The sequence below is a fragment of the Cyclospora cayetanensis genome, unplaced genomic scaffold (genome assembly GCF_002999335.1).
Source record: "Cyclospora cayetanensis isolate NF1_C8 unplaced genomic scaffold, CcayRef3 CcayRef3_contig_74, whole genome shotgun sequence".
Taxonomy (NCBI): Eukaryota; Apicomplexa; class Conoidasida; order Eucoccidiorida; family Eimeriidae; genus Cyclospora; species Cyclospora cayetanensis.
Window position 1 is genome coordinate 42,191 of NW_020312745.1, and position 136,366 is coordinate 178,556.

Consider the following 136,366-nt stretch of genomic DNA (forward strand, 5'->3'; position numbering starts at 1 on the left):
TATACAAAACTGATAACGTGCAAGCAAGTATGGAGACACCCTTAAGCCGGGGCATGCAAACGGCGCTAGAGACACTGGAGACAACCGGAGACGAGTATTACGTAAGGTCATGTCCCACTCGCTGTGCCAATTAATGTAAAAAAAATACATGCCTAAATCGTGTATCCAGTAGAAACTGAAATGATATGGCCAATTGTTGAGTCGGCAGCACAGAAAAGGCTCATAGACGCGTGCATTGTTGTGGTAGCCACGACATGATAAGTGTAAACGGCTTGGTAGACTTCACGGAGTCAAAACAAGAGCCATTCAGTTAATAATTTCATCAGGCTCGAAATCAAAGTCTTAAAAGATGGCCATAAAGAAACTGGGGACGCAAATCTCGCGGCGTCGACTCGTGAGCCCATTTGGGTCCTCGGGGGTCAAAAAGATCTGCAGGCCACTAGCAACGGGGAGCAGGGGTCCTAGAGGACACACAATACCCTTGTACATGCCGTGGGAATATATGTGCAGAAGCCACACAAAGAAAGATTCTGCGCCTCCTGCACTCGTCGCCCCGGCATCATCATAGCTACTAGGTACAAATGACGAGCTGGATATCACGCTTCTACCAATGGGGCAAATATGTTTCTCCGTCAGTGTACAGATATACAAGGCAACATGGAAGCAGAGCACTGCAGGAGGTGAGCTATTCTGTCAATCCCAAGGGTGAGATACTCAATGCAAATGTGCTCGATTGGTATAAGACCATAATGCCTTGCCCCCCTTCAGGGTTTCTGAACCCATATAAGTATAGCTTAGTTCACATTTGGGAGCTATAACTATGTATATCTTCTCGCGGACACTTTTCGAATCAGCCTCGAAGATTGGGGGCAGCCAGCCAAGCGGACACAATCCTGTGTGCCCAGGTTACCCTTGGCAGGCATAGCATAACTCTTCCTGCGCTCAAAGTATTCTCAATCATGCAGCCCCACCGACGTCTAGAATCATTGCGACGCCCCCTAGAATCCATTTGGCTGGTGGTAGCTTTGTTCTCAGTTGGGCGTTGAAAACGAATGTCGGCCCGCGTTGCACTGTTAGATAAACGGGACAGATGTAGACGCTATTGTCATCGCGAGTAGCTTCAACGGATGCCTGAGCAATGACAACGCGAAATATGGATGCGCTAGAGCATTACATACATCAGAAATGGGTACCACTACCGTCCCTTGTTCACGTCTCTGCTTGTCCGCTAGACTCATTTATCTCCTAGTCAAGTTAGCCGCTTGCTTGCCTTGCAGTGAATTACAGGCATGGGAAAGAACAGCTCTTTAGGTCTTGATTCAACAAGGTAGCCTCCCTGGAGGTCCCATCTTGCCCCATCAAGAATGCAGCCGGTCACGAATGCTCCTGTAAAGAAAGCACTCCCATGTGCTACTGCATCCTTGTAGCCAATTAGCATATAGACGGAAAAGCAGGCATAAACTAATCGTAAACTCGCTGCACTGATTTGGTTTATTTATGTCCTTTTATCCCTGCTCCCTGTTTATGCCTCTCCCCCCTTCTCGGGTTTCGCCACCGCTCGTAGTGCATGGACAATGACAACACCACAGTTTAGTGCAAATTAAGTAGTTAAGCAGTGACCTTTTCACCATACAGCTAAGCTGAATGATAAAGCTAAAGTGAGCTAATCTTTTGTTGGCCTTTCGACACCTGATTTACCTTCACGGGCTGGAGCGTCAATTGAAGCAACGTCTTTTTTGCTTACAGTGGTGACTACACTGAGCTTGTTGAGCTCCAGATGGTGCTGCTGAGAACAAACTTCTTTAATAGCTGTAAGAAATGACTGCGGATTGAACAATCTAGAAAGATTTACGACCTTTGGCGTGCTGCTAGGGTCCTTAGTCCACTCAGTCAAATGCTCGTAGCGGAGCTTAACGTCTGCAATCCAGGAACCAAGCGGCCGGCAGGATGCAAACGACACCTGAGACCGAATCGAAGGTATTGCAAAGTGCTGTAATGGTACCATACACTCTGCCAAAGCTGAATGCGCTAGGCTCCTAACCGACTAGCAGAAGCAACACCTGGACACTGCAATTTTGTGTGGTCAGCGCTGGCATCTATGGGGAACACACACAAGTCAGAGGATTTCGCTTTTAAACTTGCTAGCACCATAGTCTGAGCTTGTGGTGATCCACCACACACAGACCATGAGAGTGGTCGTGTTAGGCAGATGTTGGTGCAAAAAGGCTGACCTTCATCCACGATGCCGGTACTCGATTCATGCGAATGTCATTGACAAGCCTTTCCATAGAGGCGGAGAAGGTGAGTTCCCCCTTAAAACCCATTTCTACCTCAACCAGGGACTTGTTCAATTCTTTTAATAAAACATTCATACATTGGCATTCCTGATAAGCAAAGCATAATATTTTTACTGTGGCGCAAAATACGATGCGATGTAAACCTGTGCTACAGGAATACTAGATTCTTCTGTAAGTCAACAGGGTCACAGGGTGTTCAGTTTTAAAGGCCGATAATTAATTTGTGGGCTTTGAAAGATAAACTGCTTCATACATTAGGGTGAGACCTGCTATGCGTGGTGCTCAAGCAGTAATGCTGCGAAAAATTATCTTTTATACCGCCAAAATTGCACCTGTAGGAAAACGTGCTGGTAGGGGCCCTTTTCTTCGTCCGGGATTGCCTGGCTTATGTCCTCTACATCAAAGCGAGCGTCTCCAAATTCTTCGAGGATCTCTTTGCATAGCTGCAGTTTACCGGAGCAGCCGCAAAGTGCTTACAGCAAGGAAGGCTTTGTAATGCAAGATTGTCTCTACAAGATCACTTACAGGTGTAAGACATGGGGCTGAGTCCACACAAACTAGCTTTACGAGTTCTTTAAACCTCACGCCCTTCCTGCTGGCTGCATGCACTTCGGCTAATGCGAGACGGTCTATATTCCAATAAAATAAAGGCCGGCACAACAAAGAGTCAAGGTATCAGTACTGTTCGAAACGTGATGTCCTTCTGTGAGGATCTTATCGTATTCACATTGAAAGTGCCCGCAAACCTTACAGGCTCGCTTTCGCTTTCATTGCCACCGCCTTTACTGGTTGTAGGATTTCCACCGGCCCCCTCTGACTCCATGAGCGTGTTGAAGAGATCTTCGCACTGCTGCGTGCGGTAACCAATCTCTGTATTCGGATGAAGCCCAAAGGCAAGTGGCGTCTCGGGAGGCATCGAGGCCACACATTCCATGTATCTGGCCAAAAACATTCACCCCACTAAGCACGAAAGCGGGAGTCATTATCGAGTTGTTAAGCAGGATTCGCGATATCAGAGGGCACCTTGCATCATCCACCCAGTAGTTTGAGACCGGCGCACCTTTCGTAGCTCTGAGCCGGAGGAGTTTTGTAGGAGGCTCCTTCGTATTGCCCACAAAATGGGAACAACTCCGCCTCGTCCAAAAGCCTATCCTGTTTCCAAGCGTGCACACGATAAGAGCACGCGAAATTACGTTTTCCCTCGCGTTAACAAGTAAAAAGGTTAACAAGCCCGGGCTTAGGAATTTAAGAATACATTGAACACAGCAATAGTTTCAGAGATAAAGATACCAGAGCGTGAGACGAACCACTTGCCTGCATGTAGAATTGGAGGTACGTATTGCATACCAACCGGTCCCTGGGGTCAATAATATGGCCACCATACATTATCTCTCCGAAGATGTACTTCAGGTCGTCCCAAGGCACCTTCGAGCTTCCCTGTTGCTGGTCAATGTAGTTCATTAAAACCATGGCAGAATCTCTCAGGTCACCCATAGAAAATGGATAATTCATGTTCCAACCTCTCGGCCCGAACTTCTTTCTTTCCAGCAGTACAGCGTGGAAGAAACACAGACCAAACAAAATGGCCTTTACCTGAAAATTTCCAATTGCATGATTAAGTTTCCAGGTGCAGCTCAACTTATTTCAATAGATGACTTCATGTAGGAAGACTGTTTTACAAAGAGGTAAATGCCTCGAGGCCAAGCAAATTTTTTACAAACCAAGGGGAATGTTAATTACCCTCAAGAACCACCCTCTTTAGTGTAATCGGCACCTTTTGATCTTTTTCATCGAAGTCGTCTTTAGGAAAGCACGCGAAAGCTCTTTTGAGATTGGCCTGTAGACCCTGAGGAGGCTCGTTAGTTAGTTTAATTGAGCGGTCTAGAATGCCAACAGGAATGTAGTGGCACAGTTCAGAAGAGAGAAAGCATCGGAAATTCGGATGCAGGCCTTCAATGGAAAACGAGTCAAGTTTCTTTTCAAGTTCTGTTGTCCATTTGGGCATTAAATGAATGTTCTGTAGAAGAACCCAATGACCTTCTTTGTGACCAAGATCCAGCTTTTGCATTGCCACAACATCTTGACCCTATAAAACGACAGCCAGGAGTTAGAAAAATGAGCCAATATACATGGTGAGAGAGTCAGAAGAAGCATATGTTTTGTGGTAGCACACTACTCGTTGAAGCGCCCCTATTGAAGAGGATAAATAATTATATAACCCAAAATGGTGTTTTCATTTGTCTTGAACTCAGAACTAGCCATGTGCTATTTTCTAAGAGTTTATGCTTCCTTTATCACATTAGCCATATCCTATACAATAGTGTTGGAGCTACCTGTCCCAAGGCGACGTTGTGAAGGTTAAAGTTTGCTGAATACCCCAGTTTCTTGCCCAGGGCTTCGATCTCTTTGACTGGGTCAGCACCCGGTGACAAAATAAAGAAAATGGGAGTGGTTGGGGCAGAGTCGCCGAATGAAGACTCTAAGATTTCATAGAATGAGAGTGCGGTGTCACCATCCAAATATTGACTCCCGTTAGGAAGCATCATGCGAATATAATCTGCGATCGCAGTAGTCAAGCGGTCTGGTCGTAGGCAGCGCAGCACCTGAGCACATAACAAAGCAGACTAAACTCGACCATTAGAGTACAAAAGGACTTTCCCAATATATTTACTTAGATGAGAAGATTTTCATACTTCGCGAGGTCTCCCTTTTCTCCAACTTCTTACAATCCCCTGCTTACTCCATCCAAAACGCCACAGCCATCCCTTTGATACCAGTCAGTCGTGTTATGTTATTCCGCTTGCACAGCAATCTGTGGAAGCGCATGCGGTTTGCTCACTACAAGCTTTTTGAACGGCATATTATCCAGTGCCTTCCACTCGAGCGGCAGCTTGATTTTTTCGGGCTGAAGCTCCTGGAACCATTCTTTAAATCGTGAGGGCGCATCTTTTTCCATATTCGTGGCAAAAGACTCGAACGCAGGCAGCTCTGTGAGCGTTTGCACGGCGTACCACGCCTTGTTGGGCAGCCAATCGGCAAGAGGATTTTCGGGCACGTGCTTTATTGGCCCCTTAAGCAAGAAATCCATCAGCTGTGGGTCGTATGTATCTTTAAGTTTTCCGTCCTTCAAAAGCTGGAAGGTCAACATGGTCAAGAATGCTAATTTATGTTTTTCGAATAGACCGCGCCTTATCCATGTAATAGTGGTGGCGCGAATTTTAGTTACCACCTCGGTGCACCGTTCTTGGACTGTTTCGCATGGTTGAGCCTTCTCTATCGCCTAGGGTTTCAGGAAGCCGCACAAACAACGAGCTGTGCTTCCTCTGATAGATGCATGCCCATTCGCTGAAGATCTATCCGAGCCACTCTAGAATCGATCAACCAAGTGACACTGAGCCCATTACAGTAAGTGGAACCATATATGGCGCGTTAGCAATTTTTCGAATGGTTTTATTAGATTTATTTCTAAAGCGCGATGCATGATAATTTTAGGATATAAGTTTTACCTAACTTCGAGTGCACACACACTCTCTCTCTACGTTGTGGCTGACCTTCTGCACAAACGTGGTAAACGAGTCCAGGGAGTACTGGTACATGGGATTAATGCTACGAAGTCGGGTGAGCACAAAGTACAGCATTGAGGCCTCCGATGCTGCTCGACGGTAGGCTTCACGATTCCTGTTAATTTGTTCTTCCCGCTCTTTGGCTGCGGCTTGCTGAACAGGCATAATCCAAGAATAGCAAGCCACAATTTAGGGCGAAGAAGTACCAGCGACCAGACCTTCACATGCTAGTGAGCAAGTAAATAACAACTTTCAAAACGATAGATCCGGCTGCTTAGAGGGTGGTCGCCTGCAGAGTCTAACGCACTCTTACGATTAACCGTCTTTGAACTGCCATCAGTTTGATGGGCGAACTGTCGGGGCATCCATTAATTCTAGCCTGTCTCATGTAAGCTTATGATAGTGCGGCCATGTACGTTTAGATGCCCGACAAAGCTCTGCTACAAGTGTCATCCACTTGCAGCTGACCTGTATGTGGATCTCCTTTGCCATCCGTTTCGTTTCCTCGAGGCTCTCGACAAGAGCAGTGTTACTAAGGATCAGTTCAGGGTTTGCATTGGAAAGTTCAAAGAGCAATCTGTCTTCAAGTTGAGCAAGGGTCACCTTGTACTCATTCTGCTTCCTGGTAAGCGCCTGCTTTGAAGTCTCCAGATCTGGCTGCTCAGCGTTGACGATCATTGCCAAGAACTGCTCCTCTAAACCCTCGGGCGTCACGGTGAAATTAACCAAAGTACATTGTGCGGCGATCTCAGGCTTGTAGTGAGGGTTGGGAAGCTTCGTTTGCAGTATGAGTCGAAACGCATCGTTAAATTCAACGTCTTCCCCCGCGATCTTTATGTACGCGGTTCTTCCCTAAGCCACCAATAAAACACCGAAACTGAAAGTCGCCAGAAACTACAACGCATCTGTAATGCTAGAAACCGCGTAGGGGTTAAGCAAATTCTAGGCAAGTTAAGGTAAAACGTGACTAAAAGCTCAGCAGTTTGGAATGTCCCCTTAATTTACGTGTTTTGCAGCACCTTTCTGGAAACACTTCGAGACAGGAGAGGATCCAGAATGGGATCAATAGCCTCTGAAAGGTTTTCGACTAGCAGCATATCCCCATTGCGAATTGCATCAATGGTTTTCGAAAGCCAGCGATCACGGTTGACTGAAACAGTTACCAAAGTTTCGTGAGCTCGCTGTTTTACCCAACGTATTCCTTGTAGTTGCGGATCAATCAGTAAAGGCCATCTGCAAAGCAAGTGCATTCGTGCACCAAAAAGACTTAAATCCAGATATAACAGCTCACAGCTCTACGGCGAAGCTGTGGAGGTCACATATCCCAAAGATATAATGATAATACCTTAGGCAGCATGTGACGATTGCAGCATTTTCGATGGAAGTGCGGTCTGCAGGTAACCCTTCATTCTTCCATAACGCGATATCCGCCTCATCAGCAAGCACGTCCAACGGGCTGACAGTTGGAGTAAATGAAATATTTTGTCTGACTAAGTCTGCTTTCCATTCCTCCTGAGTTCACCAGGCAGCAGACCCGGTATCTCAAGCTTAACCTAACATTGCGCTAAGCAGTGCTACAGTAGTGAGGTGCATACATCAGCCTATGCATAGCTGCATATCAACTTGTCTTATTTGGCAAAGACAAAGGTAAAATAAAGAATAGCTGTAGGACTTTCTTTTGATGCGAGGCTTGGAAGCAACTGCGGACCTCAAGGCCGACTCTGAATGGCGCGGAAAAGGCTCCAGCATATGATACGAAGGCGGCTCCAAGCATATAGTCGCCAACAATAGTAATCTTGGATGCTTCGAGTTCAGCCATAGAATCTGACCACCTAGCATTTTCGTCAGACAAGCCGTTCACAAGCCTTTCGGCAAGATCTAGTTTTAGTTGGCACTCTTCCGCCTGTTGCACCACGCCCCGGCGCTCCTCATCGGCTTCTTGCATCTTTTGTTGAAGCCGGGCAACTTTCTCTGAGTAATGGAAATTGCATAAGAAAGATATGCCCCTGATGTATGCATGGATGGGTAACTTTTGCCTCTCGATTCTGCACTGGGTGAATATTTTGCCAATCAAAGTCAATTATCAATAAGAAGAACAAATGATGAATGTAATACAGATTTTCATCTAGGATTTTGTAGCTACAAGTCAAACGATAGCTATTCCTAATAGGCTGTACTCTGGTACGGCAAATCTAGATTCATGCTCACTGCTGCTTATGTATCCATGTATATGCATGCGATTGTACTACGTTTGAAGCCACGGTACACGCTATGTATACGTGAGTACACTTGCCAACATGTAAGAAGCGCTGAGAACTACCCAATGGACCCACCGTTGATCTCCCGAACGCGTTCCATCACTTGAGCCAGATTCGAGTCTGCCTTTGCCTTAGACTCGGAGGCCTCTGTGAACCTATCCATAAGCGGCTTGACCTTACGGTAGATGGTGTTGTACGTGACAATATTCACGACCCAGTTTGCGAGGAAAGCAGCTGCTAGAGATTTGCCTTTCATACCCTCAAAGTTGAAAAATGGTTGAGATATAATCGGACTAATGGCGTTGACTGTCTCCTCTGTCATATTTTCGGCGTCGAACGCGCGAACCTGCAGCATCATCGAGCAGCGGCAATGAAGTCGTTACAGGTTAAACTTCTGGTTTTAAGAAAGCAAACTAGGACATATTTTGTTAGTCCCGCATTGTCCCGATTTAACATAGATTACGCTGTAATTCTTAGCGGTTGAAGCCTTCAATATTATCTTGAAGGAGAATGTTAAGTACTTTGAGGGTTCCGGAGCGCCCTCTCTTGGGATGCCGCATTTAGCATGAATTTCAGACTCGTATTGATGCCACTGTGGTCCAGATATCTACACTTTTAAGTGCAGGACCCCAATACAAATACATTGAATAATCTGACTACATGGTGTAAGGGCTTTTCTCCCCTTAATACCCGCTGCACACGTTTAGCGTATTGACCAAAGGAAGCTGCATTTCAGTGGAATATCAGATCTTTCAGGAAAAGCTACAACGACGCTGCGAATGTAGTGTGAAGCTTAAAAATGCAGGGTCAAATATGCTAAGCATGGAAAGAATAGCTAGATTATGTGGTGCAGTAATTATTGCCCCTGCCCTACTCAGTCTGACGAAATATCAGGTACCAAAGTAAATATATATTTCGGGGAGAGCAAGAGACTGTACCCACTATTCTAGATCCAATGCAAAGTTTTTTTGGACGGCGAGTGATTATACCTGGTCAAGGAACCTTCCAGGGTCGCTCATCATTTTTTGCGCTGCCTTCCACTCTGTGCTCTTTCCTTCTCCCCGCATGATTAGTACGGCTTTGGTAACTTCCAGGCACTCAGCTGGAGGCTTCTGTAGCGACTTCAGCTCCTGTATACCACGCTATTATAGCCCTATGAAATTTTGTACTGGTGCTCCCTTCCCCACTCCCTGTTTTGATCAGAGTGGCTAAGGTAATCTGACTTGCAGAAAGTGCAATGTCAGCATCAATCCTAGAGCCATCAGTACTTATTTTTAATATTTCACTATATACACGCATGGGTACCTGAATAGCTGGTTTCGTGAGGCATTTCACTGCTTCTCTGGCACGTTCCATAGCCGGCATGGCCTGAGACAACTCCTCGTCTGCCCTTTTCTGGATCTCCGCTGCTTCTTCACTCAGAGCATTAGCCTTATCTTTTTCTGCATTTGCAGTTCTAGCCTCTTCGTCTGCAATGGCTGATGCCTTAAGAACTTGTTCAACCAGTGCATCTGCTGCGGCCTTCTTCTCATCAACAACAAGCATTTTTTGCCTGAGATCTTCCCGCAGGCCCTCCACCTCCGCAGTAGTTTCTCTTAAAGTTGTCAAACCTTTTTGCAATCTCTCAATGGATTGATCGGCTTCTGCTCTCTTGCGGTTTAGGAACTGTTTGTAAAATGCAATGAGCTCCAAGAACGACTTCGGTGTTGTATAGTTATGACGTCGCTCATGTCTAAGGAATTTTTCATTTGCAACGTCTATGCTTAAGTGTACGTTTGCCATGTGTTCCGCCAACAGCATTCGTAACTCTGGTGCTGGCAGCGAAACATCTGCAAAGCCGCATGGGGCATAGGAAGTTTAAGGTAGGGGTATTAGCAGCTGGCAGGAACTATTCCTGCAATGCAAATCACCAAGCCGGATGCATTCGCATACACCTCGTAAGCACCTGAAACGGTGCTTCTTCTAGCGTGTTTACATTTTCAAGCAGCCTAGCTATCTTCAATAATCCTAAGGAAACGTTACAAAGTGCACCGTGTGCCCCTCGTTCCCACTTGTCCCTGACGAATTGGGCTTCAAAAGGAGCTAGATCTCGCTATTGGCACTAACCGCGCAGCTTAGCTCATAATTCCGAAAGGTTTCTATTTCCAGCGCACGTTGACTGCTCGTTGTCATGCAATGTCTCACCATTGAGAAATGCTGTCCCGGTATGAACCAGTGCATCACGCGTCCAAGGGTGGAACTGGTCAATGACAGTCCCAGACAGGAGCCCCGGAAATTTTCGAGCACGGTCGCGCAGGTGTCCACCAACAGGGGAGTGACAAAGTATTACGTGTACATTCATCTGCATCTTATCAATGAAAACCTGCCACATGCCTTCCCGGGTGTCTACTGCAGCCCCTTGTTTCAGCTGCTTCCTGCGCAAGGCAACAACGGAAAGGGTATGCCGGAAGTCAGGCCAATTGAAAACACTGTTGTAAGAATTTATTGCACAGGTGTTCCACGGCGACACGTTTTGTCTCGAAAACCTGCTATCATGTGCCGCATCATATGAATATGAGATGAACAACGCCACTGGTTGCGAAGGATGTGAATTTCATTGTGCGGCTTGCCTGAGAACTGAAAAAATGTGCTCGTATTCGTCCCGCGCGAAAAGGTCAGGGATGCTCCCAGAGGCTAAGAGGTCATTGACGTATACCAGCAACTGGTCGTCAACAATCTGTTGGTCTGTTAGCAACAGAGCATGGGGTGTTCCAGGGCGCACTAGAGCCTTATTCACCAGTTCCTGCAACATGATAGGCATTGTATTCTGAGGGACCCATGAAACAGCGATTGTGTAGCAACCAAGACACACAGCACACCGTGGTGAGTTTTTCGGATAGATATTAGGGCCTTGTGAACTGCGTTTCACACCTGCATATCAGCCTTAAAAGATGCACAATCATAATGCTGGCTGACGACAATTTGAAAGGTATCCACTTTGGAAATAAAGCAGGCCAGTTTGCTGAGGCTCTGCTTTCCACTACCTCCAACACCAACTAGAAGCGCATTGCCACCCGGAAGATCAATTATTCTACAAATGCGTGTCACATGCAGAATTGCATCATCAAAAAACACCAAGTTCATCTCAGTAAAGGATTGAGAATACTCTTCAAGTTTTCCTTTTAGGACATCCCGTAGAGAATCCATATTTTTAGCTGGCATGTACACCTGAAGTCATGCACAGAGACGCAGGTGTTCAGTGCTACCGTTTATTCAGTGCTATATATGGGGTAAAGGACAGATGGTGGATTAGTATCAGCTCGACCAAGCTTTATCTGGGCGGGATATACTCATGGCACTAAGTGCCGTATTATTTAAAAGGTAACACGTGTAATGTAATACCACACAGAGCAGATAGCTCCGAGGTGACGCTTTTAGGGCTACTGAATGTTGCGGCTTACGGGGTCGTGGCCCGAAGCCTCAGAGACAAAGGAGCTCATAACATTTGGAAATGCATGTATTTGCTCCCGATCTTGTTCTGGGAAGTGCTTTTTCACGACATCGGCCAAAATGTTGTCAAATACAGACATGTCCTTCTCACATATTAGGCGGTCCCGCAAAACTCTACTTGCCTCGTGGAGCCACAAACGAATCATCTTGAGACAGCCGTTGGCTATGTGGCGGTACATAGAGGGCGTTGAACGCAAGACGCCGTGAAAGATCGAGGAGAGGTCACGGAGGTTAAAAGTGTAGTGGAACTTCTTTGCCGAATGCAAAAATGCTGGTTCAGCGTGTATTTGAGCAAACAAATCAATTGTGGCCAGTATAATGGGCCGCTCCAGCTCTGACACTGAACTATCGAATTTCTGAAAGTGTTGCTTTAAGATGCTGCCGTAAATCCGTGTCATGGTCTCCGCATCAGGTTCAAAGCAGGTAATAACTGAAAAGTGTCTCTGCAGTCGTGAGCTAATGTTGAAAGAGCCAGCAGTGGGATTCATGCATCCCATGAACTGCACATCCACTACGTTCATTCTGTCTTCTAAATGGCTGCGGTCAAACATGCTTCCGTAATCCAGCAACTGTCGGAGGAGTTCTAATGGAGGCTGCGTGTCATATTTGTCAACAGATGGCATATTCAGGTCGTCAATTAAATACACAATGCGCTTATTTCCCACAGGTCCGTACGTGTGCCCTGTCCTGTGAAATTAAATGACGCGCATGACAAAATAAAAGGAGCGCCTTCAGTTCGCACTGGCAGTTCCTCGCATGGATATCCAAAGCAGGCAGTGAATGATTCAAGGCTCATATTGCGACCCCACCGTTTTTCGATATTTGATTCTAGAAATTTTTGAAGAGTACTTGAATCGGTGTAGGAGTTTAGGTTTATCGTGGAGCTCTCGAAGTCTGGAGGAAGCCGCCGCAGGAAATCCTGGTGCAGCATGGAGCACACACTGCTCGGAAGAAGCGACATGTAAAGCCAAGATAACCATAAGCATGTCGCATGAATATATAAATGTTGCAGTTTCAAGAAACTAACGATATCACGTCATACAACATGACGAAGGTCAGGAATTCGTGTCGTGGAATAGCAACTTTCACGCACCTTGACGATAGTAGTTTTGCCTGATCCACAAGAGCCTACAAGTAAAACTGCTCTCCCTTGTTTGCAAAGGAGCTCGCTTACGTAGTTAATGCTGTGTACAAACAAAAGCAATTACAAATGCTGCTCAGTTCACACACCGTGGAGGCAACGGCCATACGTGGCCTAGATGTTTAGAGCCCATTTTTCTAAAAGGTTGGAAAGATCTGACTTGAGAGCTTACCGAAGGGTGTCTGTGGTCGAGACAATGATTTTGTTGAAGAGCATGTTTGTGACGGGCTCATAAGGCATTAGGCTTGCGCTCCAAGGGACCCATTGGCACGATGTCTCTTCAAAAAAATAATCGAAGCAGAGGCCGCCTTCTGGGAATTTTAGCCTTGCGGCAGCCCTTAGCCAATTACTAAACTGGGCCCTTCACCAACATTCCAGGTACAGAAATAGCACAACATTGGGTCACATTAGGACAATAATACATGGATTGAATACTCCGAAGGTTTGCAATTAGGCTCATTGACGTCAGTGTGCTTCCGTAAGTGAGAGGGACTGGCGATCATCGCCTAAGCCCTTACCTATAGTTCACCACTTTGTCATCGGCTACGCACGCGCCAACGCTCCACATGAGGGCTGACAGAAAGTACCCTTCGTACGTAAGCTTTTGCTCATCCATGCTTTTGGCTTTAAAGGACTCGGCAGTAGCCTTATCGTGGCAGAGAAGGGCATTCACAAACGAACAGATACCGTCGACGAAGGCAATGTCCGTCATCGGGCAGACAAACTTGAACGTCCGATGGAACATCTCGATATTCTGAGGTATGTAATGCACATAAACAGAAGGGAACCAGCTGTGCATTCCAATAGTAGACGACCTCTTGGGGATGACTAGAGATCTAAATGATCTGATATATGCGCATGAAACTGATCAGTGCATAGGGAATACTTGTGGGCTGCAGACATTACCAAAAACAGCGTGCTCGCATTTCACCATACTGGTTCTGGTTTAGAAGTGTGTTCTATTTCAAAAGATGCTGTGTATTTAGATGCCGTTACAAGGGTGCGGAATGCGTGTCACTTACCGACTCAAAATAGTAGGAGAAAAGCAGGTAGAACTGCGATTGTGCAACTTGATCAGAGAGTGTTTCTCTCCAGGAGTCAACAAAAGGTTTCCAGCCTACATCCATCTCGTTGATATAGACAACACCGCCTCTCGACACTGTAGCGGGACTTGCGTGCTTCATGTCAGCGATTTCAAAGATCATTCGCATGGTCGGCGTGAACGGAATACGCTCATTGCTAACCAGAGTTAGCACCTATATACATATCAACATAGACAGCTTATTCTAAGACTTCCACGTATCATTCAGGACACCAGCGGATGTACGTGCATGCATAAGAACAAGCGAGTTTTCAGTGTGTATGGGGAAATATGAGCGTATAGATACAGGTGCAAATTCCTAGAGCATGCATATATTGCGTTGGAGCTTGCCATAATCCTTTGGTACAAGTGTGACATGACCTTCATAGAGGCCTTCAGAAGGATATCACACAGCTCGATATCAGTTATTTCTGCTCGCTGTTTTTAGACCCGCCATGTACCTTGTTGTCGTCCATGACAGTGTTCATCGACTCAATCCATTCAGCATCAATGTCCCCGTCTAGTACAATCCATTTGTGCAAATGAGAGGGCTTGAAGCCTCCGCGTTCCTTTGACATGTTGCGCATAATAACTGCAACTGCACCATCTCTCCATTCCTTTGTCGGAGTCATGTACCTGTGAACGTATTACTACAGCTCAGGTGAGGGTTGTGTACCAGTATGATGGGGAATATCTATCTTTTCTACCGTGTAAATTTTGATAAGTTCACTGGATCAGGGTCTTCATCGCAAAACACAGGAATAATCGCCGGAATTGGCTGCTGCCACCGCGCGTGCAACAATCAGAGCTTATGTGTCAGCATGTGCATATCTTCCGTAGCTGGAAAGCTTTTCCACGTGCTGACTTAGAGGTAGGCCTAATTCGATTCACATTATCTCTAACTAGAAACATCTATAGACAGCCCACCCGTAGAGTTCATTTGTGGATATGGCCTTCGGGTTCAACACCTCAACGGTACTGTCCTCTCCAATTGCCTTCAGCGCCTTGGAGAGTGTCTGCCAGACCCGCGACTTGCTAGCGCCGGGGGGTCCCAAGATGAATAGGCAGTGCCTCACCTGTGGTTACGCATCTCTATTAAACAAGCATTTCATTGGATCCACTTGCCATAAAATGTGCCATACATGGAATATAAACAGATGCTAAAGATTACCGTAATTGTGGCAAAAAGGCTTAGAGATAAAACTATTGGTGGCTTAAAGATATGCAACGGTAAAAGCTCGACACTACAGCAGACCCAGTGGTTGAGTCAGAGACTCATCACTTTAATCCCCAAGGATCCAGTGCCGCCATGGTCCAACATCTCAGATGCTTTCACGCTGCAATAACGTTCTGCCTCATCCAATGTAATGCTGAAGGGCATCGCACCTGAAGGACTTCACGGACTTGGACACATTTCAGAATAAATTGCTCTTCGCATTGCAGTTTTTCAGCTTTTGTGACGGCCATAACCACTCTCCAAAAATCTGCATCGCGTTTTGGAGGAGCTACAACTCCAGGGAAGAGGTCTTCAATTAGCCGCAGGAAGATTGGCTTGTCTGCAGCCATCACAGTACCCCAAATACCCACTGCGCTGAGCTTTCCATTATATCACGGGATGATCACACAGAATACAATCTTGAACGTCTCAAAAAGGGTGACACAGGAGTCTGTACATGCCTAGAAACGCATTGTCCGTCTATGGTAGGGACGATATTGGGTATGATGCATAAGTGGATGCTTGGTTGTGTCCAAGGAGGCAAAGTGACAGTTGCACAAAATAATCCACATCAAATCGCAAGAGATTCTTAGTCAACTTTTTCTCCGTTTCTGTGCATGATAATTCACCACATAAGGGGCCTATTGTTTTCTTGAGCAGCTCTGATGTCAGGTATGCTTCTAGGCGGCATTTCCAATAAAACGGAGGGTGAAGCAGAAAAGTGAAGAAGCCGGAACTTCAATCAGCGTCGCCAGACCTGTGCTTACCTTCGCTTGTGATTTTGGCAATGTTAAAATCTCGGAGAGCCCTTAAAAGAAGCGTATCTTCGTTAATATTGGGATCCGCTCTCTTGAGGGATCCTGCCTGCCTCAGGACTGCTTTTACTGCTCGAAGGCCCCAGTCGTAATGTATCGCATCAGAGAGAAGTGTCTTACAAAGGGCATATAGAGTCACGAACTTGTGCGCCAGTGCACGCGCAGACACAAAACCTTCCGACATCAGCATGTTCTCGCAAATAAAAAGCACATCCGGCACAATCATTGCACACGGCCTGCAAAAGGGCAATGCACAAATTAGGCTGCACCATCAAATGCAGTAGCACACATTACGCCACAATCAATGCGTATTACAACTAAAGTGCGGGAAAGCACGCTCTGTGCCTTCGTCCTTGGTCAAATAGGCAAGGCCCTCTCACCAACAAAAGTAAAGACCTTTATAATTAAAAATGCCTTATGCCCTTGATGTACAAAGGGACAGTGTTGGTGTGGGGTTGTGTCTGGCAGGGCGAACCTGAAGAGGGCTTTCAAGTTTTCTGGCAGCTCTGTTCTGCCTGCATACCCAGGGTTCATGGTAATGAACATGCCACAAGTTTGAACGAGATTTATTTCTTCATCCATAAATTGAAATCGCTTTTTCCCATCCTTCATAGCATCAAGGATACACTTGACCTGGGTCGAGACCACAGAAAGCACTTCAATTGAAATCCGGTTAAACTCATCAAAGCAGCCCCACGCCCCAGACTGCGCAAGTCCCATGAAGATTTGCGCCATGGACAGATAGTTCATTTGGTCCGAGCAGTTGAAAACAAAGACTGGCAAGCCAATAGCACGGCTTAAGTCCTTGGTCGTCTCTGTCTTGCCGGTCCCTGCTGGACCAGCAGGTGCTCCCCCCATCATGAGGTTCAGTGCCTGAGTCAGAGTGATGTAGCAGCGATCAGTAAGCGGCGTGATCACAAGGCGTCCGCAGTTGCCCACGAACTCGTGCATATAGGTGGTTGTCCAGTCGCAGATCTTAATCACACAGTCCTTTTTTGCCTCTCCAGGCTTTTTGATCCAATGGAAACGGAGCTGCGACTGCCACTGGAAGGAAGACGCTGAAGCGCAACATAGATGTATGCACAAAAGAAGGCACAAGAAGGACGAAGTTCTCCTGCGTCACGTATGCATGAACGCGTTTCCCACCAAACACCTAGGTTTGTGGATGCACCAGCTCTGAGAATGCTTATAAGTAGAGCACACCGGCGTACATATCCCTGCAGCTACTTAGAGGCTTCGTAGCAGACTGTTGAGCAACTGTTTATAACTCGAACCTAGAGTAAATTCGGCAGGTTTGCTATTCCTGTTCTGTTGGCCAAGCTACATTCAAATTTCCAAGAGATTCTCGTAAGCAGTTTTTCTATTCTTTGCATTTTTAAGTTGAATGTGCTAGTCCTGACCTTCTGAAACCTTTTTAACAATAAAACCTTCCACAATATCTCGCAGGTGCACATCGATGGTAATGAGGGTGATAATTTTGGTCCGCAGGTCTTTGCTAAGATCCTGCTGCACTTGACGAATAAGTTTGTCTATACGGTCGTCGTACACCCTTTTGTAGTCCTTCATTGCGTTTTCCGATCCTCCCTCAAGCTCTTCAAAACAACGGGTCACCTCCTCCGTCCACATTATCTGGCTTGCCACTAGACACACCTGACTGCAGTAGTCCCGAAGCCATTCTTCCCTGTCAAACAGCGCCAGCGGGTTTCAAGCAGACTTGCATAAGGTGCACCAGCTAACGCCGCATATATGTAGTGTACGCTGCTATGCTGCACTGCAGCTCACACAAGGGGAATCCTTGAACTATGAGGGGGTTGAGAATAATTCTGAGTAGTGCCAGCGGTGCAGCGTAGCACCCTGGCAAAGCATAAAGCGCCCCTAAGAATATTTTACCGGGGCTTCTCAACTTCCCAGTTCTCGGAGGTACCCTTCGCAGCTTCCAATATGTCACGCATTTGCTTGCGCATGTGCACTTCAAAATTTGCGAGGTACTGAAAAGACAACCAAGATTGGATCGACGCAGCGGCTCATAGGTACGGAGCAAAAGCAGAACATTGGCTAGAGACCAGCATGAACCTTTTTACTTCAGAGTAACACAATTCAAGTAGCATTGAGTTTGCAGACGATTTAGCTGTATCCAAAAGCGAATCCATGATGTATTCTTTGGTGAGTTCTCATTAGCGCGAAAACTAGTTCGAACAAAGGTAAAAAAGGTCAGATCCTGCCACTCTTTTAGGACAACTATCTCAGCCACGCGCACCGGCCTTTTATGATAACAGTACAAACACAGTGTCCACAGCATGATGCCTATACGTATGTTTGTTATTTGGTCACCTAGGAACTACAAGCCGTACAGTTTCCACAGGGCCTTCGATGATATAATCTTCAGGAAAGTGGACATACTCTCCCTCTTTGGAGTACATTCCACTTGCGATGCGATGCGTCTCAAGGTTCTTTTCGAAATTAAGCGCTGAGATGCCATCGAAGCAGTCTCCGAGATAGTAAGATACTTTTAAGGGGTTTGTGCCGTTTGCCAAGATATCAAGCAATGCCTGGTTTGACACGAAGTAGAAGCGAGCGAAGGCTTTTTTTTTTTGCTCCAAGTAATCTATTGCATAAAACGAAGCAGACACACAGAACTACGCGTGTAACAGTGGGAGCCCAATATCTTACCGCAAGCTGAAAAGCCGGAAACAAGCAACAAGGGTGCTCCATGCAGCTGGTTGCCGCACTTATTTTGCCCCCATCGCCGATGGAGGCGGCAACAGTCCACAATATTGTAGCTATGAGCGAGACCGGCAACAGTAATAATAGTTTTGGTAGCAGAACCAATGACAGAGCCAGTGAACTACGGAGAAGAGTGCAGGCAATGCCCAACAGAGTTATTTGAGGACTTCGAAGGGAACAGGCCACAAACTCTTGCAATGCCGTGTGCATATCCTTCAAACCACCTGCATACCTCCAAGGGCTTTCTCGCATGTGTCTATGGAGTCTCTGAGTTTGTTCAGGAGGTCTTCTCTGCCTTCGTGCTGACACGCCTCTAAAACGTTCGGCTGAGCCTGGGCCACGTACATCATGTCTCTCCATTCTCCATCGGCACATTCAAAACGTTTGGATTCCTCTGGTAACTGCGATCGAATATCATCTGACTGCATGAAAATGGGCTGCAGACGCTGAGAGCACATTTAACCGCAGAGGCAACAAGCCAGCGCAGCCGGACTCTTCCACAAGGAATAGCTCACTGGCAGAGTCTTATGTGGGAGCACAGTAGCACTCAGGAAAAGGACTGGCGCAGCGGGGCAGCTTCAGGAGCGCCCAAGTAAACCAGCAACAGCAAAAGCAGCACTGCTATTAGAGGACTTGGCCAATGACATGCGACTTGCCTCCCATTTGCGTTGTACCTCCATCCACACGGTTAACACGTTATCAACGATCCTGAGCTTAGACTGCCACTCCTCAACAGACGACCTACAAAAGTCGATAACCGCCCCCTGACTGATCATAGTCATGAGATCCACTGAGTGTTGTTCTAAAACCTCCACGATATCATCGATCGGCAGCAACAGCGGGGTATCCTCCCTCGCCAAGGAGAATTCCAGCATTGTCTTCCTCCAAGTGTTTGTGATTTCCGCAAGCTTTTTATCGATTCGCGCCTCCTTCTGGGCAAGCACCACAATCTCGGAGACGTCTGCCGCGCGTTCGTGCAGGTTGAGGTTCATTAGGTCTTGAAGGCAGAAACCAGGGCCTACAGATACAGGCATCCAGGTATGAGCAGACACCTTGCAAATACTGGTCATATTAAGGACAGGTAGAATTGTGTTGGAAGATCTATAGTCTTTCACATGCCATTTCGACATATCTGTACGAGTATTGGAGCTGTGGATGACTGGGATGCTTGCCACCGGGCTATTTGAAACCACAGACCTTTGGTAAAGGTCTGCCCAGCTATCGTCATTAGCTGCTTCCAGTGCCGGTCACGCATAAATTCAGAGTGCAGCTCTGCAACTAGCGGTAAGACCACCTGCATATTGGAAACCCTCTCCAGCACAGCCTGCAATGCAAACACCAAATACTGGGGGGCCCACATAAATTAAAATACAAACGCCTTTCCTTAACTTAATTTGTTTGACTCAGTCTTCAAATAAAGAGTTCTGGTCTGCCCACAATGTGGGAAAAATCCAGAGTAAAGGGTGAGCTGTATTGCAGCTGCTGATACCAACATGTGCTGCAAGCAAATTACTGGCAAAAACTTATTATCCGTAGGAAACAAGTCTCCGCTACTGCCACACTATTCAGTACCAAAATGCTTATCAGTGCCAAATGCACTCGTGCAGAGGGTCGAAGTTGCTTTATAGGGGCGAGTTGCAGCTTGCTTGTAACCCTGATACTGCAAATAGCCTACTGTATAAACTTTGGTGCTTTTGATTTCTTTAGAGAGGCCTCGTATATATATATTCATGTCTCTAATGTGCAATAATAACGCGTCGGAGTCTATTGTGTCCCAGAGCATTGCTTTCCAGGTGTCGAACCAGCTGTTGACGTAGACGTGTACGTCCCAGGCTTCCTAGAAATAACATCAGATCAAGATGTTAAGAATTGAAACAGCAATGGGCCCAGGATTAACTCACTAGAAGAGTGGGGATAGGTGGTGCTAGCCTGTAGAGGAGGATCGAGCCGAGATACAGAAAGCCGTCACATTAGATATTACGGTGTGGGCGAATCAAAAAACGTGTGCAAGGAGGGGTACATGCTGCTCAGATGGACGCTGGACATAATGGCAGTACGGTACAACTAATAGCTGGGAGGAATCCAGGCAGCCTTTCATATAAAGCAGAGTCGCCGCAGTGCATCGCGGCAAAAGGGGAGAAGGAAATGCTTAGCAAGCTGTTTTGGTGGCGGTGATAACTGCTGAAAAAGGCTTGGCCACAAAGTGTGAAGCTTAGAGCATATCTGTATAGAATCAAGGCCTTCAAAATGCAAGGCTGATACTTGCCTTTAGAGTTCTGAGGTCTTCTTTGGAGTCCTTTAGTTCCTTATAAACTGATTTGGCCATGTCAAATAGGGTCTCAAGGTTATTCAGCTCTTTAGCCACCTGCTCTATTCCAAGGCATCTGCCGTAAAAACTGTCGATGGAGGCGTATGCGGCGGATGCCCCTATGCTAGGGTTGAACGGAGCCTCTGACAAAAAACTTTCTCTAAACGCTGCGACCTCTGAGCCAAAGGTTTCGAGGGTGTTGCGAATGTTGGTCATTTCGGTGTTTTGGAGAGGCAAAATGGCTTCTTTGGCTTCAAAGGCCTTTCGGATTACATCTTCCCACTTCGACGAAGCAGCATCAAGCGCCTGTAGCCGTGCGTCAGGCACTGTACAGCCGTGCTTCCTGAGTAGCGCGACCTGCGGAGGGGGTAGCACCAGTAGGGAACCAGCTACACAAGCTGGACAAATTCACAGGCGTCACCTTACTCCAGTAGGCACAGCTTAAAAAGATGAATGGCGCCTTCACTTCAGCAACAAACTGACTGCCCTAGGTGCGACGCAAAGCACGAAAGGCTCTCCATAAGGGGCAAAAGCAGGACAGCTACCGTCTTCTCATTGCTGCGCGCTTCAGTTCACACCTGCTCATGAAGAGGCTCTAGGAGACGCTTGATGGGTTCACTGGCTATTTTGACGTCTCTGATATGCGTCATGAACTTGTACAATGCCTCTTTGTCTGGCGAGTCTTCACTGTCCTCTGACTCATTCGGGGGTTTGGTCGAAAGGAAGGTGTCCATGCGATTTATAAATGCAGTAACAGAGTCCGCGCGGGCGAGGCAGCAGTTTAACATGAATTCAGTGTAGGAAGACGCCCAGGACTTAGCCAGCTGACTGAGCTGTACCTTGGCTGGCTGCGCATTGATTCGCAGCCAGCAGATGTCCACGGGAGTCTTTAGTTCCGCGATCTCAGATCGAAGAGCTTCAAAGTAAGTTATCTTTTCGTCGAAGCATGACAACTGTGGTATCTGGGAAATGCCCCCAAAAGAATGCAGCAACCCGGCAAGACATTTTCTGGTGCACCGCAAACCCCAAAAGGACTTTTAGGTAGCGCGTGAGAAGACCATCTGGACTGGGCTTTTGTGGCTCCCACTGCTCTTAGTGATGAAAGTATTTGGTGAATTCAGGGTAGCTAGATGACGATCTTGTAGTGCGTTGTAACTGACCTTGCGTCCGAGGTCAACGCCAATGAGCTCCAGGACAGCATCTAGAGGCTCCCCATCGCTGCCAGTTACGGCAAGATGCTCGGAGGGCGACTCAGCGATGAATGCCTCCAAGTCATTCGCCAGGTCCTTCTTCCATAAGAACTCGTACTTTCGCGTCCCCTTCAAATACTCTAAGACCTTAGACTCGGTTTCTTCTAGTAGCTCTGTCAGCCGTGCGGAAGCGACCTAGCACGTGCAGCACCGCAACGCGAAGATCCAGCACAATCTGGAAGTGTTGTAGCTCGTACAATGACAGCGCATTGGTGGGGTTTCCGTGGCCCATAAAGTCGTCTTGGGAGGGTATGCGTTTATTTGCGTGTTCACCAGATAAGCGCATGAATCTCCTTTTCAGTTCGTAGTATACGCGTTAGCGCTTTGTTCGAAGGCAATCAGGAAGAGAGCTCACCATAAAGCTGTATGACTCCTTGACCTCAGTAATATAGTCCCCTTTCCCAGAGTCAAGACGCGCTGTCGTTGCAGCACTCTTGAGGAAGTCAGCCACCCACCCTTCCACCACTTTGCAGATACCTCTGAGGAGGAAAATGCATACACAGACAAAACGCCTTTACGAGTCACCAATGGCATAGCCCCTTGACGTGGGCTGCTAGGTTGTAAGGTAATGGTGCTGCAGGGAAGTGCCTTTTACACTATGGGGTATGGCCTGGGCTTAGGATGTTAAAAAAGCTTTGCACCCTTTTTCGTCACGAAAAGCCGGTACGAGGTCGATGCTACCGTTTACAAGCTCTAGCTTAACCTCAAAAAGAGGCTGAGCTTCTGGACGGGGTCCCATCGCTGTAAGCGAAAATGCAGCAGAGGATCTTCAATTACTGATGCATGAGAGCGGGAAAATAGGAAGGCAAGGATGTTAAAACTAGACGCAAAAAGTGCTCTTTGTTACAGGAGGTCTTCCTCCCAGACTGTTGTGGCAAGGCTTCTGGCACTCAGGCTGATACGTGACATCTGATCCTACATTCCTTCTGGTATTTGTTAGGACAGCTGCCAAGTGCGGAAGGGAGGACTGCTGCTTTTCTATTCTCCTTTCCACGGCGTGTTCTATCTGGCTTCCCGGATTCTTCCACTTCAAAAACTACTTAGCTGTATCTCCTATTCAATGTGCACCTAAAAGTAAAAAGCTACAAATTCTTTTTTCCAGCCCTGTCTTCACTAGCTATGGCATTGAGGTATTTGCTGAGGTTCAGAACGTTGGTTCACACAGCATGAGGGCAAGGTTTTCAGTGGGAGCTCTGTGCACAGAATCTACTATTCAAGTAACCAGTTGTTGTCAGGCTAATATGTGTAGTGCAGGGAAAAATGGGGCTCTTATACATCTGGCAGCTGAACATGCAGTATGGGTAGTATGGACCTTACTTGCTTCTAAAAGCTTGACCAGCTGACTGACTGAAGCAGAGGCCACAGCGGTAAAGCCTTCGCATACAACGGCGCTGACGAAGCTTGCATGTGCTCGCCACTGGGCCATCCCTGTAGGCACTTAGCAGTAAGGTCTTGTGGCGTAACATAAGATCACGTAGTTAAATAGAAGAAATATACCGGCACAGCCTAGAGCACGATTTCATGTACCTTCCCACAGGATTTTATTGGGGTCTCCGTAATTGTGTGCATCGTTTTGTGGTCCACTCACCTTTCGTGGCCTTTAGGGCTTCAGAAGAGTCTCTCAGGATTTTATGGAGCTCCTTGCCGTCTTCAGCCATCAGATGTAGTCTGTTAGCAATTGAACTGCGCACTACTTGGTCTGCGTCATCCAGGGCCATCGGCTTAGGCTTACGCTCAAATAGAGGCTTCTCCATCCAGCTACCCAGCAGTCCTGCAAAGCAAGAAGAAGCTGCCTTGAAGGCTTTCTAGTTGTTGTGCTACAACAAAGCATAAAGGCTGCTGGGCATGCTGAACGTGCAGCTGGCGCTGCACCTGCAGGGACCCTAAAGTCACAGTGGGCAGGAACATCACTAGCATTACTCCAGGCAAAGCTGCCATCGTGCGCATACACAAAACAAAGCCACAGTAATGATCGCGAGGCGGAGCATCTGCATCTACGTGCACCTCTACCCATGTATCAGTGGTAGATGGATACATCTTGTACAACACATGAAAGTCCGCATATATATGCAAGAAACACGGTGCACACTGAAGAGAGACCAGCTCTAAGCCTGACACATGTGTGATCGAACCAAATGACTTATGAAGGTTGGAAGTGATGGAGTCGCAGATTGTAAAGGCATCTGAAACCGCCACGGAAGCTTGAGCGATGAAGGCGTCAACACCTTCCGACTCCCAACTTAGTGTTGTAAGGCCTGGCTCCAGGGTGGCATCGATATTGCTCAGTCTTTCAGCTAGTAGAGGACGCTGATTAGGCAGTAAGCCAGTCAACACCTGATGACGCAAACTAAAATGGAAGTATGCAAACTTGGCACGCTGTTACTTGTGGGGCTTCACTAAGGAGCAGCGATTGAGGGGCACTCGTCGGATGTAAAGCAACAACAGGGGGGTGCCACCATGAGCCATGCAGAGCATGAAGCAGTAGCCAGAATGTTGGGGAAAGCTAGCTCGCTAAATGATAAAGTCCATGTCGTTGCTCGTTGTGATTTGGGATTCCCAGTAAACAGCGGAGAGAGGCGTACCCGGTTGTACTGGTGGCACAACGTCTGAAGGGCGCTAACTTGGACTCTGTAGACCTCGGCGCGCTCGTGTACGGCCTTCGCTGATGGGGGAACTGTAAGCCCCTGTAGCTTCATGTATCTAACCTCCCGGAGAAGGCCCATGAGCTCGGGATGGAAGTTGACACGCAACAGGGAGCCCTCCTGACGCTTCAGCAAGACGGCGCTTAGCCTTGCCTTTGAAGGTTCAACCTGGTTATCGCTCCATTCGAAACGCTGAAGAAAGATTTCGCCAAAGAAGAAAACTGGATTATTGGATTTACATTTCCAGCAGTCGGTGGAGGTCGTATTAATCTATAGTAAGGGTCCAAAGGCAATACGGAGAGAATGACTGGATAATGCAGCTAGGGGCAGCTCCATCATCATTTCAACGAACTCAAATTGCATAACGTGTAGATCCCGAACGCAGATGTATTAATGACGAATATGCACATTTTCACCTACGTTGACTGTCGGAGAACTAGAGTGGGAATCAGACGTATGTCACGGTTTAACTGTGAAAGGCATATGTATTGAGAGCTCTTCCGCATCCATATGCACACTATTCTGCACGTTCGAGGCTCTCTTGGCAAAAAGCATCCATACTTCCGTGGCAGGTGCATACTCTTATATACAGCAATGTTACACCAACGTCAGGAAGGGGAACGCATCACACGCAAGCTGCAAAAGCCGGATACTTTGTTTCCGATAACCGGCATCGATGGGTAATTGTACAAACTTTTAACACATGTATATCTGTCTCTAGCTAAATGATAGTATTTCCGTATTCATAGAGACAAAGCACCCTTATGTCTACGCACTGGCAAGTTAAATAACTAAACAACGCCTACGATTTTGCGCTGGTACTGTTCAATGCCGGCGCCGACACTCTCGCATTGTCTACAGACATCCTTGAGCTCCTCCGGTTGTTTCCCCAAAGCAGCCCCTAGTTTTTCAAGTCTTTGGAGCGGCTCCCTTAGTCTGCTGAGAAGCGATGCTGTCCAGTTGAGGGCTTTGGCCACTGGTGGTTGGTTGGTGAAGACAGATGTGACATCGTCACTAGCCCTGCAGCCCTCTAAAAAGATGGTATGCACCTGTTTTATCTCATTTTTAAATTGTTTTAACAACTTGGTGTACTGCTGGCCGGCTTCCTCACGCATGATGGGCCTTTCCAGCAAAGGCATGAAAGCATCAAAGAGTCGCAACCGAGCTGAGATCGTCCCGCAATCTTCAAAGCTCATCGCCAACACAGAAGCCAGGCGCTGTTCTATATCCTTCACTCTTGCCCTATAGGTGTGCATACAGTAGACCAGCGTATACAGATGTGAATACTCGCGAATTTACTGCTAAGTGTGTACTTTGCGATCTGTGTGCTACACCTGGGGATGTACAAATGCGCACATTTATAGGTACATACATATTTAAAATCATGCAACTACATAACACTTTGCTCCTGTAGCTACGCAGGGATTACACACACACAGATATGTTTGCGCGGAGTAAATATTGAAAACTTTATCAGTACAGATGTGTATGTACACTTCATTATGCTACAGAGGCAGAGCTCCTACGCGTACGGAACCTTTGCACTGCAAAGTACCGCACTTCGGAGACAGCAGCTAAGTTACACCGTAGTAGAGTGGGCGCAGTTCACGGAGGAAACTGAAAAGATGGCACCCTTTATCACAATAACGAGATAGGTGCACCCCTATCTCAGAGGGGAATTTCGTTTCGAGGCATGGGGAAATGCATGGCGCTGATGGAGTGTTTATGAGACCTGAATGCCTGAAAGTGCTTATCGGGCTTCTTGCAGTCTACACTGAGAGGATCAAAGTCGATCTGCTGAAAATTATCCATAGCCTCTTTGAATTCCAAGTGCAAATTCTGCACGCTGGCAGATAAGGAACTGCCTGGTTACCGTACAAGTACACAACAAATAGTTCCGACCGATGCCCTTCTTGTGAAGTCAGAACCAAATCAATACTACTTGCACAATGCATGCCTTGAGCTTTCCAGCTGCACCGAACCCCAAGTCTGCCCAGGTTGAGGAACGAGAGACGAGAGGCGGCCAGGTGTGCAACAAACCCCCAATGGCGTGTGCTTTTGTACTCCACGTGGAAAGTCCATTACCCACATCGTATGCCTTTCATTACCTTGCAGTGACAGCAATATTCAGCGGCTAATAAGATGCTGATCGTTTACCTTTAGTGCCACAGATTTCAATCTTTTCCAGCTTTGAGAACTGCTGAGCTGTGGTAGTCACTGCACTGAGCGCCAAATTGCGCTCTCTGTAAGTGTCAAGCCGCAAGAATATCACTTCTGCTTTCAAGGCCCAGGAGCAACCCTCTGCTGCAGCTCGCAGGGCGTAGTCCCCATACGTGCTTTTTAGGGAGTCACAAACCTGAACCGTGAGAGTGACGCACTAAAGACACAGCGCTCCCTAACACCTATGCTGCCACATAGCATTCTTTGAAGCAAGCTTGTAGGGTTACACGCCCTTAGCCCTGCCATGCTTTTACAACAGTTAACATCAGTTGTAAACATTGGTACAGGAGAATAGCGGAATGTGTATTTCAGTGCGTGCATTACCTCCAAGGCAAAGGCGAGCTTCTCAAGCGCTTCCTTGGGCTCTTCTTGCTGCAAGAGCTTGAATACTTCCTGGCCAGAAATATAGCGCATGGCTTGCCTGACTACTGCGTTGCAAATCTGACGAATGAGCACCACAATGCGGGAGAGTTTGTTGTAAAAGCTGGAATGTTGCCAAATTAGCAGAATAATTTCGAAGATAGGTTCAAATGTCTCCAAAACAGTAGACAGCGCAGCGGTCTCATCCGTCAGCTTCTTTATCCTGAGCAGAACAAACAGCATAAATGTCTTTTCTTCTAAATGAGTTGGTACGGCGCTCGGCTGAGTGGTCAACTTAAATTCTACAGGAGGATGCACAGTCTTAACTCATCATGCCATCTGAGAGAGATATATTGTGGAGAAACCGGAAAATAAGGAACAAACGCAGGAATAAGAGAAAACAGATTAATTGCTTTCCTCACCACGGCTGGAGGACTGCTAGATATCGTGCGTTTTCATCAGCCTCCTCTCTGGCCGCTTCGACATCTTGTCGTAGGCTCTTGAAGGCGGGCATATAGGTGCTGCTGTTGTTTTCCAACACTACACTAGCTTGCTCCACAAAGGGTGCTTGCAGCTGCTCACTCAAACCATGTAGTGCAGTGGCCCGTTCTGTCCAGAAACTGATCTCCTCATCGGGTTCCGGATTGCGTCCTGACGAAGATGCAGAGCCGCAGAGAAAGCAGCAACTCAGTACCAGCGGACACTGGATTGCCAGTGACGTAAAGACAGACGCATAATAGAGGTTTCCTGTGCTGGTTATAAATAAATCCACTTCAAAATGTGTGTATTCGCTTGTGCATACATGCTCATTCACGCATAGCTGGCGCATGGCGTGCAGTTAATCGTAAAGTAGCTGGGCACGTGTTTATACTTTATAGAAGTACACATTATCAACGTTCCTGCTTTGAATGGAAAAGTAGATCCAAGCCGTATGCTTGGCCTTATGCGCACACAGTGTTGGTCGGGATATTTGGTGATTCTTTCTTTTAAATGATCGGCATTGACGTAGATGTTCGGCGCTACCATATAAATGAATGCCTAAGCCGACCCTCCATTGCGTATTGTCAGAACGACCACTGTGCATAATGTTGTAAAAAACTAAGATAGAGGGATGCCCCAATACCTGTAATAAAAGTACCCATCCAGGCCTATATTCATATGCTACACTCCTGACTTACCCTCTACTAGCGGCTGCCCTGGATTGCCTTCTAGGACGCCTCTGATTTGCTTCATCCACAGCAGGAGGCACTCTTCGTAAAGATGCACTCTCTCGGTGTCGGTTATGTCCCCTGTCACCGCCTCCGGGGGAGCAGGCAGAACCACTTGCCCACTGATTGCCCCTGCCGTTACTTGGAGCCTGGCCAAAAAACTACTGTACTTCTGCAGTATTTCTTTGCTGTTGTAGGCAACAGGATGCAAGTCGTCCTGAATGCACACGGCTGCTTACCTATTGCTGTTTACGCCAGAGCACTAGCCAACCACGGGTATGCAAAGTTGCAGAGAGCTACATTATACAATATTTTGTTGCAAGCCAGCTAACACAAGAACATGTAAGCTGATTCGCATGCCTCTGCTACTGCAAAAAATGTAAAATGGCGCAGTTCGTGGATATGTAGGCACCAATAAGACCTCGTGAGTGCACACGGCGGCCTGTCCATCCCATTTGGGGGAGACCGAGCCATCTACGCATACATCATACAAGTTTTGTATTTGCTCATATATGCTATCATTTGTGACAAGGAGAAAAAACAACCTACGCACGTCTCCACCAGCCTAAGTGGCTGCAAGCCCCTCAGTGTGGATTCTCGACAAAAGGCACTCAGGTGCCTCTTGGATAGACAAGGGGTTGGTTTTAGATATACGTTGCACATTCCTTTTTCCTGACTTGACTGAATCCACTTTAAAGATATTCTGTGGGGACTGACTCTTTTGATGAGCTGACAGAGTGATTGTAGGTAAATGTCTTTGCAGAGGAGGCTCATTTGTTCCAACATGTTGGGGCACACCTCCATCGTCATCACGCATCTGCTCACGTTGGCCTGACAAGTATCATTCACACACGCAGACAAGAGACATGTATCTACACATGTAGTGTGCGCTCTGTACGTACGACGCAGCTATTCTTGCTTGTAAGGAATACTGATATAAATACGAAACGAGGGCGGGAAGCAAATAGCAACAATCCTGAGAAAGCCATGGAGCGAAAAGTATATATGTATAATGTAGTGTATGCAACACGCCAGCGAGAAACACATCACGCCGTTTATATGTGGATATTGCATTGCCGGATGCGAACCGTTTAGGGGGAATACTTGCAGCGATAACTCAGCAGCTGACTACACTTGACTTACTGAATGCGCATGCTGCGCAGCTGGATGCAAAAGGAACCGAGCGAACTACAGATTAAGAGCTTGGACATGCCATATATGTATATGTCAACTAGCATCGAAGACGGTTATGAAAATAGACTACAGATGCCGTGAAATGCTGACGTGTCGAGACGGAAGCATTCATCTCTTTACGCATTATAGTGTATCAGCTTTTGTCAAGAATCGAAACAATTAAGTAGAGCAGCAGGTACATGAACATGGCATTTTTGCATAAATAAGCATATACGTGCAGCAAGGGGGGCAGCCGCAGCACTTGCGCGGTAGCAGACGCACAGCTAGACACAGCCCTACGAAACGTCCTACCATTGCGTCCTTGCCTACAAACATTTCCAGTACTAGAAGTGGGAGCGACTGCTGGAGACGAGAGTACTTAAGCCCCCACGCGGCAGAAGAGCATTGACTAAAGTGCTTTTTACAACTGGCGTAAGCAGCCGCCACACAATTTATGAGTTCTCGTTGACCCAAAAGGTACTACAGCGGATTTCGAAAGACTAAAAGAGCGAAAGCAGTGGTGCCAAAAGGCAATGCACCAGCAAAAGCACAGTACGAGCAGTCGGGGGACCAGTAGCAGCAGCTGCAGTAAAAGAAGCTTACAGGAGTGATCTCGACCTCGCTTTGTATCTTCAGCAGTAAGAAGGCTTTTCGCTTTCCCCGGAACAGCGGATGCTGCAGTAACGAGGCCGTGGCTGTCTCATTTGTACTGCCCATCTGAAACACGAGTGGTGAGGTCTCGCCTCCTGAGAAGAAGGCACGCGCTGCCCGCCTGCATAAGCAGACAGACAACATTTTAAAGTCCCCAATACCTTCGTCCTTTTTTGATTGCGTGAGTGCCCGTGGCTATTTATCGGATTGCGGTGCTGTGTGCGGGTTTGTGTGGCTCTCTGTGCTTTCTTTTTGTGCCTGTGCACATAGCGTATATTACAGTGCAGCATCGTGGTGCTATTCAGACGCTGTAACAGTGTCGGCCCATCAACATAGTAGTTAGCACAGTACACATTGATGCGTACACACTAACACGCAACCCGTGAGCTTGGCGTTCCTTTTGAGCGCGCTACACTCTGTCTCAAGTGATGCCCTTCAAAGAAAAATGACTGGCAACATAGATCTCTACGGGAGCCTTGCAGTTAAAATCCTGTTCATTGCCTCCAAAGGGTATTTTTGGTGATAGAACAGTTGCCGGTCCATGACCAGGGCACATTGGCCAGCGGACGCATCCGAGTTTTAATGGACTCGGGGATCATATAGGGCTGGCTCAAGTATTTTCCTAGCTGAGGTACCCATTGGTTAAACTACGTGGGAGTAGAGTAGATCTGGTAGAGAGATTGCATTCAAGGGCTTTGTGGAGTACAGCACGCGTATTGCCTGCAAATTTTTCGAGGGAAAATCCAGATAGAGTGCCCCCTCGTGATTTGAACGCGTAGATACATTGTCTTCCTAGCTGTCAGCAAGTCGATTGGCATTCTAATTGTTTGGTTTGATATAGGGAGTAGGAATAGCGGGCTGTTTCTGTGTCGCCCCTTCCTCTGCCTAGCTTTGCTGGAACTAACCATATGAAATCTAGAAATCGGGTTATGACTAGTTTTTGATGTGAGTGTGGTCCTCAAAGAGAGAGTCCCTATCCGAATTCCGACGCTTTCAAATACGCATGCTCAGGGATATGTACCTTTTTTCGGAGTGCCAGCATGAGTGTACCAGCATGCATTTCCTGTACAGGTGCTCTTTGCGTGCATAGTGTGGCTTTCATTTGTCTGAGATTCAGGAACTGGTGCGCTTTTTCTTACATGCTGGTTTCATCGGACTCGAACGAGTTCTTGAACTTATGCCAGGCCCCCTGCTTTGTGCCAAAGGCCGCAAAGGCCCTCTGAAGTGCCCATTCCACCAGAGGACTCCCCTCCTTTTTCTCCTCCATCATGACGTCAGGAACTCCCTCAGAGAAAAGCACAAAGCAGCAAGGGAACCTTAAGCTGCCGAAGACTAATTACAGTAGGTGCTCCAACGTGTGATGGCGGAACACTTCCTCCTGCGTGCCAAAGGCGCGGGACTGAAGCTGGATGCGCATGTACTGCGGGAACGACTCTCTTCATATATACAATGAAGTCTGCGTGAGCCTTCTGTCGGGGCTTCAGGGCCGCCTGAAAGCCGACACCTGTTCAGACTGCTCGAGGGTCGCCTCAGACATCCGGGCCCGCGGACCCCTAAAAATGATACAGTCTTTCTAAATCTTTTCACATGTAACGACGTCTGCTACTGTACATACAGGCACTGCATCCGGGACAGCTTGTATTGCTACGTCTGCTAGGTGGGAGTCGCTGGTGGGCAGCTTCGTATCAAAGACCCACCAGGCGGCTCTTCGGCGATCCTATGGATCTCTGTAGATTCGCCTGAAATCAGTTGTATCAAGAAGCCTCCCATGAATCCACTAGCAGCAGTATTACGGTAAAAAGGCCCAAAGTGACCTCGACCGTCAGATGCATGCAATCGCGTGCTTAAAACTGTTTACCCCTTTTCAACCGCAGTGCTCTTCCTTTTGAAGCACTACACACCATCCACGTCTAGCGTGTCCAGAAACCGTGAACCAAGGCACGCCATTCTGCAGCTTCCTCAAGGGAACTTACAGGGGCAGGAACCACCTGGGGCTGGGGTCGGGTGTTTACTCTCTGGGGCTGCAGCAGTGGCGGGGGTAGCGGTGCTCTTACCGCTGTATTCCGTTTCATATTGCTCTGTGTCTTTTAAAATAGTAATGTTATTACGGGCACTAGATTGTTTGGTGAAAAAACAGAAGCGAGGGCACCGGACTGTGAGCCCATCAGAAATAGGCGGGGGGCTGTCGGGGGGTGAGCCGTCGGCTGCGATGAAGACCGTGGCATGCTCCCCTCTGCACAGCGGGAGCAGCAACCACGGCGGTAGCAAGACCAGGAAAATCCAATAGAAAAGCCGGACAGAGCAGGCAGGCAGGCTTGATTCAGAAGACTGCTCTGTAGTCTGAGTGTGCTGGAGCTCTCTCGCACGGGTGCCGTTGCTGGGGATGATGGCCTTAATCTGAGCCCCTCGGATTGGGCAGCAGCAGCATCGACTCATCAGTATCGAGAGACTGCTGGAGAGACCAGCAATACTTGCAATGAATCAGCAAGAGGAGCAAGTGTTGCCTCAGCAGCTCCAGCCGCAGCCTCAGGAGCGGCACTCAGCTGCGCGGCTGTCCGCTGGCAGTAGTAGAGTCATATGTGGAAAAACATTTGCTGTTGCACGCTCACGGCAGGCGCAGCACCGGCGGCAGCAGCATGACTCTGAAGAGGATGAGGAGGCTCTGCTCCTCAGGTTGCAGCAGAAGCGCATGCAACTAAGGTTGCAGCAGCAGCAGATCCTTGAGAGGCTGGCTTGCAGAGAAGACACGCAGCGCTCACAACAGCCGCCGGAAATACAGGAGGAGCCACGTTCACAGCAGCTGAAAAAGGTGCACCAGCCACACCACCAAGCGCTCCAAACGAAGCACGCAAGGATAGAAAAAGCGGGGTCTCTTGCTTGTGAGCTGCTACCTTTGAATGTACAGCAGCAAGACAACCCTGATGAGCTTCATGAGACGCCTTTGCCTGACTCTTCCGATGCTCAGCAAGACTTCCTGTCACGGCATCTGCCCAACGAGCTGCTGCGGCGCAGCTCGCAGAAGCAGGATAGTCGGGAAGGTGTGCTACTGCAGGCAGCCATGAAGCAGTGCCGCAGCGTAGGAGACGAGTGCGATGCTGCAACCGAGAAACAGCATCCACATCGGCAAGAAGAGTCGCAACAGCAACAGCTCATGCTTCGGCAACTGCGCATGCAGAGGCTGCAGCTGCAGATGCAACAGAAGGCGCTGCAGCACCAGCTTGACAGGCAGGAGGGGCAAGAGGAGTTCTCTGAAGAGGAGCTCTCTGAATGGCAGCAGCAGCAGCAGCAGCAGCAAACGGTGACGACTCACAAGCAGCAACAGAATGCCACATGTTCCCAGCGACTCCTTGACCAGCCGCTGCAGCAGGAGCTCCCCTTACAACCGCTGCGCTACCCGCAGCTGCGGCAGCCACTTAACAGTCCCCAAGCCACACTTTCAAACACACGTCTGACACAGCGACAAGCGGGGCAGGAGCAGCAGGAGCAGCAGCAGCAGCAGCAGCAGGAGCAGGAGCAGCAGCAGGAGCAGCAGCAGCAGCAGGAGCAGCAGCAGCAGCTCTTAGACCGTTCTTTGTACCAGCGGCTGCGCCAGTTATCGATGCCTCCGTTGAAGCAGCAACAGCACCAGCAACAACAACAGCAGCGGCAGCAGCAGCAGCAACAACAACAGCAGCAGCAGCAACTGCAGCAGCAACGGCTGCAGCAGCCCATGGCGCCTCGTCACCTTCCGCGATCCTCTGTGTGTGTATCACTGCAGCAGCAGATCCAGCAGCAGCAACACCAGAAAGAGGAAGAACGCAAACGCAAGGAAGAGAATTTGAGGCGTCTTTCCGAGAAGAGGCGCTTGCGGCTCGCGCGGCATCTGCAGCAGCAGCAGCGACAGCGGCAGATGCAGCAGTGGAAGCAGGAGCAGGAGCAGAAGCAGCAGCACATCCTGCAGCAGCAGCAGCGACAGATGCCGCAGCGGATGCACGAGCAGGAGCAGAAGCAACAGCACATCCTGCAGCAGCAGCAGGAGCAGCAGCAGCGCCAGATGCAGCAGCGGGAGCAGGAGCAGAAGCAGCAGCACACCCTGCAGCAACAGCAGCAGCAGCGACAGCGTGCTACAAGGCTCACGCCAGCATTCCCCAAAGCAACCCAGAGGGACAGAGCTCTCTCCGTCTCGCGGAGTAGACAGCAGCACAATAAGGTGCGTCAGCAGTTGCATAAACAGCGTGGCTTGGAGCAGGAGGAACGGCTTTCCCACCCATCACAGCCGCAACTGCAGCAACAGCGGTCATCACAGCCATCATGGCTACATGCGCAGCGACAGACAAGCAGCGAGAGCAACCCTGCTGCAGTCCTTCTTTCTGCTGCAAGGCGGCAACTACAACAAGACGCTGCGCTTGTGCTGCAACGCGCGTGGAGAGGTAGGCAGGCTGGTTGCAGAAAGGGAATTCAGATGTTTGCGTTCGAAGAGGCGGGGAGTTGTTGCATCGATTTTGCGGGCTAATGAAGCTAACGGCTTGGGGGTTTGGTGAGTGCTTTGCGGTGCGTCAGGCTTTAAGGAGCGCAGTCGTCGAGCAGCGGCAGCATCAGTGGCTCCTTCGGCTTCTGATGCAGCGGCAGCAATATCAGAACGGCAGCGGCGACTGCCTCTGCGACGGAGACGTCTGCTGCACTCGCAGCCTCCCCAGGGACTGGCCTTAGCAGCGGCAGCGGCAGAAGCAGCAGCAACAACAGCAGGAGGAGTAGGAGTAGTTGTGCGCGAGAGAGTTATCGGTTACGAGAAGAAAAGGCAGCAGCTATTGGACGGCCAGAAGCACCAGCCTCAGAGGGAGCAGGTGCAACAGCAGCCAGATGAGGAGACGCGTATGAAACTCGCAGCAGCCAACTCGCTCGATGCGCTCATCAACAAAACCGCGTGGAGGCTGCAGCAGCACGCTTTGAAGCAGCAGCAGGAAAGACAGCAGCAGCACACTTTAAACCAACAGCAGGAGCAGCAGCACACTTTAAACCAACAGCAGGAGCAGCAGCACACTTTAAACCAACAGCAGGAAAAACAGGAGCAGCAGCACACTTTGAAGCAGCAGCACACTTTGGAGCAGCAGCACGTGGAAGCAGCAGGCGCTCAGGCAGCGCTACCAGTCGCCGATGGAGTCGATTTTGACAGCTTCGGCAACAATAGCAGCGCTGCTACTGGCCCTGTGTTCTCTGCAGCGTTGGAGCTGCAAGCAGCACATGCATACGTGGAAAAACAGCAAAAGCTGGATGGTTTGCTGCGGGAGGTGCTGTCTTATGTGCGGGAGAAGCTGCCGACGCCGTCACCGCAGCATCAGCAGCAGCAGCAGCAGCATCAGCAGCAGCATCAGCATCAGCAGCAGCATCAGCAGGCGGAGAGTTACCTGAGCACCCCGAGGGCCACCCTCTCGACGCTTCTCCCGCTGCAGCACCGCAGATCCATTGGATATGCCAGCAACGCATCGTCAGCAGCAGCATCAGGAGCAGCACAGACAGGGGATGACGATCGGACGAGGAGCTCTCAGCACCATCCTGCGGAGAACGCCATGCCGCAGCACGGCATGCAGCATGCGCCCGCAGCAGCGCCGACAGCGGCTAAGACGTTGCTTCTCCCTCCGCCTCGCAGCACGCTTGAGTCTCTGCGCGTTGTACAGCCGCTCCAACATGACATTGCGGCAGCAGCCGCTGCAAGAGCCTACCTGGCATCTCCCCGATGCAGCATGGAGTCGCCGCGACTGCTGCCTCACCAGCAGCAGCAGCAGCAGCAGCAGCAGCAGCAGCAGAGAGCATCTGCTGCTGCTGCTCCCCCTTCTGCCAGTCCGAGAAGTCCACGTCCTACTCGCTACCCTGCCGAAGCAGCTGCAGCAGCTGCAGCCGCTGCTGCAGCTGCTGCAGCTGCACAGCAGCACAAGGCGCTCACGCGTGGGGCCTCCGCGGAAGTGGAGGGCCTCGTGCATGCAGTGGTGCAGGCTGTGCTGCAGCAGCTGCACCCTGCTGCTGCTTCTGCTGCTGCTGCTGCTGCTGCTGCTGCTGCTTCCGACGCTGCCGCAAGGCCGGCAGCAGCAGCGGAGCCGGAAGTCTTGCCGCGAGCGACGGCGTGTGCACCGGCAGCGGGCTCAGCAAGAGCATCGCTCGCCGCTCCACCTGCATGCAGCGAAGACGGCAGCAGCAGCGGAGACAGCAGAAACTGCAGCAGTGCGACCGTGGCTGCTCGCGTGCCGCGTTTTACCCTGGCGCAGATGGACAAATGTAGAGAGCAGCAGAATACCACAGCCTTCAGCGGCGGTTGGGGGGAACTTTTGTTGCCTGATGATGTTTCCCCTGCTACGTCTCCTAGTGCGGCAGCGGCAGCAGCAGCGGCAGCAGCGGCTGCTGCTGCAGTGTCTGTTGCGGGGGGGTCTGGCAATGCTGCGTCTGCCAGTGTTGGGGAGGCGGTTGCTGCAGGTGATATCCATGCTGCTTCTTCGTCTACGCCTCCCTTGGCGGATGGCGTGGCAATAGCAGCAACCGAGAAAGCAGCAAGGAGCACAGAAGGATTCGTGGAGGAAGCAGCGTCTTCGTTAGCTCCTTCAGCGGCAGCAGCAAATCTCGGATCCCCAGCGCTGCCATCAGCTGAAAACACGGCAGCGAGTCCAAGAGTATCGCATGCACACGTTTCATCTGCAGCGGCATTGACTTTTGCTGCCGCACGACACACTCAGGGAATGAGTGGAGAACGCCCTGCAGTTACGGCGACAGCAGCAGCGACTGGATCGGCGGTTGTCGAAGCGGCCAGCTCCGCCAAGTCTGCCTGTACACCCGAAGCTGCAGGAGACACGCATGTCTCTCGAGGGCCTGCCGAGCAGTCTGAAGACTCACCGATGCAGCAGCAGCAGCGGCACCTGCAGGAGCTCAAAGCTCGAAAACAGGCGCACCATCTAGCGCAAACACATCAGCGACAGGGGCACTCGAGGCTGCACGCTGACCAGTGCAAGCTGCAGCAGGAGCACGGCCTGCTCAGTGCGCTGCCGAAGCTGCGACACCCGGCAGATGCTCACTGTGCAGATACACCAGCTCCCTCCCCGCGGCAGCAGCAGGAGCACCAGCAGCAGCTGCAGCTGCTGCTGCACGGCGCTGCTTCGCGTGCTGCTGCTGCTGCCGGCGTTCCTGCGGCTTTTGCTGCCTTCCAGGGGCCTGCGTCTGAAGAAGCGACGGCAGCAGAAACAGCTGCAACAAGTCCAACAGAAGCAGAACGGGTGCTGCTGGAATTCACGAGCGGAGATGAGAGCTCACCAAGTTTCCTGCAACCCCAAGAATGGCGACTGCACAAAGCGCCTCCACAGCAACCAGCCGTGCAAGTAGCTCATGCGACGCATGCTCCTGCGACGCCACATGCCACCCTATCTCAACTGCAGCTACCCGGGAGGCCTTTAGGCCTGACGGAGAGACAGCAGCAAGCAGTGCAGCTGCCACAGCAGGACGGAGATAGTCCGCTGGAGCTGGAAGTGCAGCCGACACCAAAGCGAAATTCGAATCACGAAACACACCCACACCAGAGCCGCCAGAAAGAGCAGCGGCAGCAGGAAGGTCAGAAGGAGGAGCAGCAGAAGGAAGAAGAGGAGGAGCAGCAGGAGGAAGAGGAGCAGCAGCAGCAGGAGCAGAAGGGGCAGGAAGGGCATGCAGCAAAACAGCAGCCTCCTTGTGATTATCAGGATCATCAGCAGGAGCAGAAGAAGCAGGAAGGGCATGCAGCAAAACAGCAGCCTCCTTATGATCATCAGCAGGAGCAGAAGAGGCAGGAAGGGCATGCATCAAAACAGCAGCCTCCTTGTGATCATCAGGATCATGAGCAGGAGCAGAAGAAGCAGGAAGGGCATGCAGCAAAACAGCAGCCTCCTTATGATTATCAGGATCATCAGCAGGAGCAGAAGGGTCAGGAAGGGCATGCAGCAAAACAGCAGCCTCCTTGTGATCATCAGGATCATGAGCAGGAGCAGAAGGGTCAGGAAGGGCATGCAGCAAAACAGCAGCCTCCTTGTGATCATCAGGATCATGAGCAGGAGCAGAAGAAGCAGGAAGGGCATGCAGCAAAACAGCAGCCTCCTTATGATTATCAGGATCATCAGCAGGAGCAGAAGAAGCAGGAAGGGCATACAGCAAAACAGCAGCCTCCTTATGATCATCAGCAGGAGCAGATCCAGGCAAAGCAGAAAGATGAGCAGCAGCCACCGCAGTTGCACGAAGACAAGGAAGTGCCTTCTTCTGCCACGGCAGCATATCCGCAGCAAGAGCATCAATTGCAGCAGCAAGAGGCGACAAAGCACCAGCTGAAGCAGGATGCAGCCATGCAAAAGGATGGACAGGAGGAAGAGCAGCAGCAGGAGCAGCTGCGAGACTTGACAGCGATGCACATAGACTACGCGGGAGGTCCCTTGCGTCTAGAAGACTACCCCCAGGATACAAGCCCTGAGGCTGCACTGCGAGTATCTCTTTTGGTGTTGAAGGAGAGGGGTGTTCTCTCGAAGAGCCATTTGACTGTGCGTCATGCTGTGGGTCGATACGGCTGTTGCGTTTGCTGTTGCTCCTTCTATTCAACTGCAAAGGCTACTGCTGCAGTCAGTGAGCCGTGGTTGTTCGTAAATCGTGCTCCGCCAAGTTCCCTGCCAGGTGCCGCCGTAGCGACCCCCCGGCGCGAGCTTGCCGGAGTCGCTGCACCCCTGCACTAGCTGCACCCCTGCAGTAGCTGCTGCAGTGTTTCTGCGTTGTTAGGAATTTGTGCATGCGGAGGATATTCGTCCGACGGAAGACCTCTACCGTAGAGTGGTACGTGAGGCTGTGCAGTCTGGATGCCCCAGCGTCGTGCTGCTTGCGAGGCGTCTTCGGGGTGTTTATGGAGGGGGGGGCGGTTCGCGATTCGCGGTGTGCTTGCAGCATGAGGCGGTGAACGCCTCCACTCCTGCGTTTGGCCTTACGGGTGAAAGCCTTTTGTCAGTCCTTGCTGAGATCCCTGCAACAACAGCCGCAGCAGCTGCTTCTGCGGAAGTGCAGACTGTGCGAGCCTCCTCGGCAGGCCCCCCCGCTGCACCTTTCCAAGTGTCGCGTGACTTCGTTGAGCTCATCGCGGATCTCCTGTTCGAAGTTGCGCGCAATGCAGAAGCCGAAAATCACCTCGTCAGTCGGCCCTAGCCTCACGAGGCGTTGTGGGTGCCTCCCTCAGGCAGGGGGATGCTCCCGCTGCAGAGGGCTGGGCTGTCTCTGGTGATGAGGCGGCTGCGGCTTCTGCAGCCAGTAGCGCATGTTGTGCCGTTTGTGCTGCCGCGATTCGCTTCAGGGGGGCCCTCCTAGTGTGTTTCTCTCCGAAGCCACCGAGCCTCGCAGAAAAGCTCTTCAGGACCGAGTCGCCACGATACATCGCCGACTGCAACCCGCCACGGCTCGCAGAGGAGAAGCCGCTGGACCTCAGCACATCACATGGAGAGAGCTGCTGCACCAAGTGTGTGGGGGTAGAAAAAGAAGGCGGGTTTGGCTTTTTGAGGTTACCAGCTTGTCGAAACGACTAAGAGCCCCCATGCGCAGGTTGTGTCGATCCGGCGAGCGGGAAGGCCTAGTACGCCTGGCAGGATGTGCAATGCGTGTGGCTTGCGTCTTCAGGTGGTGCAGCGAGCCTCAGTTGGATTTTGTGGGGTGCTGCTGCTTCCGGAGGAGCAGCAGCGTCCCGAGCTGCTGCAGTTGCTGCCCTTCTTCAAGCCCTCTAAGGACGGCTGGACGGGGGGTACGGATTTGGCGCCTGGTGCACGTTGGGTTGCGGCAGGTGCACTTCTCGCCGGCGCCGGTGTGTGTAGCGTGACTGTGAAGAATATTTTCTGTTGCTGCTGCTGCTGTTGCAGGGGCTGGCGCAGCTGACTTAACGACAATTGCCTTTGAGCGACACACTGGGCCCCAGCGCCTGCAAAGCCGGCTGCTGTCTCTTCCCTGGGAAGAGGCGATGGCTCTCTTTAGCCCGCGAGGCGACTCCTTCTTCGCCGCGTGCGATCGAGAGCATCAGCGAGACGGCAAGGAGCAGCAGGAGGCTCCCGCAGACGCAGCCAGTGCTGCTGCACCGGCAGCCCCACCCGCGGTGTTGCAGGAAGAACGCATGCAGCCGGAGCAGCGGGAGGCTGCTCACGAGAAGCAGGTAGAAGTGAGGCATTCTCCGGTCGTCAAGCAGGGAGAGCTGCAGCACGACGACTCGCGAAAGGACGATGCACAGCGGGCTTTGCAAGAAGACCAGTTGCCTGCTGCTGCTGCCACCGGCGGAGCACTGGCCCGCAGCAGATGCAGCAGTGTCAGCATCGGCTCCGAGGAAGGAGCGAGCAGCCTCAGCAGCAGCGACGAGGCATCTCCCTTAAGATGCGCTGTGCTGCCGTCTCCGTGGACTGACCAGCATCAACGGCCAGCGCAGGCGGCACACCGGCAGCATGGGCTGCATCCCATGCCCCTGACAGCTAGCGAAGAAAGCACTGGCAGCGATGACGAGTTTTTGCCACTTGCGGCGCTTCCCTCCGTTGCAGACAGAAGGACTATTGCAGCAGCCCAGCATGCTGCTGCTAGGGTTGTCTTCTCCCCTACCGCGACGCTCCAATGAACAGACAGCAGCAGCAGCTAATATGCAGCGGCAGCATCTCTACTGCACAACTCCTAGCAGCAAAAAGCAGCGTCGCATTGCTGCACTGGAAGTCTGGCGCCTGTGGTGGGCGGGCAGCCTTCTTTGGAAGTGCCTTTGGTCCTGAAAAGCTTGCTGCATCGTGAACTACCATGCGGTCTGCAACCGCGTGGTGGCTTTCTGCGCGTCCTTTTTGCGCTGTTAGAATAAGAGAAGCACACAGAGCAGAGCTAAAGCAGCTAGTCAGACTTGGCCACAACAACATAGCGGTCCCTGCTCTGATCCTGCTTGCCCTGTGCCGTAACTGTCGTACAAGAATTCCTTCTTTGCTGACATCCAGCCCTCTTTCCGTTACTCTAAATGGTAGACCTACATTTTGGCAGCTTGAACAGCGCTAGCGAGCCTTCCTGAGAAGTAGTGGGGAGCCAACTGATGAGCTAGGCATGCCATAGCTGCGCTTTGTTGCAGAGTCGATTTGGCTCAAAACCACAGGAACGGAGACTCTGTGCTCGTGCTCGAAGTTGCTGTGTAGCCCAGTACAAAATGTTCAACTGCTATGGGCTTGCAGCAATATGGCCTCTAGCCACCTTTAACTTTATGCCGTAACCACATAGGATGGAAAAATAGAGAAAATTGGAGGCGGTGGGTTCGGGTTGACGGGGAGATGGGGGGACCAGGGGTGGAGATGGGGAGATCGGGGGAGGTGTGGCCATAATGAGAGTTTCTTTAAAGAGCTACACAGAGAACTTTCACCATGGATTGTACTGGTTCAAGGCTATTGGCACTTGCGAGTGTTTGACCCTGGGTTAAGCTCTCGATTTATGGTCTACAGCTCGCCGGAGAGAGATTGGAGATTTTTCAGTTCCTAAGGCCAAGGCTTTAGCAGGCAGTGAGACTCGCCATTCCTTCATAAATTTTAAAGCCTTAGCAGGGGCTCAGACTCCACAGGGGGCCAGTGGCACAAACAAATTACATTAAATCGAGGACCGCAGAGGAGGAATATAGTAGTAATGCCGAGCTTGCTCGGGATGTTGATAGGGTCGTTGTTGCCATTGTTGTTGCTCCCTTCTTGCTGCTGGTCTTGTCTTTCCTTCCACCGTTTCCGTTGTGAGTTGCACTGCTCGTATTGCCACTGTGTTTGGTGGTGTTGCTGCTCCAGTTGCACATGCTAGTTCTGTTGCTGTGGGTTGCGTTACCTGTAGGAGCGCCTAGTTACTTCTTGAGGAGAGACATCGCCAGTGTTAATCCCCAAACTGAGAGCCATAAAGTGCACTATTTCGGATAGCACTCAGAAAGCCGTTAAACATGGCTGTGTGACACATGCAGATACGCTACGGGGGACTACTAGGGTGTCTATGAACAAAATTCGAAGTCGAAGGGGCAACGCCTGCCAGATCAACGGGACTAGAATGCTAATCCGCATGCCATGCCGACAAAATACTGAATTACGAGCTCCGAATGGACCGTGGCTTCTAATACTGGGAGAAAACTCCTAGGCAGCGCCAGCACCATCGTTGATTCTCCTTCCAAGGGAAGGCTAAGCTCGCCGCTACTCGTAGACCGGCAATGGCCGTGTCACTCACAATGTAAATCGTTATTGCTTAAGGCTTTTCCGAGAGATACTTGGGTCCTCTCTTCAAATGATGCATCTGTTAATGTGGCAACAGAACAAGGTCTTTGGAAGCAGCGTAGCAAAACACGGACTGGAAGAGTTGCAGCAGCAGCGCGGCATCGGCAGCTGCGGCAGTAGCAACAGTAGCCGCCGTTCTCGCCAGCAACAACCCCTTGTGCAGCAACAGCAAAAAGTGTATAATTTTCTACGATATATGTGACTCTATTTCCACCGGTTGAGGCGGTTTTGCGACTGCAGCAACCTTCGTTGCTGCTGTTGCTGAAACTGCTGCTGCTGCAGTGCAGCAGCAGCCGCAGCAGCAGCAACAGCAGGCATTCGGGGTGTGTGGACCTCTCGCTATTTGACCCGTAGCACCTCTTTTAGAGTCTTCCCGCTGTATGTGTCGCTGCACGAACTGCAGCTGCAGCAGCATCCTCTGGGGCAGCAACGCAGCGGCACCTTGGAGCTTTTAGTCGCTTCCGTAATGCTACTGCTGGATCGTGTGTTGCAGTTTTTTGCAGCCACAACATTACCAGCAGCATCAACATATGCATCAGCCTCCTACTCAACGGCAGCACAGCTTCCCAAAGAACCACGCCAGAGGCCTGCCCACTCCCTTTCTTAGCACGAGCGCTCCACGGTTCAAGCTGGACGTGCACGAGCGGCGGCTTTACGAGTCGCCGCTGTATCGGATTCTTCAGCAAAGCAGCAGCTTTGGCTTCGGTTCATCCGTGGGCTTCCGCAATGTGAATGCGCGTGCCAGTGGACGGACAGCAGAGAAGCAGCACGAGGCTTAAAGCACCATCGCCGCGCATCCGCTGAAAATCAGTGACAGCAGTGCAGAAGGCACCACCAGCTCTGTACACTATAGCGGCGTGCGGTGTACAGGTCTGGTGTTCCGTTACGCTGCTGCTGCTGCAGCAGCAGCAGCAGCAGCAGCGACTTCTGCTGCCTGTAGAGGAGTCTTAGCTGAAAATGGGCGCATGCGGCTCAAAGGCGCAGCAGCAGACTCGGTGAGTGGATTCGGCTTTTTTGAATGCCTTTCAGTCTGCGCATATATGGCAACAGCTCCACGCGTAGCAGCAGGAAATGCAGCTGGTATACGCCTGGAGCTGTTGCCACACAACAGGGGACATAAGATATGTATCGGTCTGCCAAGTGTGCTTGCACAGCGATAATCCTTTTTCTCCGTGCTCTCTCATATATTTAGTCTTAGGGAATGCAGCAGCAGCTAGGCATTGGCAAGCATAATACATGCAGCAGCAGAAGAAGAATTACGCATACTTTTGGTGCCGCTGCTGGTGCTGATAGCGCACATGCAAGAAGCAGGAGAAGCAGCCGCTCCGCCCTTGCATCTCAGGATGCCACAGACATGGCCTTGTTTCATGGCGTTGCCGCTGCTGCTTGCAGCGCACACCTCTGCGATGGAAAGTCGATAAAAGTTTTTACGCTGCTCTTTCCTCTTTTAAAACGGCGATTTTGCGTGCAGAAGTCCGGAGCCCAAAGAGCAGCCGGCTGCTGAAGCCAACAAATCCACCGATCAGAGCGGCGCTGCAGTTTATCCCGCTGAAGCTGCACAAGTGTGAGAACTTGAGCTTTCCAGGCTTATGAAACGTGGCACCTGGTCTTTGTCGGCGTGTGTGTGTGCATGCATGCGCACTCGGAGGGCATTAACAGCTCCGGAGGGAGTGCTACACCCTTTGGATGGGTTTTTTTCGGGTTGGATTGTTTGTCGTCAGGGAGAGGAAAACGTCTTGTTCTAGCGCCGCAGCCGCTAACAAGGGTGAAATGCCGACTGCGAGCACGGGCACACCCGAGGCGCAGCAGCAGCTTGATCAACAGCAGCGAGAGCAGAGGATGCAGCAAGAGTCGAAAGTCGCTTCTCAGCCACCGCATCATGTCGAGGGAGCGGTGGTTGTTAAGACGTAAGAGGCCCCTTAATACGTTTTCGTGTTACCCGTGTGTTGTAGGCGTGTGCGGCTTTCGTGTTGCTGTTTCTTCCGCTGCTGCCTTTTTGCCAATGGGCTGCCTTCGGGGGAAGGGGTATGTATTTGTGTGTGTATTTGTGTGTATGTGTGTATGTGTGTGTTTGTATGTGTGTGTATGTGTGTGTGTATGTGTGTGTGTGTATGTGTGTGTGTATGTGTGTGTTTGTGTGTACGTGTGTGTGTGTATGTGTGTGTGTATGTGTGTGTTTGTATGTGTGTTTGTGTTTGCTGCTGCCGCAGCGGAGGCGAGAGGAAGGCGCAGAAGGCGATTATGCACAAGGATGACTCGCAAGCCGAAGACGCGAGGCTCCTTGTAGGTTGCTTTTCATTGTTGTGGCATGGCGAGTTGTGCCTCTTGGAGTCGGTGCTGCTGCCTTGGCTGCAGGCAGGCAGATGTGCCTGCGGACAGAGTGGCGTGTCTTTCTCCCCTGTGCTTGCACGCATGTGGGTGTAGGGGCACTTGGAAAAAAGGGAGAAGACTCCTTCGGATCTCGTTCTGATTCGGAGTTCTTTGGGAAGCAACTTGGTGTGCTCTTCCTTGAACGAGGCGGAGGTGGACGCCCTCGCGAATGCAGTCGAATACTTCGCCTTTAAGGCCGGAGATGTGGTTACGCAACAGGGGGAAAGCGGTACGATCAACGGCTTTAGATGTTGGGAGCGGTGGGAGTGTCGCGCGCTGGGGTTTAACGTGGCGAGTTCTTGGAGAAGAGGGTGAAGAAAGGTTTGTGGGCTGGTTTCTGTTTCAGGAAGTTATTTCTTCATTGTGCATAGCGGGGAATTTGAGGCAAGTTAGGCAGGCGCACTTCTCTCTCCGCTTTCTCGCCGGCAGATGCGTGCACTGCGTCGCCGATGTGTGTGGCTTTTTCCGCGCGCGTCGACAGCCAGCCACTGCGCAGGCGCATTCCGAGATCGCCCGCCCGTCCCTTCCCTCCCTCCTTCGTTCCTTCTCGCGCGTTGTCGCGCGTTGGTGGCTTGAAGAAAGGGACGGGTGCATGCACGCGCGCTGCTGGGGAAGACTGCGTTTTTGCGTGGGTGCCTTCGCTTCGTCTTAGGTGCTGGTCAACGACAAAGTCGTCAACAAAGTCATGACGGGGCAGGCTTTTGGAGAGATCGCTCTAATTCACAACACTGCCAGAACAGCAACCATCAGAACGCACACCCCGGAAGCCGCCCTTTGGGGGGTTCAACGACAGGTTTTCAGGTGCTGAAGGGTGGAGGCTGCAAGTTTCAGCTCGAGTTGTTGGCAGTGTAGACAAGATGGCGTGTCTCTGCAGCGATCGCCCTGCGCCCATGCGCCGCGATCGCTCGCGCCTGTGTTCGACTTTGTAGCGGCATGGAGGAAGCTTTTGCGGGGGCTTGCTTCCGAAGGGGCGTCTGTGTGCACGTGGGCTGCGTCTCGCTCTGCCTCGGTGTTGTTCGATGCACAGGGAGGCGCTGAAGCAGCTCAGCAGCAGGAACTTTGCTGAAAATCGCCAGTTCCTTGCGTCGGTCAAGTTTTTCGAAATGCTGACGGAAGCGCAAAAGAATGTGGTAAGGAGGTGCTTGCGGGTGTCTTTTCTGCGAAGGAGGGTGGGAGGGCGGCAGTCTACGGAGAAAGTAGGCGTTCGGCGCATGCGCATTCTCGTCCCCTGGTCGGCGCGAACAGCAGATAGACTTGCGTGAAAGGGGGTGGGTTGTTCTCTCGGTTTGGTGTGTCTGGCGTGGTGTTCAGATTACCAACGCGCTCGTGGTGCAGTCCTTCCAGGGGGGCCAGCCGATCGTCCAGGAAGGGGAGAAAGGCGACGTGCTGTACATTTTGAAGAGTGGCAAAGCCCTCGTCTCGATCAAGGGCAAAGAAATCCGAGTTTTGCAAGTTAGCCATCGGTCGATCGGGGGGGGAGACTGGGGAGGAACCGTCTCCCCAGGGTGTAGCCATGTACAGTCGAACAAAGCGTGGCTTGCCATGGGGGCGTCTGTGCGCGTGCCGAGTGGTGGCGCCTTTGTTGGCTGCTTCTCTTGGAGTGCCGCAGCGTGGAGACTACTTTGGAGAGAGGGCTTTGCTTTACGACGAGCCTCGCAGCGCTACCATCACCGCTCAGGAACCAACTGTCTGCGTATCCATCGGAAGAGATCTGTTGGATCGTGTGCTGGGCAACTTGCAACACGTGCTCTTCAGGAATATCATGCTTGAAGGTAGGACGCATGATTCGTAGACCTTCAGCCATCGTACGAACGCGAGCTGTCGCACATACAATCGACACGCTTTAGCGGGCAGTGCCTCACCGATGCGGAAAGGTATCTGAAAATCAGAGAAACGGTGGAGGCGGATGCGGCCGCTGGGGAGAAAAACGCCTTCGCAAAAACCGCAGTCCTTTAATTGACACGTGTGTATATGTGTGTATATACATGTATATATGTATATATATACATATATATATGTATATCTATATATATATATATATATATTGTAGAGATTGAGCGTTTTGGGGGGGTTTTGCCACGTAGCTGTGGAAATGGGAAATGTGTGTGCTGCACCGTGCAGAGAAGCCTTTTGTGCATGCGCAGGCTGCTTCCTGAAAGGGTGTGTTTGTGTGCGTGTTTGTGTGCATGTCTGTGTCGTGACGCCTTCCTTGTGGGGCGGTGTGTTTTTGTTTTTCAGCGCTGCAGCAGAGCAAGGTGTTTGCATCCTTTCCAGCTGACCAGTTGGGGAATCTTATCGAGTCTGTGGTGGTTAAAGACTACCCCGAGAATTACACGATATTGGATCGGGAGAATCGCACAAAAGTAAGCTTCTTTAAGCGTCCTGGCGCTGAAGGTGTCTGTAGAAGGCCGCTTTTTGCCCATATCCCTGCTGCTGCTACCAGCGCGTCCTCCTGCTCGTTAGAGGATTTTTCACACGTGTCTGTTTGCGGGAGGGTGTTTCTGGGTTCAAGCATTGGGAAATGTCGTGGCGTCCAAAGGCTCGTGCACCCTGTACCGTGGAGAGTGTGCTCTGGAAGATTTCATCGCGTGCGCGTTGTGTAGCAGGCATCCGCTTCAGCCTTCTTCTCAGCTCAGGGGGTCCGCTTCTTCTTCGTTTTGGAAGGCGAAGTATCTGTTTTCAGCTACGCAGAGAAGGCGGGTGGAGCTCGCAGCGGGGAGCAGGATCTAGAAGCCCACTTAATCGAAACCCTCAAAAGGGGGCAGGCTTTTGGGGACGAATATGTCTTGGCTCCTAACAAGGCCTTTGAGCACTGCGTCAAGAGCAACGGACCGACCAAGGCATGTTTGTGCAGTTGTCGGCTGTATCTCTGAGCGTTTCGCCGAGTTTCGTCACTCGAGAGCTTGGGCACGACATGCAAAGGCCGTCTAGAATTCATAACAAGACGCTTCCCACCGGCCTTGTTGGTTGCAGCCTCTGGAGGGAGCTGCCATGCCGTGCCTTAGATTGCTACGGAATGCTTTTGCCCCCTTCTCAAGCTTCATGCTTTTTGTGCTTGAGCTGTCTGTGCGCAGCTGGCGCTCTTGACCGCTAGCGCGCTCACTGCCACCCTTGGAGGCCATAACATTGACGAAACTCTTGACTACAACAACAAACTGGCCATCACCAAGAAGATGTACATCTTCAGATACCTCTCCGAGCAGCAGACGCAAACTCTCATTAGAGCATTCAAAACTGTCAGGTACCCTCCTTCCTTTTTTCGCCTCCCTCCTTCCGTCCTTCCCCTGCCTCCTGCCCCTCCCCCTCTCTTCTCCTAGGGTTTCATTTGCTGCCGCAAAGCCACGCGTGCAGACGCTGTGCACTTCCCTCCGCAGCGAGGCTTAGAGCATCAACTGACTCTCTTGCTGCTTAGTTGGGAGCTGCCACGTAGTTGTGCGCTTGCCGTCACCAGCTGCGAGAGATGCGGGGCATTTTTTGCGCAGATACACCCACGGCGAAGCCATCATTCGGGAAGGCGAAATCGGTTCTCGTTTCTTCATCATTAAGCTCGTGCGTCAGCCTGGCTCCTGCTGCCTGCGCAAGCAGTGCATGCGCTTGCCGTCTGAGCTCTGACAATCGGCCTGAATGGGCAACAAGAATGCAGTGCAGTCACGATGGGGGAAAATCCCGCCTGGCTTGCTTGCCCACCCACCCCTTCTCATCACACAGCGATCAGCCAGCTGCAAGATGCGTGTTGTGCGCGGCCTGTGTGTGTTATGGGGTGTGCGGATTTTTTCAGGGGGAAGTTGCGATCATCAAGGGAGACAAGCGCGTCCGAACTCTAGGGCGTCACGATTATTTCGGGGAAAGGGCTCTTCTGCATGATGAGAGGAGAAGCGCAACTGTGGCTGCAAACAGTGCAGAAGTTGATCTCTGGGTTGTTGATAAAGATGTTTTTCTCCAGATCGTCCGAGTAGGCCAACTACTATATACACGCAAGCTTTCCGCGCCGAACACCCTACACCTACATACATGCACACCACCGCATACCTACACACATTGCACACACCAACACTTACCTACATAAGTGCACACCAAGACATACCTACATAACTGCACACACCAACACTTACCTACATAAGTGCACACCAAAACATACCTACATAAATGCACACCAACACATGCCTACATACATTCACACCAACACACATCTACATACATGCACACCAAGACATACCGACATAAATGCATACCAACACATATTTACACATAAATGCACACCAAGACATACCTACACAAATGCGCACCAACACATACCTACATAAATGCGCACCAACACATACCTACATACATTGCACACACCGAGACATACATACATAAATGCACGCACAGACACTCACCTATAGACACTTGCCAGGAGGAAGCGGTGCCTTTGACGGCAGCTACGCGTACAGCTTAAGGGTCAAAAATGGAGGCTGTGCATGCATTTTGTAGGGCCCGATGCTTACCCACTTGGAGGAGCGCATCCGCATGCAAGACACAAAAGTGGAGTTCAAAGATTTGCAGGTCGTGCGGGTTGTAGGCCGAGGTGAGGCGGATTGAGTTCAGGCTGTTTTTTTGGCAGGGGACAGAGCGCACTTCACTCCTCCCTCTGCCCTGCATGCACGGCGGGGTACAGGGGTGGCATCCGCTAGGTGTTTGTTTGTGTTTGTGTGTGTACGTGTGTGTGCTGCACGACATGCGTTTTTCAGGGACGTTCGGAACCGTGAAATTGGTGCAGCACATCCCAACAAAAATCCGTTATGCTCTCAAATGCGTCTCAAGGCGCAGTGTGGTGGCACTCAGCCAGCAGGATCACATTCGCCTTGAGAGGGAGATCATGGCAGAGAACGACCATCCATTCATCATCAGGCTTGGTACGCAGCGGGTAGGGGGGAGGGAGGGAGGCTTTTTTTCAATTTTGTGATGTAACATCGGCGCATGACTTGTATGTGGTGCTTCTGAAGGGGCTATCTTTTGGGCGTCGGTGCTGCTGTGTGTGTGTGCGTGTGTGTGTATTTGTGTGTGTGTGTATTTGTGTGTATTTGTGTGTGTGTGTGTATTTGTGTGTGTGTGTGTGTATTTGTGTGTGTATTTGTGTGTGTGTCTGTGTGTTTGTTTGCATGCGTGCGTGTTGTGAGGCATGGCGCTCTGGGGTTGCGGATTGTGCTGTGTGCGGCTTAGTCCGAACATTCAGGGACAAGGAGTTTTTGTATTTCCTCACGGAGCTGGTAACGGGGGGAGAACTGTACGATGCCATTCGGAAGCTGGGGTTGCTGGGTGAGTTTCGAGCCGCACCAGAGTCGTGCTGGCAGTTTTGTAGCTAGGAAGTACATGCAAGGAGAAGGGCAGCGGCGGCTGCAGTACCAGCACCTAGTAGGCGACTGCCTTCGGAGAGGCCTTTCAATACACCCCAACCCCACGCATGAGGCACATGAGGCAGTTCGACTGACAATGCAGTCTTGGCTGGAGAGCAAGCCAGGCCTCCCTGAGAGCAGTCGGGAGATGCGACTTCTTTGCATTCTTGCAAAGGCTTTCGCAGTCGCTGCGACAGACGGAGAAGCGAAGTTGCACGGACGCGATGTCGAATGCTGCCAGCGAGGATAGCCTGATGCAGACGCACGCACGCACCGCAAAAACACTTCAAAAGCAACCCCTTTCGTGTGCGCTGCTCCTCGCTCAGGGCGATACCAGGCGCAGTTCTACTTGGCCTCTATTGTATTGGCCATAGAGTACCTGCACGAGAGGAATATCGCTTATCGAGATCTGAAGCCCGAAAATATTCTTCTGGACTCGCAAGGTAGGAGGATTCAACAAAGATTTGCTAGCTAGCTAGCTAGCTAGCTGGCTCATGTGCGTGCGCGTTGCATGTGGCTGTTCGGGCAGAGCTGCAGCATTCGGTGATGACGCAGCAGCCTGCGCACGCACACACACGGGTGCTGCGTGTCGCGTGTGGTGTGGCGATTGTTGCGGAAAGTATCCCCGTTTCCCATTCATGCGAGGGACGCTTGAAATTGAGAGTGTTTGCTGCACGCAACCGCCTTCGGAGCCGGTGTGGGGCCTCCCTTCCCCGTGGCATGGCGTATGGTGGTTTGCATGCTTTTTTGAAATCAGGTTATGTGAAGCTCATCGATTTTGGATGTGCTAAGAAGATGCAGGGAAGAGCATACACACTCGTCGGCACACCCCACTATATGGCGCCCGAGGTTATTCTGGGTAGGTTGGTTGGGATTTGTTCCTTTCCACTTGGCTCTTGAAATTGCTGCTGTCAGCTGACAACAGCGATTTCAAGATTCGCCACGCAAGCCGTCGCGGAGCTGACGATTGGTGCCGCCTTATTGATTTCGAGTGCGGGCAGCGCAGGCAGGCCCTTTAGGGTAAACTCCGTGAATACATGCGCAGAATGCACACGCGTGAGCGGAGGGTTGTGTTGAAAAAACTGTGCGCAGGCAAGGGATACACGCTGACGGCAGACACGTGGGCTTTTGGGGTATGCCTCTACGAGTTCATGTGTGGTCCCCTGCCCTTCGGCAACGATGCAGAAGATCAGCTGGAGATCTTCCGAGACATCCTTGCCGGTGAGGCGGCTTTGCGTTCAAGCAAGTGTGGGGTGCATGGGAGCGGGGTGTTTTTGTACCGAACGGGCATGTGCACGTCGGCGTGAATTCTCAAGTTCCTGGTTCGTTCTGTGCGCGTTTTTTCTCTAGGCAAACTGATGTTTCCTCACTACGTGACAGACCAGGACGCGATTAATCTGATGAAGCGCCTGCTTTGCCGTCTACCCGAAGTTCGAATTGGGTGCTCGATCAACGGCTATAAGGTGCGGGGGTGGAGGGTTCAAGGGAAAGCTCTGGTCCGTCAGGCTGTGCTTGGGGATCTTTCTTGCTGATCGTGCATTGACGGCGAGAAGCTTTCTGCGCTTGCATGCGTCGTGGCACAGGACATCAAGGAACACGCCTTCTTCTCGGATTTCGATTGGGATAGATTGGCAGGAAGAGACCTCTCCCCTCCTCTCCTTCCAAAGGGGGAGACCTACGCAGAAGATGCGGAAGAGGTGGCTTTTTAAGCTGCGTAGCATCAGCGGGCCGTTGTCTCCCGCGTTCACGCCTGGGAGGGAACGTCTTCCTGCAGTTTGAGTCTGGTCCTCCGGCGCGTTCTCGCAAAGCACAACGTAGGGGGGCATCTTTGCTGTGTCTCTTTGCCATTTCCTCTTGCTTGCTTGCAGGGTGGATTGGAGTTGGAGGAAGACGAGGGTCTTGAGCTTGAAGACGAGTATGACTGGGACAAGGACTTTTAACGCCTAAGCTCCAAAAACTCTAGTCAGATACATATGTGTTGTGCATGGTGAATTCGGTGATTCGAGGCAGGTAAGCAACACAATAGAGCCTGCTGCAAGAGCAGCAGCAGCGCAAGAGGGGTGGCATCCGCCTGCCGCGGCAGGAGTTGCCTCTGCAGGAGCGGCAACTGGAGCAGCAACAGTTCAAGCTGTGCCAACGCATTTTACCGCTGAGACTACGGTTCTTTCGAGCCGCCACTTTCGTCTTGCTGCCGCTGTAGCGCTGTTGCTGCTGGTGACGTTGCAGCAGCTACAGCAAACTTGTTGTTGTCTCTTATTGCTCTCACCCGCTAAGGTGTCTGGTGGTGCTGCTGCTGCTGCAACAGCTCCAGAACCACCAGCAGTGCGTTTGGCCCTCTGTACGCAGAGTTGTAGAGCTGCCTATACACTGCAACGAGCAGAGTGCCCCCCGCCCTACGTTGCCCAGAGGCACAAAACTTAAATGAGAAATTCTTCCCCTATAGTTCCGACAGAAAGCGTGGAAACACTTAGGCAGCAGCCCAGGCACTCGTGTTTAGCGTGGCGGCCTCAATTCAAAGGTCTCCTGCCAAGCGGCTAAGGGTGTAGAAGGGGAGGGGGGGCTTTGAACAGCCCCCGCGGAATCTGCGCTAGGATCTCTCTCCGGTGACTCCTCTGCTGCAGTCGCTCTCTGACAAGCTTCCTCGCGAGCAGCCTCCACGGCCTTCTGGCCCCCAAATGCAATATCGAACACTTGCTGGTAGTCCTCGACGAAGTGGATCTCGAGATTCGCCTGAGGCGAAATCCAGGAAGCACACGGCACTAGCAAACCTGTGTGAACATAGTTTCGAAAGGTGTGCTTTTCTCACAACGGCCAGTCTGAGAGAATTCGCTAGAGCACGGGCTCTACTAGCCATGGCCAACGAGGCCTGTGGCACCGCTCTGCAGGGGGGGAGGGAGAAACAGCGTCCAATGTGAGGTGAAGGCTGATACTGTACCTTGACGTTATCGGGAAGCTCGTCAAAGTCGCGCTGGTTGCCCTTGGGGAAGATCAGTGTCTGCGAACAACCACCAACTGGCGAGCTGTGGGGGTTATAAAACAGGTGCTGAGCTGTCGATTTTTCGGGGTCCAGTCTAAGCGCTACGCTAGCTAGCTACGTTGGTATCTGGCGTGCTCTCTAGGGGGCCATGAAGGTTTGGGCTTGCTTGCCTTGAGGTTTTCGCGCCTGGCGGCAATTACCTTCTCCTTGATGCCGCCAACCTTCAAAACTTTGCCTGCATGCATGCATGCGAAAGTGGGGAGGAAATATCCCTCAAGGGATGCACGGCATCTCCACGGCTCACGGTGAGGTTGGCAATACATGCGAAACAGTAACAACTTGGCGAGGGACGCAAGTGCACTGCATGAGATCGATTTCTACAGCCAAGAAAGGCACTGCGCGAATCAATTTACCTGTAAGCGTAAGTTCCCCCGTCATGGCCAAGTCTGGTCTGGGGTTTACGTTGAGAGCGAGGGAGAGCAGAGCCGAGGCGAGAGTTATGCCGGCTGAAGGTCCGTCCTTTGGAGTTGCGCCTGAGAGCATGCATCAGAAGTGTATTCATGCGCGCTGTGTGTCGAGCACTTATGGGACTGTAATGAGATTGAGGACGGACACCTTGTAGACTGTCGTTGCAAAAAACATGCCCTGTACAAGCCTATGATTTCGGGGTCAATTAAAATCGTTGGTGCTGCTATTTCAGCACGTGTATTTTACGCCGGCGGTACGCTGCACTGCGGAGGGCCCTCTTGAAGTGCTGCAGGCTTTTGTTCATGTCCATGCATGCGTTTCCACGTCCATGCATGCGCTTCCAGCATCCTTCACATCTGCCCCCCCGCTCCCCTGTAGCCGCCCACGCCACTTCCAGTGCAGTGTTCCTACCTTCGGGAACATGCAGATGAATCGACCCGTTGGAGAGGAACGCGTTCTGGGGGTCGATTTCATGCAAAAAGCTTCTCGCAAAGGTCATTGCAATATCGCAGCTTTCGCTCATGACGCCACCCAGCTGTCCAGTAACCTTCAAGCTACCGGCGCCGCTGAACCGCAACACAGGCAGCAGCAAAATCGATGCACACTTGCACCAATGCTGGTGCTCATGGGTACTGCAGCAAAAGTGCTAATTTCAGCGCAGTCAGCCCTTGCTGCTTGCTGTCCGTCCACCCAATGCCTGATGCAAACTCAGGAGGGCTCGTCCACTCGCAGGTGGGCAAAAGCGGCAGCGGCTTCGAGTTGAGAAGCAGGGAAGTTCAAATTTCAGACGAATTTCCCAGCTGCTGGAAAGTACGACATACGCTTTCGAATTAGGCTTATCCGATTTAGCGTTGGCTCCTTCGGAGAAGACGCGGCCTACAGCTTCAACAAAGATCACTGCGCCTCCCATGGACGTCCAGGCTAACCCCATGACGATGCCTGAAGAAGACAATCGCGTGATTTTGCACACGTTCATAAGCATCCTTGAAAGTCGCGGCGGGAAGGGGACTTGTCTACGCATGCGCAGAGCCTCAACGGAGGCCTGTCATGGTGTGAGCGAAGCAACTACCGACTTCTGCATGCCAGGAAGCATGCCGTAAACACATCGCCCGTGGCTGCGCCTTTTAAATCTGGCAATGACATGGACGGAGTCCAGTGCAGCTTTCTAGCTTTTACCAGGCTGCGTCTTCTCGAAGAGCCGTGATGAGGACCATGGAGGCTGATCCACGTATTTCGTCAAGTTGTTCTCGTCGATGGAAACTTCCTCCGTTTCCTTTCTGCAGCAGCAACCCCTTTCTGTGCGTGCTGTTCGGCATTCCCAAGAGGCGAGCATGCGCATTATAGGGCCCAGCGAATCCCCGCATATTCAACGGACAGCCTCAAAGACTCTGGAGTATCCCTCCAGCGCGCACAGCCTGCTTACCTGACGATAGAGAGGGCAGCCCGTCTGAAAAGCTTGTCGATGCATTTGGAAAGAGATCGAACCCCAGCCTCGCGCGCGTAGTCTCTCACCATGACGTTCAGCGCGTCTGGATTTATCTTCACTTGCGCGTCGGTGAGTCCTAAGCAAAAGCAGAGCCGAAGTGCTCACCTTTCCGCCGCGTGTGACATGGGCAGCTGCAATGCGTTGCATGTGGGGATTCGCAGAGATGATACGGCTACGTCGACAACCCTCTGCGTGGAGGGTGGGTTGCTTTCCTCGCGTGTGGATGCGGATGCAGATGTGTGAAGGGCCATACTACAGCCACATTGTCTGTCTCTGACTTGGGAGTGCACGCCTACCGGTGGCCTCTGCAGTCTTGGGAATCAAGTACTGCTGAGCAATGGCGATCTTCTCCTCGTGAATATACCCCGCAATGCGAATAATCTCCATCCGGTCCAGCAAAGGTCCTACACACCCAGACGCGAGAAAACTTCACCCCAGGAGGCTCTGTCAGTCGCCCCAAGCCGCCTGTACCAGACGAGCTGCAAGCCACGCGTTTGAAGCAAAGCGGGGACTCACCGGGGATGTTATCCTGTCCGTTCGCTGTGCAAACGAAGAGAACCTTGCGGAGATCGACAGGCACATCCAAGTAAAAATCCCTAAAGGAGACATTCTGAGAAGGATCCAACACTTCCAGCAGCGCGGAAGAGGGGTCGCCCCGGAAGTCACGGCCCTGTGGGGCACAACACAACACAAAAACACAAAAATACAAAAACACAACAACACAACACAAAAATACAAAAACACACCAACATCAGACACAACAACATCATCAGACACAAAAGGCTCAAGCTGCGAGGATAGGCCTGCGAAGAAGGCGGGTAGCAGACGACCGCTTCGGTGTGTGAAAACTCCCAAAACTCGCTAGGCAGCGTGCCTTTCGCTGCAAGAGCGCCTCACGCCACAGCGAGAAGACGCCTCACAGCCCCGCAGCAATCCCTCGCAGCTGGAAGTCTGCGCCCAAGACTCCCGGGAAAAGATGGCTGATTTCCCTCCCCGAGGGTGAGGCACCAGCGCTGTTTTCCAGGAGAAACAGCGTGGACGTCCAGGAGAGCTTCGCGTCCTATGCGGCGATGCGCAAAGCGCTCCTCCAGCTTACGAGTTTATCGATCTCGTCCAGCAGAATGAGGGGATTCATGGATTCCGACACCTTGAGTGCCTGAATAATCTTCCCAGGAAGGGCCCCTATGTATGTCCTTCGATGACCTCGCAGCTCCGCTACATCGAACATCCCCCCTGCACTCACAACGCCGGTCCGCAGCCTACGCCTTACCGCTAGAAAAGCCGTTTGGCATCCCACCCCGCGCATTTTCTCGAGGCAGCGCAGCTGCCGTCGAAAGACATCCTTTGCAGAGCTGCATGCCATGGCCAGTTTCCCCCCAGAGGGCTAAAATACTCTTGGCGTTGCAGCGAGGCGGGCATCACCCAAGGAGAGCTGCGGCTTACCCAGACAAATCCGATAATACTTTCGCTGCAAAGCTCGCGCAATGCTCTCGCCAACCGACGTCTTCCCCACACCGGGCGGCCCAACAAAACACAATATCTTTCCCTGAAAAAAACGTACGGGAAAGGCCTCCCGAATGCATGTGCCCTCTAAACGCGCGGCATGCACGCTGCGTACAGACTCTCGCGTCTCCAGCCAGTCGCTCGCGGATGAAAGGCTAGTCAAACCCAGAAAATCCTCAGCCTAGAGGGCAACCAACCCCCGCCTCCCTGCAAGGCACGATCCCTCAGAGCTCGAAAAACGGGAAGGCCGAACCTGCGAATCTTTCTTGAGAATGGTGACCGCAATAAACTCGAGAATTCGACGCTTCACGTCAGCTAATCCGAAGTGATCCTTGTCCAACACGCGGGCAGCCTCCTCTATGTCTGCACGGAAACGCATGTTATTGCTTGGCTTGCCGAGGTGTGGCTGCGCTTGCAAGAGCTTTGCACGCGCCTCCTTGAAGAGTCCGTTCTAAGGATTTCTTGCAAGCAGGTCTGTTGCGCTACCCCTCCTATCCCACGCCTCGCGTTCATTCACTAACCCACCTGTGCAATCCTTCGAATACTCCCCCCAAGGCAGCTTCAGAAGGTTCTCCAAGTATGTGCGGCTGACGTGAAACTCCGAAGAGGCCTGATCCAGCGAGGAGATCTTGCCTAGCTCGCTCGTGACTGCCTGCATCACGCAAATCAAGGATTCGTCGTGGGAGGCGTGGCGCATGCGACGGGGTAGCCGACAAGTGCGTGAAGCAGGCTGGGGAAGAGAGTGGGGCATGTGTTGGGTTTGCGGGATGACAAAGCTCCTTCGCCGCGAAATCTGCCGAAGAAGAGCTTGTAGAGGAGCTTGTGGGGGGAAGGCAGGGGTTCACTACGGCTTGCCTTTTGAATCTCCTCATTCATGAAGGCCTCTTTCTTGGCGTAAAGCTCTCGAAATTGCTGCACGCAGTCCGGTAGAATTCTCCTTGGCTAAGCCTTGAGCCGCACTTGCCCCTAAGGCTCAAGTCTAATGAGGACGCGTACGCGGCATCGTGGCATGCAAGCATCTCTCTCTCGCGCTGAATTCACAAGGGCGGCTTGCGGTCTAGAGGCTAGAGCTCACGTCGAGTATGGACTCTTTGTCGTCTTTGCTATACCCAAGCTCCTTCTTGATAAGCTTCAGCTGCTCCTGGAGTAAAAACTTCCGCTGCACGCGCGTCATCTTGTCTTCAACTTGCGCTTTCACGTGCACCTGCACAGACTCGCACACCCCTGAAGACAGCCTCTTGTGGCGATGGTTGCAAAATGGAAGGAAGACAGAGAATTTCTGAAGAAAGGCCTCCCCACAAGTCCGCACCGATATTCCCACTGCCAGACAAATCACCACGCGTTGACATACAACCTGGTAGCTTTTGCCCAGTGTGATAAATTTGGAGCACACATGGTTGTTGGCTCCAAGAAGGCGAGCTTTACCGACAGAACCCTCTCCCTCCCTGCCCCTAGATTGCAGCTCCTTTCCCACCCCCCCCTGCCCCCTCCCCCGTAGCTACGTCTGCCAATGCAGCCTCTCCTCCCGCAAAGTTGCCATCAAAATCAATCAAGGCCTATGAATGCCTGCGCGCTGCCTTTTGGTCTTAGGGTTCCTTCAGCGATACTTGCAGCTTGGCGAACTCCAAGTCTTTCTTCGCAATCTGTAACACGAGCATGAGCCGCTTTTCAATGTCTTCTTCCTGTCAAAAGACGACACCACCCCCACATCACCCTGCTCCTTCAAGCCTACGCGTTAAACAAGAGAATCCGGCACTTTGGCTGCTTCGAAAACACTTCGGTTCAGACCAAGAGGCACGAAGAAGCGGCTAAGACTCCCCGCAAGGCTTTCCTCCCGTCAAAGACTCAGCTGCTACTAGCCACAACGAGCAGCGCAAAGCCTGCAGCTTCCCCCCTCCCTCCAGTATTTCTTACTGCAAGCACAGCCTGCAGCTCATCTCGCTTCGCGAAGGACATGCCAGCCACCAAGTCTGCCAACTTCTGCGGGTAGTCCAAGTTGTAGAAACGAATTACCTAATCCACCCCACAAACCGCACAAAAACACACGCCTCCAGGCTTCCCCCTTCCTACCCTCTGACACACACGCAGCTACCCTCTCTCACTCTCTCACACATACACAGCTACCCACTCTCTTTCTCTCTCACACACACAGCTACCCTCTCACACACACGCAGCTACCCTCTCTCACTCTCTCACACACACAGCTACCCACTCTCTCTCTCTCACACACATACAGCTACCCTCTCTATCTCACACAGCTACCCTCTCACTCTCTCACACACATACACAGCTACCCTCTCTCTCTCTCTCACACACACAGCTACCCACTCTCACTTTCTCACACATCAGCCTGCCCTTCTCCCTCCCTCCCTCCCCGCCTACATACACCTCTTGCCCAAGATCTTGAACCTGTGACTTACTTGGTCAAAGTGCTCCTTGTAAAAATAGGAAGTCTTGAGAAGCTCTTTCATGGTAGCAAGGATTTCCAAGTGCAGCATTTTGATGATGCCCCCATGAGGCGTCCCCCCGCTGCTGCTGAGCGACACGGCAGGAGCCTCTTCAGGGAACACTACCGAGACGTAGAGTAAGGCCGTTGTGCCTCTGCTGCTCTCCCCGCTTAGCGTCGGCAGAGGCAGCAAACTCCCCAGTCCCCTTGGAGTGCCTTCATCAGCAGACTGCTGTCGCAACTCCTCCGACTCTGCCGGCAGGGGTTCCTGCTCTCCCCCTTGCGTAGACACCGCCCCCTCTGGCTTCTCCTGCGCTGAGTCTTGTTGCGGCTGTGCTGCTGCTGCAGTTGCTGCTGCAGTGGCTGCTGCAGTTGCTGCTGCTGCATCCAGGACCGCTTCCGCTGCTGCCGCTAAAGAGGCACTGTTTTCCATCTCGACAACAGCTGTAGCGTCTTCTTGTGCTGAAGGAGCTGCTTCTGATCTCGGCGCCGCCTCCGATGCTGCTCCTGGTTCGTCTGAACACTGCGCGGCCCCTACCAACTTTATGCTGCGAATCCACACATGCAGAACAGAGCACAAACACAGAGACACACATATAGACATACGCATATATACATACACATGCATACAAATGTAGACACACATATGTAGACATACATATGTAGACATGTATACATGCGTACACATACACACACACATACATGCGTGCATACACATACACACACACATACATACATGCGTGCATACACATACACACACACATACATACATGCGTGCATACACATACACACACACATACATACATGCGTGCATACGCATACACACACACATACATACATGCGTGCATACACATACACACACACATACATACATGCGTGCATACACATACACACACACATACATACATGCGTGCATACACACACACACACACACATAAATACATACACGTACATACACATGTATGTATATACACCTACATATATACAAACACATCTCTGCACATAAACATAAACCTTGAAACCTCATGACTAAATGTTCGAAAGGACAAAGCGACAGGATCACGCGAAACGCGCGAGGGCTTTCTTCTTATCCAGGGGACGCCTCCCTCGAGGGTTGACTCCCGAGGCTATTTTTAGAGTTTACAGGTGAGGAAGAGGGCTGGGGAAGAAGAACGAGGAAATAATATCTCTCCAGTTGCGGCATACCGGCGATAAGGCATCACAATGGCTTGGCCTCCTCGCTGTGTTGGATGTGGTGCGAGGGTAAGGAGGTGCAACAGGCAACCTACGGGGTGAGCCTCATCGATGCACGAGACAGGACCTACGCCACACACTCCCAACAGCTAGCTGCCAGCCTAAATGTTCGAATCCGAAAAAAATACCAAATGGCGAAGCTGCAGCAACTGCTGAGATCTCCAACACCGCAAGCCAGCTTTTCAGCATCAGCGCTTCAAGAAACTCCTTCCGCCGCAAACGGCATCTCACTCCAAATTTACCTGCCCCCTCTCTGCTAAAAACACGCCAGCATTCCCTCACCTGCGTCCTCTCTAAGTCTAGCTCCCGGTTCTAAGTCCTCCTCGTTCAGAGGTTCCTTCTTCACGAGAAATCCACCGACAAAGTCTCGCCAGCCGCCTCCAGTTTTGAGGCGAACCAGCTCTTCAAACAGCTGCACAGACAGACAGACAGACAGACAGACAGATAGACAGATACGCGCAGACAAACAGATAGACAGATAGATAGACAGAAAGATGTATACGCACAGACAAACAGATAGACAAACATGTAGACAGATGGATAGATTGATACGCACACACACACACATTCATACACAAGACAGACAGACAGATATACACAGACACATAGACACCTGCAAAACGCGATTGCTGCCTATTAACAAGTACTCAGAAGCGCCACGCAGACGAGACGCCTGAGGGAACAAAACACACGGCTGTACACGTCAAAAGCCGTGTATCCAAGCGTCAGAGACGCACCTGCTGGTCAGGTATTTGTAGCAATTGGTAGAAACCAGGGAAAGCTGGCCTTCTCAACAAGCCAATAGCTGGAAGAGAGGGAAGTGCAGGGGGAGAAGCGGCAGACACAACTGCGGCAAAGGATGCACGCCCCTCTGTTTCCCATGAGCCTGCTGCGGCTGCCGCTGCTGTTCTTGCTGCTGCTGAAGCTGCTAAAGGAGAGGATCTGTGCTCTCCAGTGGCAGCTTCTGAATCCACCTTGTCGCCTTCTGGAAGGCGCTGCTGCTGCTGCTGCTTCTGCTGCTGGCGCAGCCACTTGCGCCGCTGCTGCCGGCCCAGTTGAATTGTCGTTGCAGAATCTGCTCGATTTTCTGCTGCTGCCGCTGCAGAAGACTCTGGTGTGCTTGCTGGGGTTGCAGCAGTGACTCCTGCGCTTGCCGAAGTGTTTGCAGAGCCATGTGGCTGCTGTTGCTCCTCCTCCTGGGGTTGCCGCTGCTGCGCCTGCTTCTTGACACGGCTGCGAGAGGAGAAGAAGCGAGCGCTTGCAAAAAGTCTGCGGCTCTGGCTGCTGCAACAGCTACTGCTGGTGCTGCTGCTGTGGTCTGTACATGTGCTTGCATTACACCTGCCGATTCTCCACGAAAGAAGCTCCTTGCTGCCGTTGCCTCTGCGCCTGACGGCACTGCTGTTATCCGTACCCTGACTAAACAAAAGGGGGGCATGCCAGTTGCTACTGCTGTAGGTGGCAATGATGCTGCTGCAGCCGCTGATGCTGCTGCTGCAGGGGATGCTGCTGCCTGTGGCTGCAGCACCTCGTGAGTGCAGCAACGACAGCAGTGCCTGCTGCTGCTGCACTGCGAGTGGAAGTCTCCTCGTAGCAGCAGCTGCCGCAGCTGCTGCGTGCTGCTGCATTGTGGAATCCTTCCGTGCCTTTTCTTTTTCGAGCAGCAGGTGGTCCTTCCGCTGCTGTGCCTCCTGCTCAGCTGCGGGGAGGACGCAGACAACGAGGCGAAGATCCTCTTCTTCGGGCTGCTGTGTAGCAGAAAACGTGTCTCCTAAGCGCGAAGCGCCCCCACAGCAGCAAGATGCAGTGCTCAGTGTTGCTGATGCCACCGATACTGTGGCTGCAGGTAGGCATGCGGATGGTGCTGCTGCCTAGGCTGCTCCGCAACAGCACGCAGGCCGCCGAGCAGGAAAATCCATGCAATTCCTTTTGGCATAATAAAGTAACACCAGAGTGATTAAACGCGGGGAATGCGACCCTTGCCACTGCTGTCGCTCTTGCCGCTGCATGCGCACAGTCATACAGCATCGGCAGCGGCAGTCGCAGCACTGAAGCAGCACGCTCAGCGGCAGCGGAGGCAGGCTTACTAGCGCCAGCGGCCACGAAGATGTACTTTCGTTTCTGCGATTAAAGGCTCATGTGGGTGTCAGACAACTCTAGCAAAGGCACACAAAGCCGCAGCAGCAGCGGCAGCAACTGCAGCACCCGCAAGGTCGTAGAACGGGCAACCGCCACGCTCCTGCCAAGTAAAGCCTGCTGCTGCAAATAGAGCCAGCCATATATTGAGTCGACATGAGTCTCGCACTCGCTCTGGGTACATAGCGGCAGGATGAGGCTTGCTGCTGCAGCTTCAGATGGCGGTGGGTGTGCACGTGCCGGCCTGCGTGGGCAGCAACTGCCCCCTAGAAGGGGCAGTTGGAAGCCTTCGTGGCAGCGACAGCAACGGCGAAAAGCAGTCAATGAAAAGAATCCGCGGAAGGTGAGGTGGCAACAAGCAAATAGTCAGAAAGAGCTGCAGCAGCAGCATCGCCAGCTAGGGGAGGTCCTCGTTCACGGTACAGTCAAAGTACAAGTCTCGAAGCGACTCAAGGCAGAGGCGGAGCAGCAGCAGCAGGGGGATGGCGATGAAAATGACAACTCTGGGGGGAATACGGAGCAGCAGAAGCAGCGTCACTGCAAAACAGCGCAGCAGCAGCAGCAGCAGCGTCACGACACGGGGGGCAGAGGCGGAAAGCTGGGGCGGCGAAAGCGTCCAGAACCTGCCAGACGTCAAACACAGCGGCAGCCGCAGCAGCAGGAGGGGGGAGAAGAAGAGGCAACTTCGGAGGAGCAACACCAGCGGAAGGCTACGCTGCAGCAGGAGGAGCTGTTGCGCGAGCAGGAGAAACCTCTACCCACGCAAAACACGATCGAAAAGCCGCAAGCATCCAACTCCTTCACGCGCAAAACCTCAAAGATTCAGTGCCGTGCAAGTCGACCCTGGCAGCAGCAGTGGGAAAACGAGCATTCGCGAGCCGTTCTGTCGGATATCCAGCTGCAGCTCCGCTGTCTTCAAAGCCTGAGGTTCCTGCACCCGGAGGCACTTGCTGCTGCAGCACCAGCGTTGCTGCTGCATCCCGTATTGCTGCCTACTCAGCAGGATCAGTCGCAGCAGAAGCGGCAGCTGCCTTGCGAGGGAAACTCTGAGAAGGAGAAAAACAAGCGGCCGAAGAAGAGTGTGCATGCTGCTTCGGGGGGGGAAAGGAGCGACACTTCTAGCAGCAGCAGCAGCAGCAGCCGCCCTTGCTGCGTCCTTTGCGGCTGCAACGCTGCATGGGTGCCTGCAGTCTCCTCCGCTGCAATCCCCCCGCTTTTTGCGTTCGCTGCAGTGTCTCTGCACCTGGAGCAGCAACCGCAGCAGCAGGGAAAAGAGCAGCAGCAGGCGGAGAAGGAGGAGCAGCACCACCAACAGACCAACCAACCTCCATCGCAGAAGGGTTCATCAATGCAAAAAGCAGACGAAGAGCAGGTGTTGCTCAGAACGCCTGTGATGCTTATTGGAAGGGGGGCGTACGACACGTCCACTTTTCAGGTGACCTGCCTGCTGTGGGGTTGTTGTTCGAGCGAGTTGTTTATGCTGAATGCATTTTCTGATCGCTGCCACAAATGCGAGTGACTGGTCTGCTGCTTGGCTCGCTGCCTGTGCTGCCGCTTTTTGCAGCTCTTGCACTCCTGCCCATGTAGCAGTAGACTAGGTGTGTTTGCTGCCTCTCTGCAGCCAGGGACTGCTGCGGATCTTGCGGCGTTTGTCGCTGCTCGGCAGTCATGCAGCATCAAAGGCAGCAGCAAAGGCACTCTCTCTATCGCAGCAGCAGACAGTGCAGGAGTCTCTGATGCAGCTGCAGCAGCAACACTGCAACCTCACACGGCTACGGCTGCCGCAAACAGCGTCTCTAAGCTCGTGCTGGCGCGCAGTTGCCGCAATATTTCCCGCCTGCATGCGGCAGTTTACTATCAACCCGTACGTTTTAAAGGGTGGCGCGATCTACGCTTGCATGTCCACCGTCTGCAATTCACCCCCTTTGGAATCTGCTTACTGACACTGCTTTGCTCAGTTGAACGCTTTGGGGGTATGCAGCGCGCTGGTTTCGACGGTAGATTTTCGCAGCAGATTGGATGCGGATTCGGGTGTGCCTGCAGGCACGTGGCTGCTGGGTGCTTACGAATTTCTCTCGCCGTCCAATTTTTGTGGCTGATGCTTTCGCGAGTGGAGGTGAGCAGCGGCTGCTGCAGCAGCGCGAGGCTGCAAGCCCAGGTACAGGACTTGCTGACTGAGCCTCGTTCTCCTGCTCTTTCTCTCCCTCTTTTGCCACCTGACAGCCCTCCGACTTGCCGAGCAAACCTTCAACTCCTGCTCGCGGCTAGCCGTGTCTGTCGCGAGTGGTGCTCTCTCCTTTGAAGCCGCTGGTAAACGCAGCTGGCGAGGCTTCAGCTGCCAAGGGCCGTGCTGGCGTTGCTGTTGCTGCTGCTCCAGGTGAAGGCACACGCTTGGGGGGTTACTCCCTAGAGCTTGAGAATCCTCGTTGCCTGCTGCCTTGGAGGCTGCGGAACGAGCAGTCGCATGCTTACCAGCCGGAGTTCGAACTAGGCAACAGTGGACAAGGGGGTTCACTGCCGCGAGACAAAGCTACCGCCCTCGGCACGAACTGCAGTGCAGCCGGCTGTTGCTACAAAAGCAGCAGCTGTGTGCTCGGACCTCGAGCAGTTCTGCAGCTCTCAAAAAGCGTACAGCTAATATGGCGGCTGCCAATCCCCATTGCCACTCAATCAGCGTATGCCCGCCGTAAAAACCCTGTGCAACCTGGTGCTCTTAAGCAAGCCTTCGAAACTCTAGGCGTGTGCTGCCTCGCTGAAAATCGCTGCTTTTGGGTGCAGAATGCGCGGCGTTTAAGGGACACGAATTAGGGAATTTTATAGAGGGGCGTGGCGTGGAGCCTTGCGGACGCGCGGTTGAGGTTGGCGGTTGGAGTTACCAGGCCGCTAGGTGTAAGGCTGCGTGTTTAGGCTTTAGATTCTGTTGGCGTTGCAGAGTCGCCCTAAAAGGCTACGTTAGTGGATTAGCAAGCGGCAAATATCGGCAGAAGCAGCAACGAAAAGGGCAGCAGTATGAATTGCAGCTGCGGCAACAGCAGCTGCAGCAAGCCTTAGAGCTGGACGGCATGAACCGAGAGCTGCGACAGCATCTGGAGCGCCGCAAGCAAGAGCAGGCAGAAGCACCGCATCAAGGGTCGAAAAAGAAACTGCAAAGGAAGAGGCAGTAGGAGCAAGAGCAGCAACAGCGGTTGCAGCAGCACCAACAAGACGCGCAGCCGGTGTTTATACGAAGGATGGTAGAAGATCAGCAACAGCTGTAGCAGGAATTGCTGGAGCAGTGCATTGCGGTAGGAATGAAGGAGCAGGTGCAGTCGGGGCAAACGCAGTAGAATTACTGCGCCCGCGTACTGCAGCATCAGTTGGACGAGATGGAACGTCAGCAGAGGGATCTAATGCCAGCAGCAGGTGCTGCAATCCGTTTTTTAAACCGGTAGCTGCTATACTACTGCTGTTATTTTACTCTGCGAGGAGTCTCTTTGGGACAGCAGTACCAGCAGCAGCGCTTCTGGCGCCTCACGAAGGCAATACATATCGGTATTTTTTTGTAATCAACAACAGCACCCGAAGGCCAGACGTCGCAGGAGCTGTTGCTATTGGTGCAAGAGAGCCCTAGTGTGAGCTTGTGCACTTTGTTAGGCAGCTTGGAAAAAATTACAACATTGGTTGTTTTGGAATTAAGGATTAGCGAGGGGTTTCGGTTGGAGGTATGTTGCGATCCGCGAGGTGTTTCCATCGCTGACTGCAGCGCAAGCGTCACATGCGAAATAAGCGTTAGGTCGAGGGGTCAAAGGCACCGTTAAATTTAAAAATGCACGGCTTTTAGCCTGAGGGTAAGAGTTGAGAGGATCACCGGTTTTTGCGCATTTGTGCTGCACGCTCTCCTAGCTGGGCGGGGAACATTAGCGCCAAGTTGTTGAATAGCGGCTTGCAGATAAAATCTGCAGCACACAAACCCACGTCTTCGGGATTAGTTCTCACGTAGACATGAAGAAAATGGGCTTTCCTGTATGATGTGTAAGCGCATGCTTTGGATGTTGAACTTCGTTAGTATGGGTGGGCTGGACATGAGGGCATAGTATCTAGGCTTTACCGATAAAACCGATTTGCGCTTTCGCTATGCAAAACTCATCGAAGCTTTGGAGGGCTGGCATAAAAGGTGGTTGCCCTAGGGCTTCTTCTAGCTTGTTCTGCTCACATGCCGGGAGGTTGTGGTAGTAGGGTTCATGAAGGCTATTCCAGTGCAAAGTGGGTACGCTGAGAACCCAAGTGGTTTACAAGTAAGATCTACTGGCCTTTCTCAAAGTCTCAGGGCTGTGAATTGGGGGATTTGAGTAAAGAGTGAAGTTAAGGGTTGGGGGCTTGGTTTTGCCTGGTTAAAGAATTCATCGCAGGCTCGGATAGCCCAGTCCCTGCACATATCGAATTCAAGGAGAGGGTTGGATATGTCTGCCGAGTGAAGGAGTAAGCCCTCTAGATATGGCTTCTGTAGAGTACACATGATTCCTTCAGACAGCACCATTTCTCCCTGAATCAGCCACAGCAGCCGGGACGAAAAACAGCCTAGGGGCTGATGACAGGAGAATAGACACGCCTGGGGAGCGCAAGCCACCTTGACCCTAGGACGGCTGCTGCATTTTCGCATGAGTTGCTGGTAGTGCTTTTACTGTCACTCAGGCTCCTTCTAGGACGGCTTAGCCTGCCATGAACTTCTGCTGTTACCTACTTGTATTTTCCCATCTAGCTTGGCGACCATATCGAAGTGCTTCGCCATATCGGTCCACATTATTGCGTTGATAAGGCGCTTCCTAACGGAGTCAAGTTCTCCGTCAGACATATTTGCAAACAAGTCCATATGGGGCACGCTGCGCACACCAAACCCAAGACAGCAAGCCCTGAAACTCGAGGAACACCAGATATTAAAGACTCCATTCGTCAGTAGCGGGAATTTCGAAGGGTACGCGTGAAACTCACCGGAGGATCTGCAGTAGAGAAGCCGCATGGTAGTTCTCAAGAATTGAAGTATTGCTGTAAATCCGTGCTGGCCAGCTGCACATACAGTAGTTTCTAAGCAGAAATACTGCGTGCCACCACATTTCAAGGCCCGAATTCTACATATTTGCTTCCTCAGTATTGCAGCGCTACCGCTTTCAACTGCGAATGCCTGAGGTCATAGCCGCTAGGCTCCGAACCCTAAATCGTACCACTGGTTGCGCTGCATGAAGAGGTTGTTGAACCCTGGATGGCCTAGGTCATGCCCGAGTGCAGCAACAGACAAAACGAAGAAGTCCGTTGGAGTGAAGCGCGCGCCGACGTCAGGTAATGCCAACAACAGACACAAGACCTGGAGCGACAGCACAGGGAACAGCCAACCGCCATTGAGCATAAACCACCGCTCTCTCCCTTCACCTGTGCAGACTCGTTTCCTCTGTCCTTTCGGGTCCTTATGGGAAGCCCCGAACTACTCGCCACACACTCTGCGTAGTACAAACTCAATTGCGACAAACGAACACGGAATAATCCAGTAGCTTTCGCAAATCGTAAAAGGGTCTAGGAAGGCGTGTACTGCTTTGGAGGCAGCCCCAAACCCTAAGATGTCCGAACCTGAACAACGTTAAGGGCATGATAGAAGTTGTGGTATGGGTTTTGCAGATAATTCGCATGAAGGGCTCCGCAAAAGTTCATAATAACTTCTCCCCGAATGCCCAATGCAGCACGGTCCGCGTAGTACACCAACAAATCCCTGAACCCCAAATTCAAATCCACAGGTGCAGAAAACTCTAAGGGGCGCAATTATGGCCAAACAGGAAGATCACGATGACCTGCTGCTACGCCGGTCGATTCAGGAGGTGCACAAAACGATTTCCTCCTCGTTGAAGGTGTGGCATTAGAGGCTTAGGCTTTTGAATAACGTACCGGCAGAGGCGCACGGCTTCGGGCTCAGGTAGAGAAAGGACATGGAAATCCCAGTCGAGCAAATCGTGCATGGTGTATGGTTTGCCGTCGAAGCAGGACACGGAGGCTAAGTTGAATTGTGCCTGCCCAAATACCCTAGTATGTGAACCATAATCCATGTTTTCACTCATACGTAAGGAAACCCAATACTCCTAGTTTGCGCGTCTCGAGACCTCGACGGTGCTAACGAGCCCTTGAGTCTCTATTCTAGGGGTGAGCACTTGGGGCTTAATAACACACACCTGAATTATGTGGTTTGGAGGAATCTGTACTTTCAGAGCGGCGGTTGACCCCATCCACCACACGGGGTCTCTGCCTGCGACAAACGACTTAGTCCGCACGCCCTGAGACTGATCCTGCAAACGGCTAGTGCACTTATTCAGTGCCGCAGCGAGTATTTTTTTCAACAGTTGCCAGGGCAGAATACCAGGTGCAGACTAAATGCCTGTACTTAGGGTTCAGAAAGAAGCGCTTACGCTTCTGCGGGGGCGGAGCCGAGTTTTTGTATGCGAGTGGCTCTTCTTTCGAAGTTGTTTCCTTCCGCCGATTTTCAAGGTTGGCCAGAAGTCTCTCCACGTCCTCTCCCCTTTCCTTTCTGCGATATGTATGTACGCATACACGCAAATGGTGGAAGGATTTAGGATTTGCATGTTGGGGTGCAGATGTTCCTCGTGTGAAGGCCCCCTCGTAGCCGAACAAGTTAACACAACTTCTAAAAGGCCGATCTCAGTGAAAAGACGGCTTGCAGTTTTAAGTTGCACTTAAGGCAGTGGAGTGGAGTTTTGGGTATACGTGTACTTGAGTGTAAGTTCGGCAATGGTTTCTCTGCGTTGGTCCTCCATGGCCTTGTGCAGGAGGCGCTGCCCCGGCATTTCTCTATAATAATTGGCCAGTTCAATGCTCACATCCATCAAACCAGCAAACCTGCGAGACGAAGCCAGTGGGCGCTCGCTCGCTCGCTGAAACCACAAGCTCCATACTGAACGCCGCTCACGTCAAACGCTGCACTGTGTACCCCGAGCTCGTAGCGGTAGCTGCACCTCACGAAAGTGTGCGATGCCTAAACTGATGATGCCTAAGGTGCTGATGCCTCACGGAGGGCAAACGAGCATCTCTCCGTCGTATGCCCTTCGTATGGCTCTAGGCACTAAGCTCTCAGACCCAATTCTGAGCCCGAAGCACTGAAACGTACTTCCAAGAGAGCCGAAACGAGTTCGTGGATCGGCTTGTTAAATCCAATATCGTTGAAAACCCCCAAGGCATAGTTTGCATCTTCCCGCAGGCTCTCCGGGATCGCCTCGCGGGCCCCCAGCGCCTCACTAAGGAATTCATCCTCGACCTCTTCCAAGAGCACAAAAGTGCTGCTGCTGCCGCCTGACCGCAAAGCGCAGGCGCTGAAACCTGAGTCGTAGCCCGTAAAGCATCGCTTTTGCCAAAGTGTCACATGCTAGGCACTGGCACCTTGGTCTCTTACTTTCGCTGGGGTCTTCAAGGGTGGGATCGAATTTGGCGGGAACTTGGTTGACCGCCTGAGTAACCCGCGAACCCCTGCCTTTGGAAGCCTCCAGAGTAGGGGTCATGACTCCTGTTGTACTTCTTGCTCGGCTTGTTGCTCGTGAGAAAGAGGCACTGCGGAGTCTCTCCTGTGCCTGCTGCACCTGCTCCTCGTCCATTGAGGTCAACGAAGACTCCCCGGAATCTTTACGCACGTCCATCATGTAGGACACCTTCAGCTTACTCTTTGCGCGAGCCCTAGCCACACACTCTAAGCCGTAGACTCTTCGTGTTGGAGCTCAGCAAGGTGACTCTAAGAAGCAACGGGGCTCCCACGTTTCTGCTTTCTTGCAAATGCAAGAGAAAGAGGGTAGTTCGAAGTTGTGTCACAAATCTGTACAATGCAGCTCCTAAATCACAAATGCAATGTATCTTATTCTAGGAGACAGAAGAAGGGCAGTGAACCCCAACCTTTCTTCTCTTTGCTGCATTCGCTCTTCCATTGCTGTAACAATGACATCAATGACGTCGCTGGTCTTCAAGGGCATCTCAAGTCTGTAGCCACACCCCTTAATGCGCAATTCATAGTTTATAGGCTGTCATGGACTTCGTGGCATTTTAGAGTCCACCGATTTATCAGAATCCTTTTGGTGATCCCGGAACCTTTGCCCACATCCCACGTCACTCTGAACCGCTGACGCGCTAAAAATGTATTCATGGTGCACCACTAAATGTGCATCCCGAGACTTGCATCTCAAGAATTGGACGCCAAGGTCAACCTCAAGCCAATAAACAGCGCAGGTTTAACCCCAAAACCTTCGCACTATGCCTAGCCTCTAACTGTATATCTTGTGGCAGTATTTTTCCTTACTGCCGGTATGAAACATTGTCGAGTAGGGTACTAGCCCTCATGTTGTCACACACAGGACTGGGGCCACTGCTTTGCTGTGCGTCTTCTTCCAATTGCTTTTGATGCTTTGCAGAGACAAATGCAAATTTAACACCCTTATTGCCGTCTGCACAGTGAAGCGCCAGCTTTCCAAATATCTCCCGAGGGGCCATCGAGCGAGAAAAACGATCGGAGGGATTTGCACTACTCTTCACGAAGTCTCCGAGGAAAACCGCCAAGACCGGGCAATCCGGGTCGTCCTAAACCACATTTTACAAACTGTTGGCATTTGAAGGCTGAGCACACACCTGTATTCTGCTCTCTATGAGAGGAAACAAGATAGAGGAAGAGAACACACAAGCGATGGCAACAGAAAATGCCCTTTATTCCGTTCCCATAGAACAAGCTGCAAACCCCAGAATACAGAATTTTCAGCGCGTAAATTCTGCGTGTTAAATCTTGAATCCCTTTCCGTAAGCTGAAGAGTCTAGGGATACGCCCTGACCTCCTTGAGTTCCTCCATGAGCTGCCTGATGCAGAAGCAGTTTAGACAGGTAACGCCAATGTCTTTAGAAAGAAAGGTGAAGAACTGTTTGGTTTCCGGAGACAGAGAGAGGGTAAGGACTTTGGCGGTTAGGTCTCCCAAGCTGCTGAACCTTTTATCCATGTCTTCAAGACTGAAGCGCCCCTTACGCCGGAGAATAAACGAAATGAAAGTGCCTCTGGAGGGCGAAGATTGTATCTGCATGAATCCCCCTAAGGACTGTGCAATACGACTGCACGTAAGCAATCGAAGACCTTGGCCGCATCTGCAGGGCAGCGCATAGAAAGAATAACCGCCAATCGTAGGATTCCCACTGCTACCTCACACTCTCGCTGCTGTCTGTTTCCTTCATCTCTTTTTCCGAAACGCATATCCATCAGACTTCCGCCCTGTCGCCATGTGCAGTGTTCGACCCTCCTAGTGTTCCCCTGCTTTTGGATACGTGTCTACTTTCGAGAAAACTGTCTATTTGAGCTTTCTGGTAGGCTGACCCCCTATTTTGACGTCTACCAAAGCTACTGTCTGCGCTCGCCTTTTTCTGCATCAACCCTGCGACCTTCGGGGTGGATAATAAGCCTTACAGATTGTATTCCTTAGCAAAACGCGCACATGTGCATGCCCCCACTAATTACCTGTCAATAAGTCCTCTGGTCTGGACCATCATCTGGGCTTTTGTGTTTTCCATGCAAACTCCGTGCCCCTTAACCTGCGGACTCCCGAACACGTTATGCCGAGGGAAGTACTACTATATGTTCATCTATATATATAGATATGCGGACGACCCTACTTTCTTTGCTGCCTTCACTCAGGAAGCTCAGCGATCCTTCGCGGGTGCAAGTGTATGAGACTAGAGGCAAGGGTTTGGAGATTGAGATGTACCTCAAATCGAACATCGTAAAGCTGAAGAACCGGGCTGGCTGTCTCTCCCCTGTCTTTTGATCCTTTGTGGTGAGACGCGTTGGCGTTCACATACACATCGATTCCCCTACCCTTCTCCGCGGAATGGTCGATTACATACGCCAGGGTCTGTAAACAAGCCACAAGGCACACACATGCCATACACCCTCCACTCAGATATCTGTATCCCATAACCCCAGACCGCTTACTCCTTGATGCGTACTCTGGTGAGCGTGGTCATTAGTTTGTCCTGGTCGATAAATGCCATCGAGGGGCATCCGTTGGCGAACGTGCAGCTAATGGGGATCTTATTTGCTGCAGCTTTTGGTCTGAATAGCTCTACGCTCTTCTCAACGGCCGAACGCAAGTCCAATGCAACACCCTCTTCCTGTAAATCATTGGCAAGCACACACACTTGACTGCTGTACAGAGGCGGCCACAGAGAATTCTCCAATATGATCCTACAAAACTTTATGCTGGGGGAAGGGGCGTAGACCCCATAACTACTGCTCTTAATCCCTCTCTCTCTCTCGCTGTTCCTCTGTGTTTGTTTCTATTCCTCCCCCTCCGCATCAGCAAGCACCTTCACTTTTCACTTCCTTTCCTATCTCGACACGAGACCCTTCCTGAACCCTCGCCTTCCGGATCGTGTTCTCATACTTCCTCTGCCTCCTACCCACGGATCCCCTTCCGCCCCTTTATCCCTCTGCCCCGGCACCATCCCTCCCGCAGTCCTTCCCTCTTTCTTCGCCAAACCCCTGACTGCCTCCCAGCCAGCCGCGCCCATCCGCCTACTCTCTTGTACCCCATTTGCACCCCACATACATCGTTGCCGAGCACTTCAGTTTCAATGTAGATGATGAGATTGACGCAAGTGGTAAGGATATCGACAAGGGCCTTCTCTTCCAGCTTCAGCAGTTTGTGGTGGTAGGCTGTCAGCCTGTCACTTGCTAGCAGCAGAGCAGCTAATCCATTTAGCGCATGAACATTATGCAGCAGCAAATGCTCAAAGAAAGCCATAAAGAAGACTGACAAGTCCACCATCTTCGTCTGCAGACTCTTCCCAGAACTAAAGACGGCCGATTGGCACACAGAAGAAGCGTCGTATATCCGTTCTACGCACCCACAGCACACCGTACACCCTAGCCGACAGGTCTTTGTACGAACCGTTCTGTGTTCCATCCTTCCTGATATACTATACCTTGCGCAGACTGCTCTTTCATATATTGCAGGGCCGAAAACCCTCAAAACTGCCTCCCCAAGCCCCAAAACCGATTCTGCCAATTTGATAGCACGCCTCCGCCAACGCGTACTCGATTTGATTCCTGTGAGGATGGCGAAGAGTACTAGAATGGAGAAAGACACAGCGCCGAAAACTGCGGCACTTGCAATTAAGGGCTCCCAGAGGACCTTCACTCGCAAAGCCTGAATGATTTTTTCCAGCTCCCCAACGTACTTTTCGCTGTAGGAAATAACATCGTTGAATCTGCCCTGTTCAATAAGGGCATGCACAAACTGAGAAGGTTGCGTAACGGCCGTCCAAGATGCTGGGTAGAGATCTAGAACGTTCTGATCTAAGGCCTCCGAGAGTGGCAGCTTGACAGTCATCAAGGCATTGAGAAGGGCTTTTTCCTGATTCGGATCCACCACACGCAAGTGCTCAGCGACGTCGGCTAAGGGACAGTCGTTCGTAGCCTTGCTCGTGCTGTACAGGCAGCTCGTCGCGACCCGGATGCTTTGGTCGTAGCTTCGAATGTGCTCGAGCCCCATAATGATCCGGCTGTTAATTTGGAAGAGCGCCGCCATCACCTGTCTATGGTAGGCTGGCACCAACATATTTGGGTGGTACAGGGCCTTAGCTTCGTATTCGCGTGTCGAATGGGAAAGCATCTCCAAGCGCTGGATGGTTACGGTTACATTGCGCATCCCCAACAGCTCTGTATACACTTCCTCCTCGGCCAAGGAAACTTGATTCTTATAGATGGCGAAGGATACGTAAACGTTTGCATAGGTGGCGGCAATTACTGAGATTAAAACAAATAGTAAAATGTGAAATAACCCAATATGTCGACTATCCATATCTATAGATCCATCGTGTTTTCTGAACATTTCATACGTCTTCTCCTGATGAGCCGTCTTTAAAGTAAACGCCGGCTTTCCTGCTGTGTCGGTAGCGAAGCTTTTTGCACCTTCCGCCCACTCAACCTGCATCGTGGCCATCCCATTCTCCTTGGCCGCTAGCAGATGGCCCCTACCCTCTCCCTCTTGAGCCCCCATCTTCATGCATACCACAAAGCCGTATGCCCAAAGCTCTAGCCTGTTCGCGTTTGAACCAGGGAAGGCCTGGGGAAGAGATTTATAGAGAGAGAGGGGATGCCGGAGCAACCAATTTGGCAGATTCCATGTAGACAAAATTTACCCGCTACAGCCTCTGTTCTACCCTCTAGACCCTCCGTGCTTTACTATTAGCCGAAAATAGTCTACCCCTAAGGAAGGTGATGCGCAGCCTCCTATTCTCTAATGTTGTTTCCCCCAGCCTTTTGCAGGGGCGGCTGGGCACTCTCCTCTGGAAGCAATTTCGTTTCTCCTCCTCTTTTCTTCTTTCACTCATTATTTGAAGCTATAAGCAGTAAGCGCTAAACCCTTGATGGCTGTTCTAGCAGGAAAGCAAGCATGAGGCGCTAAGTGACCCCAGGAAGGTGGGCAAGTTCCTATACCGACAAACCAGAACGCGGCAGACCAAACAATGGCTTGATGTTTATCAAGCTCATACACCTCGATTCCAGAATGTTTCCTCTTTGTGGTCTCGAGTTCACACGGAAACAGAGCGCATGTATACGCGAGAATATCGATAGGCTCATCGGCATGCAAGTTGGCCTATGCAAGCCCCCACGAGGAACCAACGGGAACCCCAGTCCCTTGGGACCTTGCGTCGAAAAGTTCATTCAAATTGCACTAAATACGAGGTAAATTTGCAGCTTACGCCTCTACCGTAAAACCCCGGCGCCATGCAAAAATACAGATGTGCGGACTCGAACCCGAAATGCGAAGGCTCTCAGCATCCCATTTCAACACATTGCGTTCAACGGGTTGAATCTGAAAAGCCGCGGCGCTTTGAGTCTGCTCTCGAGCCGTATATTAGAATTCCCGAACACCGACTTTCTTGGGGGAAGCTCTGAAGGGGTAGCCAGGCCTTCCAGCTTCGGGTGTAGGGCTTAGGGCTCAATGCGAAATCGATGCGCACTTGCTTTGCGAGCTGCTTCTTTATGCAGAGCTCTCCGCTATAGCAGCAGCAGCAGCATTGCACAGCGCACAGCGATTGTCAAGAAGGCAGTGCCGAATGTAACTCCGATTGCCGGCGGTTCCTCTGTTTCGAAGTCCGCCAATCCTGTTGCTTCTTTGTTGCAGCAGCGTCATCTTATCAGGGCTCTTTGCGCACTGCCACCACATCAGATTTCTCTGTCTCTGCAGGAGTTGTCCAGACAGCAGAGACGCCCCTCCGCGAGCTTCTGGATAGCTGCTGCAGAGGCCCTGTTGGGGCACAATGCTGCTGCTGACAGCAGCAACAGCTTGCCACTTTTGAAACTGCACCTGGAGGACTGCAGCACAATAGCTAATGCCTTTGCATCTGCTTCTCAGCCTCATGACGCCCTCTTTGCTGCTCTTAACGGCAGGTTTGCCGCTGCCGCCAATGCAGCAGCAACCGCTGATTCCTCTACCCGACATAGTAGCAGCTACAATGAATCAACAGCTGCTACGGCCTCTGCAACTGCAGGACTGAACTCGCGCAATGTTTCCGTGTATCTGAATGCCCTCGGGAACCTTCGAATGCGGAAGGCTGCTTCCGAGCTTCTAGATATCCTCGACAGCCGCGGCACAACTAACAGCAGCAGCCTTTGGCCTGCGTTGATTTCTGGATGCAGCGGCTGCGATCTTTCCATGGTGTTTTCGGCACTTGCAAAGCTGCAGCTTATCGACCTGCCTCTACTCCAGCACATGTTGATGCGTCTTCAGCAGCAACTGCAGCAGCAGCTGCAAAAGGAACAGAAGCAGCAGCAACTGCACGTACTGGATGGCCGCAGTGCTGCAAACATTTGGGCTTCCTTGGGGCAGGTGCAGAGCTTTCTGCAGCAGCAGCGGTACCAGCTGTTGCATCAGCTGCTTCCGCAGCTGAGTGCAGTGCTGCGGCTACACATGCTGTCAGGGCAGATGACTGCCATGGAGGTTTCCATTGTGGCGAACAGTCTGCCCAAGTTGGCATTCTGGTTGCAGCGGGATACTGAGCAGAAGTTGCTGCTGCATGCAATTGCGTGGCATGTGCGAACGTTCGGTAGTACATACACCTCACAGGGCCTAACCCTGGTGCTACATGCCTTTGTCAAACTGCAACACCCCGCACCGCTGCTGTTTGCTGCTACTGCACCTTTGCTGCTGCGGCTGCTGCCCCGCTTTAAGCCGCAATGTTTTGCCGCCGCTTCCCTAGCATACAGCAGCAACTGCTGTTGCCTTCCGCAGCAGCAAGTGCAGCAGTTGTTGCTGCGCATCTGTGGGGAGCTTGAGGCACGTGCTGCTGCTGCAGCTGCATCCCCAGCTGCAGCAGCAACCCGAACGTCACCAGCTGCAAGCGCAGGAGCAGGAGCAGCGCCGCTGCCTGCTTTTGCTGCGCAACAGATATGTGGTATTCTTGGTGCCATGGCGCATGCAGGCTGCTGCAGCCCGGGAGCCTTCGACGTTCTGTGTCGGCAGTTGCTGATACTGCATCAGCAGGGCCTGCTGGCACCGCGTGATATCGCAGAAGCGGCTGCTGCTATGGGGGCGCTCAAACGGCTGCATGCACCGTTGCTCAGGCTGCTTGTTGCAGCCGCCGTGGCAGACGCCGCCCGGTTTGGTCCACCAGACATTGTCAAAGTGCTTGGCGCTGTGTCGAGCTTCGCCAGTGACACAAACAGCAGCTGCCCTCCAGCTGCCCTCGCTGCGAATTCGATTTGGCAGCGCGAAGGCGCTGCGCTCGTAAAGGCGATAGCGGCCGGTGCGACTGCCTTCAGTGCACCTGACGGACAAGTTGCTAGCGAAATTTGCGCATACAGCAGGGTATCAAGGACGACGGCTGCAGCAGCTGCAGGGTGGGATGCGGAGTCTGCGTGCCGACTTTTACAAGGGTGCTACAAGCTGCAAATTGCTGAGCCTCGACTGACTGACTGGTGAAGCCCACGACCCTTTTGGCAAGGCCCTAGTGTGTGTCATGGCAGCCAAACGGTCCAGAGTAAGGCCCTAGAACTCGAATATGGGGATAGGGACCTTGCGTTGAGGTTTTTGCGCCTTGCGTGTAGGGCATGGCAGACTGCGTTCTTCAGCCGCAGCACCCCGAGCCTCGCTGCAGCAGCTGCGGCGCTCAGTGCGGCGGCAAAGATTGCGTTGCCTCTCAACTCTAGGTCAGAATGCCTAATCTGCACACCCTGAATTACCAGTCTCCCCGTGCAGGCCTCAAGGGCTTCGCCAGATTATGTTATTCTCTAAAGACTCCCCATCGCAATTTCAGTTTCGGCCGGGGCCCCACGCTGCTTCGCATTTCAGCATTATTGCCCTGTGTTTTCTTCTCCTGTCCTCAGCGACCTGTTGGCGGTTTTCCGCACCCTCTCAGCCGCAGCAGATGCGGAGTTGACTGCAGCAAGCGCAGCGGCAGTAGGGGCAGCGGCAGTGAATTCGGCAGCAGTGACCCATGCGTCCATAGCTGCGGCAGCTCTTGTTCGCCTAGGCGCCCATACCCGCCACTCCGACGCTTTCCTCACTCTTCTCTCTACCCGTGTGTACCTGCTGCTGCAGCAGCAACGGGTCCTGCAGTTGGCGAGAGTTCAGCAGCAGCAGCACCGCACAGGTATGCAATCGCTAGCCCTATTGTTTCTATCGTGGGGAGCTGCGCGTCTCCACAATCCCAGGCTCTTGGACGGTAGGAATGCAGCACAAGGATGCACGGCACCAGCAGCAGAAGGACAATTCCTATCGGCCCTAGACTATTTGCTATCGCAGCAGCAACAGCCTGGCGAGTGGCAGGACAGACAGGCTACAGCACGGCAGTTGCTGGTGGGTATCGCCTGCTGTTGGCATGCTTATACGTCTACGTGGCCTCCAGCAGTAGGAGCGGCAGCGGGTGCTGCTCCTATTCCTCTGCAGCTCCTGAAAGTGCTGTCGCAAACTGTTCAGTTGGCTGACTCCCTCCGGTGCCCATCTACTCTGCCACAGGCACAGCACCAGCAGCTGTCGCGCCTGCACTATGGCGTTTGTGATACTTCAGCCCTCGATGAAGGAACCTCAGAGCTGCACATCGAGGTAGCAGCAGCCTTGACGCAGCTGCAGCAGCGACAGCAGCAACACTGCTATAAGCCGAAATGGCAAATGCTCACCGAGCAGGAAGCCGGGGTCTACCGGATTGATTTGCTGCTGTCCCCTGTCAAAAACAATTAATTCTAAGCCACTCAACAGCTAGTGCGCAGCTAGTACACAGCTCTACCAGCCAGCTATAATGTTTATCAAACTTCCTCGACGGCGTCTGCCTTTCTTCCACCTTGGCTTTGATTGCTCAGCCTCCCTTCCGTCTGCGCCTACCCCTACCTAGCACGCAGCTCCTCGTCAGTTCAACCCTTATAATTGGGCACAAAAGCACGCGAGCCAGTCAAAGGGCTGCTCAGATAGCAGCCCTCCAACCAGCTACCCGCCTCAAGCCACCGTTGCCCGGCCAGCCAGCCATCCCCTGAGAGGACAGTGAGCCGCCTTACATCTTAGCGTAGCTTTTGAGCAACACTTTGCTACAGGCTGCCGGCGTACGTACGAATTCAGAGGTGAACCTGCCAACTAGCTATCTAGCTCGTGTTACCTAGGTCCATCACTAGTAAATTAGCTGTCTGTGAAGTCAGGGAGCACGGCCAAGAGCTCAGACTGTTGCGATCCAATAGCCGCCGGGCTGCCAACGATGAGAGCCGCTGAGGGGCTTTGAAGGGTGTCTGCAGCGGAAAGAAAAAGGCACACCAGCATGAAATACGGGAGGCACATGAGGCTCGCGAAATCTTAGTTGCTCTCATATTCAAGCACCCTTGCTGCTTGCTCGTCCTCCCACACAGGATGCATATGCAGGGTGTATACAAACATGTACATGATTGGTAAGTGCTACCTCGAAGCAGGCAGCTCCGTATGTACGCATTCACTAGCTCCGAGCTAACTACCTGCCTAGCCCTTTTCACGAAACCGTACAATCGCAACACAGCTGATTATTCAAATGCGTATCCCCGCTGCAGCAAGGTGAGAAGCTGGCCAGTCGCACAGAGAGCCTGTGCTCTAGCCAGCCGCAAGCGAGTAATTGATTTCATAGGGTTAGTGCCTTACCAACAGCGGCCCGTTCACAGGCCTCAGTAAGAAATTTAAAGGACGTCTCGAAAGCCATCTGAAGGAAGGGCGAGCTTGATGACTGGATGCCAAGTCTGCGAAATAGCGCAAAATACCACTCAAAGCAACGCTCAAAAGCGCATTCCGACGCGGATACATGACACAGAAAGTCTCATGGTCGGATGGCCATTTGCGAAGTTGTGCGAAAAGCAAAAAGCATGCACAGCTAAATATGCACGTACACGCATATGCGGAGTTTCCCCGATGATCCTATACTTGTAGCTACAGCAAGCCTGTCCGTTTGTCGACCCAGATGTGCTCTCGACGTCAGGCTATGCATAGGTATTTCTATGTACGAGAGTGGATGTGCAGAGGGATTTATATACATTTAAGTTGACCGGTGCTCATCATTCTATGGGACTACCAACCTGTTGAAAGGCGTAATGTTTCCCTCCCTGGTGACGAAGTCGGCCACCAGCCCTAAATGTGTGCTGTGAACATGAATTCCGTAAGCTGAGAAAACAGCCGAAAGCTCCTTAAGAAACAACGCGCGAGCGGCTTCTACCCCGTAGAACTTTAGAACCGCCAGTACGTCGTTTGTGTTCAACCTTGCAACAAGCGCACACAACACTACTTGGAAATGCAAGCACGCACGCATTTACACAAGCAAACAGGGCAAGGAGGCAGACAAGCAAGCAAGCAAGCTCAATCCACCAGCACAGGTCCTTACCTGTTGTGGTCTACGGCAGTCTCCTTCAACCGGTGAATCCATTGCAGGTTCGTGCCGCTACAGTGAACCTCCAGAGGGCTGCCAGTGACGCAACCAGATCCCTACACGAAAGCGGGGAGGAGCGCATAAGGACTCAACAACACATGAAAGAGCATTACTGGTGAACACAGACACAGAGGGTCACACGGACAGGTTCGGTCATAGTCGAAGCAAGCCACACGAAAAATTTGGTGAACACACGAAATGCATGAAGGAATCCGCTAAGCTCATGAAAGCTGTAACACATGCTTAAGACAAGGCGTGGGCTAGACCCACCTGCACAATACGCGGATCGGAAACACCGCGCGGCTCCTGCAAAACCACTTTCTCCACCAAGCCCTTTACTAGCGGCAGAAGTTCAAGACGGCTACGCACAACAGGCACAACAGTGCAGAAAGTAGAGTACCACGTGCTCCACGCAAAATTAACTCGACAGACAATCGACCAGCAAGCCTTTACGGCTCTCCATTAAGCGCCTGTCCAACCGTCACCGCATAAGCAATCTACCCCCATGGCTGCGCTACCACGGACCCGTGACTGGGCTCGATGCCTTCAGTGCATTTTTCTTGACACTTACTACGGGCACTTGTCCACAGGCCAGCCAAACTTCACAACGACTCGCCACGTCTTCCGACAGACTTTTAGATCGTGGAGTATCGCTGCGGCTGCGGACAACCCATGAGCACACCCTACATCCTAGAGCCCGCACTGTAGACCGCAAAGGCTTAAATCGCCATTCAGTTCACCTTCTCTGCTCATTACTTCACTGAGGCTCAGAAGTGTGCAATTTTGGCTTGTTCGGGAACGCATACACTCTAAATCGAGAGGAGAAACGCCCTTCATTGTTTTCCCGCAGCTCCATATGGCGTCTTCTTCAAAGGGTGCAGGTGTCGGCGTTACGGGTGGAACGGGGCTTGCTGCGTCTGCTTTGTCGTCCGTCACGAACATGCGCAATTTCTTGTCATACTTCTTCCCCCGTAGAGCCTCTGCAAGGTCTAGCAAAGGAGGCGCCTTGAATTCACTGCCATATGCAGCATCCTCCTGTTTCTCCTTTTTCACGCGCTTGCCACGAGGCCCATCTATCTCCTCCTTGTCTTCCCGCTTTACTTTTAGGTCTCCCCCTGACTTTACGTTTCTGGCCGTAACCGCATCTTCATCAGAATCGCTACTCTCACTTCCTTCTTCGTCTTTATCGGGGGTTGTCTCCTGCTCCTCCCCCTCCTCCTCAAGGCCCTCCTCTCCCTCCGTTGCTCCAGCTTCCGCCTCGGAAGCATCGTCCTCACTCTCCTCTTCCTCGCCACTGTCGTCAGAACCCCCAGATCCGTCTAAAGGCACACAGGCCAAACCCACAATCACAAAACAGCAAGGGCTGATGCGGTTGCTCCCGCCAGAGCTCGTCGCGTTTCTTTCGTTGCGCGTGCCAGGGTTGGATGGTGCCGCAGAGTGCATGTCTACAGCCAAGCCAGAGAGAGAAAACTAGCAGAGCTGAATGGCTTGAAATATGCAGTCTGTAATTTGCAGTAATATACAGGCAACTATCGCACCGTTATCATTCTCCTCGCCATCAGCTTCGCGAACGCTCTTAGATTTCCTTCTAGGGCCGTCGCCTTCATCCTCCCCAGCATTAGCCTCCCAAACGCCTTTGGAGTTATCTTCTTCTAAGGAGTTCCCGGGTGCAACATTTCGAGATCCGCCTTGGGATGGACCTCCAGAGCCCTCCTCGTCCAGAGCACCCCCCGCTGCAGCTTCACAATTAATCCTACCGGCCCTTAGAATATCTTTCACCGCCGCACGACGCTCCCTGGTAAGCACACAATTCGATGCAGAGAAGGCCGTCGAATGATGCTACGTTTGTATACACTTGAGCTGGAAAGAATGCTTGCGTGTACTGTCACTTATATGTGCATCGTGTAATGGCACATATCGCAGACATGCGATATGGAAAAGGTGCACTAGGCTTCATGGAGTTACCAGTAGAGTACAAGCGTAAAATACACAACACAGCACTGGCCGTGAGCTATATGTCAATAAGCATACGAGCGCATGCTGCTGAGCGCTCACGATAATTGCTCTAACGCCCTGTGTCAGACCAAAGAGGGGCCAGTGTGTCACACAGGCATCCTTCGCTTGGTTTCGGAATCCGGAACAATAAGGTGAGAAAATACTGGGCAAGGCTCTTAACAAGGTGTTTACGGCTTCAGGCTACGCACCACTGGGATTTATTTCTATCCTTCAAGAGGAAGGCTCTGTAGAGTTGCTGTAGATCACTCTGCAGCTCCGGGGCTTCAGACCACTCGTACTGAGCGACGGAGGCCACCATTAACTTCTTTGCCTGAACTCACGCACAAAACGCATTCCCGAGAGAGTGATCCGGGGAAGCTAAGCATTGATGTGCACTTCGAAAGGCACAAGCGCGATACAAAGTCGCCATTCTGTGGTCCGACCTGTTGAGCCGAAGCCCTCTACTGTGACAACTTGCCTTTTTGAGAAGTGGTCGGACGACTTTGTTAATGACAAGGAGCAAGAGATCGTCCGGATTAAATTGGCGCGCTACGCTGCAGAAATGCTGCAATGCCTCCAGCTGTATGGTCACTTCGTACTCCCAGTACAGCCTGGAAGAGGAGCTGGATGGCGTCATGAAGGCCTTAGCCTCCGGAAAACTCATTAATGAGTCGGGGCCCTAAGAGCAAACCCACCACGCACACCCACTTGCCGCTGGCCTGCACGAGAGCTGATGGCCAGCACTTGTTTGCCAGCGCGCGAGGAAAGAAGATTCGCTGGCAACTCTGGTTTTCCCCTAAACTCGGTCGTAACAACCCACCCCCGCTGATCTAGCTAGCTGGACGAACCGCGGCACGAGGCCCCAACGAAATCCGTTCTCCCCTTTGTACCTGGTAGTAAACGTTGGCCTCCACCCCAACTGCATGCACGAAGTCCTGCATACGAATAGTTGTGAAGCCCCGAAGAGCAGTGGCCGCGTTGCTGGTTGCGATGGCGTACGCCACTGTTTTGTTGAGATGCTCTGTCCCCCTCCTAATTGGAATTCTGATTTGTGGGGTTTTAGTTTTCGCTCCCAGTTGTAACAACTCCCGCAAACGAGGAATACCCATGGTCACGTTCGCAGCGCCATGGCCCGCCTGAACACACAGCCCCTATTCGTAAATCTTGACATACCACCAAGGCACCCTTCGAGGCCAGTAAACGAGAAGTCCTACGCCCAGACGCTCGAGCCTCGTCGGCTCAGAGTACGCGAAACTGCAGGTGCTGCCCGTGCATCTCGCGTGCGTCACTATAGAAGCCAAACTCTAGAAACCAGACGGACCAAGTGGAAAGTGTTGAGTGTCATTTGGGTGGCGGGTTCTCCGATGGACTGCGCAGCGATAACTCCCACAGCCTCGCCTGGCTGCATACAGCCCTTGTGGAAGGCAACCCTCAGCAGCGTTTCCAACTCCTCGGCAGGAAGACCTGATCGATAAATGCCATCGGCAGCACACTGCTGCTGCTTCTGCTTCCTGTGGCGCCTCGCCCCTGAAGACGACTCCGCGAACCAACGGCGCATATGTGCGTAGTCACCGCAGGCTGACTCTACTACCTGCACAACATACACACCACCGACCCTTGCATTCTAATCCCCAAACCTAAGCCTTGCCCTGCAAGACGTAGACACTCAAGCAAGCGCTGCGAATGCCCTTTACTATCCCGCAAATTGTAAGTAGCAAGCTGACATCCTTCAGCTTCTTCTCGAACAGGTAGCTCGTCGTGCCGAGGGCAGAGAGGGGGGAGTTGAAAGGCTGCGATTCCATGGCCCGAAGATATTTTTCCATCGCCGCCTCTTCTTCCTGCACTTTGACGTCTGGCGAGTCTTGCTGCTTTTCGTGCTCTCTCTTGAGCTGGCGCTTGCGGTGCATGTACATCTGAAGTTCCCTCGGCGGCTTGTTTAGCCATTTCAACAAGTATGGATTCTCCGTGAAGACCCTAAAGTCAGAACGAGCAAGGTACTAAAGCGGCAGGCAAGGACGAATTGATGGCCTCCTAGGACTTTGGCAGAAAGGGGCAGACAATAAACTAGAAGCAGGCACGATATGCATTGGAGATGTGGAGACAGCGGACGCGAGACCAAGCAAGGAGATTATAAAGCAGAAAATGTGCATTCGGAATCGGATTTCGCACAACCACAGAGAGTAGATGAAAAATGAAGTCTCATGGAAAAGCGCCAGGGGCAGAGAGTTCAACGCATGGCAAATACCCGAAAAGAGCAAACTTTTCAACAGCGAGGACCGATTGCGTGGACAGCGAGCGACATAAAAATGGCAGGGTAGGCAACGGAACGCAAGCAGACAAGAACGAGGCAAATACCGAAATAGGGGAAGCGTTTGCAGGGCAGGAATACGAAGTTATAAAGCAAAAACAGACATGTGGAGGGCAGGGGTCAAAGACCGGTGCCAGAGCGCCCTGTTTGCTCACTGGAGGTTCTGCAACGTAGCCGCCTGTGTCGCGTCTCTCCCATCGTCCGCATAAACAAACTGCAAGACGCTGCCGTCCGAGTCTCTCACAGAACCGTCATATGCCAAATACAAGCCCTCAAGCGATTTCATGAGAGACCTCTGCAGATAGCCCGACCTGGAGACGAAGAAAAGAAGGGCCAGAAGGCGACAGGGAAACGGCTACTACTGAGAACGTGGGGGCCGCTAGGGATCTACTAGGATCGGCAGCAGGTGTCGGCGCAGCACAAGCTGCAAAGGGATTGATCTTCCATATACACTGACAATCGAGGGAGATAGTGGTCGTCCTGGAAAGCGTGTGGATTGAATGGTAAGAGGAGAAACACAGGGGAAGGCGCAGCAGCACCGAGAATGCGGCACACGGCGGAGAAGTACAAACATGGACAGTGGAGGGAGAGAGCAACAAGAAAGGTAGAAGGGAAAGGGCGGAGAGCAACTGCCAGACGCATGAACAGCCAGTTAGAGTCGGCGAACTAGCGAGGCGTGCAAGAAGAGGGGAAAACGCGTAGCGTGCATGCATGCAAACAAAGAAACTACCGGCGGGCATGGCAAACAGCAGGGGTCGGGCCTGTAGGCGCAGCAAACGAACTTTGCTGTTTTAACTGCAGTGTCGATGAGGCCTTCTCTTCCCGCCATACAGTGGAAGTAGAACTCCTCCTCGCGCAGCCCTGCGATAGGAACAAGCAGTGGAAAAAGACCAAAGTTCTTGCGTGCGACAGCGAAGACAACGCGCGAAGGGCGAAAGATCCGGGGAAACAATACGAACTCGGATCTTCCTAGCCCTTGCGTCGTCAGTCGGGAACAACGGTTTGGCCAGGAGAGGTTTACGGCTTAAAGTGGTAGTACAAACCTGTAAGGAAGGAGGAGAGGACAAAGCCTCTCGCAAGGCTTCCGAAGTCTCCTGGAGCGAATGCAGGAAGAGACCGCCCACTACTCATTGGCTTGACTCTTCTGCCCTCCAGCGATTGCTGCCCTGTGGTACAAGAAAGCATGGGACACAAAGGTGAGTGCATGGAACGTTTACGGGTGTCTTTCCTTGAGAAACATCGGCCGCCAGCATTCGCGCCACCACAGAAGCATGAGCAGACGGGCAAGTGCATAAGACTGCGCATACGGAAGCGAACACGCGGCAAGGGAGACTAGAAGGCATGACAACACACTGGCTATACTTACCGAGGAAAACGCAAATCATCGCGTAATTGACGTTACTGCCCTTTGCCCCGGTCTTAATCATGGCAGCAAACCCATTCCGAGGAAAAGGATACAAGAAATATCTGCATACAGAATAGCATCAAAAGGTTTAGCGGGAGTATTAAGAGGCGCTGCTGTCTGAGAAGGTGCCCCAGCCTACATTTATGACTGCGAGCACATTTTTCTTCTTTTGCACCTTGGGCTCCATTCGTACCTCCCACGCATGATATCTGTGGACTGTGAAGCGACCTTGCCCATAGATCCCTGGAAGAATGAATCCAGCAACTCATCTAGCTCTGACAAGCGCCCCTTAAACCGCTGCGCCATCAACGCCGAGAGGCGCTCCTGAAGATTCGCAAAGCATGCATACCACTACGCAGAGGAGGTCAGGAGGATGCCAGAACACGCCACAGCCGAAACGCAGGAGCTACGGCCAGCAACAAATGCCTATCTTCAAGCAAAGAAGAGGATGTCGTGTGTGCAGCTTGGCGAGCGCTCTCTCTATCTCCTGGACTCTAGGGCTCGAGCCTCAGAGACACATGGAGATGATCATGGGCGCACACACTGACGCGTTCAATGAAGGCTTCCACCCAAATACACCGGATCAACCCCACAATCCTGAATTCATAGAGACAGCTATGGCCCCAGGTGCACGCGCTACCTGGGTGAGAATCGACGGAGCGAGCAGCACGCGCTGATTGGGCGCTGTTGCTGCTGCGGCGTCACTTGCAGTCTGGAGCACGTAGCGAGCTGGCGACTCGAACGTGCCAGATGCAAAGGCTGCAGCGGCACTCTGCTGATGCTGCGCATGGGGCCTCCAGAGCCACGAGGGGTGGTATAATTTTGGTCGCAACCAGCGGGTGCTGCCTTCGATCGAGCCTCCATCGGGAAGGGCAACCTGTGCGCCAGAGAAAGCTAAAATGCCCATTGCATTGTGCAACTGTTGTTCGCCATTCGCCCCCGCACACCGTGTGGCCTAGATATCAGCCCCCAGGAAGTGCCTTCCACTAAAAAAAACTAGTCGCGCAGTGCCCTGACACACAGCGCTGCAGCAGCAGCTGCAGTTGCTTCTGATGCTACACAGCCCACCATGAAGGCGTCTACACAGGGAGGACGGCGCGAATACTGCCCAAGAGGCTTGCAGACCTTACCACGACGTTTGGCGGAGGGGCCTTGAGAGCCTCGCCAGAGAGCCCAGCGCCTTCTGCTTCGAAAGCCTTGCTTCCGTGCCCTTTGCAGGGGACTGGCTGCATGTAGAGGGGCAGCAAGCGTTGTGTTTGCAGGATTCGCGCTACTCGAGGAAGCTGCTGCTGCAGCAGCGGAGACGCACTCAGCAACAGGAGGAACTCCCGACGCTGCTCGGGCATGTCTTGCATGCGTTGAAGTGTGCGCACCAGCTGGCGCAACTGCTGCGCTGCAGCCGCTGCTGTGAGGCGTGCCCCTGCAGAGGCTACAGGGAGCTGCTGCTGCCGCAGGAGCAGCCAGGGATCCAGCTGCTGCTGCTGCTTCTTCTGCGGTTGCTGCTGCCTTGTGAGGAGCTCGGTAGCTGCCTCCGACAACTTGGTGAGTGCGAGTTTTTCCGCCAAAACTGTGGCCGCGGCTGCAGCATCGCCCTGCACTTCTGCACTACACTCATCTGGCACTCCTGAGACTCCGCCTCCTGCTGCCGCTGCTGCCATCTGCGGGAGCGCATGTTTCCTGCGCTGGAGGCCTCCCTCCCCGCCACAAGACTTGAAGGCTTCGGCTGCCGCCTCTGTAGCAGCAGCTTTCAGCGTAGCACTCTCCAGTGATGCCTCCTGCTCCCCAGCAGCGGCACGACTGCCAGAAACTGCTGCGTGCGCGGCACTGGCAGTAGCAAGCCGCTGCTGGAGGCGCTGATGCGCTAGGTCTGCCGAGCAACCGAGGTGAGTGGATATTCGCGAAACAAAATGCTCCTGCAGAAAAGTCCCAGTTCCAACCACCCTCTCTATGAGAGCCTGCCTTTGTTGCATACCCTCCATGCGCAAAACAAAGTCTGCCGGTGACGTTGTGGCTCCGCTGCAGAAGCAACCACAACAGCCACAGAAGCCACGATGCAAATTGTTGCTATCGGTGAAAGCGTGCAGACGTGTATTCTTTCCCCCCACATTCGCAGACCGACGCATACAGCTCGTTCTGAGGTAAGAATCTTCAAGAGTAGAGCTGGGAGGAGGTCGGCAGAAAGCATGTACATGTTTTGCTCTTCGAGCACCTTTCGCTCCATACGCAAAAACGAATACACGGGATTGGCACGGACGCACCAACAGCAAATAATAATAATGTCACACTCCCGTGTGGCCTACGCAAGACTTCCGAGGCACCAGCAACTGCAACGACGCCACAAGCAGCCGTCACTGCGTTCTTACCGGAACTTAAGGAAGCAAGCGAAGAGCGCCCCCAGGGCCTGCAGCAACATAGACGCCGCTCTGCTGCCTAGCAAGAGATAGACGCAGTGCAGAAGACCACCGCTGCTGCACCCAAACTGATTCTTGTCGAACACGCCCTGCAGCAACTCCGACTCCCTGCAGCAAATCCACCAGATGCGGCACGCCTTGTCACCACAGCAGGTGCAGGACACATACAGCCGAAGGTACAGCTACAGCAGCAACAGGAGCAGAGGCAGCAGCAGTGGCAGCACTACGGGGTTTGAAAACCGCTGCACGCCAGAGCCATAGCAACGGTAGCGAGGAGGTCAGTCGCTCTCAGCAATAACACGACCAGCAATAGGAAACGCAGCATGGTCCCCCCAAAACATAGCAGCCAGCAGGGCCAGCACTGATAGGGAAAGCCTCGTGCACAGGAAGCAAGTGGGAAAGCAGCAGAGGGGAGAACGAGCACACGCCTACGCAGCCACAAGACCATATACACAGTGCTGCAAAGGCAACCTCCACGAAGGACCAACAAACAGGTAGATGGACGCCAGGAACCCCACACGAAGGTTCAGCAATACAAGGCCATAATAGAGCGAATACAGAGACAGAGACGCCAAGGACCTGCCTAACCTGATAACAACCGTGGCCTCTTCTTTGTCTCCATCCTCTGCTCCCCCCCACGCGTCGCCAGGAGTCTTAGACTTTGACTGAAGATTAATTCCTCGGTATCCTCGCACAGCCTCAGAGGCCCCTGAATTTTTACCCGCAGTGCTGAGTGCGTTCTGCTTTAGGCGGCTCCTGGCGATGCCGTCCACCAGCGTCTTGAGGATTGCCGTTATGACCTGCACAGAGCCGTGACGTCGTAAATCCTTAGCCCCATAAGGCGCGTGAAAAAGGCTAGAGACAGGCTGTCGAAAGGCTGCTGCGGAGCATGACTCAACAGTCCTCGCATAGAAAAAAAACCTTACCTGCTTGCCCGTCCATAGCTTGCGAGGCCACAAAACAGCGGGATCAACGTGGGTGATGCCCAGGACCGTCGACTCCCCCGAAGCGCCTCCGTGGAGACTCCCCTTTGTCGGTGAGGAGCTGATGGAAAAGCACTTGTCCAAGTCCTTAGAGCGGTCAAGGGTTATGCGAAGACCCCCTCCGAGGGAGCGCAGGTAGCGTTCGAGGCCAGCATACACCTGAAGGAAACACAGCACTCGAAGGCGAGGGCACGATTTCGCGGCAACGAACGGTCAGGTCTAGGACCAGCACGGAAAGCTAGAAGAAAAGGCACTCGACGCCACAGACGAGGAGAAAGGAGAAAAGAGCGTTGTGCGACAAAGACAGGAGCCAACTGTAACAGACTGAGGGAAGTGGAGGGAAAAGAAGAAGGCGAAAAGTCGGGAAGCAGCCACAGAGGCACTGGGAGACAAAACGCGACATGCATAGGCACAGGCAGGGAGGGGCCTGGAGGCAAACGGAGACAGACAAAGGCGCAGGCCCACTAGCGGACAAACAAAGAGCCAATAGCATGAGGAAAAGTGTCTTAATCGACTTCCTGGGGGAAGACGCCCCTCTGTATGACCCTCTCCCTCTTTGCGCCGCCTTACCAGTGTTTGATATTCATGCACCGAAAAGAAGGTATCTCTGCAGGTCAGGAGGGCTCCGGCAAGGCAGTAATCTTGAATGAGGCCCCTTACAAGGTCTCCATTCTTCGGGACTGTGAACTGGCAGTCTGCATTAAGGATTTGACAAGCCTCAGCTCGAGCCACGGCATCCTGCAACACAAGGAAAGAGAGAACAAAGACCGCCGCAACACGGGAAGGCATGAAGTGCGGGAGCAAAACAATGTATGAAAGGCGAGTAATGCTCTTTGATGCTGCTCCTGAGACTGCATATACTGGCGCTCTCGTAACATGGATTCTACTCTTGTCGATATTGGTGTCGGTGTTGTCTGTCACGCGACTTTAAGTCACCTGTCGCAATACCGCCGCGACAAAACAAGTGAAGTTAGCCGGTTCTATCACAGTGCCTAATGCTCTACCAGCAGTGGCTGGCCCTTTGAAAGTTACCTGAGGAACATGGAGATTCATTTCGTCTCCGTCAAAGTCCGCGTTGTAGCTGCTGCAGTTGACAAAATTGATTCGAAAAACGCGTTCCGCGAACTCCTTTTCGAACTTCGCTGCTACAGAGGCTGCTGCTGTTTGCTCGTTTTGTTGTTGCGCCTCCTCCTGCTCCTTCTGCTGCTGGCGCTTCGCCATTAGGGCCCGCGAGACTTTCCTGATCGAACCATCCTTTCGCCGAAGTCCTTGTGCGTCTAAGAAGGTGTTCACGTGATATTCCGGAGTCAAAGGCCTCGCAACTTTCACAAAGTGCGCCATTAAGGACAGACGGTGGAGTGACGGCTGCCGATTCATTAACACCACGTCGCCATCTAGCAGATGCCTATATACCCGAAACACACCCCCATCAGAGGAACCCGCAGACGCAAAAGCCTCCAGCTCCGCTGCCTTCGCAGCGCGCGCGGACTCGGACATGAACTCCAAATTGTACCTGCGGAAGAAGAGAGCCAGTCTCGCATGCTGCAAGAAACTTGCGAAAACGCCACTCGAAGACACGGAGGAGCAGGAGGGGCCCAGAGGCTGCTTCGACACAACAGCGCGATTCAAGTGGCAGAGCACAGGTTCTGCTTATGAGGCAGACAGGAGGAGCAGCACCTCGGGAGGCGCTGCTCCTCAATCCCGCGAAGAATGCAAGAAGCAGTCAGTGAGAAGCAACAGGCAGCAGCGAAGGCAACAGGAAGAAGAAGAGGGCCTCCGCGTGCTTGCCCTCCTATTCCTGCTGCTCCTCACTGCAGCTCGCCCCTCCCCAGCACTCGCCAAACTCACGTGTTGCCTCTGTCGTCCTGCAGTCCAAGGGCCCCTGGGTGCCTTTTAGGTCCATTGCGGACCATCATACTGAGCTGAGCGGCGTTGAAAGCCGTGACTGCCTCAGGCACTGAGAGCTTCATTGCGAACTCCAGGGGCACAGCCACCTGAAACGACATACCTAAGCTTGACTATTTACATATAAGCCTTCCGTTATTAGCACTACGAGGCAACCAGTGCTCACTTCAAGAAAACAACTGCGCTAATCTAGAATGAATAAACTGATCGTCCAGTGTACATGACCATTTTCCGCGCTGACCTCATTGGCTGCGAGAAGACCATCTGGGGCGAGGACAGTGCGTGCGGCAAAATTCACACGCTTCCCCTGCATGCGCTGCCTAATGGCACCCGCCTTTCGTTCCATCCACTGGCGGATGCCTGGGGGAGCTGCTTGCCTGCAGAAAAGACAAAGAAACGAGAGAGGGAGACAGAGAGAAAACAAAAAGTGCGGATGAGGCGTAGCCGGCATTTACTAAAGGGGCAACAAGGTGAGCGGGCAGACTCCTTACGTTTCGACCTGGAAAAGAAACGCGACAAATGGGTAGAATGCTTACGGTTTTTCTGCTCGCGTGCTGTCCGCGATTTCATTGAGCTTGAGTTGCAGCTGCAGTGCGTAGCTACTAAGCCATTTACCTCCTCCTGCTGCGTGTTGTTCTACGAACTCCTGCATCAGCTGCTGCTGCTCGGGTGCCAGCTGTTGTTGCTGCTGCTGTTTCTGCTTGTCGCTAGTGTCTGCCCCCGTAAATAAGGCCGCCCACTGCGTAGGGTCCCTAAGGGCCCCCAGTGGGTCTGGATGCCTCAGCACGTTGAGCGCAAACCTAAGCTTCTCATTCAGCCTCACAATATCCTGCAACTGCTGCGTTCGAGGGTGTAGCAACTGCCGTGCACTGCCACCGAAGCCGCGGGAGGCACCCGACGTAGGGGGTCTAAAGCGATTCGCGGAAACAGCGACAGCCTGCTGAAAGAAAACGGAGGGCCCCAGGCGCACAGCTGCAGAGATAGGCAGACACAACAGCAGCAAGTGCTGCTAATCGCAAGCCTATGCGGACACACGGCAGCAAAGGAAAGCTACAAAAGCACAGGCAACACGAAAGCAAACATAAGTTACACGGAAACTCGCACTTCCAAAGATGAAGCGCCTCGAGAGGCGAAGGAACGCTGAAAGCAAGACGAGGCACAAGCAAGGCTTCCAACAGCAGAAGGGGCCCCACCACCTAGGGAGAACGGCCGACGGGAGGTTACCATGTGCACAATACAGGCAAAGGCACGCTGCGTTGTAGCACGAAGCACGGCAGACAGAAAGCGCTAGGCACGTCAAGATGGACTAGCGTCGAGGAAAACACAAGCCAAACAATTGGAGGAGCCACAGAGGGCCAGTTGTGCGAGGATCTATATGCCTGGATGAGGCGTCAGCGTAAGGCGCTTCAGCGCCAGCCACTCCTGCAGCAGCAAGCGTTGAACGAGCAAGTCTGCTGGCGCTCACTCATGGGGAAGAGATATGCGAGGAGCACACGGTCTTCCTCCCGCTCAAATAGCATCTGCACTAGAGGCAGCAACTGAAAACCATGAAGCTCCACGCTACCTGTCGCCTTCCCAGTACGGCCTGCAGCAGCAAACCCAGCACCGCTGCATGAGTGAGCCTTAGCAGCGAACACAGGGTGCAATGTTCACCCATCTTACGACTACTAAGGACGACCTGCCAATCGAATGGCATACTGGATAGGCCTTGGGCACGCATCTCTAGAGATGCCTGCATGCACGGATTCTTTAAAAGGGCATGTCCCGATGTTTATAGACGCATGCATCCACTTCCCAACCATTTCGAATCCGAGGAAAACTGCGACAGCTAGAGCCTTTATAAAGAGATATAAATATGTGTGTGTACATGAAGTAATAGTCATCTGCAGATAGTAGGGGCACTCTCTAAGAAACTACAGCGCCCTATAGAGCGTTCGCCCTTAAGCGTCTCGTTGTAGGCTTATCTGCCGGAAGCCTGTGCGGCCAGGTGCACCAGTGCAGCCAAATATGAAGCACGAACATGCACCGCACCAGTCCATCAAAGAATGGGGACAAGCGACTAACTAGTGCCTCATGCATTCCTCCCTGTCCCTCTGTGCCCTTGACGGCGCTCACTGTACTTAAGACATCCCTCATCCGGCTTAACTCTGCCTCCGGTGTCTCCGGCCTTTAGATCTGCCCCCTCCGAAGAGAGCTCTACTCCTTCACAGTCCTCCCGCGACTCCTTCCGAGCACCTCCGTCGAAAAGAGATCCAAAGAAACCGCCTGTGGTATACGGAAGTGCACTATGCCAGGGCCATCGCAATTCCACGCCAGAGGCTTTCGGCGCCAGGTGTACAGACACCGCGTTCGCTCTGCACATTGCACGCGCGCAACAAGCCCTCATGCCATAGACGCTACTACTTGCGGCGAAGCAGAGACACGCCTAGGCGTATTAGGTTCTCGGCCCTGTGGTTGTACTTATTACGCGCTTGGAAGTTAGAATGCACGGTTTGTAGCTCATCTTACACTCCACAGTGTGAGCATCGTCCAGTAGCGGCTGCTAGATTCAACAACCTGTTCCTTTGCTGCCGCCATGCTGCAACATGCCATCCAGTGCCGCTGAAATCTCTGGCTATGTGCTGCAGCAAGAAGCGTTCTCTGCTCTCCGTATCCGCTGCACCCGCGACCGCTGACTGCTGCTGCATACGGGCATTGATTTCGGACTCTACAGCAGCGAAAATCTGCAGAATTTGTGCGCGTCGCTTGGAAGACTCCGCCTCTCCACTAGCGTTGTTGTTAGTGGTGGTACGAGCAACTGCAGAATCCATCCGTTCCAGCTCTTGCAACAATAGCAGCTGCAGCAGCTGGAACCGCTTCACTTCAAGACCCTTCTGTTGCTTAGAGAGTCTCACTCGACGGCACTCTAGACAAACCTGATGCACCAACAAAAAGCAGTGCCAAGGAAAAACCCAACCGTCGATGGCAAACGAGGCACACACATTATGAAAAGCGTAGCTCCGGCTACGGAAGCCGCTACGCTCTCCGCGTCCTGCTCATCGAAAAAGTTAGGCACAGGGTATCGACTCCCCAACAGCAGCAGCAGCAAAAGCTATAAATCAGTACTGCACAGCGCCAGACAGGCACTCCAGCACACGCAGCACCAGGAGCAGCCACTAGCAGGAGGTTGCTTCCTACCCCTCTTAGCAGCTTGACTAGGGAGCTTATCAGGATGGGGTTAAGGACTGGCAGCTCCAATTCAATATGACCCAAGTGGCCTGGGCAGCTGCCAGAGCCTCCACACGTTCCGCATGTTTCTCTCCCGTCGAAAACCCCCATTCGGCTGTCATGGAGGCCTCCTGGCACTGCAGCAGATAGCTCTGCAGCGGCTGCTGCGGCGGCTGCGGCTGCATCTACACCCCATTTGCTCTTGCTGCTGTTAGAGCCCCCAGAGTGCCCCCCGCCGTGGCCATCCTGTGAAGCGAATGTTTCCGTCGAGATGATGCGGCAGCACGAGAGCTTTCGTATTTCCTCGTCGTCCAGAAGCTCCAGACGCGCAGCGGTCACGTGGGTGGAGACTACGAGGTTAGGATCAGCCATTTTTTGTGGCTTCTCGGAGCTGTTTGACGCTCTATGGCCTAGAACCCCAAACTCCAGAACGGCGCACCCTAGGCCCTAAAGGACAAGGGTAGTAGCAGCATACGTGAGTGAGTCGACATAATAAAGGGGGTAGAACCAAATCGGTAGAGTACGGAGAGGGATTGGGGTAGAAGGCACAGAGCTGCCAGGTATGTGCCTAAGGGCGCTGGCCATACACTTGAACCTGGCTACCCTTCGGCCTTGTCCGCGTGTTTCCCTATTATAAATGGTGCAGGCAAAATCCCAAGGAATTTCTGGCGAAGAACGAAACAGAAGGCGAAAAACCAGAAGAGAGCATTGAGGCCGGGGCTGGTGCTTCTCAGGGATGGGATTCCGAAGGAACGAGCAGAGAAAGCATACAAATATAGCCCATTCTCTGTAGCTTCTACCGATATAGCCAGTCTAAGCCCTTGTGCTATGCAAAGCAATGTATGGATACCCTAAACAAGTAGGAGGCAAGCAAGAAAAAATGCGACCTTTGCCTGTGGGGGCCCCTGTGGGGATCGAGAGCGTTGGGGGCCCTCGCAGTGAAAGAAACAAGATCAGAGCGCCATAAATTATTTCTTTTCTCTCATTTGCCGATTCTCCAGCGCGAACGTGCATACCTCGATGAATCGACAATTCCAGGTGCATAGCAGTGGACTAGGACTCTTGCAATTTCCGCTAAAATGCAGAGTGGTAATATGACAGTTCGACTAACGGTGGTAAACCCCTGGCTTTGCTGTGTAGCCAAAGCCATATATCACGCTTCTCTAAGGCAGGTAACATCTCCCTCTCGTACTGTACTTGTTGAATCCAAGGTGCTGCGCCTTACCCGCGGGTTTGGGTCTACTGAACCTGTGGAAAACGGTTGATTTCCCCTCCCGAGCAAGATTCCGTTTTCACATAAAAAGCCATAAAAGTAAATGTACCAAAGGCTAGAAAAGAGCTTCGTTTGAGAAAATGGGGCGGAGGGTTTTGTTTCTTCTAAAGATAGCCAATTTCCACATGTATGACCCGTAGGCAAATCCTGGCTCAAGGTCTAGGGCAGCCACAACTCTGCGACTAAACAGCTAATAGGTACTCAAAACAAATGAACTAAGCGCACTCTCTAAAGTGCGCTGGTTACTCCCGTGTGCCCTGAGGGCTGAAATCCTTAAACGCAGGACTGTCAGCGGGAGAGAGCACCACCATACTAGATAAAGAAGCTATAGAGCATGCCGATGTAGCTGGAACGCTGGCACGGCACGGCTTCCCAGATCTTAACACAAGGCTTTATTTTCTTGAATGTTTTTGCTAGGGATGCAATGAGAGATGTGTTTTCTCCGCATGAGATGAAAGTAGGTTTTGCCTGCCTGCCCAGCATCACTTGTTGTCCGTGGTGCTTGGCATGGGCAAATTTAAGAGAAAGAACTATATTCGCATTGGCCAGAAGCGCAAAAGGAGTTCTTGGGTAAATAGGGTTAGGGGTTACAGTTTAGCCTGCCCTTGCTCTCAGGATTGTGGGCTACCTTACACTCTTGGTGGTCCGGGTGGCACGGCGTCCCCAGATCCATTCCGATGAAGTCGCCCCCTTATATGTTATATGGTGACAGCTTCACCATAGATCCTATCGTATGAGAAGAAATTTACAGCACTTGGCTGCTCCTGCGTGCAGTGAGCACTGCGAAACTTGAACATGTCCTACTGCATGAATTATGCCCATTCAAGGAGTAGTAAAGAACTACTTGCTGTTTGGTTGTTCCTATATCCTATTTGACGCAGATTATGCTTAGAATGGAAAGAAAAACGAGCAACGTTGTGTGCATGTGCACTTAATGCTATGTGCAACTGGCTGTGAATGTGCAGAGTGCTTGGACGGTGCGGTTAGGCTCGCCGTAGTCGTCCATCTTCCCTCTCGTCGGAGTAGCGAAGGGTTAGAGCAGGATGATGGGGAAGCTCTTAGGTAGAACCCTCAAGAACTTTTTAATAAGCTTGTACAAAGTCTAGAGTTAATCATCTCCTTATAGAGACCTGTGATGTAACGTTACACTTGGTAGCACTGCGTGAGTCGATAACACTGTTCTCCGCTTGTGCCCCAGGTGTTGGTGTACCGCAATCCAAAGTGTCTCTAGGATCTGTTTCCTGGTTTGCATGAATCATCTGGAAACTTCCGGTGGCGCAGCGCCTGTCGGGAAGGCAGAGGGCGACCTTCGCGCCAACGTGAAAGCAGTTACTGGTTGAAAGGCACATTATTTACCCCAATAAACTGCTTGTGGGTTCTTCAATGAGGCAATACCGACCAGAACATATGACGGATGTAAGGATGGGCAAGCTTTTGAATAGTTAATAAGCGTGTGGGAGATGTACCAGGCTTTGTACTCTCTTGTGAAGAGAAATAAGTGCTCCTTGTGTTACGCCTACTGCCAGCAGAGCAACTTCATTTTTTGCCACACTCATGCAGAGGTGTCTAGCTGCAGACATTACTATGGTTCAAGCTTTTATACAAGCCATCAGTCATTGGTTTCTGCATAAATCGGCCTGGATAGCCCGCTTTCCTAGGCAGCTCCCGACACCCAACCCAAACGTGCAGCTGCTTCTATCGTGGCTTATGAGACCATACAATCCAAGACTGCGTGCACATGCAAACGTCAAAGAACTGAAACAACGGTTTCAGGTTCGCCCTATGCAGGCTGTGGCGCACGAAATCAGGCTACAGAGGACAGATCATTACAATAAGGATCTATGGCTCCTTAGTGCGTTCTGCCTTTATTGCCCTCCTACACATTGATCATTTCATGACCATTACAAAAATGAGGCAGAGAGGCAGAGAGAGTGCACAAAATGTACTTTGCAGTCTTTGCGACTCATTACTCACGAGAGTTCATTTGCTTGACTTTGCTCTATTCCTTGTGCTGGGTGCGCCTTTAACACAGCCGTACACTCGTCTACTAGTTGCTTGTTGTGCATTCTTCATAAGGATCACAGCTTCACCTGAAAGTTGTGATCCTAGTCGCTCTTGTCCCCTTTCGCTTTCTGTAAGAGCTGCAGAAGGGGCCCTAGTGGGGCATTCAGATACTGGATTTCGTCACTCAACAGAAGGAAGGCAAAAGTGAAGGGTTAAGGTGGTGCAATACATTACATACTATGCTGCATTTGTTAAAATCGATTGCAGTGTCGAATACTGTTCTTGATACAAAGATATCATATATCTATATCTGTTCGAAAGATGGCGATGAATCTTTTTTCACTCAGGTGCTAAAATTAATGCTTCTGAGCCTGGATGCTTGGGTCCAAGTGCGGATCGCAGCCCTGCAAGCTCAATGCGTTTGAAAAGCTCCACGCTGCCTGTGGGGCTTGAAGTTCCAACGGACTACGTTTGGTTTTACATGTTCAAGTGTTTGAACGGCATGTTGTGAGCCGATTATTGGGATGCGCTTTTTCTTCCAGATTATGAACATCGACAAACAGCATATTAGGATCTAGAGGAAAACCGTGAAGTACAGAGTACCCGAGCGTGAGAACCTTTAAGGGTGCCCCACAAACCTAGGAACTGACAAGTGACAGTCACTTAACAACATTCTAGGGTGCCAGGCAGTTTAAGTACTCAAGCCAAAGGATTCCAGCATATGGAGACACGGCTAGGGGAATAGGACGGTAATGTCTGGTCCGTCGTATAAGGAGACTTCAAGGTCAACACAAGACCACCAGCAATGGCTGCTTAAAGAGCAAGCAGTCATTGGGGGGCCATATCTGAAAAGTATATTCGTTTTGGTACTACTAGAGTGTGTTTTAGTGACGGGAGTTCAGGCTTTTGGCTGAATGAGCGTTGTCTCGAAGACCTCTTGCGGTCCTAAAGGAACCAAAGCTCGATACTTGAGGATTACTACTAGAAGACATCCAGAGCTGCCCTGGTCTGCACTAATTCTCCATCCTGGCGTAGTTCTGGTGGTCCGGGGTCACCAGCCACCCTTAGCAGAAAAACATGAAACTATCATAAACGGCGATCGTCTGTGTGCCTCAAATCTGCTGAATTGATATTGTAAGATCTGGCCTGCTCTACAAGGTGCACCAAAAGGTGACCAGACACCGACGTCTGCAGCCGAGTGGCTCAAATTACCTGCAGCTTTCTCACGCACCAATGCCCCTTTTTATACCGTCAAATGCCCTTTAAGCCAAAGCTGCCACAGCACTCTCAGTATGGGCTTTCTAGAGAAGTTTGACAACTATCCAAATTATTTGCGGACTATCCACGCAGGCAAGTAACCCACGTAGAGGCGGAGGATCTACAAGGATACTATGAAGCTGGATTTTAGGACTGATGAGCGCAGCTGACACATTAGAGTAGAGATTTTAGTGGAATGGGGTGGGGAACGTCATAACCATTGGTTGACGGAGGTGTTGTTTTAGGCTCTATTTACGGCGGGATAACGTGCATCTATATTTGGTTCCCAACGCTCGTAACGGACGGTACTCCTCGCGCTCCTCGGTGATTGTCCGTCCTCGAGACATGCTCGGCCTAAAATAGCGAACTTTAGCTCTGGGCATTGCTAAAATATTTTCTGGCCCTTGTTGATCAGCTTTTCTACACTCAGATTTATGCACAGGCAGCCTAGTGCAAACTGTCCATAAATTCTTCCTTTTGCCTCTTTGGGGGCCTTGAGATCGACTCTCTTTCAATCAATTGCTCTATCTGCATGCATAAAGTGCTCTATGAGCATGGAACGCATTGCATAATCAGTAAGTATTTCGATTTCCTCTACATATTCCACTTGTTTCCTGTTGTCCCGTGGAAGGGGGCTGACATTCTCGGCGCCACGGCGACAGTGAGCCATTGCGACACTGTTGTCCTGCTAAACTGTGACTTGTTCGTTCTTGGCTATTTTTTATCTGTCTCCTCCTGTAGATTTCTAGGGTTGTGTGTCCCCTTTATATTTGGCACTCTCACTGTTTTCAGCGTTTCTGCATGCCTGGGGAGCGGTAATGGGGCGGAAGTCTTTGGCTTTACCACACTTCGTTTGTATTTATGCAGAGGCACAGGAGGCCTGTGTGTCTTGAAATGTTGGGGGAAGCTGTAGTGGGCTTTATGACACGCCAGCACTTTCTATTACACTAGTCACTACCAGGAAGCAACACTTTAGCTTTTTCCACTACTCTGGCCCAATTCAGTTGAGCAGTATTAGAGAAACGACTATTTCGGCTGGCTAATCGCGCGACTTTTGCTTCAGAGCTCGCCATCTATGAATAGAACAAGGATGAATATTCTGGGCTTAGGCCCTAGATGCAATGTGCACCTCGCTTTTTTTGCTCGGAGTGCGTAGGGGGGCGGTGCAACAAAGTGCGTTGTGGCAGTCCCTCTCCCTTCATGTTGGAGCCCTAAAGAGGGAAGGCAAGGAAGGACAGGAGATTCCTTTCAGAAAAACACTCAATAACTTTCTACGAAATTTGTTTTCTGTCTGGAATTAAGTGACTTCCCTTACAGTCCAATTTTGATGCAGCGTTGCACAGCAGGTACGACCTTGGACCTTCTCTTGAAATAGTATAAGACTCCTTTTTCCTGAATTTTCAAAGCCACCCTCACTTTAACTGAAACGCAAATTATGCTCACCTCAACTGTAACACAAATGATGAACTTTGCCTTGAACTCCTAGTCCATACAGAGTAAACCTTGCTCGTTAGCTGTAAGGCCTTTAGTCTGAACCCTCAACCGAAAGGCATTTAGGCTGCTTTTTGCAGCTTAGATCGTACACCTGATATCCTAAGGCTCTACCCCTCAACCTTGAATGCTTGGCCTTGCATCTTAGCCCGCAAAGAGTAACGCCTAGAATCTTCATGCATGCATAAGGCCGGCCTTTTGCGCGTTTTCCGAAATCATTAGAACGGGTATATCAGCCTGCATACTATAATAAGAATTTTTGGGCTTCTCAACCTGGACACTTGACCACTTGCATGTCAACTAACTCTTCGCCTAAATCCGATGCAATCTACTTCGTGCTAATGGGATACTCCCCTGAAACTGTACACGTATCCTATTTGAGTAAGCTTTCATTCCGAGGGACAAGTTATATGGAGGAGGGTGATTCGGGCCTTCCTCTGTGTTTTTGTCATGATTGTAGGCATCCGTATTTTCTGTAGATGGCATGAGTAAAGGCTCAAGGACAAAATTCGAACAAAATGCCACAGATCTTTCGCGTTCCCCCCCTAAAAATATCCTTTTGCTTAAATATGTTTCTAAATAGCCTCAAGAGTTGTTTAACTCTCTTTGCAGCGAATTCAGTGTCGAGATACAGCCCCCTTGCCTGAGTGGGAGGGTACCTTTGCCAAGCACGGCGCGGTTTGGTCACCTCTACGCGAACACGGCAAGCCCCTAGGTCATGATAATTCGCCATATTCGGACCCCTAAACAGCATCTCGAGTCAAACCTATTTTATTTCGTGCCTTTTAGTTCCCCAATACTTCATTATTCCCGCTCTTGGCTAACAAGGACCAGACCGCAGCCAACAGCAGCAGCGGCAGTGCAAATAGCCCGTGATACTCTACACTGCCTGATCCTTGCCCCTGTATTCTAATGGCTAACGAAAGCATTTTTCTGACGTACAATGAATTCCCCCCCGAGAGAGCAGTTCAATGCAGATACAAAACAAAGGAAAAAAGCACTCCAGCCCATCCTTCTCTTCTACCCCTTTGTTATAAAATGCATAATTCCGCTACTCCCTCTCATTGTGGTCATCTCCGCAGACGCCAAAGTGGCAGAAGCCGGCAGAGAGGCACTTGAGGCCATCGACATACCTGAAAGTGCCTTGCTCATAGTGCCAAGTGAAAACGGAGGAGCTTGGTGGGAGCGTGCAGAAGCTACGGCCAAGCCAGTTACACAGCTGAATAGGAATCCAGACACGAAAATGGCTGTCCATTGTGCTGAAACAACGGGATTTGCTTCTGATGTTGCCAGCTGTGCCTCTCCGTCTACTCCGCTTTCACGCTCTAGGAGCTTGCAGGCCTTCGATGCTTCTCGCTTTGGTCCAGCTGCTCAGTATGCACAGTACCTCGCCACATTTGTTCCTCCTGTTCAGCAGCAGCAGTTCCTCCAGCAGGCCGCCGCTGCTGGTTTGGGTGTAGGGGGTGCCAGTAATTCACACGCTTTAAAGAGACTACAGAGAAGGGCACAGGCTGCTGCATATGCAAACTCAGTTTCTTCACACCCGCTAGTTCAGGGAGTCGTTAGGACAGCATTTACAGCCGTAGCAGAGGCACTGGGGAGTGTTACGCTTGCAGATGTTTTGGAAGGAGCAGTTGGAGGAACAGGGTTTATCCCGGTTCCCCCGATTATGTAAGTTGATGTGCAAGTCCGCGTTGTTACGGTGTAAATTGCTCTCAGTGGGGTGCACACATGCCTCCCACACTGAGGCTCTTTTAGCACAATGGACAACGGGTCGTGGCCTTTTCTCAACACAATTACATTGAGCACTTTTAGTCAGCCACATGATGCCTCGAAAGTGAATGCGCACTTTTCGTATTTGCAGAGGCTGTATAGAGGCCTCCGTGATGCTGTGTCATCGACCGTAGTAGAGCGGCAGAAAACCTCACATAGTTCTTGGCCACAGCAAGTCCCAGAAAATGCCCTTGAGTGTGTATTACGATACAGATTAACTGTGTCTATGACCCGCCCAGTGCGTTATTCAAGAAAGCTATCGAAGAGCGGGCGATTATGATAAACCCATTGGTCGAGCACGGAGACACTACAAGCCAAAAAGCTGAGTCTGCACTACTACGCTGTCTAGCTTTTGCGAACAGGGGGCGAATCAACAAGACAAAAGCCCTAAGGAAAACAGAAATGGGTCCAAACCTTGGGCTGAGGGTTGAAACTCCGGGACTAACATGAGATGCACTACTGCTTCCACCTACTTGCTTCCCTGTCTTTTGCGGCATCTAGGATAACAAGAAAGCACGAGTAGCCGAGAGTGGCACTCGACTAATAGTCCTTTGTGTTGGAACAAACGTAAAACGACAATGGAAGACGACGTTTCGACACGTTAGAAAGGCATATGATCACACATGAGGCAAGGCAAAGAAACCGCACGTCACTTCTTTATGACATTGGAGTCTTGTGCTTTGCTCGTGGCACCTGTAGTGTGCCCTTCATGTCATAAGAACCCAAACAAATTCGCTGACGTATACTAAGGAGCCACCACACAGAATGGGTGCTCCTTGTGTACATAGGAACAAGTCCTGCTTAGGTACAACAATGTAATCAAACAATCCAGACTATCCATGATGGAAGAGGAGGCAACTTGCCAGCTGTTGCTGCTGCCTGCTCTCCGCTCTCTGCTGACCTTCTGCGAGCAGCCTCTGTCCGTTGTTCAACTCCTATTTGGTCTAATATGGTGTAGAAGTTAAACATTTCGGGATCCCCACCATGCATTTGCTGCTGTTGAGAATATACTATTCTTTGAATGGCCTGATTTACCTCCTTTCGATATCTCACAATCTTCACAACCAGTTCCATTTGTTTGTAAGCTGCGTATTCGTCTGCATATGTGGCTGTTTTTGCACTGACCAGAGTTTTAGCAATCTCCGGCAGATGAAAAAGTGCACCCGTGGAATCAATACTCTCCAAGTTGGCCATAGTCGACCCTGCATTCTTAAACAACGATCCTTTGGCTCTGAACTTTGCGGGAGTAGCGTCAAAAGCCCGCAAGATAGAAGCACCTGCTAACTGGCCAGCCAGATCGTGTGCTTTGTCCTCCAAAATCTGCAGGGCCGCGCTCTCCTCTGCCAAAAGGTATTCAAGTTCTACTTTTGTCGCCTCCAGGGTTGCCTCCTCCTTTTCCATATTAAACACCATCTTCTGCTCTTCCAACAAAGTAGCCAAAAGGAGGGGCAATGCTTCCCCTTTTTCCTCGTATGCTTTCAGCGCCGTCAGAGCCCGATTCATAACGCGAAGTCGAGCGTAAGCCTGTTGCCTCTTCATCCTCCAATCGTACGCACTTGCCGCGCACAAAAGAAACTCCTGCTTCGTAATTTCGATTGAGGTGGTGCTTAGATATTCTGTCGTATACTCTCGGCTTGGCTTTGGGAATAGCTGCTTGGTCAGGAGCTCCCGAAACTCATTTGCTGCATCACTCCCTGCCGCTTCCTCCAAAGCCTGGGCCAGCGGTGCGGCCATCTCTAACTTCCTGTCTGCCCTTGTATAGCCTTTAGTGACAGGAAATTCTGGTTGTAGAAAGATGGGAGCCGAAGCACTCAGAATCGTCTCTGATTGGCACTTATCCTTATTTATACCTTTTTCCTCCGTATCATCGCTCGAGACATGCTTTGTTGTGCTTGACCTGTAGCCCTTTTCATCCTTTGCCACGGGCTCTCCGCCAGTCGTTTCCTCGCTGTCCGCCGTTTCTGGAGAAGAAACGTCTTTAGGTCGCTCCCCCTCAATATACTTCTCTAACTTACTATGGCGTTTCGCGGTAAGACGCGCACCAGCCCGAAATGTCTTCGAAGCATCCACAAAAGTCTGCTCAGGACTTTTGGATTCTTCGTCATTTGCCTGCGTAATGTGCTGTGGTGCTGGGTAGAATCTTCTCGAATCTATTGAATCATCACGATCCAGCTGAATGTGGAGCTTCTGCGTAGGCCCGGTGGCCGTGGGAGATGCCGTCGTTTCGGGCGTTCGAGTTCCGTCTCCTGATAAGGAGGCAGAGTCAGCATTGCTCCCTTTTCCTCCGAAAAAATACCGTCCACGAATAACGCTATCTTCGTCCAGCGGGGTGCGGAAGAGGCGGTCCTCATCACTATCATCTGATGAGCGGCCACCTGTGAGATATGCATCGATCTCGGCATCGCCCCTGCTGGCGGAGTCTTCTGACGTATCATGTTCTTGCAAGTCTAGTTTGTCAAGATGTGATTTCTTGAAGCCTGTATACATCTTTTCCCCAAGAGGGTGCAAAAACTCGTGGCGCTTAGATCGGATGAAGTTCGAGGTTTTGACGACCATGACTGCAAATATTGCCAGCAAGAGCAGACAAATAGCTTGGCGTGGGGGGTAAAAAGATCGCCGCTGCTGCGGCATCCACCCCAGCCCAACCACCTTTCGTTTAGCATGCCTGTTCTCATGCTTCCTGCCCGCCTGTTTCTCTCTGCTCAGCGACGGCCCATATGTATCCTGCTCCGTTTCCTGCTCCACTTCCTGCTCCACTTGCATCTCCCGAGGCCGAAGGTGGAGGGGCAAAACTAGTATCGAGTAAGCTATTTACCGGGGCTTTCCTTTTGGCGTCTCAAGCCCATCGGCCAGCATAGACGCCTCGATGGTTTGTGAAGATGTCACCAGCGACATTGGCAGGAGAGCATCTCCTAGCCCATAGGGAATACTGCCGCCTTCCGCCCAAAGCAGCGCAGGGAGAAGGCGATTCTGTCCTCTGAATTTTGCCTTTAACTACAAGCATTGAGGTCTCGTAAGTGACACAGCAATAAGGGGCCAAGCATCTGGAGAAACATGCGAATGGGTAGAGCCGCAACTGAGCTGCCGAGGAGAGTGAAAGCTCCACTTTAGTGGCGGATTACAGTCCTCTGGAGGCAACTATTGAGAGCGAGGATGGAAGCAACACGATTCGTGATAGAGGAAAAGAGGGAACATTGGTGGAAGCTCACTAACCACTCTGGGGTACAGGATCATCGGATGGTGCTGCGTCGCAGCAAGGCTTGAACCGGAAGTGAGTGATCATCGAAATATGGAAGCAGCTCAAGGCTACAACATTCGCGTAAAACCAAAAAATAAGTATGATCGATTTCAAGCTGCTTGATAACGTAAGTGGTACGGGGTTTTATCCCCTTCATCCATGCTGTACGGCTATAAAAGTGGTTACTAAGGTGCTTAGATGCTCATCCTCTGAAAGCATGTATTGAAACTGCTCAAGGGGATCATGATAATTGGTTTCATTCTTAGCGAGTGAAATGTTTTTTAAACAGCAAAGTAGTATTCTTTGAGCCCCAAGAGCTGCTGTTTCATGTAGTGGGCCACAATCGTGCGGCGCTCCGTCTGTCCTCGCATGAAGACGAAACCCAGACTCATTGGCGTTTCCTGGAAATTCCTGATTAATTGCTGCTCAAGAAGAGCTCTGTCATGTGGCCGCACCCCCCAGAAAACCTGAGACGAGGGGAGAGCGGCACCTACAATATTCTTAGGTGCACCCTGTAAGCACTTGGCACATCAGTAGCTAGTGGCCCAGCATCTCCCGCAGACGCAAATGTACATGGCCACATTGATTCATGCAGTCATGAGCCAATGCTAGTCCAGAAGAAATTTGTACACAAATAGCCTAGCGAAATAGGCAATTGTCACCACCCTCTTGTTGAGGATAATAAGTGTGGTAGGAGGTGCTGACGTGTCACAAAGCCCGCTACAGCTTCCCCCAACATTTCAAGACACACAGGCCTCCTGTGCCTCTGCGTAGATACAAACGACGTGCAGTACAGCCGAAGAATTTCGCCCCATTACCGCTCCCCAGGCAGGCAGAAACGCTGAAAACAGTGAGAGTGCCAAATATAAAGGGGACACACAACCCTAGAAATCTGCAGGAGGAAAGACAGAAACAATAGCCAAGACGAACAAGTCACAGTTTAGCAGGACAACAGTGTCGCAATGGCTCGCTGTCGCCGTGGCGCCGAGAATGTCAGCCCCCTTCCACAGGGCAACCGGAAACAAGTGGAATATGTAGAGGAAATCAAAATACTTACTGATTCGGCAGTGTGTTCCATGCTCATAGAGCGCTTTATGCATGCAGATAGAGCAATTGATTGAAAGGGAGTCGATCTTAAGGCCCCCAAAGAGGCAAAAGGAACAATTTATGGACAGTTTGCACTAGGCTGCCTGTGCATAAATCTGAGTGTAAAAAAGCTAATCAACAAGGGCCAGAAAATATTTTAGCAATGCCCAGAGCTAAAGTTTGCTATTTTTGGCCGAGCATGCCTCGAGGACGGACAATCACCGAGGAGCGCGAGGAGTACCGTCCGTTACGAGCATTGGGAACCAAAGATAGATGCACGTTATCCCGCCGCAAATAGAGCCTAAAACAACACCTCCGTCAACCAACGAGTACGACTTTCCCTAACCCATCCCACTAAAATCTCTACTCCAATATGTCAGCTGCGCTCATCAGTCCTAGAATCCAGCTTCATAGTATCCTTGTAGATCCTCCGCCTCTACGTGGGTTACTTGCCTGCGTGGATAGTCCACAAGTAATTTGGATAGTTGTCAAACTTCTTTAGAAAGCCCATACTGAGAGTGCTGTGGCGGCTCCAGTTCAAAATCTTCTGACAGAGTAAAACGATGCATCAGCTCGTGAGAATGCTGCAGGTAATTTGAGCCACTCGGCTGCAGACGTCGGTGTCTGGTCACCTTTTGGTGCACCTTGTATAGCAGGCCAGATCTACCAAGACCAAATTGCCAGGCCCGAACGCAGACCACCGCGGCTAATTATAGATCTGCACTTGTCTTTCTTGAGCCTTGCGCACACACATGCATGCATTGGCTCGCATTGTCTGAGTTTCTTAGGTGCTAAGTGTGGCTGCTGGCCCCGGCCCACAAGGTCCAATTTAGCATGGAGAGAAGCTTTCCGGTGTAAACCAACGGCAAGAGAGAGAGAGCAACGAGTAAACAAGTAAATTCTTGTATTATAGATTTATCGGGAGGAAGAAAATAACGCTATGCACTTAGATGTTGCCAGCGCAGAGTGACAATGCTGCAGAATACTGCTGTGGGCGCGTTTTGTCTGCCCCTCTGACTTGGGATGGTTCCGTGGCTCGCACCGATCATCCTATGTGCAATATGTAGGCTGTTAAAGCCACACCATAAAGCAGCAACGGACCTAGGATACCCATCCGTAATACTACTGCTCCTGGGGAATCTGTGAAACATCCAGGCATAGGCTAAAAATAAATGGGTGACATCCTGAGCCGTGACACAGCTGGAGCAAGCGGTGAAATAGGCGCATTGTTAAGACTTTCAAAAGCGTAGCTGACATCCTGACATGTTGTCTCCAGTAGACCGGCAATAAATACCAATGTCAGATCACCTCAATACTATCAGGAACCGGAAGGTCGTGCAAAAGACTGGGTTCAAGAGAATCGCTCTGCTTCAGTGGATGCCCTGGGTATGACAGTGCATACTTGTCTGCCGCGGCATGCATTCCATGCCCCAAGAAAGACTGTGGAAGCACCTGCTTCTGCGTCTTTAGCCTCGGCTGTAAGGAATAAATACCGCTTATAATCAAACAGCAGCGAGTTGTAAGGGGGCTGATTAGTGCATTGCTTGGGCTTCGGACTCCTCTGCCGACGTCGTAAAGTGCGTTCTTTGATGGCTCGGTCAAAAACAGCGAATAACAGCAAACATAGGAATGAAATTACCGAGATGTAAGCCCGTTGAAATTTGCAGCGTGCTTGCGGGTGGAGATAGGTAAAGACTATGCATTGATTGCTTCGACTTCTGCCGTATCTGGCTGAAGTCCGGTAGCTGCACCATGAAATTCCAGAAGCACAGCGGTTTCAATAAAAGGGAACACCTGTGTGCCTCCAAGCACCACTGGTTGTCCCGGCAACAGCTGAAACCCACGTCGTTGGAGCTGCAAGTCCTCTTGAACGTTTCGGTCGGATACGAAGACGCTGTCTCTGTAGACAACGTTCCAGCCTTCCTCACAGAGTCATGAAATTCTATCAGCTTGCCCTTTGAGTTAAGCTACGAGATTAGTATACTAATGCGGGGTACACATATGCTGGAAATTGCGAGTGAGCGCGTGGACTACCATAGGGTGCCCGTCATATGAGTAACGGGGGTCTTTAAGAAAGAGGCTGCGAAGTCGAATACCAATTTGACTGCTGATCTACATTGTCTAAATTGTTTGTAAAGCAATTAATTGATTTGAAGCATCTAGAACTTTTGCTTCACACTAATCTTGTCAAGGGGATTAATGTTGAATGAGGTGCGCCATTTTCCATCATTTTTCAACACCGACATCAGGTTAAGCCCAAAGGCACTGTTCGAGTTTTGCATATACCTTTTTTCAGCAAATCATCCTTGTGCTGCTTAGTCTCATTTCCATGCTGGGGGAGCTTTGGTTCCCCTGGAACATAGGTTGGCGCTGATCCATGCATCAGTTAAAAATGGTGCACTGGAGCACTTAAGAGTTTTAGATACAATATCGAGTCAACGTGCAAAAGTCATTTCCGCATTGGCCTCTTGAACGAAAAATATTCTAAAACCTGAATTTGAGCAGAGCCAGCCATTCTGGACCATTAGCGTGGACTTGCGTTATCGCAGAACTGACCGTGGTGATCCCCAACTGTGGTTCTATTCTCTGTTGCTCCATTGACTAAGACCCAGCCTGCAGGATATCTTGGCGTTTCCCTATCAACACTTGTGTGCTCGCCAAGCAGCTTGCTTCTCCTGGGCCCTGTCCCTTCGTTCATAGTCTTTGGCTTTCTGCATCTGTTTGCAGTTCTGAAAACTATATGGTCCAGTTTTTTACAATTAAAGCAGATGTACGGGGCTTCTCCGGAGTTGCCTAGGTGCGCAAGTATCCCCAGATTTTCTTGTCTGGCTCACCTTATGGTTGAGCCGGATGGCCCATTCCCTAGATCATACGGTTTCAAATGCTGACTTGACTCTTTCTCTTAACCAAAGACGCACGAGTTGCGCTCAACTTTTCTTGAGACCCCACTTACTCCATCAGCTGTCGGAGGTCCGCCAGTCAGTTGTTCAGTAGCTAGAATGCTGCCCGTCTTGTAATCACCTAATGCAACATTACGGGTGGATTTCCAGATAGCCACTGATAAAAGATTTGTTTGTCTACGTTGCGACTTTCGGCAAAGAAAGGCAGTGCTTGCTACCGAGCTGATCTCGGTATAAAACGGTGAGTGAAGGCTTGTATGAAGGTTTGAGCTGTACGGCTCATTTCAGGTGCAAGACCTCCTCTGCACAGATACAGTCATGATTAAATTGGTCTCTCAAGTAATACACAGCATGAAATATCCTTTTTTTGAGTTGGGGGACAGTGCGAAGTGCATCTCCAACTGGCTGATGAAGTCTTTGGGTGTTCGCTATCTTCGCGGCTGTCAAGTTTTTGGCAAGCATAACTAATCGGCACATCCAAAGATAATTTGTCAGCTGAAAAACCATACCTATTACAAGCTGTGGAGGTACTGCATTACATTGTAGCGGGCTTAACTTCGCTCAAGCACTTGATACCACACTTGGTATCTTACTAAGAATTAGCAGCGTTCATTGTTCAGTATGTTTCTCTGTGGTTACTTCTACTGCAGAGTAGTGCTAGCTTAATACAAAAAGACGCGATGCCCTGAGCGTGTGCGCCACACGTTATGTAAAACTAGCGGTGTATGCTCGGGGGCGTACAGGGTGCAGCCATATGCAACGTAGCTCCCCTTCTCCCCTCTTTTTTGAAACTCTGACAAGCATGAGCGTAAAAATGGGGGACCTTTTAATGAAACACTCAACAGCTTTGTGATATGTTTGTACCGAGCCTAGCAAGAGTTTCCTGCGGAGACCTATAAAAAACAGTACACTCATCAGTTTGCAGGCCGGCCTCTGTCGCCCCAGTAGGTGATGTGCTGCCGTCGCCCCAGACAGCCACAGTGATTTTCTCAGATTGTTGCCAATGAACATCAGATATGTATCTTCTCAATGAATTGCCTAAAAACAAAACAGCTGGAAGGAAACCTGATATCGCACTGAATCCACAACCAATGGATGGAAGAGGGCAACAGCTGCATCAAACCATGCTTCACCGCCAACTCTAAGCATACTTTCAAGGTTCCTGTAGGAAGACGCCACTCTAGACTCAATAACGGCTAAATGGAAAGTTCTCTACGAGCTTTCCATTCAAGCTCCCTCGCTTCCCTGCCCGCGCCCTTCATCATCCAAGGCATTTGGGAAGAGGGGGAGCTAGGATGCGTAGCTGTACCCTCAAAGCACTTCAAGCCTTTTGAGCCAGTTGTACGTAGCGTCTAGCGCACTCGCACACATAATTGCGTCTTCTTGCATCGAGCTAAGAGAACTCTTCTATGCAAAACATGTACAAACACACCTATTAAATGGTAAATTCTGCACTTACTAGGAATTCAATAAGCCGAAAGTGGTAGAAACTGTGCTAGTGTAGCTTAACTCGCTGCGAAGAGGTTGTATGTGCAGAGAGAAGTATCAGCCCAATAAAAACGCATGCGTTCCAATAAACCCTTAGGAACTTGGGGTCAAAGTACCGCCCTTCATCTCCTCCACCTCGGAGTGTACGTGTTTTTGATGTCACTCACCCTCTCTTTTTTGAGGGTCATGTGCATATAAGTTTGCGAAGGGTTGACCGGGGCTGCATGCTGGTCTCAGCAAAGCACACCAAGATTTGCTGAAATCCCTGTTTTTGCGTACTGTTAATTGTTAATTTTTATTTCTGTATTTGCTTGTACACACTGAAGATAAAACAAATTTGCTAGCCGAAAAATAGGAGAGTTGTGGTGTTTGCTCGCCCTTAATCAAGGAGCAAGGCTCGTGAGGAAGAAAGGCCAATACTGGTGAAAAGAAAAAGAAGAGCTCTTCTGTCATATCTATATGGCTTCCTCCCGATAAGCACCAGTAGCATGGTATGTATTTCGTGTAAATGGCACCTTTTCCCCCCTCGTAATGCGCGCAGATCAGAGATCGGAAATCTCTGAAATCTCAGGGTGCGTACAGATGGATTGCCGCCATGGAAAGATTGTCCGATCGGAAGTTTTATTTTTAAATATAAAATGTGGGCATGTAAGCCCGCCACTCTGGCGACGCCTGTGAGTCGGAAGTTCTTTGGCTTTGCATTTCCCCCCGTTTCCGCATACTTCCACTCCAGGAACTCCGCTCTCCTTTGTAGCATCTTCGTATACCCCTCTGCCGCCTTCCCTTCGTATACCACCTCTTCTCTGAGTTCAACCCTTATCGAAGGCCCGGCGACTGCTAGAAGGCATGAGCACCCTCGTACACTCGCAGCGACGCTTGGTCATATTCGCATGAATGGAAACGGAGGTGTCTTCCACAAGAAAGGAGGGGCTTCAGCCTCTCAGCCCTTCTCCAGCGGCTGTTCACTGATGACGAGGTGCCGTAGTGCGGTCACACAGCAACCGAAGGGATGCCGTTTTTTTTCTTCCGGAATGAGAAACACTAAAGCAGGTAAGTTGCACTGTTGATGCATCAGCTCAGTGCTAAAACTTAAAGCTTCAAGCCTAGTAGAAAAACTCCTCAATCAGCTTTCTGTGCGTCCTTTCATGCATCTCGGGAACGTATACATACCACGGGCACATACACAAACAAACACACACACGCATACACACACACACACACAGAGAAACTGATAGACATGCATAGATATGTATGCATGTATATATATATACTGAGCTGTGAATTTATGGATGTATTATTGAAGGCATTACGCACGAGTCCAGCGTGTCAGCACCTTCCTCCGCATTAGCCTCTGATGCTACTGCTAGCTTACTCTCTTACTGTCCCTGTGTGGTTGCTTCCTTTTCAGGCATAAAGAATCCTTATTGGCGCCACAAGGGCTTCTGGGAATGGCGGCGGCGGGAGATTACCGCTCTGAACAGGAGAATGCGAAAGAGGAAGCACATCTTCCCCCGTAGAGACACCCTGTACCTTCCTTCTAGCCACCCCTTCCTTAGTGCCTGTTCCTCGCCGATTCTGGTGGAAGAGGAGGCACGCCACTTGTTTGGATCCATAGAAATCGGAGGTGAAGAATCCAATGAGGCGAATGGATTGGCGAAAGGACGCAGAAAAGGAGAGATCGCTAAACTGCGCAGAAAGCCTGGGGGCTTCTTGCACGACGGTGACAGGAACAAGTCCTATACGGAAGACATGCGATATCTATCTCCTCCTCGGAAAGGAGAAGGCAGAGTGTGGGTGGCGAAGAGGCGAGATATTCCAATGGGAAAGAAGAGGCTGTTGTTGCTGCTGCGCTTAATCAAGGGTTTGCAGCTCACCGATGCCATTGACTGGCTGCAGGCCTTAGCCCTGCACAGAAGCAATCCTCTCATCAACGTGCTGCTGAAGCAGCAACGTCAAATCGTAGAAGAAGGAGCCGATGCCTCTCGGGTGTATGTTCAGAGCTATATCATTGGGCCAGCAGGACACATCAAGACCCTGAGGGTAAGAGATCAACGAACACAGTTCAACATGGCGTGCTTTGATTTCGCATACACGTTCCATGTCAAAACAGTTCTGGCGTCTCATGATGCCGCTATGCCACATAGACTGCGAATTAAGAGGCGTACGGCAAGGCCGCATACGTAGAGAAACAGTCGGCAAGGCATATATGGAATCGAGCGAGAAGTCGATCCAGAGATGTTGACATGCACATTGCTTTCTGTGTCTCCTCTAGCACTCCTTCCCGAGTTTCCTGTTGACAGAGGAGTACAATAGGCATACTAGGAATGCTCTGCGCTAAAGTACAAGTAGAGTTCGTGCAACGAAAATTGCAAACAATGCAACATGCTCTTTCTGCTTTGCTTCAGGTGGGCCACAGCTATCGCGTTTCCTTTTTAAAGTCTTACCGGTACTCTCTTTCGCTCCTTCTGCGAGAGTTACCTCTTCATGAACTATTCCACAAGACTTTTATTTTGAAGCAGCCACCCCGCTGCCTGACTAGTGACATGAGGCTTGCACTGAGGCAGCAGCAACTGCCGCTAGAAGCGGTCAGAGACTGGGTTCCCTATTTGGACGCCCCGACGAGATATTCGCACAAACGCGTAAGGCTACACACACTGTATTGGGAACTGCTCTGCTTTAGAATCGTGTTTGTGGTTATTGGGGTCCGTTTAAGGAGTTGATTGGAGGAAATAGGCTAGGTTTTAAGTATGATTAGGTTTTACCACACGATATCTGCAGTCAAGCATAGTGTGCTCTAATCTGAAAAGCCTAAGACACAGGCCTTATCATCCAGTGACAAGGAGCTGTATGGACGTTGTGTCTGCTGTTTGCAGCGGTTAAGAGCATTGAATCGACAGCGTCTCTTGAATTATTTTTTGGCGCGCCGAGCTTTTGTGTGTACTTACACTTCAAGAATTCGTAGGATGAATGAAGAAGCAGCAGAGGCTCGTGGGATATCTTTTGAGCGCCTGCAGAGAAGCTTGGGACAGAGAAACCAAATAAAAGGGATTGATATTCCGGATAACTAAGCTGCTTCACACCCCAAACAATAAAACCTGGTTTTGCTGAGCGATTCGTGGAATGGCCTAATTAGACAAGTGTAGTGGAAAATCATAATGAATTATACCGGAATCCACGATATAGATTCAGATACACTAAAAAATAAGCGCAATAACGTAGCCAAACGTGCGATTACTCATGCGTGGTGAATGGTTGTCCACCGGAAACTTGTGCTCTCCTTCATTTACTTTCCTTTGTAGCTCCTTTTGTTTTAGGAGGAAAAGAAGGACGCAGATATGATCAAATTTGTATGCCATTCATAGCTGCTAGACATCTGTAAAGGCGTGTTGGAGTGCGGATGCATTTTTCGAATATGGGTATTTATGGGGGGTCTAGTGCTAAGGCATCCACATGTCTTTGTATGTAGTGAGATTGTAGCAGTCCAGAGCCGTAGTGCATGTGTTAGGCTGTAACCTTAAAGTGCATACACGCTACTACGAAGGTGTGGTTCAAAGTCATGCGTACTCTGCTCGTCGAGGAGCCACTCTAGCTCGAATGTTAATTAGTAGAGGTGTGCACCCGTGAGTTGGTTTTCCTGCTTCGAATTGATTGTCCGTAGTACACGGGAAAGCTGCACACCAACCGCTTCCCTCCTCCCATCCTCAGAGCCCACGGTCGTGTGGCTCTGATAGACGCAAGGAAAGTTTTGTGCTTGATATAATGTGCTCAGTCTTCCAAGTTGATTAGCTGTGTGTGCAATAAAACAAGTCACGCCACAGAGACCTAAAAAGGAGCTTAGCACATAGGCTGGCATCGATTCCACAGGGAAAAGCGACACCCATGAGTAGCACTGAGGCTTGACGCATACAGTGTACCCGTAAGAGTCAACTTCATTTTTGTGTGTTACTTGGAATTGAGTACCATTAATTCAAAATGAGCCAAGCTGCGCATGCAAGATAGCTCCGTGGTCTTCACACCAAGCAACCTGGCAACCGCTAGGTATGATTTCCAAAGGTGGTTAGCCAGAGATATTTCCATGCTAATAATAATAAATCACTGCGGTACATGTCGAATTACTTAGAAGACCTTTATCTCTTCACACCTGTGGGGCCCCCAGGGGCCCCTGGGGGCAGTGGTTGTTTCGAGGAATGCACTCCAATGAACCATTGAAAGCATTAGATTCATCCTTTGTAATGGCCTACCAAATATTGCGTTACACGTTATTAAATAACCTCTCCCTTTCCACCCTCTACGTTCTGCTATCGGTCATCTGTGGAGACGGTAGCCATGAAAAAGTTCATTTCCTTATGCTACACGCCTCACAAAAAATCATTTCGCTTTGCTTCCCCAGCAGCATTGTGATCACCTCCTGATCCTCCTCATACAATAGGACTCTGTCGAGAGTGCTCTTTTTCCGCATGGAGATGAAATCAAGCAAGTCTTTGGTGGTGCCATCTTCGCGGGCTGCATAAACCAATCATCAGACACGCGAATCCCAAGAGGTGAAACGATTCTCAACAACCGAAAGATTGCAAAATGGCGCGGAGAGGAGCAGCGTCTTCAGATACTATCGCCGCGTCCTTCACTCCAGCAGAGTTTGTGCCCAGCAGAACTTTAACAGCTCAAAGCAAATCCATCTCTCTTTCTCTAATTAAGGTAAGGAGCTCAACTAAAAAAATAGGCACATGAAGGATATAGTCTGTTACAAACATGACGGCCAACAGGCTGATGCAAGCTTGGGGCAAGAGCTTAGGCTTTTATCTGCAAACCAGATACGCCGATTCACACAGAAGACAGCACTCACTTACGGAATAAAAGAGGCAGAAGCATCTTGATGTCCACTAAGCTATGGAGAGGCGAAGGTGTGCTTTGACTGACTTCGTTGCTACTTGCAATACGTGTTGTGCACTGGTATCCTGCGTGTATGCTGTGTAGGTTCCAAAGTTTGTTGCTGAAAGTTGGCGTTCTGCCGTTGCTGATGCAACTGCGGGGATTCTGAAAAACGATAATGGAAAAGTGAGGCACTGCTTCTTGTGTGCACTCACTAGCTCTGGCATAGATCCTCGTGTGTTCATTCTTGTTTGAGGAGCATCTGCTTTCATCCAGTGTATTGTGTTGGGTCTTTCTTTTCCATTGAATTTATTTTCCATTGTGAGTGTGCTAAATACGTCGCATTTTCACCATTGAATTGGCCTCTTTGTGTTTTCTCGGTCGTTGCTTTTGTTTGCTCTGTAACTCCACATCTTTTGAATGCCTTCTTTTCGCCCTTTTCTTCGAGGCTAGAAACCTTGATTTTGCTGTTTTTCTACTCTGCGTTGCTCATCCTGCTTTCTATCGTTTTGCTCTCTGCTTTCACAGCAGTGTCTTTCCCCTTTGCTTGCCCTTGTGTTGTCGCTTTTTGTTTTGTTCAGTGGGGGTAGTTGTCGCAGCTAGTCCTTCCTCCTCATGTTTTTTGGCTTGTACTTTTCTCAGCCTTTATCCTTTTGCTCTGTTCTCTGCTTCTGTTCCACTTCCCTATATCAGCGATGCGCTGATAATCCGGACAAACCGGAGTCATTCATCTCTTGTCTCCTCTGTTTCTTCGCGCTCGTTTCTGCTAGTGACTCTCCCGATACTCTCTTTCCTTCCCTCCTATGCACGCTGTTTGAGCAGCAAGTCTTGATAGTTCGGGATCCACTTACAGGTGGTGCCTGCCACTTGGAATCTATTTTCCTGCAAAATGACAAATCACTTGTTCTGCAAAAAAACGGGAAACAACTTTTAGATGTTATAGGAGAACTTCAAAGCAGAACAAATTTTCAGCCCAAGTTGGACCACAGGTATCAACAGGTCAGTTGTGCGGGTATCCTGTTTGGTCGAGTGCATTGCTTTTTCTGGTTTCTATGTATGTCAGTTTCTATGTGCTATTTTATGGGCTTGCTCGCTTATGGTTGCCATGATATCAGTGCTGAGCGTAGAATACGATGTGGGACCAGAAGCGGGAAATCTATTGCTCTTTTCTTTATCCGTGTTAAGTTTTAAGACTAGTTTGCAGAGGGGAAATATCTAAAATATGACAGTTGCATCGAGATATAGTACTTTCCGCCGGTCTTATCTCTAGCGGTGTTATAGTGTATTGTGTGCTCCTTGCTTTTCTTTTCTTACTGCGGCTCCCCATCTTCTTCCTTCGGTCTTCTTGTATTGCCAGGTTTTGCACAAACGTCATGTGGCAGAAGATCTCCACAAAAGTAAGAAGTCACAATCTGTAAACGGATACTACGGAATGAGCAACAGTAGGGTGTATGTGTTATGTGGTGCATTTTAACGGCAAGTATTAGATACCTGAGCTGTGAGCGCTTTTACTGATTTACGACTGACTAGATTCGTCTTCTTCAGGTCGCGGAACAGTTGAAGAAATGCGGAGAGATCCAGGTTTAGACAGCCTCCATACGGTGAGGCTTTCCTTTGCGCTTTTTTCTTTTTCACCGTCCTTCATTTATTGCATATATTGTCACAAGGAATCGAATGTCCTAAAAGTTTAATTCATCGGCGAGCCTATGGTGTAGGAAGCATACATAAATGCCCCGCTAGTTTTGTAATTAGATGCATGGCTAATCTTGTAGGAATATCAAGGGATCAACACAACAATAGCCATCCTTGTGTTGCCTTTCGATGTGCTGTTCCGAACTTCAGCTATTTCAATTCTACACGCCTAGGGCCTCCCTCTCAGCTGAAGAAAACGCAAAAAGAGGACTTGAGTCAATATCTAGGGCCAAGGCCAAACGTGAGGCTGTCATCATGCCTCTAACATTTTAAAAATTAGCCGTATTTGTAAAACCCTGTCGAAAATAATCTGTGATTTTGTATTTCGTGCTCTGCTTCCTCTGACTAACCCGTCTGCTGCTTATGCGTTTCGTTTGCTTTGTTCTTCGCTTTATCCCTTCGTGGTAAATTTATGGCACACTTATGTTACTACCCACTTCCTTCTTCGCTCATTTTATTTGCCTCTCCCAATCCCTCATGTTTAAGAAGTTCTGCACTTTGTGTAGTTCCTCTCGCCTTTTACCCGCCTTGCGCTATTCCAAATATCGTGGTTTCCCTTCCCAGGCCCCTTGTGCCCTTGATTGCTAGCCGATCAGGTAGCAAATATTATCCTTTTACAAACCTGGTCTCCCCCTTCTGTCCACTCTTCCTCTCTGCAGCATAGTCGAATAATCGGCGTGTCTTTCCACTTTCCTCTTCTCTCTTCCTTAGCTGCTCTCGGCTACTGTATTGAATTTACAGTCAACGCTTTGGGAATTCCCTTACCCTAACGTCTTGATTTGTGACGATTATATCTTGAATCTACCACTCGATTTCTGCCCCCTACGTGCTTCTCTTATTCTTCATCTTCAGAGAAAAGGGGGGCAGTGTTAGATGCTGATTCCCTGAAGGTGAAGCTCTTTAAAATGTTCGACGCTGCTGGGGCCTCTGGCCTTCAGCTGAAGCAAATTGCTAGCCAAACGCAACAGCCTCTCTCTCATGTTAAGATGATCGTAGAGGAGATAGCAGAACAAAGAAAGTAAGACAGAAGGGGCCATCTGCGGGCTTTGCTTGATCATTACGATGAGTTGGTTGGTGTCCAAATCGCACAATATGCTGTTCGATGGGTTCGGGAGAGAATGAGAATTGGTGAATTCAGGGCACACTACATAGGTTCACGAAAGTAGTACACTCTACCGTTTTTATGGCTATAAATCCTTTGGCAGAAACAAAACGGCAAACGGCGGATGATTCCCCCACTTTAAAATTTATCCAGGTATTGCTGTGTCTATATCTCAATTTGTCGTCTATTTTGCCCTTATCTGTCGTTTTTTACTCATTGCCAGTCTGTAGATTAACTGCATTTCTGCTACAGGAGATTGAGTGACAGAAAGGCTGTTTACTTCTTGAAACAACAGTACAGCATAGTTCAAAAGGGTAAGCTTCATACTCTTAGAGTATAGGTTTTAGAGCTCTAGACTAGATAGGAATAGTGTAGGAATTTGCTTTCCCTTTGCTTTACAGTTTGTAATACAATATCCTGTTTGCTGTCCTTACTGTCTGCAGCTGTTGGAGAGGAACCGCCTGTCGCGAAGAAGCCCAAGTTGAACTAGCGGACTTCAAATGCTTTCTGTGCACGATCTGTGAACTGATGCTCACAGTGTGGGGGTGCTGCAAAAGGCAGAAACCCAATAGGTGTAAAGGCGCACGAAGCCTTCGACTTGTGACTTTAAAGCAGTACAAATGGAATGCTACTTATTAGGTAGAAATGTAAGCAAGCGCAGTTCCAAGTAATAATTGACTTTCTGTAATAAACTCGACGAGGATAGCAGTTGCTTTGGGAAGAGTAGAAATGCCTATCCATACATGTCAAACACTCTGACTCCAATTGCTATTTTTCTTTCTTCACCAATGCATAAAATGCATCAATTATATCACTGATTTTATACAGAATGCACAAATAAATAGTTGAAAGAAGTTGCTGAAGAGTGGGATTTCATGGACATTTTGGTATCTTGTGTTGGTGTGCATCTCCTTGGACATGTGCACACGTGGACTAGTTTTAACACTAGTGAAGTGAAAGATTTTAACAATTTGCTGGCTGTAGTGAAAACATACAGTAACTACTTAAGTAAGTACGCAGACATTTGTTTATCTGCACATGGTTAGAGTATGCATTCATTCAAAAGGTCTGCGCACTAGTAGGTAAAAAACCAAACGAAAATATATCGTGTATTTACAACTATAATTGAAGAGGAAATGCCATCGTCTTATCCTATAAATTACGTGTAATGGTGAACATTCGGAGCTTGGGCTACACTATGATACCTGGTTGTTCTCGATGAAAGGACAGCCGCAAGCCTGCCTGCGGGCTGGGCGCACGGGAAATACGCACTGCGCGAAGCTTGACGACTATTTATACAATCGATTACTCAGTATTAGGCTATTTGAGCTTTTAATTGCACAGCAGCAGTTGCACCAGGTGAAGTGTAGCAGGAAGGCTGCAGGGAAACACAGAATATTTACAAAATTCTCATCCGGCCGCTGCCGCTCTGATTAGATAGGCTAAACTAATGGCCCATCTCAACTTATTTTTTCTCCAGAAACGTTTGGAAAAGCAAGACAAACCACTTGAAGTATTTACTTTTACGTGCATGCGTCTGTGAGTATCTCATCAGAGGAAACAATGAAGTGGTCGTGGAAAATTTTTAAGTCGTTTTTCTCTGCAAAGGTATATTTGATTGGCTGATATTCGGCTCTAGTGCGCTGTTTTCTAAGTAGCCCCCTAGGTCTTTGTGTCCACGTGTTATTCCAGCTTTGTCGACAAGAATGACTGAACGATGCTCAAATGCCCTTTCAGAAGTTGGGTAAAACTTTGTCACATTTTTGCTGATGTGTTTTTATGGCAATTAACCTAATTCAAAACCAGCTGAACGCACGTGTACAGCGTATTACGCCCTTCCCCACCACGCATTCTACTGTAACCTCAAATTTAAGAGCTATTGTACAACCATTCGCCTGACACTGAATGTCATTGCTGAATGGTATCCCATAGAGTAGTGGTGCTCGTGAGAACTGTGTCCACGATTCATCATGATGCGATGTTGAGCCTATAGATGGCCGAAAGCCTATGTAGCTCGACCATGCGAAACCCTATTTACAGCCATAAGTTAATAAAAGTACGGCTCTCGAAGCAGCACGTAGATTCTCAAAAACCCTGCATAGCCTTGCCAGTGACCTGAATACCTATCCCAAGAAATATTCTCCAGAGTGAGCTAACATTATGGTGGCGCATCCCGCTGCTTTCGTCGCAGGTGGATACGCCATCTAACCACTAAAACCTAAATCAAACTAGAGGATCTGCACGCCCATAGCCTATCAGGTACCTCAACCTCAAAAGAATTTTTACAGGTGCATCATCATCTACATCGTTTTCGGAGGAAAACATTGCGTGACAAGAAGGATTGTGGGAAAGGACTCTGGGGCTGTACTTGATATAATTGTTTGCTATTGCCTCAAAATTAGGCCTGACAGAAAAATTAAGTTGAACTATGGGCAGGGTTGAGGGGTGAACGGATATTTAAACATAATTTTCAGCAATATCCCCGTGGCTGAAGATGCACCGATGCCCACTCAGCCAAAGGGGAAGTCATTACCTAGAAGCCTTAACTGGGTTTACACGCAGTAGTGCGCTCGTTTAACCATCTGGGATGACCGAGCGGAGCGAAGAGTCTTCGAATAGTGCTGGGGTCTGACATGCAGCCGTGCAGCAGCAGGGCAAGTAAGCGTCAAAACCAGGAACAGAGATTAATTTATGGGATACGTAGTGAGCTACGATGCACTCGGGGAATTCCTACTAAAGCGGGAACACATCGTTTAGAATTACTACATAATTGACTACTTAATTCGTCTCTGTGTGTCTCATTATTGCAGAGTACTGTTAGCTTGGTAGAGAAAGGAATCAGTGGTGCGTGCATGTGCCTTACAGATGCAAGTAGCTGTGAGTGCTGGAAGTGCTGAGAGGGTGCAGCTACGGTAAACCTAGCTTTAGCTTTCTTGTCCAATGGAAAATATGAGAGACGCGAGAAGGAAAGGCGAAAGGTTTTTTTAGAGGATAAGATTGATTACGAAATATAAAGTTTGCACTGAGCACGGAATCAAGAGTTTACAGACCGAGATCTTGAATTGAGCATTACACCTGGTAGCTCTGCATGGTTCAATGCAGGTGGTCGCCGCTAATCCACTGGCTGTTGATGCAGTGAGACATAAAGCAGCCTTTAGAAAGTTCTCCGGTTTCTATTATTTTTCTTGATAATTAACAGCCTTCTTGATCTTGTTTCACGATGAGGGGGGAAAACCCTCTGGCGGTGAAAGTTGACTGTGGTACAGTCCCTGCTGAGGCACCAGAGCCTCGCCTACAAGCTGATGTGAATAAAGTAGGTTCACAGTTGATTGAAGGGCATGATTCATCAGCCGACAAAAAACGTTTATAAGTGTGTCACTGATCATAGGTTGATTGAAAGGTACGATAGCCATAAGGATGGGCAAGTTTTCAAAGATCTGATCAGCTGGTTGGAGATGTACCTCGCTTTGTACCACGTCGATAAAGAAATGCATGCTTCTTGCGGCATGCTCATCAAAGGATAAAGCAATTTGTTGCTATCCTATTTCTTACAGAAGAAGATGTGCTCCTGCAGGGATTGCTACATTTAAAGCATTCACACAAGCCCTAGGTGATCGGTGCACGCCCATATCGGCTCAGTAGCGAGCCTTCAGAATAAAGAAAGTTTGAGCAGGGGGATCTAAAGTGAACCTCTGATTTGCGAAAGCTACAAAGTAGACGAATAGCTGCTTTTCAGTGGTTTCTTCTAGGTCTACCTGAAGTGTCACGTCAAGAGGTTGTATGATGTCATCGATTAAATAACCGATCGATACAGCTGCAGCAATCGATGCGCTGCTTAAGGCTTCAGGATCAAATAGGCCCACGTTCACTTGACTTTGGCTGAGCAGGAAGAGCTGAGTGGGGATCCAGAACCTATGGATATCGGGGCTCTGTCAGCGGGCCCTATCCCGCAGGTCAAGGGGAAAGAAACATGAGGGGACCCGCGCTCCTAGACACACTTCCACGATAGAAGCATATTTGTCCTTGGGAATTGCCCGGTGCCGAGTCATACAGCCCGGAACTGCAAACGCATGCCAAATGTCAAAGAATCTGAACAAAGCGGTTGAGCCTAGGGGAAGCAGGCTACTTGGCGAGCAAACAAGGCGTATCAGGCAAGTGAAGCGCCTTTCCCCCAGGCTGAGACTCAGTAGAAAGGGTTACAGAGGATAGAGCCGCAGAACAGGATCTGCCACGGTTTGATATTGCGCCGTTGCTAGTTCGCATGATTGACGAACAATTGCTAGCGTTACTTGACACTGGATATGATAAAGATCTGTGATCCACGGAGACTGCGCAGAATTGCAATCTGCTTGTTAACTCGTTAGCGTGGTCTGTAAGTCTCCCGCTGTGTGACGGGCAGCACAGCAGAACAAATGGAGAGGCTACGATTGTTCACTGCCACTTCAAATCAAACTCGGATTCTATCAGCATGATCCGTGACTGGCATGTTGGACCCGTGCATCATGGCGTAGTCCTATGGATGCCATAGATAACCCAAGGGAAGAGGAACATGCCGCCACAGCCGCGCTCTGTGTAGGCTAGATGCAGCTCCTAGACTGTATGACATCGCTAATATAATTACCCGAGGAGCAGAGCAGAGCCAGTGCATGAACAAGATTAGGCAGTCTTCAGTCAGGCGGCGGACCAGCGCAGCAAGAGAAGACAGCTCAGAGAATGCATCCCGTCGTATTGGCTCTGGGGCCCTTTGCTAGATAAATTAACTGGGCTTTTATCCGAAGAATAGCAGGAATGCCCAAATATCAAGGAGTCTGCGGATGGGCTAGATAATGCTTACCTACAAGCAGGCTGGCCACTTGCTGGTCCTACAGTCACCGTATCGGGCTAATGCTGGGTTCAGCCCACAACTATACTGAAGGTATTGGAAGCCCCCACCGCGTGAAAGGATATCTCGCAAAGTAATGCTGTTTTTTGAGACATGGATAAGAGCAGTAATCAAATAGCGCTTTTGGGTATACCCTGGTCTAGCGGTTGAAAAAGAGTAGGCTGTGGCGAATGCGCATGGAATGTAAGCCCCTGAACAAGATTACTGCAAAGAACTATATTCCCCTGTTTCATATTGGCGAGCTGAATTACAAGCTCCACAGATCAAAACTCAACTTGACTTTTGATTTCACAAATGCCTTCCTGTAGATCACTATTCAGCCAGATGGCTGGCACAAAATGGCGTTCCGCGCTCGCACTCACAAACTCGAATGAACCTGCTTTCTGCATGTACGTAATTATATCTTTTCTCAGTTGTGACAGCAAGAAGATACATGTTTTGAAAGCAAATCAAGGAGAACAGGAAGGATAGTTGCCTACATAGGCAACACCTTAATATTCGTCCGAACCCTTAAAGAGGACCTGCAGCACTTACGGTGAGTATTTCAGGTGTTGCAAGACAAATAGTGGGATGCGAAGGCGCGCAAATGTTTGTTTTCAAGAAAGAGGTCGTGGTTTTGGAGATTTCTTGCTTAGGCGACAGGAATATTGCCAGGTCCGGCAAAACTTGAAGCACTCAAGCAATGGCCTTTAACTTTGGGCCACCGCAAGGACATTGCAAAGTTCAGTAAGCTTTTTTCTTTGCGAGAAGCGCTGCTCCTTTGACTGCTCCACTTGAGAAAACGTAGTCTATACCTACGACATAGAAGGCTGACGACGCATCAACGACGCTTATCCCTCGCCTCTCAGCTCCTCTTGTACTTCCGCTGCCTCCTGGTGAGCATCATCGCTGCCTCACAATGGATGTTGGTGACGTGGGGTGGGCGGTGGGTGCTATTCGCCACCCACAGGCTACAAGATCCCCCTCACGCCATGTTATTTTCTGTAGATCTTATTGCTTCGGCGAATCCGTGGAGCGAAATTCAGTGTGATAACGGGAACTCTTTGTACAGTGGTGGGGTGTGGAAACAAGCCGGTGCTCTCTATAGAAGCGTCATGTTACTGCTTTGACATATCATCAGCGTTAAATGTAGCTTAAGTAGATTGTGCGGGCCTTTGAGACTCCTGGATTTGTTCGCTGTCTTGGGCACCTCCTGCAGGATGACTTTGCAGACAAGTAGATTACGAGCACTGGCAATGTGATCCCCTATGCGATCTCACGAGGCTTTGGGAATTCTCATTGTGAAGCACAGCCACTCTTGTCCGTGATGAATTATGGCCTTTTTCAAACTTGCGTGTCTTATGCCTGAAACCCATGCATTCAATACACAATGGCAAAAGGATGAAACACTGCCACGTTGAGGAACGCCTGCCATAATTCAATACTAATAGGGACTCCTGGTTGAACACTTTCACTTCACCCCCGAGAACCGATTTGCGCAGAGCACATGATCTTATTCTTTCGGGTCATGACGGGATCCACATTGCAATGAAAATGCTCTCATCGTCCTTTTGATGACTTGTGATGCGTCGCGTTGCACACGACTATGCAATGTCATGCCCATATTTTCAGCAGCTGCAGCCACGCGATTCCCCCACACCTGGTCTTTTGCAAGGCTTTCTGGTATAAAAAGGACTTGAACCTGAAAATGGACTTTATTCATTTGACTGCTCAAAGTCGAGAACCAGGACAGCATCTAAGCCGTTGTCAACAGACTTAGCAAGTATGCTTAGTGCCCATTCTGGCCCTTATTGTAGCTGTGCCACGACCCAGGATGTCGCCTATTCTTTTCAACTGATATCTGGAAACTTTACGGACTCCACAGGAGTATCATTACGAGTAGGGAGTCTAGGTATGTTATTGCTTTCTGGCATAGCTTTGACCCGCCTATACACTGACCAAGTGCACATTACCTGAAGGCACATGGGCAGACAGACCTCCCCTACCGCAGTCTTCCGCAGTCTTTGCGGCTCCAATGGTTTGGCTTGTGTTTTTCCTTGTACTGGATGTGTGTATAATCCAATAGCGCAGTGGACTACTCGTTGCTCTACCGCATCCCTGGTCAACACTGAAGAGGCCCTTTCCTATCCGGGGCTCGAACTGGTGGTCGGCCGTCAGCGGCCACCCTCAACAGCAAGAGGAATTGGCTAAAGCAGGCAAATGTATGCGCAAAGCTCAGGAACGAAAAGCATGTAAGTGTTATACGGAGTAGCAGGCTGTGTTTTTCAAGTCTGGAGACTTGGTTGTAGTGGATCGGTAAGTTTTTTCGAGGTGCAGCCCCACGTGCACCAGACGAACGATTCCGTGGCCATGTTACTAGAAGCGATAAATATTCTCTCACGAATCACCACCCTTTTTTATTCTCTGGATGTCCCTAAAAGGTGAAGATGCCACAAAACGATCGGTATTGAGTTTCTTACAAAGCTTCAGAGTTATTCAAAATGTTCATATACTTCGTCGTGCAGGCACGTGGCCTGAAAGGAGGCGGATTTACAGGAACTTGTAGGAGTGCTTTATTTGAGTACCATTAAGCGCAAAGGACATGCTAGATGGAACTTTTGTTCGAAATGGGATAAGGAAAGCCGATTTCAGTGATTGACGAAGGAGCCGTTGCGGACTTCGTTACTTGCGGGACGATTTGCGGCTGTGTTTGGGTAACAACGCTAATTGTGATAAACAGCATTCCAAGTACTTCTTAGTAAATATCCTCCCACAGCGCATCCCTTGCTTGAACTAGCCCACTTTTTCTATGGTTTCGCTAAAACTTTTATCGTCTATTATTGTTACTGCGTGCTCTAAAGTTTGATTCATGCGCAGGCACTCTCAGGTGTACACATTCTTCCTTATGCATATTTTGGGTCGTTGAACTCGACTGTGCCGGATGCAACGTCTATATTTTGCATGCACAGAATGCATCATGGGGCTTGAATGCGCCACTGAAGTAGTGTGTATTTTGGTTCCCTTTACACACTTTGCATGGCTTTTGTTTCTCTAACAGAGGGCTCACACATTTCATCGCTTCGACAAAGAAGTGTAATCGCGCCTCCGCAGTCGTGACATTCTGGTGAATTACTTGGGTCGGACTAGTGTGTGTCTTCTATCTGACCGATTGCACTTGGAAGATTGTTACACACCTGCGCTGTGCTCAGCAGCAGTGTTTTCGCGTATCCATTCGCGTGACTGGGAGTGCCCGATAGAGTCGAAACTTGTCCACTGTCCTGTATGTACTTCGTCTCGACGTAAACGTACAAGGCATGAGGGCGTGTGCTTGAAATACAGGGGGAACGCCGTAGCGGGCTAAACGGCAGCTAAACACTTTCTACCGCTCTAGTTCAGCATGACAAAGAATCTGTGAAGGATCGACTGATTGGTTTGTCAACTCGTGTAGTTATTGTACAGTACTGTGAGCTTAATAAAGTTAGAATCAATGTTGTGTGCAAGTGCTTTAAAGACTCTGCAAGCAGCTGTATATGGTCCGAGTGCTGAAAAGGTACAGCTACATGCACCCTAGCTGACCCTTTTCTCCGTGAACAGTGCTGTCAGAGAAAGAAAAAGACTTTTGAGGAACACCTGATAATTTAAAAATTTGTATGTAGCACGGAGTCAAGCTTCTCGAGATGTAGACTGGAAGACGAAGGGCTGCAACGCAACGATTCTGCGTCCCAGATGCTGCTTCTCCGTTCGAAGCCAAACTTTTCACATGAAGGGGAGAAGAAGGGATGGCCTTGTGGAAAGGACAGTGAGTAAAACTTTATCGAATTTGGCTATGAGTATGTGTCTCCGGCTTTCCTTAAGAAGAGCTTTACGGCAGCACAGTAAGCCGGTTTGTCACGCAAGTAAGTCACCTAGAGCCACTCAGACAACCAAAAAGTGGCAAATTTTACAAAATAAAGCGGTTCAGTCCTTCCAGAGTGCCTTGTCAGGGTGGCGAGACGCTAAAGAGCTTGTAAGCCCACCTTAATGCCGTACACGTCCCTTGTGCATAGTGGCGAGCCCCTTACGACTAGAGCAGTTCATACGTAGTCTATTCCTATGTATGTTTTGCATAACACACCGTTGGAAAAATGTAAAATTGCGTATGAGTGTACCAGATATCGCTCAATTTCCCCAGAGTACAAAGCTACAAACAGCTGTCGGCAAGCCCTGGAGGCGGCACGAATGGCTTCTGCTCCTTTGGAATTGTGTGGTGGGGGAGGCGGTTTGGCAGAATGTCGTGCTCCAGGGCGCATTTAGTGTTTTACACCTCCCATTGAGCACAGTAAGCCAGGCCTTCAAGGATCTCAGACCTACGAAATTCAGAATCGCAGAACTTCAGTTCGTGTGTGGAACCACGGTACCGCCGTTGAGGAGATGAAGAAGACAGCATTAGTATTCGTGTCGCTGGTGGTGTCCCTGGAGGCCATCTTCACCAGTGGTGAGGATTTATTTCTTGTTCTGATCTTGAAGCGCAATTGCTTTTGGCGCTACGCGGTTCATGAGCCATTACTTCACGCCGACGCTGCCCGCTGGTATACAAGGCGAGGTAGTATAGCGGGGGCCTCACTTGCAGCTGTTCACCCCGTTGACTCCGGTGAACACCAAGTGAAAGACTAATCTTTTAGAAGTGTATATGCGCATATTGGTTGACTTTGGATTCATGCATGTTTCTGTGGGTTGGTGTACTGTGGTGCGTTGTCCTTGCAGCTGACGAGAATAACGATCCACTGGATGGTTTTCAGGATATAAGTCCGGACGAATTGGATGCACTATCTCACAACTTGAGTAAACTGGTTGCCGCGGGCGGCTTGGATGCTCTAGCTAGGCAATTAGGTATCCCGGAGGGGGAGTCACAATCCGATTTTGTACAGAAGGCGTTCAAAACGTTGAGCGAGCTATTAGCCAACACGGAATCTCGAGATTTGTTGGCGGACCCAAACAAAGACCCCAGGGAGATTGTGGAGGCCCTGCTCAAGGGTGCAGTAGGTGTCGATCAAGATGCTGTTGATGTTCTATTGTACTTATGCTCGATGATTCGGGTTCTTACCGGTAATGATCACTTGAAAAAAGAAGTCAATCGAATGATTCTCGACAATGCTGAATTGCTGGCCAAAGGCGGGGACTTCGCGACTTTGCTCATTAATGTAGCAGAAGATCCTGCCTTCCGCGACCTTAAAGAAGAAATTGAAGACGACGTGATGAGCAATGGAGGATACTCACTATCGGCAGAAACAGAAAATGATATGTCACGCTAGCCACAGAGGCTAGCAAACCAGCAGGAGCAGTGAGCTGGTCTTACGGGATAAGCAGAAGACGAAATGTGTCGCAGTTGTGGTACTTGTCCATTTGCGCTCCGATCTTCGCCCCAAGGTGGATTTGGTTAGACATCGATGTATCTAGAGACCTCCTTATGCGTATATATATATATATATATATATATATATATATATATATATACGCGCGCATGAGAGGCGTTAAGCCTTGTAGGAAGGCTTATAGGGTCAAGCAGTACTCGTAATGGTTTGGCACCTCTCTTGTCTAGAAAAGCACAGAACCTGAACCCCCACTTCGCCTAGTGAGAAGTGTCTATTTTTACGGGGATAGGCCGATTCGTGCGCCCTTTCGTATTTTGTAATGCATGCACACTTGGCATTCTGCTCGCGTTTCGAATATCGTTGTTCGTCGGTCTTCTTTGGTAAAGTGTAGCCTCAGCAAGGATTATTAGACGCGTATTCAGTAGTTGGCTCGCTGCAATGGGCGATGTCCTTTTCAAGTGCGCTGTTTCGGTCGTTTCCGGTCGTGTGTTTACTAGTAGGTTCTCTTTGCGTCATCCTGGTGTGCCAGTTTGCTGGTGGTAGACATATGGTCAAGAACGAGGCACGTAGCATGGGATGGACAGGCGGGCAGAGCCGCAGACCTGAATATATTCGATTGAGGGCGCTTGCTCCCGTTACAGAGAGGCGAACGGTCGGGGGACAGAGAAAGCCTTCGCTGGCTTCGTGTTGAAGTTCGAGGGCGAAGGCACAATGAACAACAATGGAGGAAGCAGCTTGAAGTGCCGGGAAAAGAAGAGTGGTCGCAGACACTTGGACAACAGCATTTCGCTCCGGCGGCCTTTGTTCTGCGGAAAAAAAGCACAGGTAGATGCGAGGGATGCATCTGCAATTCCGCGCGCGTGGAAGGGGGCGGCTGCTGCACGCAGGCCCATGAACATGCGCTGTGCTGCACGGCAGCTCATATGCGCAGACTGCAAGGAGCACAGGGACGTGTGCCCTGCAAGAACTGTACAAAGAACATGGATCCCAGGGGGGATCCACGTCATCTGAAGGCGACGGTGAAGCAGACAGCATAGCATTGACGAGGGATACCAATGCAGAAAAGGAAAGAGCAGCACAATGCAGCTTGTCATCACGCGTACAGCAGTCTGCTCAATGCGACACGGCGCGCTCGTGAATCTGTTCAAAAATGAAAGGGAGAGCAACCCCAAAATAAGAGTTCGAAGGCACAAGCCTCCCTACAGACGAAACCCAACAAAGCATTGATATACCTGGGGAATGACGACCATAGAGAGGTATCGCTTGTGAACTTCTTCAGTTTCTCTTTGCATCTCCCAACTCAAATAGAGCCAAGGATCTGCATACAAGGAGGAGCCGCGTACACACCGCTTCTGCTCGCCAGTCTACGTAGCTTGAAAATCAGTCGCACTCCACTTTGCATTTTAGGCAGCACACTGACATGGCGTGGCACTGCGATGATTGCAATACTATGCAGATTTGGGTTCCGTGAATGCAAACACAGAGTTTCGAAGAATCCGACGTTCTGATGGTCGGCCGCAAGTTCAACGTTGAAGGGGGTTCGAATAATCTAGGCTGCAGCTCATCATTAAATCACTTGCGCCTCGCGCATGGCCTACTAGGCACAGCCTGCGTTCATGGATTCAATCTTGAAACCCTTTCTTCGGGCCAGAATTTCGTATTTCTGTGGGCTTACCGCCAAAGTTGGGGTCATATTTGTTTGCGAGCTCAATGAGCCGTTGATCCTCTTCGTCCGTCCATGGCATTCCCTCTCTTTTAAGCGGTGGTGCCTGCAGCGACAGGAGAGCTGCTCGACTCGTGAACCCTGAAACTGCCGTACGACGCAACAGCTCACGGCTGCCTCTCTCGAGATGCCCCATACACCTGATGACATGTATTTCGTGGAACCTCCGCTTCCCATTTTGTACCTGGAAGCGTTCTATGTAGTCGCTATAAGAGTTTTCAGGCCACAGTCCATGGTTAAATAAGCTGCACAGCATACATGTATATATATACAGAGCAGGCGGGTGATAACAGTCTACGGCCATAGCCAGCCAGTGGCTAGGGAAAGCCGTGGAGCTTTACTGTGGTTTCGTAAATACAAGTTATAAGAAGGTGCATAGGCTCGAGCATGTGCGAGACTTCCGCGGCTTATGCTTGTAGGTTTCATTTGCTTGCTTGCTTCTTCCCTGCTTCTGCATGCATACCTCCCTTCCGAATCGGCTTGAGCGTAGGGGCAGCTGCTACGCCTGTCGCCCTAATAACTTACCGAATATGCCTTAGTATGAGACGCCGCTGGGCGTTGGTGAGGCTTTCGATTTCCATCAACTCCTGAAGAGGAAAGAATGCGCGTCCTTGCGTGCCTTATCTGCTACTACCAGAGAGGCTGGACACGTACCAGCGCCAGCATCCATATCAGCAGCCGCCGCATTAACACCTCCGCTCCCCAGGCAGCAAAACAACACTCCCTTATGGCTTCCTCCCTAGAACCCTCGCTAGTGCCTCCTGTAAGGCCCTCGACAATTTAAGCGAAAAACCAGCTCGCCGTCGTCGACAGCTTACAAGCAGCAGCAGCACACGGGCAGTCACGTATGGCTCTACATAGAAAACGTGCGGTAGAAAAGCAGCGAACACGCCTAACCCGAGGCTTTGCGCATATAAACTGGTTCCAGTTGTTGTTGAAGTGCCCTCTAATGGTTTCTGCATGCTCCGTGATGCCAATGCGCCGGAGGAAGTCTTCAACACCCCATCCTTCTGAAGCCAGTCCGCACGCAGCGAACAGCGGCACAAACACCTGGGGATCAGGCTGGGACGAAAGGTTGTTATGCACCCTTGGCAACACATTGGCAGGAAGGGTCGCACCGCGAATTTTCGCATGCTTGGAAGGGAGAGGAGCAGATGCATGCACTACCAGTCAGCGTGATACGCGCGCAGCCCGACAGCGACACTGGCTGGCAGCCACGGCTGCGAGCAATTGCACCGGAAGCCTTTGGGGAGACTAAAGGGCTCTCTCTCGCTTTCTCTCTCTCTCTCTGTTACAGGGGGAGGGGGCCGGTGGATGCTAGCTTGTCTGCTTGGCTATGCATGAAGGGGCGAGAAAAACACGAAGCCGGTTGGCTGGTTCTTCCTGCCCTTAGAAGATGCAAAGACTGGGTGGCGTGCCGTGAGCGCGTCTGAGGGCTGAACGGGGAGTCTTTACCTGGAGGGGGCCTGGCATAGTGCTGCTTCAACAGTTCCTCCTCTTCTCGGTTTCTGTGCTCTTTGTAGCGCTTGAGGAGCTGCCTGAAGGTCTTCGCGTCAAAGTATTTTCGCGGCTTTGGCTTGACTGGAATGTCTGCCAAGCTCTCGTTCCTGTTTCCCAGAAAAGCGGCACTGCCTACTGCTGCGGATGATGCCTCTGCTGGAGCTCCCCCACTTTTGCTGCTCCCCGCCCCGCGTGCCGCTGCCGCTGCTGCCGACGTGAAAAAACGCTTCGAGTGGGTACTGTAGAGGAACAGCAGCCTCCATTTGCAGTCGTGATGCTGAAAGCTAGCGGCACAGGGGGGCCCCTGGCACGCCTGGCTGGCTTCTACTGAGGGGCCCCCCTTAGGAAGCGGAGGATGCAGCGCATGGCGGAGGGAAACCCCTTGAAAGCCGCTGGCATAGAGCCGAAGCGGCGATTTGCCTGGCGGCATTGGAAGGTTTCCAAACGCGCGCTTCAGTCCTCCACAAATACATGTACCTACCAATGTGGGAGGCCAGGCGACGGGAATAAAGAGAGGGAAAGAAACGGTCCCCTAATGTCATGGAGGCCCTTACTTCATGAATCAAAATCCATGGAAAAACACAAGCAGAAGGGAGCGTTCGCCTCGCTATCAGGTGCTCTGGCTGGAAGGTTGTGGTGGTGCTGAGGGGGGAGGCCCCTCGACCCCCCCTCTGCCCCCCGCTCAATAGCGAGAGCACGCGTCAGCAAGCCGCTGCTGCTGTTCTGTGTCGCAAATTTGTCGAAATAAGTTGCTGCACAGGTCTTTGAGCCGCCGTTTTTGAGCTGGAGAGCGCCGTCTTGGACTGGTAGGCTGCTCTGGTTATGGCTGGCGGGGGTTTAGAGCAGTTTGTTTTCGGGAATGCAAGCGCGCCGAGGCCCCTCTTATGAGTTTTCCGCCTTCTGCGTCCGAAATCGTTGTACATCTGTGGTCTTCTGTCTGCAGTTGAAGCGCAGCGCAGTCTGCGCAGGGTGCACAGTCTGCCCAGTGTCAGGCAGAACGAGTTCGTTTGTCGAAAGGGTCTTCTTATAAGCAGCGCTGTCGCCACACCGACACACATGAAGCGGCACTGGCGAGCGCTCCAAGGAGGACGCGTTAAAGGGGAGGAATGACAGCTGGCGACACCCCTTCACCTGATCTCCCTTCCCTCTCCCCGAATACGGGCAGCCACACAAAGCTGCAGGAGGAGGCCTTTGCACTGCCTTCTTCTAGGGCGCCTTGCCTTTCCCCTGCGTGCTTTCCCCATTGCTGGCAATCACGGGCAGTCATCAGAGAGGCACCTGAGCGGGGAACGCGGGGGTGCGTTCAACAATGGTTCTGGAGGGGCAGCTCGATCCGACAACATGCACAGCAGCAACCACGAGCTCAATACCCCCAGCCTCCGCAGCAGCGTCAGACACAGGAGCTGAAGGGCACGCAGGTGGGAGAGCGACTTGTAGGTAGTTTTCACACACTTCCATGTCGTGTTCCTCCGTTGTTCGCGTTTTCGCAAGCGCTCCCAGAGAGTATGTGTGTATGCATGGATAAACGTGTATGTATATGTATGGGTGTATGTGTACGGATGGATGTATGGATGTATGTGTACGGATGGATGTATGGATGTATGTGTACGTGTGTATGTATGTGTATGAGTTTGTGGGTGTATGTATATTTGCGTACGTATGTATATGTATATGAATAGGTATATCTATATGTAGATGAATATGTATATGTATATATATATATATATATGAATACGTACATGAATATGTATATGTATATGAATATGTACATGAATATGTATATGTATATGAATATGTGTATGTATGTGAATGCGTTTAGGAATAGGTATACGTACATATATATATATGTATATGTAGGTGAAAATGTATATCTATATGTAGATGAGAATGTATATGAATATGTTCATGAATATGTACATGAATATGGGTTTGTGTGTGTATGAGTCGGCGTCTTCTACTGCTGTGTATTTTAGGGCCGGTAGAGGTGACGTCGTTTGAGGGGCACAGGTTGCGAATTGTCGTTGCCGGAGAGAGCAAACGAACTGAAGAGTGGCTCTTTCCTGAACTTCAAGCCGATGCGCAGCCATCCCGAAGTCGCGTATTATTCATCAAGGCAAGGCACCTTATACCCCTTGCATCCTGAGCCAATTAGAATAAGAGTTCGTAGCGAATCGCCTCAGGAGAGCCGCCAGTGCCTGGCAGGCATCGCTGGAGGCTTCTGGCTATCAGGACGTTCACGCTCAATGCTCGAAAGTCTTGCGCTGCAGACGTATTGGAGGCTTGACTCGGAGATTTGGAGCTTTGGGCCATGTTGCCGCGTGTACACCTTGCGTGAGAGGGTAAGCCATTCAGCTGAAGCGCTGTAAGGCGTTTCTAGAGGCTTTGGAGCGGCCATGTGCAGGTGTGTCTGCGTTACCGCATGCGGTGAGGGGTGTTTTTGCAGCTGAGAGAAATAGAAGAAATCTACAGGCAAACCTGCCATCCACATGTCTGTCCTCTTCTTGAGGTAGGACCTGCCCTGAGCTGTGAAAGTCTTCCAGGGGGAGGAAGGAGGGGAAGAAAGGAGGGGAAGAATGGAGGGGAAGAAAGGAGGGGGGAAGAAAGGAGGGGGGAAGAAAGGAGGGGGGAAGAAAGGAGGGGGAAGAAAGGAGGGGGAAGAAAGGAGGAGACTGTGGACGCTTGCTGTTGATGATTCTGCGCATGGCTCCTTGGTGCTGCGATGCGGATCAGGTACACAAAGGGCCAGACTCTGCAGCTTTTGTCTTCCCGTCTAGAGGCTTGCCGCTACTGCAACGGGCAGAGGGGAGAGAGGGGGTGTCGCTTTATGCGGTACCTCCACTGCATCGTAAGGCGTCCATGAACTCAGGGCAGTATAAAATTTAATTGGCTTATCTGCCTAGTGCGTTCAATATGGCGAGTGCTGCGTTCTTCGCTCTCAAAATCCAGGTCCTAGGAAAACACACAATTCAGATCGCTGCAGGATGGAGTAAAGTAGACAGAACGCTCAGGGTACATGAAAGTGTTGGTTGGCACACCTACAGGTTCTTAAGACTGGGACGTAGACGTTTTTTAGGAGATTTGCTGCTGACAGAAAAACCTTTTCTGGTTGAAATTCGTCTATTGCCATTTTTTGCACATGATGTGGGTGGCTTCCTTCCTTCGGAGCGCATTCTGGACTCGCGAGATTTTTCCCGCCAGTCTCCCGCAGTCCTCCTGTACCCTATGATAGGTGCTATCAGGGAGGAAAGCATTTTATTTGGAGGGTTTTTGAGATGCATGTTTTGACATGAGGAGAAGCGAAGCGTTCTTTGTGTTCGACGCAAACGCTTTCATTGTGCAGCGTGTACTTTCGCCCCTTCTTCCTTGCGGTGTATTGCCGCCTGAGACGCCAGGCTTGTTTTACTGGAGCTACAGTTTGGGGTTGTGTTGGCGCCTTCAGAGGTGCAGGGGGAGGACGGCTGTTTCGTCTGCACGGAAGAAGCGGCACGTTTGATCCTCAAGCAGGTAAACGCGCCCTTGCGCAGGCACCAGTCGAGGCGTAAAGAATTGAGCCTCGGCAAGCGCGATCTCGAAGGAGGTGGCTTCGGACGCCGCTCAGGGCTGTCGCTGCAGAACTTGTGCGATTGCAGATTGCAAGTGCAGTGGGCAGCTTGCATGCCGCCGGAGTATTCCATTTGGATATCAAGGGCCCCAACGTCGCTGTCTCTGGACTGTGTAGCCGAATGCTTGTTCGAGCCTGGCCGTCCAGCAAGGGCAGGAGGAGCAAGGAGGGATACACGGGGAGAGGCGGCAGTTCCAGCGGTGCGGGCTGTTGCTCCTGCTGTCCACTCGGCGCATGCAGCAGCGACTACTGCCCTGGTCCAGCCGGCAGCAGCGTAGGCAGCTGCGTGAGCAGCTGCGGCAAACGCAAGAGACGGAAAATGGGCGTTTTGGCATCGAACGCGCAAGGGCCGGTAG

At 50.9% G+C, this 136,366-nt stretch overlaps 16 protein-coding genes across 16 annotated transcripts in view; 10 read left to right on the forward strand and 6 right to left on the reverse strand.

The window, feature by feature from the left end:
• Positions 1-957: 957 nt before the first annotated feature.
• On the reverse strand, positions 958-29,376 carry LOC34621455 (dynein beta chain, ciliary). The gene is made up of 54 exons (XM_026335609.1): positions 29,267-29,376; positions 28,543-28,766; positions 27,787-28,015; positions 27,329-27,587; positions 26,942-27,140; positions 26,517-26,649; positions 25,591-26,026; positions 24,725-24,976; positions 24,275-24,476; positions 23,731-23,913; positions 22,784-22,883; positions 22,498-22,621; positions 22,053-22,277; positions 21,471-21,854; positions 20,851-21,249; positions 20,260-20,421; positions 19,782-19,908; positions 19,241-19,602; positions 18,817-19,030; positions 18,212-18,465; positions 17,751-17,848; positions 17,261-17,541; positions 16,336-16,918; positions 15,813-16,096; positions 15,216-15,385; positions 14,757-14,833; positions 14,291-14,465; positions 13,771-14,004; positions 13,267-13,502; positions 12,921-13,109; positions 12,701-12,791; positions 12,417-12,526; positions 11,559-12,294; positions 11,029-11,325; positions 10,728-10,900; positions 10,303-10,532; positions 9,424-9,947; positions 9,108-9,248; positions 8,194-8,464; positions 7,569-7,831; positions 7,206-7,372; positions 6,880-7,093; positions 6,329-6,712; positions 5,849-6,013; positions 5,137-5,577; positions 4,631-4,900; positions 4,072-4,383; positions 3,645-3,890; positions 3,358-3,449; positions 3,049-3,235; positions 2,630-2,740; positions 2,232-2,384; positions 1,688-1,960; positions 958-1,131 (listed from the first exon to the last, which is right to left on the reverse strand). Exons 1-54 carry the CDS (start codon positions 29,374-29,376, stop codon positions 958-960), a joined length of 12,930 nt encoding a protein of 4,309 aa, XP_026191394.1.
• Positions 29,377-34,077: 4,701 nt separating this feature from the next.
• LOC113146893 (ice-structuring protein 4-like) lies at positions 34,078-34,584 on the forward strand (the record flags this gene model as incomplete). The annotated part of the gene is made up of 3 exons (XM_026335593.1): positions 34,078-34,101; positions 34,237-34,458; positions 34,570-34,584. Coding segments are annotated over 3 exons (261 nt in total), but the record flags the coding sequence as incomplete, so codon positions are not given.
• Positions 34,585-35,438: 854 nt separating this feature from the next.
• On the forward strand, positions 35,439-37,864 carry LOC113146894 (antifreeze protein Maxi-like; the record flags this gene model as incomplete). Its single annotated transcript, XM_026335594.1, has 6 exons — positions 35,439-35,449; positions 35,689-35,824; positions 36,156-36,188; positions 36,381-36,526; positions 36,818-37,258; positions 37,690-37,864. Coding segments are annotated over 6 exons (942 nt in total), but the record flags the coding sequence as incomplete, so codon positions are not given.
• A 5,740-nt stretch (positions 37,865-43,604) lies between these two features.
• Positions 43,605-52,332, forward strand: LOC34619864 (cGMP-dependent protein kinase egl-4). The gene is made up of 25 exons (XM_026335595.1): positions 43,605-43,642; positions 44,119-44,211; positions 44,369-44,540; positions 44,600-44,672; positions 44,863-44,930; positions 45,072-45,246; positions 45,364-45,401; positions 45,670-45,818; positions 46,045-46,147; positions 46,329-46,469; positions 46,627-46,789; positions 47,256-47,380; positions 47,624-47,857; positions 48,092-48,258; positions 48,500-48,566; positions 48,796-48,969; positions 49,491-49,584; positions 49,748-49,912; positions 50,220-50,315; positions 50,719-50,835; positions 51,150-51,251; positions 51,485-51,613; positions 51,743-51,855; positions 51,976-52,089; positions 52,261-52,332. Exons 1-25 carry the CDS (start codon positions 43,605-43,607, stop codon positions 52,330-52,332), a joined length of 2,982 nt encoding a protein of 993 aa, XP_026191380.1.
• A 553-nt stretch (positions 52,333-52,885) lies between these two features.
• On the reverse strand, positions 52,886-61,862 carry LOC34619865 (lon protease 1). The gene is made up of 23 exons (XM_026335596.1): positions 61,748-61,862; positions 61,264-61,670; positions 60,809-60,938; positions 60,479-60,593; positions 59,247-59,820; positions 58,741-58,839; positions 58,434-58,508; positions 57,902-58,030; positions 57,682-57,738; positions 57,352-57,478; positions 57,080-57,189; positions 56,767-56,869; positions 56,420-56,556; positions 55,840-55,993; positions 55,620-55,727; positions 55,261-55,399; positions 55,014-55,114; positions 54,659-54,776; positions 54,249-54,403; positions 53,783-53,902; positions 53,540-53,604; positions 53,328-53,387; positions 52,886-53,122 (listed from the first exon to the last, which is right to left on the reverse strand). Exons 1-23 carry the CDS (start codon positions 61,860-61,862, stop codon positions 52,886-52,888), a joined length of 3,435 nt encoding a protein of 1,144 aa, XP_026191381.1.
• Positions 61,863-62,880: 1,018 nt separating this feature from the next.
• Positions 62,881-65,919, forward strand: LOC34619866. The gene is given in 7 exon segments (XM_026335597.1): positions 62,881-63,005; positions 63,500-63,691; positions 63,743-64,097; positions 64,284-64,526; positions 64,706-64,820; positions 65,040-65,337; positions 65,595-65,919. Coding segments are annotated over 7 exon segments (1,653 nt in total).
• A 196-nt stretch (positions 65,920-66,115) lies between these two features.
• On the reverse strand, positions 66,116-68,922 carry LOC113146895 (high affinity cGMP-specific 3',5'-cyclic phosphodiesterase 9A-like). The gene is made up of 10 exons (XM_026335598.1): positions 68,884-68,922; positions 68,573-68,694; positions 68,261-68,399; positions 67,861-68,000; positions 67,631-67,705; positions 67,383-67,521; positions 67,029-67,184; positions 66,750-66,846; positions 66,510-66,597; positions 66,116-66,164 (listed from the first exon to the last, which is right to left on the reverse strand). The coding sequence occupies exons 1-10, from the start codon at positions 68,905-68,907 to the stop codon at positions 66,116-66,118; spliced, it is 1,029 nt and encodes a 342-aa protein (XP_026191383.1). The 5' UTR covers positions 68,908-68,922.
• Positions 68,923-69,372: 450 nt separating this feature from the next.
• LOC34619867 lies at positions 69,373-74,712 on the reverse strand. The gene is made up of 9 exons (XM_026335599.1): positions 73,749-74,712; positions 73,261-73,550; positions 72,659-72,823; positions 72,418-72,564; positions 70,977-71,254; positions 70,577-70,660; positions 70,086-70,363; positions 69,804-69,985; positions 69,373-69,570 (listed from the first exon to the last, which is right to left on the reverse strand). The coding sequence occupies exons 1-9, from the start codon at positions 74,710-74,712 to the stop codon at positions 69,373-69,375; spliced, it is 2,586 nt and encodes an 861-aa protein (XP_026191384.1).
• A 745-nt stretch (positions 74,713-75,457) lies between these two features.
• On the forward strand, positions 75,458-78,897 carry LOC34619868. The gene is made up of 5 exons (XM_026335600.1): positions 75,458-75,515; positions 75,648-75,735; positions 75,783-77,636; positions 77,766-77,840; positions 78,072-78,897. The coding sequence occupies exons 1-5, from the start codon at positions 75,458-75,460 to the stop codon at positions 78,895-78,897; spliced, it is 2,901 nt and encodes a 966-aa protein (XP_026191385.1).
• A 429-nt stretch (positions 78,898-79,326) lies between these two features.
• On the reverse strand, positions 79,327-95,173 carry LOC34619869 (DNA-directed RNA polymerase I subunit rpa1). Its single transcript, XM_026335601.1, has 32 exons — positions 94,772-95,173; positions 94,103-94,509; positions 93,710-93,948; positions 93,060-93,179; positions 92,131-92,566; positions 91,836-91,971; positions 91,538-91,683; positions 90,722-91,202; positions 90,260-90,427; positions 89,633-89,848; positions 89,295-89,506; positions 88,659-88,814; positions 87,426-88,311; positions 86,936-87,172; positions 86,489-86,646; positions 86,257-86,357; positions 85,934-86,056; positions 85,673-85,751; positions 85,046-85,201; positions 84,307-84,556; positions 83,904-84,173; positions 83,473-83,718; positions 83,061-83,261; positions 82,788-82,913; positions 82,553-82,660; positions 82,063-82,426; positions 81,394-81,906; positions 81,159-81,246; positions 80,858-80,948; positions 80,543-80,643; positions 79,813-79,907; positions 79,327-79,433 (listed from the first exon to the last, which is right to left on the reverse strand). The coding sequence occupies exons 1-32, from the start codon at positions 95,171-95,173 to the stop codon at positions 79,327-79,329; spliced, it is 7,419 nt and encodes a 2,472-aa protein (XP_026191386.1).
• Positions 95,174-101,769: 6,596 nt separating this feature from the next.
• On the forward strand, positions 101,770-102,501 carry LOC34619870. Its single transcript, XM_022733144.1, has one exon. The coding sequence runs from the start codon at positions 101,770-101,772 to the stop codon at positions 102,499-102,501; it is 732 nt and encodes a 243-aa protein (XP_022589247.1).
• Positions 102,502-112,342: 9,841 nt separating this feature from the next.
• On the forward strand, positions 112,343-114,379 carry LOC34619872. The gene is made up of 4 exons (XM_026335602.1): positions 112,343-112,361; positions 112,615-113,351; positions 113,717-113,950; positions 114,185-114,379. Exons 1-4 carry the CDS (start codon positions 112,343-112,345, stop codon positions 114,377-114,379), a joined length of 1,185 nt encoding a protein of 394 aa, XP_026191387.1.
• Positions 114,380-115,886: 1,507 nt separating this feature from the next.
• Positions 115,887-120,020, forward strand: LOC34619873. Its single transcript, XM_026335604.1, has 9 exons — positions 115,887-116,006; positions 116,286-116,366; positions 117,003-117,179; positions 117,538-117,577; positions 117,726-117,781; positions 118,023-118,113; positions 118,725-118,890; positions 119,227-119,308; positions 119,820-120,020. The coding sequence occupies exons 1-9, from the start codon at positions 115,887-115,889 to the stop codon at positions 120,018-120,020; spliced, it is 1,014 nt and encodes a 337-aa protein (XP_026191389.1).
• An 8,515-nt stretch (positions 120,021-128,535) lies between these two features.
• Positions 128,536-129,126, forward strand: LOC34619874. Its single transcript, XM_026335605.1, has one exon. It carries the CDS (start codon positions 128,536-128,538, stop codon positions 129,124-129,126), a length of 591 nt encoding a protein of 196 aa, XP_026191390.1.
• Positions 129,127-129,821: 695 nt separating this feature from the next.
• Positions 129,822-132,599, reverse strand: LOC113146896 (the record flags this gene model as incomplete). The annotated part of the gene is made up of 7 exons (XM_026335606.1): positions 129,822-129,992; positions 130,419-130,504; positions 130,862-130,955; positions 131,094-131,154; positions 131,435-131,493; positions 131,711-131,996; positions 132,205-132,599. Coding segments are annotated over 7 exons (1,152 nt in total), but the record flags the coding sequence as incomplete, so codon positions are not given.
• Positions 132,600-135,319: 2,720 nt separating this feature from the next.
• The window catches only part of LOC34621548, an 8,094-nt gene continuing 7,047 nt past the window's right edge, over positions 135,320-136,366 (forward strand). The window contains exons 1-3 of the mRNA XM_026335607.1: positions 135,320-135,418; positions 135,857-135,913; positions 136,039-136,143. Of these exons, the coding sequence (XP_026191392.1) occupies positions 135,320-135,418; positions 135,857-135,913; positions 136,039-136,143 (261 nt within the window). The remainder of the gene's footprint in view (positions 135,419-135,856; positions 135,914-136,038; positions 136,144-136,366) is intronic.

Bases quoted from the DNA above. Each gene is read 5' to 3' on its own strand.
- LOC34619864 (XM_026335595.1), top strand. From the start codon at position 43,605: ATGGGCGCATGCGGCTCAAAGGCGCAGCAGCAGACTCG. The intron at 45,402-45,669 runs GCAAGTTAGGCA...GCTTCGTCTTAG, and splicing joins TGCATAGCGGGGAATTTGAG to GTGCTGGTCAACGACAAAGT. The intron at 46,790-47,255 runs GTAGGACGCATG...TTTGTTTTTCAG, and splicing joins CAGGAATATCATGCTTGAAG to CGCTGCAGCAGAGCAAGGTG.
- LOC34619873 (XM_026335604.1), top strand. From the start codon at position 115,887: ATGGCGCGGAGAGGAGCAGCGTCTTCAGATACTATCGCCGCGTCCTTC. The intron at 118,891-119,226 runs GTAAGACAGAAG...TTTCTGCTACAG, and splicing joins GAGATAGCAGAACAAAGAAA to GAGATTGAGTGACAGAAAGG. The intron at 119,309-119,819 runs GTATAGGTTTTA...ACAAATAAATAG, and splicing joins GTAAGCTTCATACTCTTAGA to TTGAAAGAAGTTGCTGAAGA.
- LOC34619872 (XM_026335602.1), top strand. The intron at 113,352-113,716 runs GTAAGAGATCAA...GCTTTGCTTCAG, and splicing joins GACACATCAAGACCCTGAGG to GTGGGCCACAGCTATCGCGT. The intron at 113,951-114,184 runs GTAAGGCTACAC...TGCTGTTTGCAG, and splicing joins CGAGATATTCGCACAAACGC to CGGTTAAGAGCATTGAATCG.
- LOC34619865 (XM_026335596.1), bottom strand. From the start codon at position 61,862: ATGCAAGCACATGTACAGACCACAGCAGCAGCACCAGCAGTAGCTGTT. The intron at 56,870-57,079 runs GTTCGGCCTTCC...CGTTTTTTTCAG, and splicing joins TTCTCAAGAAAGATTCGCAG to GGAAAGATATTGTGTTTTGT. The intron at 53,903-54,248 runs GTAGGAACACTG...GCATGCTCTCAG, and splicing joins TCATCTGCATGTTCCCGAAG to GCGCAACTCCAAAGGACGGA.
- LOC34619868 (XM_026335600.1), top strand. From the start codon at position 75,458: ATGTGCGGACTCGAACCCGAAATGCGAAGGCTCTCAGCATCCCATTTC. The intron at 75,516-75,647 runs GTTCAACGGGTT...CTTCGGGTGTAG, and splicing joins ATCCCATTTCAACACATTGC to GGCTTAGGGCTCAATGCGAA. The intron at 75,736-75,782 runs ATTGCACAGCGC...GCCGAATGTAAC, and splicing joins GCTATAGCAGCAGCAGCAGC to TCCGATTGCCGGCGGTTCCT.
- LOC34619874 (XM_026335605.1), top strand. From the start codon at position 128,536: ATGTTTCTGTGGGTTGGTGTACTGTGGTGCGTTGTCCTTGCAGCTGAC.
- LOC34619869 (XM_026335601.1), bottom strand. From the start codon at position 95,173: ATGGCTGATCCTAACCTCGTAGTCTCCACCCACGTGACCGCTGCGCGT. The intron at 85,202-85,672 runs GTTCGTTTGCTG...CTTCGTCTCCAG, and splicing joins ACTGCAGTTAAAACAGCAAA to GTCGGGCTATCTGCAGAGGT. The intron at 79,434-79,812 runs GTAAGGCACTAA...TTTCCGCTGCAG, and splicing joins CTGTGAACGGGCCGCTGTTG to ACACCCTTCAAAGCCCCTCA.
- LOC34619870 (XM_022733144.1), top strand. From the start codon at position 101,770: ATGAATTCCCCCCCGAGAGAGCAGTTCAATGCAGATACAAAACAAAGG.
- LOC34619867 (XM_026335599.1), bottom strand. From the start codon at position 74,712: ATGGGGGCTCAAGAGGGAGAGGGTAGGGGCCATCTGCTAGCGGCCAAG. The intron at 73,551-73,748 runs GTACGCGTTGGC...GTGGGTGCGTAG, and splicing joins CCTCACAGGAATCAAATCGA to AACGGATATACGACGCTTCT. The intron at 69,986-70,085 runs GTAAGAGACCAA...CTTTGCGGTCAG, and splicing joins CCTTGAAGACCCCAGCGAAA to GCGGCAGCAGCAGCACTTTT.
- LOC113146895 (XM_026335598.1), bottom strand. From the start codon at position 68,907: ATGGGGTCAACCGCCGCTCTGAAA. The intron at 67,185-67,382 runs GTAGGTAACAGC...TGGCTGATTCAG, and splicing joins AGCTAGATGGGAAAATACAA to GGAGAAATGGTGCTGTCTGA. The intron at 66,847-67,028 runs GCAAAACCAAGC...GCATGTGAGCAG, and splicing joins GCGATGAATTCTTTAACCAG to AACAAGCTAGAAGAAGCCCT.
- LOC34621455 (XM_026335609.1), bottom strand. From the start codon at position 29,376: ATGGAGGTGTGCCCCAACATGTTGGAACAAATGAGCCTCCTCTGCAAA. The intron at 26,650-26,941 runs GTAAACGATCAG...TACGGTAACCAG, and splicing joins TGAAATCTGTGGCACTAAAG to GCAGTTCCTTATCTGCCAGC. The intron at 18,466-18,816 runs GTATGCAGGTGG...TTTATGCAATAG, and splicing joins ATGCGAGAAAGCCCTTGGAG to ATTACTTGGAGCAAAAAAAA.